Raw genomic sequence first — 123150 nt, 5'->3', positions numbered from 1 at the left:
GGCTGACCTTGTGTCCAACTGAAGGCTAGGGGCAATAACAGGCTTGTATTTGCTCATGCAGCACAGCGCACTCCCCAGTGGCTGATCTGCAAATAACAGGCTTGCTTCCAAACAGTGACCTCTAGTGGTCAAAGGGTGAACTTTGTTGAAGTACCCACTTACGCAAGCAGCACCCTTGTGGTTGCTCAGCAAATATAAGGCTTGTCCCCAGGCACGTGTAGAGTGGCCCCTAATGGCTAAAGGGTGAACTTCCCTGAAGTCTCTAACCACGCAGAAGGCGTCCCCTGGTGGTCAAAGAGCGAAGTTCACTGAATTAGTTAAAAATACCTAGGAAGTTTTCTGTATCTGTCCTAGCCATGGCGGAGTGTCCCATTGATTCAGAAGAGCTGGTTCGACCAGACAACCCTGATTTGTACAAAGATCCTGCTGTAAAACCTAAGCGTACAATAAAACCAACCCAGAAACTCAGGGAAAATTAAGAGGCAACTAGAAATGAACTTTCCAGTAATCTGTCAGAACTATGAAACAGAACTGCATACTGCATGTCAGTTTTGCTGAGCCTTAAGGATAATCCTGTTGAATTAAGAGGCTCTATAGGTCATCTATCTGCAGCATATGAAAGTTACCAGCGGCTGTCTGCAAAATACACAGGTTTTTTGAATGACTCTAATGTAGATGATTCCTCAGCAGAACTAACCATTGATGAAGTAAACTAGCAAAGAGATCTCCTAGTGCAAGATGCAAAGAATAAGGCAGAAATCCGTATTGCTGAACTGCAGGAGACCAGATCTCATAGATCCACATCAACTAAAGTCACAGTATGTTCTGCTAGATCCTCTCACTCCAGGGCGTCAACGATACATGACAAGCTAGTAGAGGCCCGTGCGCTCACAAAAGAAAAGAAAGTGCAAGTTTCCTTTGCCAGGAAGGAAGTTGAAATAGAAGCCCAAAGCAAAGCCCGCCAAGCAGAGGAGGAAGCCCACTGTTCTGAACCAGCCCTCTTCTCGCACCCCTAATCAAAAGAAGAGTCTGGAAAGCGTCCAAGACCAAAAGGCTTCTGCCAAGTTTTAATTACACTGTTACAAGAATACAAGAGCTTGACTTCTCAAACGGAAAAGTTGCTTTCAGCAACCAGCCCCTCCCCAAACACTTCTTTTATAGAGAGCTCAGGGCGTGGTCTCCCTGTGCCTCCTCCCGAGGAGTCCCATAGCCTTTCTTTGTTTGTCCCTGCTCGTCTGCCTCCTGCGTCGGGCGTCCTTGAACAGGGCCAGCTGTGGGTCATCATCCTCCGCACTCTCGGGCTCACACAGCTGAGAAGAGGTTCCCGGCTGAGGACTCTGCAAAGTCTCCAAATCATCATCAGCCGGTTCGTTTCCCTCCTCCCCCACATCTGAGTCCTCCGATACATCGGACCCGGCTGTCGGACCCACAGGCTGGCCCTGAGTCACAACACCCACCAAGCAAAGATGCAAGCCCAAAGCGAAGCCCACCAAGCAAAGGTGGAAGCTCAGAACAAAGCCCACCAAGCAGAGTCAGAATATTATTATTATTATTATTATTATTATTATTATTATTATTATTATTATTATTATTATTGTTATTATTAATTTAATTTATATACCGCCCTTCTCCCGAAGGACTCAGGGCGGTAAACAGGGCAATACATAAAAACTAGATACAAAAATTAAAAATTATTAAAACGTGATTAAACAATGCCCATAATAAATTAATACAGATTAAAAATTGAAGTCCATTTATAAAAATCCCACCCCGTCCCATCAGGCCAGGCCAGCTTGTTTAAAGAGATGGGTTTTAAGATCGCGCCGGAAGGAGCGGAGATCGGGCGCCATCCGGAGCTCAACCGGAAGATGGTTCCATAAATCCGGTGCACCCACAGAGAACGCCCTCCCCCTGGGGGCCACCAGTTGGCATTCTTTGACCGGTGGCACCCTGAGGAGGCCCTCTCTGTGGGAGCGTACTGGGCGGAGGGAAGTTGACGCCAGCTGCAGGTGCTCCCCAAGGTATTCCGGACCCATGCCATGAAGGGCTTTGTAGGTCATTACTAACACCTTGAACCTCACTCGGAAGACAACTGGAAGCCAATGCAGCTCGCGGAGCAAAGGTGTGACATGGGAGTGTCGGGAAACTCCCAATACAACTCTCGCGGCTGCATTCTGTACCAGTTGGAGCCTCTGAGTGGTCTTCAAGGGTAGCCCCATGTAGAGAGCGTTGCAGTAGTCAAGACGAGAGGTCACGAGCGCATGAGTGACCATACGTAAGGCATCCCGGTCTAGATAGGGCCGCAACTGGCACACCAGGCGAACCTGGGCGAAGGCCCCCCTAGTCACAGCTACTATATGGTCTTCTAGGGAGAGCTGTGAATCTAGGAGGACTCCCAAGTTGCGAGCCCTATCTACAGGAGGTAATAACTCACCCCCCATAGTGAGGGGTGGGATATCCTGAATATCCCGAGATGCCGGTACGCACAGCCACTCAGTCTTGTCAGGGTTGAGTCGAAGCCTGTTCCTCCCCATCCAGACCCTGACCGCCTCCAGGCATCGGGACATCACGTCGAGGGCATCACTGGGGTGGTTTGGGGTCAAAATGAAAAGTTGGGTATCATCAGCATACTGATGATACCCAACTCCAAAACCACGAATGATCTCACCCAGCGGTTTCATGTAGATGTTGAACAGGAGAGGCGAGAGGACCGACCCCTGAGGGACTCCACAAACGAGAGGCCTCGCGGTCGATCTCTGCCCCCCTGCCAACACCGACTGCGAGCGTCCCAGGAGATAGGAAGTGAACCACTGAAGAACCGTGCCTCCCACTCCCAATCCCCTGAGACGCCGCAGCAGGATACCATGGTCGATGGTATCGAAAGGAATACAAAATAAAGATTCTGCGAATGGAAAGGGAGGAGGCAGCTGCCCGAGCAAAGCTGAAGGTCTATGAACAGGCGATGCAGGAAAGCACCGATGTGGATTGTTCCATCCCAATAGAAGTGGAAGATCCGATGGAACGCACCAGTCAATATGTGTTAAAGCATAATGTTTGCAATGATGCAGAGCCATCCTCTGCACTTCCTACGAACAACGCTGTCCTGACTTACCACACAGAGACCCCAAAACTGCAACTGTGGTAACTGACTTACCACACAGAGACTCCTGCAACCCCTCAACACCACAACACAAGTGCATCAACTGTACTTCCCACAAACATCACAGAGGTCCCAAGCCTGCAAAAACCTGCACCTCCTCAACACTACAACGTAGGTGCCTCAACTGTATTTCCTATGAACAGCACACAGATCCCAAGCCTGCAAAAGCCTGCACCTCTTCAACACCACAACACAGATGCGCCAACACTTCAAACTGCATCACCTCTTGCCAATGACAACATAACCTCCAGCAATGGACAACGGTTGAATCAACAGCTAGCACAAGCCTTAGGGACTACACCACAGCTGAATGCTTTTGCAACATCATTCTATCCTGGTACACCTCCCCCTTATTCACCAGAGAACTTTCACACCCAAGGGGTCCCAAGAGTTTCTTTGGCATCAAGGGGTCAGACCGTTCTGACCATGCCAGATACATGATTCGCCGAGAGCTCCTCAACTCTAGCCTTTCAAAGTTTAATGACCGTTCAGAGACCTACAGATCCTGGAAAGCAACCTTCAGAGCTGCTATTGCTGATCTCAACTTCAATGCCAGGGAGGAACTTGAGCTATTCATTAAGTGGCTGGGTCCAGAATCTGCAGATCCCCAGACGTGTGGGCAAGACTTGAACAAACCTACAGAAGCCCAGAAGCATTGGAGAATGCCTTATTCGAAAGACTACAAAACTTTCCGAAGATAGGCAACAAAAACAATTATAAGCTTCAAAGACTAAGTGATCTCCTCATGGAAATAGAATTGGCAAAAACAGACCCACGTCTAACTGGTCTCAGCTACCTGGATTCCTCCCATGGTGTCAATCCAGTGGTGTCAAAACTGCCATACAACCTGCAGGACAAATGGACACAGCAAGGCTCAGATTACAAACTATGCCATAATGTTTCCTTTCCCCCATTCTCATATTTTTGCAGGTTCATCAGCAGACACGCCTGGACGAGAAATGACCCCAGCTTCAACTACCCTGACTCCAGTGTTTCTGCCCCATCATCATCATCATCAAGGTTCATCGGCAGACATGCCTGGACAAGAAATGATCCCAGCTTCAACTACGGTGAACCCAGTGTGCCTGCTCCATCATCATCACCAAGGAATATTAACACAGCAGCTCAACAAAGAGACTCAGGTGGAGCTGTGCTTACAAGAAAAATGGACATCTCACCTCCTGTACCATCTCCTCCTCAATGGAGTGATTCAGGTGGTGGGGATGGAGATCCTAATTGTCAGTGTCCTATTCACAAAAAACCTCACCCTCTTAGAAAATGTCATGAGCTTAGAGCAATGACTGTACAAGAGCGGAAAGAGGTTCTCCAAAAACTTGGAGTATGCTACAGGTGCTGTGTTTCATATGACCATTTTGCTAAAGATTGCAAAGCCTTTGTCAAGTGCACAGAATGTGATAGCGACAAGCATGCTACAGCTATGCATCCTGCTCCACTTCTAGGCAATCCACACCAACCACCTGCATCCAACCCTGCTTCAAGATGTGGCGGGGTGCAACTAAATCATGCTCCAGTCTCAAAAGTCTCATCTTCACCCCAACCCCCAATTTAGAGACCTTCTTCTGCTCAAGGACCAACAAGCTCAAGAATTGAAAGGCACCAAAACTGTCATCAGACCCATCACAGAGCTTGTTCTGCTTTTGCCTCTTGAGGACTGAACTCGTCACCTTCCCTGGTTGGATCCTGACTTCAAGAAGAAAAGTGATTTGAACTTTAAACTGTTTTAGGCCTGTAATGGCAATTCTTATTATTGCAATATGTATGCATATTTATTTCTTATATTTGTCAGGTTTTTATGTCTTATATATCTCAGGTTTATTTCTTATATCTCTCAGGTTTTTAAGACAACAAGCAAATCACAACCATTTATTTGTATTTGCATACCTACCAATATCAAGTTTATAGTGGTATTATGAAATACCAGACGGGGAGTGTGCTGCCACCACGTGTTTGTTTGGGGAAATTATAATATGCTATCTCATCTGGACTAGCCAACTCTTCCTTTCCTATGACATATTTCCTCCTTCTCCTGATCATGTGCCTTACACCCCTCCCCTTTCTGGGATGGACTTCCTCCTTCTTCTCCCTAGGGACTCTCCTCCTCCATAACCAGCAGATACACGTGCTCCTCCATAACTGGTAGACACACGTACAGACACTGTAATTCACCTCATCTGCTGTAATCTACTTTGCATGCAAATAAAAGTATTTCTGGATGATAAAAGATATTTTTATGAGCTCAGCTATCTGGCAAGAGTTGTTATCAATGATAGAATCCGCCTATACAGACCAGCTCAGGTGTCTTAGCAAAGAGAAAAAAATAATTAAACGACAGCTTGATCCAGAATAACAATGCATCATGGCAGGATTCAGTGTTCTAAGTTTCATTATTGTACATTTTAATAAGACTTTAAAACTGCTAATGATTTGGAGCTAAACCCTTTAAATCCATTTTGCTGGTAATTCTGAAGGGAACTTTCCTGTGGGATACAAAAAGCACGAGAAAAAGCAACTGGAAAGCTTATTCTCTGACTAGAGGCGGCTCCAAACTTGAGTCAAGAAGATAATTAAAAGGAGAACACTCTGATGTCATAAACCAGATTTCCGCGTGACCTTTGGCGCCCACGATTCGGAGAAGTCACTGAAATAGTCAAATTGCGCAGACTCCTTTCCCGCCTCATAGCGCATGCCCCTACTAAGCTCCGCCTATTTTACGCGAACGAATCATTTCTCAAAAATTCTACTGCTCCTACGCATGCGCGCCAAATAATTCACCCGCAGGAATTCCTAACGTTCACTGCTGCCGGCACTCACTTTGCTAGACGTACGTCGGTTCCTCCCCGCACCTTTTGATTGGCTCTTCGTTTCTTTCAGCGGGTTGGTCGGCGGAGGGACAAGTGCATGCGCTCTCCCTCCTTCCCGCTCAGATGCCCAATAAAGTGGCTCTTTGAGTACTACGTTACAAACGCTCTGCTCTTGACGGCACCCCTCCCTCTCTTCTTCCCAGCCTCCTCTTTCGGCTGTGACAAGTGGTGGCCACCAACGTGGAGAGCGGAAGCCGTCCTGCTCCTCTTCGAACGAATTGCGTTGAGGCCGGAGCAGGAGGGAAAACGCGCGTGCGGCGGCAGTTTAAGCTCGGACCTTCTGATTCGTTCGCGGGGGCCAGGCGAACGAAAGGAGCACGCGAGGCTGCTGGGTGGCGCCGAGTTCTCGCCGCCCTTTCTCTCCCCCCCCGCAACTGTCCTTAGGCAGAGGCGAGTGGTCAGTCTGTCAGTCATAACCGGTTTGAACCGGAGTGCGAGGAGCCGCCGCCGCCATGGCTGAAACCGAGGAGAGGAGCTTAGACGACTTTTTCGCGAAGCGAGACAAAAAGAAACGAAAAGAGAAAAGTAGCCGGGGAAGTGCCACTGCCGCGCCTTCCTCGGCTGCCTCCTCCAATGCCACTGCCGCGGGTGTGACTGGGGGAAGCCGGCAAGCGGAAGGCGCCCATGGAGCCGCCTCTAATGCTAACGCGGCCAGCGGCGCTTCTAAGGCAGCAAACAAGGTAAGGAGACCGAGACCGACCAGGGTTCTCCCTGGCTGAGAGTTATGGGCTCGAGTTGGCCAGGAACTAGGGTGGAAGAGGATTGGGGAGGAGGAGGAAACTTTATCCTGACTGCTTCCTGTGGGCGTTGGTAGCTTCCTTTCGGTAGAGGGCGTCGCTACATCCCAGCTAGGCCATCTTGGGTTTCCTCTGGGGCGCGTGGAAGGCAGTTTCTCAGCTTTCTTCGCTCATAGGGCCGAGACCGAGGCTAGCGGCAATGGGAATCCATTTTGTTAGGAAATAGGCTGGTACGCGGGACGGAGTTTGGGGGTCAAACAGGAGAATTGCTCAGTTTTGTTTCTCCAGGTTTGTCCCAAATTTCCCACCTGGCACTCACGACTTCTCCGTTTGAAACCCCATCTTGCTGCTCTGGGCGTGAGAGCACAAGAACGATTTTCTCAGTTGCCGCTTTAAGCAACAGGAGTATCTTGCTGTTGAGGCAGGATAAGGTCTGGGCACTCACTTCAAAATATAAAGTCTGAGAATGGTACACGGTTATTACGATTTTATTGCCTCCCTCCAAAAACAGCTACTGAAGAATGTAAACCTATCCACAGTGCATTGGAGCAGACCAAAATTTATCTCGTCTAGCATTCTGTTTGTATGCAACACTAGTTCTCAAGATTAATGGCGCTGTGGACTAAAACAATATACTAATTTTTGTTCACCCCTTCCCCCCCAAGAAATTATGGAGAAAGCAAGGCTTTTGATGACTGCAAGAGGAGGAGACAGTGAAACTGTCCATATAAGAAAAGATGCTAAGTTTCAGAATCCGGTGTAACTGCCTGCCTGTCCCCCTCAAAAACAGCAGCAACAACAACAAAAAAACCAAACACTTAGAACAAGAGTAGACAATTAAGACACCACAATCCTGGTTAAATCACTTTGGATAGCAAGAGCAAATTGGGGGTATTGTAGTAGCCATTTGTAATTGTACTTACCTTTTGTACTTTGGTAGTCTGTATTGTCTTTGAAATGGCTGTTGCTGCCAAGGCAGACCTGGCTCCTCATGGCTTCTCAAATCTGCATTGGTTTCATAGAACTAGACCAGCAACAAGTGACAGCCAAGAGTTAACAAAACATGCTATCTCTTTGATATCAACTATTGGTTAAAACACCCAAACTGTGGGTATAAGCTATGGACAAACAAACTTGGCAAATCTGCCAGCGAACTCAGCAAATTAACTCATCCAAACTTAGCTGCCACCAGGAAAGATCAGCCTCCTCTACCTCAAAAGATAAATTATGGAGCACCTTCAGGTTTGGCACTGCCAGTTCATTTTGCTGCTATGCTGCTAGTTGCTAAATAACTGGTGTACCATCTATTCCTTTGTATCCCCTTCCCATCTTGAGTGTGCTGGCAAGTTATAAGGAATATTAAAGCGTTCAATAACCAAAAAGCCAAACAATGAAAAGCAAAACAATATATATAAATATAGAGACTGGGAATTTTAACTGTAGAACAGCAAGATTTAGGGTAGCCTGATTCCCTGCTGACGCTTGGAGAGGAAGGGAGCTTAGCAAATAAGTGTACGAATACGGCCTACAGCAGTTAATAATAAATGAAAATCCATTCCATCTTACCATCATAATACATTATTGACCACATGTATATGTCATTTTCATGCAACAAAATAGTTTTTGACTTGCAAATTCTGGTAGTTCTATGTTTTCTCAGATGTATGAGAAAACAGAAATACATTGTTGGCGAAAAATAATGATTTTGCAGTAACTTCAAAGATGGACAGTAACTTGGGACTAAACTAAAATATAGCCAATTCTGTCTCTTCCTTTTCACCCCTCTGTAAGCTTGCTCTAAGATATTGAGGAGTTTTGATTTCACTACTACCTTTTGAATCAAACTCTGAATTAGTCAGATCAAAGCTAACTTCTATAACTCCACAGTATGAAAGTGGGGACATAGAGTAAATACCAGAAAACCGATATGTCATGTTTCATACTATAGAGAGGTTTTACTATCTTGAAATTATGATTAAATTTTTAATTTTAAAATTTGAATCAGTTAGAACCAGTTTGCATACTAGAATTTTACTGTATTAAACAATACTAAGATTTCTATATAGCATGTATTTTGAAAGAAAAAAATTAACATTTAATTACTATCATGAAAATAATTTAGTTGTGTGTTATGGGATATGTATGGAATGTTGAGTAGTGGAAATGGTCTAGTTATAAAGTAGGCACTGTTTAGCTTCTGATATAACAGAAGCGTTGGGAATATTTAAATCCTAGGAGGATGACTACTATTTTTTTTTCTGTGACAGTCATTCTATAGCTGCCAGTGCTGATTGCCCTTCATTAAGAACTAATAATAAGCCTATGTAATCTTCATCTTGCAGGAAGAGGATGACTGGAAAGAATTTGAGCAGGAAGAAATAATTGACTACAGTGGCCTCAGAGTTCAGTCCATGCAAATTAGGTATTATTGTCTTGAAAGTATATAGGTATATATTGAAAACTATAGTTCTACATGAATGATTCAGTTACTACTTGCAAGTTCTAGGTGAAGAAAAACTTAATCAGGTCTTATCTCTAAGCTTGCCACACAGTGGCTAGTATTGCTTCAAAACATCATCAATGCTTGCTGTTCTTAAATGCTTTAATATTTCTGTGCTTGATGGAGAAATTACTGTTCAATATTTAATCTTAGTTGGCGATTATTAAAAACAAGGTTTTTTCATGCCTAAACATTTTGCATCCTCTTGATTAATTAGGAGCCTATAGATTAGTGACATGATTGTGTTCTAATTGTTGGTATTAGTCTTCATAGCACGAGACTGGAGATGTTCCCTTTTGTTTTAAATAACATACTTTGAGTACTACTGTATGCTCAGTTTCCACATTATAGTATGAATGTGTTTACATAAGTGATGAAAGCTGTAACAGGTTTTTTTCTTTTTTTGTCAGTGAAAAAGATGAAGAAGAAAGTGAGAAAAAAGAAGAACCAAGGGATAATAGTGATGAACCAGGTGGAAGTTTGGAGAAGTCATCTGGTCCTTGGAATAGGTCTGCTCCTACACAAACACCTGTTGCTGAAATTATTGGTGAGCTTTGCTCTATGTTCCTTTTAATTTACCAATGTTTACTGAATCAGCCATTTTGTCTCATTTTTAGCTAAATGAAAATCTGTTGAATAAAAAATAAACATATTTGGAAATATTTCATTTCTAATGCTTAAGTAGTAGATTGTCTGAATAAAGAGGAATCTTTACTTGTATAGCCAAAGTATTGAGCGTAGATTGAATATTAAATTGAAATGTTTCATTTAATGTTTATCTGATTATATCTGATTGGGTTTTTAAAAATTCTTTACAGAAAATCCAGAGCCAGTGCAATCCAGTGGAGTATATAGGCCACCTGGTGCAAGAGAAGGCAGGACACGAAAAGTGCCACAAGGTCCTCCAGAGATCTATAGTGATACACAGTTTCCATCATTGCAGTCCACTGCCAAGCAAGTAGATACTAGAAAGTAAGTATGGCGATACAATTCTAGAATATTTCCTTAAAATAATTCTTCTCCCAACCTAGCAATCTCTTCAAAGTTTCATGGTCTAATCTAAAGTTTTGTAATTTTTCCACAGATCATAAACAAGTATACAATGTGATCTGCACTAGAGGAAGCAAGTGCGCTTTAAGCATAACTAGGGAGGATATGGATTTTATCTGCAGAAGCTCAGATTGAATTTTTTAAAAACCAGTTTCTTGATTTATACAGTGCTATTTAGAGAGGTGGGGTGTGAGATTGTTGTTATCACTTGATCTGGGCCCATTCCTAACATCAAATTACCTTCTATCGGACTTGGTCCATTGCAGAACTTCAGTATTTTAATTGATACTGAGTAAATGGTTCAAATTTTAATTATAGGCGGTTTATCAATATTCAACTTAAGCAGTAAATTACAGTATATCTGTATTTGTACCATAATGTACACAAAGATGGCATTTTCCAATTTTGTTTCATAATCTGTTACTGCATTTGGGATTATGTGTGTTAAGAATGACTTTTAAGACAGTCCCTACACAATTAATGGATTTTATTTGAATGTCAGTCTTCTTGTAACTGACTGCTTATAAACAAGTATTCCAAGTCCAGGCTTTCATGCGACTTAAGTTCAATTAAAAAAACAAGCATGCAGAAATAGTTATGCATTTAGCTTATGCTTTGGAATAGTTTCTGAATGTTGCATTTAGGACATTACCATATTCATAATTATTGACATGTCATTGCAGTGTTAGTCTACTTGGGATGTTGGGATACATTTTTGTGGCTGCAATCCAGTGAACTGCCTCACTAACGCTATCAAAAGTTTTGAATATATATGCTTGTATAACAATTTATATGCTTGTATAACAGAACCCAGTTTGTCATTTCAAAATCAGTTTATGAAATGGCATTGAGGTTTGTTCAGAGAAATGTCATCAGTGGCATATGCAAGCCCTTAACCATGCCTGCAATAGTTCTTTAGATTATGGTCTCCTTTGTTAGGACCCTAGTCATGGAATTTTGCAAGTAAATTAGTGTCATTGATTAGTATTGCTAAAGGGCAAGTGTGTCTAAGACAGTTACTGATTACATTTATTTTCCCTTAGGGATAAAGAAATGGAGAAGAGCTTTGAAGTAGTAAAACACAAAAATAGAGGTAGGGATGAGGTTTCAAAATCCCAGGCAACTAAACTTCAGCTAGACAACCAATATGCTGTGCTTGGGGATCAGTAAAGCTGCACACATATTACAATTAAGGAATGGTTCTTTGATACCCTTCCATTCTTAAGATAACTAAACCACACCAATTATGAACATGCCGTCTTGTTTCTGCTGGATCTTCTACAACAAGTGCAGACTACTTTGACGTAAGTGATTGCTTTTCTGCACTTTGAAAATATACTTAATTTGGTACACCTTCTTTATATTATGAGGGAAATTAATGTAAATTGTTGAACAAGAGTTCCCGGTGTTTTGATTCCTCTGCAGCCAGTGGTTATTTCAAATTTTTTTATGTTCAGATACTGAGCCTTCGTAAAGGTTGACTACCTCAGACTTGCTGCACTCATTGTGGATACCATGTGGATCACAACTTCTGGAAAAGGTTACAACTCTTTGGTGGCCATCTGAAACTCGAAACCAGCTCTACTGGATTCCTCTAAGAAATCCTGCAGAAATCAGCCATCTGAGTTGATAATATAATTTAAGTGACCTTAAACGAGCAGTTTGTTCCTTGCCCCATTTATTATATATCCTTTCACACGTAGCCATAATTTACTAGGAACCTCTAATGCACACAATTTTTTTTTAAAAAAATGCAGCATAGTATTTTTTCTTTAGTTATCAGAAAATAAGTACATATCCAGATAAAAAAATTATGGACATTAGTCTGTATATTAACTGGTTTCATTTGTGTAAATTCTTAATTTGAGAAATAGCTCTCCAGGCTTGACAAATTGCAATATAGTAGTTGCATGGAAAATGCAACTATATATACTTTACTGGATATCAGAGTAAGATTTTCTTTAGATAAATGGTCAATAAATGTTTGCTCCTATAATATCTGGGACATATTTCTGAGAAGTTGATGCTGAATATTTAGCCTTAGCAATCTGTTAGGAATTATCAGCTATTGCTCACGCATACCATTATACTTGCAGGATGGAGATACTTATATGTATAGTGAAAAATGTCCATTGTACTTATTTACTGTTTAAGATTTGGATATATTTTGAGAATAAGATGTTGCATTTATGGCATTTTCTTCCTCCTACTGCCAAAGAGTAATGGCAACTTTAGTTAAAACTCAATTTCCTGGCCAGCTATGTACTCATTTATTCGGACACATTTTAACAGTATTTGAATACTAATTTATGCTATATTTTGCTGTATAACATTGACTGTGAGTAGAATTCAGACCAGCTCCCTAAGAGGTTCTTGCTCCCTGGGTTACTTTTGTTTTTTTACTTTGTTCTTCCAATCTAAATCTAATATGGCCACTCCTGATATGTCTTTCCAAATGCCTGGCTGTTTTTTGGACTCTCAAGCCAGCATTTAGACAAATTTACTTATGAAGTAGCTATGTACTTTATAAAAAGATGACTTTGCAATTAAGGAGTGTTTAGAATATGAAATCATTGCTTTAAATGAAGAACAGACTGCTTAGAATAATATTTTATTCCTATTAAGAATTGTGAGATATATTCTTCTAAGTAGTTGTGTTTTATACAGATGCAGAACCAGTCCTCTACGTGCTTAGATCACGAAGTAAAACAGCTGACATCGTTGAGTTGCGTATCTTTCCTGAAAGTTGTCTATTTGCCAACAAAGCCTTTGCAGGGTATTAAAGCTGAAGAACTAAGATTATGTGAAATGTACAATTTTAAATTCCAGCTTTGACATTTATTAAAATTGTTACACATGAATCAAGTTTTAATATACTGTATGATAGGGTAGATGAAGCTGTCCTTTGTATTCACTTGAGTTCTTGGGCATAGTTGGTATAGCAAGTTAATATTGTAACATTAATAAATATAGAAATGTTCATGACCTCTGCAGTCTAATGATTATATATACATGTTCTGATGCCGTGCATCACTTCAGTGTGGCAAATACATGATCATGGTGTTGAAACTTAAAGCTGCAGTCTTATGCATGTTACAAGAAAAAAGTTCTGCTGAATTCATTCATAGATATGCATTGAATTGGCTGTTGCAAAGTATTGGTGGCCCGTAAGTAACTTGAAATGTGTGGTCATCATCTACCTCACTGTGTCACTGCTAGCAACACCACTAATATCAAGTGGCAAAAAATGTAGTTAAAAGGAAACAACATTGCTAAAGTTGACAGCTTTTTGTAGTGAAGCTAAAACTTTTACATCCCCAGATACTTGTTATTAGTGAACATGCTTTCATTGAAATATTACACCATTGAATTAGTCAAATCTTTCAAAAGAAAGTGGAGCTCTAGTAAACAAAGTGCATATTTTGTATTATGAATTGTTCCTTGAGATTCTTAATTTTGGGAGGAGCTCATACACATATGGATGGTTTGACTTTATGCACTCTGAAGTTCTGCATCTTACCTATCCTAACAAATGTCATATATGCTAATATAAACTACTGTTACACAACTGCTTTGTGATCTGTGGGCAAAATAATTATAAAGAAACAAACAGGTGATCTGAATGCAAATAAGTATTCTTTTAGTCCAGACATCTATAGTTCTGAGCTGATTAAAATAAATGATAGCTTGAAAAAAACAGTCCTAGTTTTTAGCGGTTTGTCTTTGAAGTTCAGAGTATTTAATTCACGGTACTTGTAAAATCATAGTTAGCTTAAAGTTCATTCTGAATTTGTATTTAGGTTCATTGCCTATTCTATGAATACTTCTGGAAGACCATGTAACTTTTTTGCTGCATAAGTGATTGATGCTTTTTAAATGAAAGCAGTGTCCATGTTCCTAGTCAAAATATCAACTATAATTTAGCAAGCTCTTAACAGTACACTTCAAAGGAATCTTAAGAGGCAGATAGTGTATTTACATGAACAATATTTTGATAATACACTATAGCACAAAATATAGAATAAAACTTATTTGAGCAGCTTTTTTTCTGCTCTAACCAGAGCATTTTATATATCTATGTATTTTGTATTGATAAAAACAGTACGTTGGGATTTACTGTTTATTTGGTAAAAGCATTAGGACTTCCCAAGAACATTTTCTGAGGCCTCTACAGATCCTAAAATGTACACTTATAATTCAAGCTATATGCAATGTGGCTTTAATATCAATGCCTACATCCATCTAGTCCAGAGGTGTCAAACTGCTGGCCTATAGGCCGGTTTCATCATACTGAGGCTGCGCCCACCCCATTGCCGACAATGCAAAAAGAGTTATGATACGTTGCAACGTCATGTGACAAATTTAACACCCATGATCTAGTTAAACTCAATGGTGTCACGTGACTTTTTTGCCTTTGCAGAGCCAGGGTGGGTGTGGCTTGTGCGTGATGCATCCAGCCCACAGGCTGCCAGTTTGACACCTGTTGATCTAGTGGATACACAGCGTGCCGTTTAGCTGGTGTATCTATTTCTGAACGTTGGCAGTCAAAGTTGAATAGGGATCAAGAGATACAAAGTTCAAGCTACATAGATCCAATCAGCACAACTGTCAAGAACTTGAAGTCTTGGACTGTATAGTCAGTCATATATTTGAATACAAATCCAATGTGTTGACAATGAATAGGGTGTGACCTTAACACTATTTTCAATTGTGAACAATAAAAACTGCATAGAGCATGTCTTCTATATGCTCATTTCAATACTTCATAGAAAACATACTTTTTAAAGAGGCCTTAAATTACTCAAAGTGAATATTCATATTTTAACAGCATGGAATGCTGAAGTTACAGAAGCTTGAAGTTTCACACAATCCAAATGTTTTTGGCTAAATTGCCTAAGCCAAATCAACTGTAGAGACAACTGAACTGCCTGCTTTCAAAAGATGTTTTTAGACAAAATAGGGCAATAATTGACCTGCAAAATAAACAGTTTTAAATAGACTTTTCCTATGTCCACTTCTCCAACAGAAATAAATTTATAGTAAATGCTATTTATTTATTTATTTGAGTGTGCTGCTCTTCAGCTGTATTGGACATTCCAAATAGCTAACAAAATTTTGTTTTAAAAAAAGAATGTGAAATAAAATTAGCAAGAAAGGATAATTAACAATGAAGAATGTGATGAAGTGTGCGTACCAACATTCAGGAGCAATGCAGGAAAAAGCCTTTTCTCATGACCAAAGGCTAGCTACACCTGTTTAAAAGTGATGGGGGGGGGGGGAAAGAGTGTCTCCCAATCTTAACAAATGAGTTTGTAATGAGAACAGCAGAGACACTTAAGCCATTTGGGACTTCTAAGAATTAATAGCTTTAAATTATGCTTGGAAAGCAATTGGCAACCAGTGCAAATAGTATCAGCAAGGTATGAACTTTGCACCTTGCATAATTTGGCAATCTGCCTGCTGGATTTTGCGCTAACTGAAATGTTTGGACACTTCAAGGGTAGCCCAGTGTGTGTTACAATAGTCACAATACGATGTAACCAATGCACGGACAACTTGTAAAAATCTAATCCCGGAAGGAATGCAGGTGTAATAATAAAATTGTGCAAAGATTCCTCAACATCTGCAAATTCAATGGGATTTAGGGATCAAAGCAGCACTTATTAACTACACGTTTTCACTGGGACTGCAGCCTTATAAAAATCGCATATATTTCAATCCCAAAATCCAAGTCCTCTTTTTAACCAACAGTAACATTTAACCATTATCAAACATAGGTAATGTTCAGTTACCAGATGCCTGCTTAGAATTGGATGGTGAGTGTAGAACTGAGTAACATCAGCCTAGCAATGACTCCTGACATCAGAATTCTTGAAAACATTCCCCTATCAAATTCATGTAGAATAGGGACACAAAATTGGATTCAAGGCAGTATAATGGGAACACAAATCAGTACTGCCATCTGGACATAATTTGACAAGAAAACTGGAAGCACTGTAAAACAATATCAAACCTCAATCCTCAGGCAATCCACAAGGTTGTTTCATTACCTTATCTTGGTCAAAAGCCCAATTGAAGTGGATTCACAAAATCATCCTAATTTAAATGCCACTGACCTTAACTGCCTTCTCTGGAATAAAGGAATATAGTGAGATAATGATTATTTCTGCTAGCATGGCTTGTCCTGGCCATTTAAAGCAGCCCAGAAAACCTGAAATTGCATAACCAGGTGATAGCCGTTATCATTCTGCACCTCCTGTCCATTTCTTTAAAATCTGCAATCTGAAAGGAACCCAAAATTACATCCCTAGCATCTGCCCCAATTCTACAGTACAAGCTGGGACAGGATTCATCAGTTAAAAAGAACTCTAGTATCATGGTGGACTAGCTGCATAATGTCTCAGACAATTTCTGGGTGGAAGCAAAAAGAACTTGATTGCCTGTACTATTACTATTGCAGTTAAGAAATCAGATGGGTTTCATTCTATACAAATATTTTGACCCATTCTAAGAGTTACTTCATATTGCGTTAATTTCATCACTTAATAAACCAAGAGGATCACTTGGCTCCAGGACGGGGATATAAATGTTTAAGTGCAATAAGGTCAACTGCCCAGGGAGTTTTCCCACTCATGTTTAAAAAACTATTATATTCTGGGAAATCACTCCAACCATAAATATTCCCAGAAATTAATATTACCATATATTGTTTCATTTCCTCATACAGGATTAAAGTTCTAGAAAGATTAAAATACTAAATAGTTTCTAACATGCAACGAGGTAGGAATAAAAAGATGGTGAGAAGGTTCTGTGGAGCAAAAGATAAGAATCTGCTTTGGAATAATTGCTTGCTTGAAAAAATACAACTCGTGTATAAAAACTGGTCTGCATAAAATGGTAAAATTATGAATTATACCACTTTAGATACTAGGTATTATGCAGTGCATTTTTAATATTGTCCTAGCTTCCTACAAATAGATAAAGCATAAATGAGACTTGCAGTGAGCATCTTTGATATTTTGAAAAATGAATAATACATTAAAGATTGAAGACCTATTCAATTTGTAGTGGTATAGGATACTGGAACTCTTGTCACATTTATTCTCTTGGATACATAAAATGCCTCTTCTTTTTAGGAACAAAATAAAAAAGGGTAAAACTTCAGATTATCTGGCCATAAATATGCTGATGTACTTGATTATCAAAGATAAAAAGCTGTTATTAAAATGCAAAAATGAACATTTCTAACATCTGTTCCATCAAAATGGAAATTATAATGGATTTCACTGAAATTACTGATTTTTACAAAAATGCAACTTGTCAAGTGACAAATCCAAGAATACGAAGAAGGTTGAAACCATTGCAAAGGAGGAAGCATTGTCTGTACCAAATACAGCATTGGAAATTAGAGGAAATTTAATTATGTGTTTTCTAAACTGCAAAGACAATACTTCCCTACCTCACAGGGATGTTGTGAGGTTGACTACAGCTTTATAAAATGTTTTTGAGTTTTCCAATGAAGGTGCTATAAAAATACAAGGTGTAACTAAATTTGCTGACATCTGCCACAAAAAGAAAATATTCAACTAGGTTTTATTTACAGTATTTTACTACTACTATGGTAAAGTTCTTTACACATATATTAATGATCATGTAACAATGGGCTTTCTAAAAAGGCATGGTTGAGTTTTCAAACTTTATACATCCCTTTTTGGCTCTGTGTGATTAACTGTGCAGATATAATTGTATTAATAAGTTTCTTGAGATTTGCATGGATGAGATGAATTATCATTTTTGTAATCTCTGAATGAAATAAACTTACATTCACAGTTTGCTGTTCTTTTTGTAGAAATTTTCTGTTACATGCTTTTTCAGGAGAAAAGTAGTGTTATCTTCATCAGTTATATTGCCTGAGAAAAGGTCCTTGTATCAATTAGCAACTGTTCAATATTAGATCAGATCTGTTTATTTTCTGTAGACACTTAACATCCAGGTACTTTCTTTAAAAAAAAAACTAGCAAAATGAGGCTGAGTTTTAGTCTTAGGACTAAAGAATATAGTAATCTAATTTCCAAGTCTCCAAATATTGAAATTATCTTTTCTTCACATTTGCATTTTTGAAATTCTTTTTGAAAAATGAAAACCCAATAGAATTTTGAAAGGAGACAGTGAATGATTTCTTCTTCATTCCTGCAAAGCAGTTGTTACTTGAAATCTTGCTATTCCCACTACAACTATTGATATAAGTGAATAGACGGCCAATTTAAATAAATTGCCTCAGATGTGGCTGATACTTGCTGCATACAGATTTCTTGATACTGCTATTAAAACATTGATTTAACAAATGAAAGAACTGGGAGAATACTTTAAACATGTCAAAACTAGAGCTTTGTATAAATTACATCCCAGTTAATAAGCAAGTTATTGGGGAACAAATAAAATAAGTCTGAAATTTTAGTTAGGCAATTCTGAATTATTCTTTTTTTAACTTTAAAAATCAGATGACCTTTGGTCTGGAAGGTAATGTTCTATCTTTTTAGAGATGCTTAACTGTTCTGTGCATTGAAAAGAAAATTCTTGAACTGCTAAAGCTAAAGTGCATGTTTTTAGAAAAGGAGAGACGAACAATAAAAGCAGGAAAAACTTCAATGGGGCTATGTCCTTTCCTAATATAAGCTAATATAGCAAGTTAGATAAATGTTATATAATATTATATATTACATAATTGTCTTATTGAAACCAATAAGAATGTACAAATGGAAGCAAAAGGTATGTTAAGTGGCCATATGTGTCCTTTCTCAATAGTTTATGCATTTACTGAATAAAGTACACTTCAAGTACCATTTCCAGTACAATATGAATCTAAATACACATTCCTCCAAGCCTGTAACAAAAGATGTAGAGGTTTAGTTTTGAAAAAGTTTCAGTTATTATTTGCTTGAAATCCAAGGCACACAAAAATACTACAAAAATTAATATATTTTATCTTGGAAAGGAAAACAAATAGAAATTGAAAATTTTATATTTTCAGATTAGTTGCTTCAGTGAATTCTGGACCTCTTTGCTGTATGCTTTTCTTCGGCAGCTTTACGTTTTTGAGAAAACCCAATTCCAAGTATTATACTATTCTGAAGATAAGCAGCAGCTTCTGGTAAATAATAGTTTTCCATTGAAGGTGGTGGTTCCTTAAAAAAAATAGGGACAGCAGTTTTTGAAAGCTGTAAGAATCATACTTTCAGTTTTTTTATCTGACATTTTCTTTTTAGCTACCATATATTTTCTTCCTGCTACCATATATTCTTGGTAAGAAAGACAATGGAGAAACAAGTTATCTCTTGAAAGCTTTATATTATACTGCTGTCTGAAAAGTTCGTGTGGAAACCCAACCAAGAGTAATTTGTCCTAATCTTTATACCTGAGAAATAAAGTGAATGTAAGATTTTCTACCATCTTTTAATTGCACACAAAGCATCCCACTGCCATAGATTATTGGGTAGGTTGGGCAGAAAATGGATGGGAGTGAGAAGAGGAGAAGAGAGAACTCACAAGTCATCTAGGGAGCGTCCAAGGCTGTGGATATTCAATATGGTCTACATCAGGGGTGTCAAACTCAATTTCATTGAGGGCCGCATCAGCATTGCGGTTGCCTTCAGGGGGCTGGGTGGGTGTGGCCTGGGTGGGTGTGGCCTACTGGGTGGCCGTGGCTAGAGTGCATATGGCCTACTGGGTGGGCATGGCCAGCTCTACATCGTTCACATCAAGGGTGCCTATGGGGGCCTGGGCAGGAGTGGGACAGATCTGAGGGTCTCTGGCAGAAGGAGGGTCTCTGGGCCAGGGCCAAGGTAGTGGGGGCCGTTCCCTCACTGTTTCCAGGATGGCTTCGCGGGCCACATGAAACCACTTTGCAGGCCGGATCTGGCCCCCGGGCCTTGTTTGACATGTCTGGTCTACATGAATTCAGGTAATCATAATACTTCACTGAATATAAAGATAAATCCTTGACTTAAGACCCAAAACTGAGGCCAGAATTACAGTTGGAAAGCAATGCAGTTATTAAGCAACTGATTGTGTGCCTGGACCTATTTTATGAGAATTTTTACTGTAGTCATTTAAATCAGGGCTTTTCAACCAGTGGTACGGGTACCACCTGTGGTACATTGGTACCTGGCAGGTGATACGCGACCATCCTAGAAAAGTAGTGGGGGAGGGGAATGAGCTCAACCGGTGTCAGTATTGCACAAGCCTGAGTGAGAGATGGCTGGAGCTGCAGGGCTGTCAGAACTCAGCGGAAGTGCCAGGATCAGTGCCAGGCTCCAGCTGGAGCTCGGCGCTGATCCTGGTGCTTCTAAGCGCAGATCAGCTGGAATGTTGCAGCATCTCCAGGGTCTTGTGATTTACATTCAGATGCTTGGCAACTGATTCATATTTATGACGGTCACAGTGACCCAGGATCACGTGAAATGGCCAAAACCTGTGGTAAGCACCCAGCAGAGGTGTGGGGGAAATAAAAACCAACCCCCCCTCCCGCTGCCAATCCTCAACAGAAATGCTCACAAAAATGAAAACCTCGGACAGGAGGAAGAGCGCTACTGGGCCAGCAGGCAGGCATCTCGCTAGGCTGTGGCTTGGGGGGCACTTTTTTCAGTGCCATTGTAACTTCAAACAGTCACTAAGCAAACTGTTGTAAGTCAAGGACTACCTGTACTTCATCACTTTTTTTCCTTTGGGGGGGTCATCAAGTTTTTGACACCTTGCTAGGCGACTGGTGGTACTTGGATGTTGCCATATCCTAAAAGTGGTACAATGGGTGAAAAGGTTGAAAAGCCCTGATTTAAATGCATCACATGGTGATTAAAAACAAATCTGGCTGCCCCAACTGCATTGCTTGTCAGAAGCTGACTGGGAAGGTTCCAAATCACAATCATGTTACTGCAAGGCACTGTAACTCTTATAAATGCAAGGTGGTTGCCAAATGCTGAAATTTTAATCACATAACTGCCAGGGTGATTCAATGATCATAATTTTGAGTGAGTCATAAGTCAGTTTGCTGCGGTTGAACCATTGTTAAATGAACAATGAACAAGTAAGTTGAGGATTACCGTATTTTTCGGACCATAAGACGCACCTGACCATAAGACGCACCCAGTTTTTAGAGCAGGAAAACAAGAAAAAATATATTCTGAACCAAATAGTACCGGTATACTAGGAAGGAAGGAGGGGAGAGAGAGAGAGAGAGAGAGAGAGAGAAAGAAAGAAAGAAAGAAAGAAAGAAAGAAAGAAAGAAAGAAAGAAAGAAAGAAAGAAAGAAAGAAAGAAAGAAAAAGAAAAGGAAGAAAGAAGGAAGGAAGGAAGGAGGGAGGATGGAGGGAGGGAGCAAGGGAGAGAGAGAGAAAGAAAGAAGGAAGGAAGGAAGGAAGGGGGAAGTAAGAAAGAGAGAAGGAAGGAAGAGAAGGAAGGAAGAAAGAAAGGAGGGAGGGAGGAAGAAAGAGAGAAAGAAAGAAAGGTAGGTACCGGTAGTTTCCCTGAATAGGTTTTCTAAGATGCCGAAGCAATTTCAAACAATTAGCAGTATTATCTTGCAAATGGGAAATCACTTCCAATAAACTTCACAGAGAAACCTGCAGGGACAACTCTTCACTGCTTTGCCTATGAGGTTTAGTTTAGCAAAAACTTTCTTTAGCAGCGAGGTAAAAGAAAGAAAATGTGCGCGCGCAGGGAGGGGGAGGCAGTCAAAAGGCATGGCAGGCATGTCCGTATTTCCTCCCCTGCTGACCAATCACAGGGGCGAGGCGGAGAATTCCATGTCTTCATTCAATCACGTCTCCAATGGAGCTGATGGACTGCGTTGACTGAACGGGAGACAAGTGTTTTCGCTTACCTTCGGACCATAAGACGCACCTCGTTTTTCCACCCACTTTTGGGAGGGGAAAAGTGCATCTTATGGTCCGAAAAATACGGTACTTGTATACCTAATAAAATATAGTCTTGATAATTCAAAATTGTACTATGACACTAATATGCAAACCTGTATCAGGTAGTCAGCAATGTATTCTGGCTTCAGGCAATTCACTCCTTGAGCTGCAGCCTCTCTTATATTAATTCTAACGTCTTCTGGTTTTAGTTTATTAAGATCAGCAAAAAAATGAGTAACTTCTCTAAAGATAGGTGGATAATATGCAGGGAACACCTGTAGATTCAATCAGGCAGAGATTCTGGAAAATAACTTGTCAGATTTAAGAAAAACATACACAATATTTTGTTGAAATATAATACAATACTAATGTTGGATGATCATTGTCTGCTCATGTGGGTAAGACTTTCATGAGGCAATATAATATTACTTCTGCATTTTGCAAAAAGATTAAATCATAAGAGTTAATATTTTTCTTAAGAAGTAAATGGTGCGCTCTCCCACTTTTTCCCCTGTGTGGATCTGAAAGAGTAACAGAGATCTGAATATCTATATACTACTAAAATTTTTAGCATGACCTTAACCAGGCAAGCGCACCAACAATTTTTGAATCAAGGTAATTTGATTCAAATAGGCTAACTTACCGAATGTGTCCAAAATCCAGGACTTCTGATCTGCACTCCCTGGTAGATCAGCTCTGACCTGCATACAATCTCTAGTCCAACCCCAAGCATTCAAACCAACCCATGCCACACACGTGTGTGCCATCCTTGACCAACATAGCACCTCACACAACCCTGTGACTGACCAAGCATTCTTCTTGACTCACACTACCTCCCCACATGTCCTACCTGATCTGGTGGTCCACCTGGTGGTGCACCTCCTACCGTGTGCACCCCATGGCCCCATACACCCTTCTTGACCTACACCTACGAGAACCATCCCCAATTTACACAGCACTTCTTGGGCACTCCCAGGCATCCTTCCCGACCTATGCCACCCAAGCCTCCTCGATCCATACTGCATCTCTGGTGCACACCCATACAACCTTCTCAACCCATACAACACTTCTTGTACATCCCCACACTCCTTTCCTTTTTTACATCTAAAATAATTCATTTATAAAAAATATTGAGGTTTAACATATAATCTGAAAGCATTGCTTTTTATTAAATAGCAACATTTCCATCACCTATGATTGTCAAATATACTGATACCTAAATAATTAAATGTATACACACCTTTGCACTTCCTGATTCTAGAAGACGCTTGAAGCCTGATTCCTTGGCTGGGTCAACATTCAAAATAACTCTCCAACCACCAAATGCCCCCTTAAAAAGGCAGAAATATTCATTTATATGTTTGAGTGTGCACCAAAATATAATTAACTTTGTCACACTGAATATATTTTATTTTTTACCATTTACATTTCAGGCTCAGATAGACAATGCAAATTAATTCTAAGATTAATTAATCTTAGCAATTTTCAAAGACAAGGCTATTGCTAAGCACATTGATTTGTGCTTTAGATTGTAAGCCGCCCTGAGTCTTCAGAGAAGGGCGAGATATAAATGGGATTTTTTTAAAAAATTAAATCAAGAAAGCAATATAAATTAATATTCTTCCCCGTTCCAATTCAAATTGGCAGATACTCTATCTGACAGCATGAGGTTGAAGTCTCAAAAGGCAAAAAATGCTCTACCTGACTCAGAGAAAAGTGCAGAAAAACCTCAGCAATACCACCACCCACAAATAACAGGTCAAAGCCCTTCTATTACTTTGAACAAAAAAAGAAATAAAAATAATTGGATCTATAGCCCTTCCATGCTTCAGTACATGGTATGGTTATCTGAAGATGCACTCAAATTGGTCTCACACAACATAAAAAGTGTCTCTCACCTGAAAATTATGAACTAAATCATAGCTTGCAAACTCTGGGGTAAGTCCAAAAATGCTTATTAACTCACATCTTCTCTCCTTCACTCTCTGTGTTTCACTGATTATAGTTTTACCAAGGTAACAAAGCTCATAAGAAACCTAGTAACTTAAACCTCATCTGGCAATGAAATGCTAACAAAAGCTCCTGGTTTAGATACTTCAGATTGGTCTGAGGAACAGAGAATATTACACAAAGAAAACTGTACAAACATAATGATAGGAAACCACAGGATTCCAATCAATGTCAAAAATCATGTTTCTTAAATCTCTCATTTGGCCATTTATTTACCTACTGTAAAACAAGATATTTTAAAGTTTTACTATACTTGTGTTTTACACTATAGTGACTGAGGTATCTATCCTTGATGGTCTCTGAGCTTGGTTGCTTTCTTGCAGGTGTTTCATTACCAAACTAGGTAACATCTTTAGTGCTGTTGCTAATTTGGGTAATGAAACATTTTCAAGAAAACAACCAAGCTCAGAGAGCACCAAGGACCCCTCATTTCAACTCTGAGCTACAAATATTCTCTTTTAATGGTACTAGAGTGACTGTATACTATAAATTGTTATTTGGGGTGGAGGTTTGGCCTTTGAGTCAGTGTTAATCCTTGGTGACTATCTGGACTAGTTCCTTCAGTTTTCTTGGTAGCATTTTCATAAATTCATGCAGTATCCATCAATGAAAAAGTATTTTGAGTAAATTAAGTTGGATTAATCTTTGTTAGATGAAATATACTTCTGTCTACAAGATACAACTCATGTTGTTTATTGTGTAAATACCTCAGCAGAGCTGTTTTCCTCTCTCCGTCGTTGTATTGTCTTTCTCCATCTCATTGCTGCAACTGCTAACTTCTTCTGAACTATATTGATTCCAGTCAGTATACTAAGTATAGAGTTGCTTCCCCACTCATAATCTTCCTCCTATAATGATATTTAATTCTGTCAAGTTTAAAGGAAATTTCAAAAAAAAAATCTTAAGACAAATCATTCTCATGCCAAACTGGGCAGAATAGTAGAAATTTATAAAAAACCTATCTATTAAAAAAATTTCAGCATTCATGAGTTAAACAAATCCAATATGATTTTAGCTTGCTTTCTTTAGCTTCATACTTCAAACAAACTTCAATAAGACTTCAAACAAACTTCAATAAGACTTCAAACTTTCAAGAACAGAATTTCAGAAAGCTATTGTTCAAAAATGAAAATATCTCTACTCAGGAGATATTTACTGGAAAAAATTTCTAGAGTAATTACTTCTAATTCAGATTTATACTTATTGGACCTCTCTTCAGATTACTGGCTTCTCATATTCATAATTTACGTATAGAAATTTTTATGCAACCACATCCACCTATCATTTCTAACTTTAAACCTCCCACTTGAATTTTGATCTGTTTGTTCAAGACTATTGTATCTAATAAAAATGAAAGTAATACTTTTTAACCTAGTAACTTTCCTTAAATCTAGAGAAAGAAAGTGGAATTACATGTAAGACATTTTTTCAATTGCTTCCCTGCCCCAAAATCACTTGCTGTTCTTATGCAGCCCCTCCAGAATAATACAGGGTGACAGAATGCTGCATATCAGCAAGTGGGATTCTGAACAGGATGCTGGTCAGGGGTTAATGTTACATCCCAGCAGAAGTAAAGGATGTACTTCACAAGACTATTGAGACCTGTACCATTTCAAGGATTAAAAAAGGCCAGAAAAGGACAGGATCAGAATTCACTTGGATAAATGTATATATTGAGACAAATGGGTTTAAAAACAAAACACTAAGGTTTTAGTTGTACTGTAAATTACTGTAAAATACTATGGGTAACCCATTTTTTCTTTTGAATCTCTGTTTGAACTATTGTCCAGTGGTTCAGTTTTAATTATCTCTAGTTTTATTGCTTACATTTTCTGTTTTTATGGAAATATATTATTTGGAAGCAAGGCTTTAAGGATAATAGGCAGGACAGAGAGTATAATATAAAGTTGAGTATTTCTGCTAGTTTAGAATTTATCGTTGTTAAATGGCCAACCATGCTGTTACATATCATCAGCCTTTAGATTAGATCACAATGAGCAGTGGAAATCCTAATCCCTTTATAAAGAGATCAGACCCAATATGTCCAATGTTACTCTTTAGTTTAATAAAGATAGCAGCCCAAGGCATTTCAGTCCTTTCAGGAGTTGGTTGATTCTTTACTCTTCTGTTTAAGGGCTGAAATCATGCAAAGAAGTAGAAAGGAGAGTCCCAAAGATGCTTTTTCAAAAGGGAACTGGACTTTGTTTTTCCTTGAAGACATTTTGCTTCTCATCCAAGAAGCTTCTTCAGTTCTGACTGAATGGTAGAGGATGGAAGGATTTATATTCCTTACAGTCATCTAGGTATTAGCACTCCTTTTGAGAGCCTTTGAGGTCACTTGAAGGTTTATCTGTGCTTTCAGGGTCACCTGAAGAGTGCAAATGGGTGTGGAATCTTCTTGGAACTGCTGAATGGGCTGTGTTGTAATCAGGAGATAGGTAATGTTGTATCCCTCCTCCTCTGTTGAGAGAGGGCAGTTCAGTCTTCACGTAGATGGCCTCTTTGACCCCTCTTTCAAACCAGAGGTCTTCTCTATCCAGACTATATTGTGTTTCAACCACCACAAAGGACATAAACACTTTAAACCTGACAATATTCTAAGACAGAAGTGTTTCTACCCCAAGGATAAAACACCCAGCAATGTGCTGTATGCAGTACAATGGAGTGAGACATGTACATATCTGTACATTGGAGAAACAAAACAACCACTTCACAAATGCACCGCACAACGTAAGACAGACATGTCAAACACAAGGCCCGGGGGGCGGATCCGGCCCGCGAAGTGGTTTCATGTGGCCCGCGAAGCCATCCTAGAAACAGTGAGGGAACAGCCCCCACTGCCTTGGCCCTGGCCCAGAGACCCTCCTTCTGCCAGAGACCCTCAGATCTGTCCCACTCCTGCCCAGGTCCCCATAGGCACCCTTGATGCGAACGATGTAGAGCTGGCCATGCCCACCCTGTAGGCCATACGCACTCTAGCCACACCCACCCAGTGGGCCACGCCCACCCTGGCCATACCCACCTGGCTCCTTGAGGGCAACCGCAATGCTGATGCGGCCCTCAATGAAATTGAGTTTGACACCCCTGACGTAAGAGAACAAACCCATCAGGACAACATTCAGCTGTCCATTTGCATTTGAAAGACAAAGCTCATTCTTTTGAAGACAGCAAAGTCCACATTCTGGATAGAGAAGACCGCTGGTTTGAAAGAGGGGTCAAAGAGGCCATCTACGTGAAGACTGAACTGCCCTCTCCCCACAGAGGAGGAGGGATACAACATTACCTATCTCCTGATTACAAACACAGTCCATTCAGCAGTTCCAAGAAGATTCCACACCCGTTTGAGCTATTCAGATGACCCAGAAGGCACTGATAAATCTCCAAGTGACCTCAAAAACTCTCAAAAGGAGTGCTAATACCCAGATGACTGCAAGGAATATAAATCCTTCCAACCTCTACCATTCAGTCAGAACTGAAGAAGCTTCTTGGACGAGAAGCAAAACAACTTCCAAGGAAAAACAAAGTCCAGTTGCCTTTTGATTTAATGATAATTTTATTATATAAAATTCAAAGAAAAATTCAAAAAAGTAATAGAAAACTAGGAGGATGGAGAGGAGAAAAAAATGGTGCAAAGAGGGGAAAGAAAAAAGGCACCAATTTCTGACTCTTTAGCACAGTAGAAGATAACAACATTACGACTGCTACTTTTTACTTTTACACAACAGTATGTACAAGCTATTTACAATAAACCTATCTAATTAGCAAAGACAAAAACAAAATTTCATTTTTTTTCATTGCAAGCACAAAATCTGGAAGCAATTTCAAAATAAAAACAAGGTTAGATATATTCTCTTCTTTGAAGAAAAGAATCAGTTTGACCATCTCTGCTTCTCTTTGCTGTGGGGAATAATACATACTTCTGTTGACTCATTAATCTTTATTATAATTCATATTAAGGGGATCCTCTATACCACTTCAATTTTTTTTAACCCTAAAGGGAGAAAACGTTTTTTTCTAGTTTGTATATTTTACTAAGTTTAAACAATACAAGTAGTCATCAAGTTGTGAATGTAATGGAGCCTGCACATTCCATTCGTATCTCAAGGATTTGTAGGAGTGAACCTCAGACCTTGAACGCGATTTACTCCCAGCTTTCACCCACACATTAGCTAATTTAATGTGTGGGTGAATGCATGGCTCATTAAGTGAACATGAGGTATCTAAGGGTGGGGAAGGCCATGAGGGGGGGCTAGTGATGGAACAGGCCACCTGCTTCAGACCACCCAAGCTTCCTCCACTGAGATACATCATGTTCCCTCCCCTGGGGTCACCACAATTGCTCCCTCGCCCAATCTTGCCACACTGGGTCACTTACCTTTTAAAGATCTGTCTCCTCTCCAGCCTCTCTCTTTTTCTATTTCCGGCAAGAGCAGAGGGAGGCCTCGAAGCCCAGAACAGACCTCTAAAAGCATGCAGCCGCTGCCCACAGCCTCCCTTCTGGGCCTTGGAGGCCTGGAGGAAGACTTTGAAGCCCAGAACAGACCTTCAGAGGCCAGCGGAAGCACCCCCCCAGCTTCCTTTCCGGGCAATGTCTTGAAAAAGGCCTTCGACACCCGGATCAGGCCTCCGGACGCCCAAGGAAGCAGCCTCCCACCTCCTTTCCGAGCAGCAGCAGCCTGGAAAAGGCTTCCAAAGCCCGGATCTGGATTCCAAAGGCCCGAAGAAGCGTCCTCCGGCTTACGTTCTGTTCTCTGTTGCAGAGAAAAGAAGCCTAAACTACCATGAGATCACGCAAGATCAGTAGCGTGAGATCTCAGGGAACTGATCTTGCATGATCTTACGTTACTTTAGGCCTCCATTCTCTGCGAATGCACCGAAGGCTTGGAGCAGCCAAGAAAGCAATCTTTCAATCTTCGCAAGGTGAGTATCCACAGGTCTAATGCCTAAGGAGACCCAAGGGAGGGAATAGCCAGGGTGAATGTTGCAGTACCACTGTGGTCGTTCGTAAGGTTGAACAACTGCTCTGGTGTGGCAACATTCATAATTTTGGGACATTTTTGTAAACATTATGGGGCACTTATCGCGTAACTTTGAACATTCACTAAGGAATTTTCATCATAATGAAAACTGGTGTCAGCTTTACATTCCAAAGGTAAAGTTAGGTTATTTGAGTTATCCAATATTAGTAGAGTTGACAAAGTGGGTTGATAATGTTCTTTTTAAAATGTCCTCTGTATAATTATAATCTTTGGACCCTAGGTGATTTATGGTATAAATGATTTCTGTATTTTCAAAGATTTCCTTAATGACAGACTGCAGCACAGAGTTAAACATCTTCATAGCTCCCTCTAGTGGTCAAAAAAGTGTTATTTCCCCCCCCCCCCCCATATTTTCTAGCCAGAGTTCACAAAAATCGGAAAATTTCAGCCACCACAATACAAGGCTACAGATTATTTTAAAAGTAGCAAATTAAGACTACAACTTTTATTCTTATATTTTAAAAGAAAAAATGCTCCATGCTTTCTTATTTTAGCTGCCTCCAGGAACCCTCTTCCTCGTTTTTTAACAATAAAGGAGTCTCAAAGATGGCGTATAGCTACAAAAAGGAATGATAAACTGTAACTAAAGAGAGGTTCTTTTAGCTAATAGAGATAACAGTCTCATAAATTGATTAAGAAATGAAGGGAACAGCTTACTGTCGGTTTTGAAAAGTAAATTCCAAAACGGCTGTTTTATCCAACAACGATGTAATTTCAGCACCCCCACCCCCACCTTCAACTCACCAGCTATTTTGAAGCACGGCTTCTAAAACTGCTTGCAGACTGTTACAGTTATTAGAGGACCTTGAGGGATGATTCTGGGACTCTCCCTAATCCAAGAGGGTCAAATAAATAAAAGGAAGCCTGTTCCTTCTGTTGTTAAGTTGGGGGGGAAATGACAGTTCAGAGAGAGGGAATTCTCTGGGTGTGTCAGCTGCTGGCCAAGTCTTCACTGGAAGTCCTCATGGGACAACCATGACCTGGATGACTGAGGATATCCATAGACAAGTAGACAGGAGAAATATTCTTAATTAGGAGATATTAGTTGAAGAATGGCTAAGTAAAGTACGTCCTAAGGAAGGTAAGGAAAATAACTGAAAGAACATACTGGAAAAAGCCTACTTATCAATGACTTTGAATTCTGTGATTTCCTGCCTTCTTAGACAGTAGGGAGATTGGTTTGTACTGTTGTGTTCAAAAGTCAAACAATTAATATTTTGGTGGGAATATCTATCTATCTATCTATCTATCTATCTATCTATCTATCTATCTATCTATCTATCTATCATCTATCTATCTATCTATCTATCTATCTATCTATCTATCTATCTTATCTATCTACCTACCTACCTACCTACCTACCTACCTACCTACCTACCTACGTACCTATCTATATCGTATACATTGGTCAGATTCAAAGAAATATTTGTTCACCATGAAATGCATGCTGGGACATTATGTTCTAGCGTGTAAATTACATTAAAATGTTAATGAATTTTAAATGTTCTTAATAACGTTGAATACCTTTACAAAGCTGTGTGCTGCTCGGCATGCTTCCAAATAAGAACGATGAAGCACCCATTTTCCTGCTGCCATTGATGCCAAGAATTTTTCATTGCGAAGAGGCTGTCCCACAATTGTATGTGTGCAGCTCGAATCAAAGCATTGCTTCTCCAACACTACTCCCCCTAAGGAATATATTTTTGTACTGTTATTTTAAAATAGAATGCCTTCTGAAGGAAACGCAAATTTAGGAATTTAAGAATTATTTAATTAGTTCAAAATAAACATGGTTCAATATGTCTCTATGAGGAATGCAGCAAAAGAATCTAGATACAACATTCCAAAAGGTTCTATGAATCACCTACCTAGTTCTTCAATTAGCTGGTAATAATCAATTCGTTCCTGTGGATTAAGAGAAGAGAACTGAAATCTGTGCATTTTTGTTGGTTCTTCATAGTCCCTTTGGTCAATTTCAGTGACCTGAATATGAAATAAAATAAAAATAATTAAAGGATGAATAGGATGCTTTCTCATTAACAATATCCTTCCTACATAAAAAAATTCTTGCATATATTTAGCAAGCCATCTAACATAAATTTAGAGTAAATTATCTAACTTAAACCATCATGACTACAGTTCCAGTCATTTAAGGTTATCATATTCCATTTTTCACATATTTCAGTGCTATTACATTGTCATTTATTACTGTAATCACACTGCCACAATTTAGTATTTAATAATAATTGTTATTATTAGTGTGGTTGTTCATTGCACAGTCAGGCAGATGTTCAGACTGGATTTGGCAGTATGGTCTACTATCGAGTCCTTTCCAGTGACCTAGGATAGGTTTGATGGTGTTATAGATATCGTTGCAGGACAGAAGCTGTTCCGAGTAAAGCCGTCTTTTGCAATTGACTGATGGTGAATTTGTCAATGCCAATGGTGCTCAAGTGATGCCCCAGTTCTTTTGGGATTGCACCCAAGGCACCTATTACTATTGGCACTACCTTTGCTGGCTTCTGCCATAGTCATTCTATTTCTATTTGCAGGTCTCTGTATTTTGTGATTTTCTCCAGTTCTTTGTCTTCTCTTCTGCTGCCTCCAGGTACTGCCAGGCCTACTAGCCAGACTTTTTTTGTTTTTTTTTATTGGCAATATGCATTTGTTATTTAGGCTTGGTCTTACGCAGCCAGAATTAGCTGCTTTGTCTTTTCTTCAACTTTCCTGCTCTTAGCCATTGCTAAGTGTTGTTAATATCTGTTTTCTCTGTTGTTGTCTTCTCATGCCTCCATCCTGTTCTTCATTTGGTCTTCCTCGTAGGCTAGTTTGGTCTCTCCAATAGTCAGTAAGCCTTTCTGGTATACTAACTTCAATGCATCTTCTTCACTGTCCTTTAGATATTCTTCCCATCTAATGTACTTGCAACATTCCATGCCTACATATTTTCCTTGATAGGTAGAGTCTGTTAATGATTCAATGTTATTATTTTTGGTCTTCCTAACCAGGGCTGCTGCTGCTGCTGCTGTTATTATTATTATTGTATTAAAACACAAGAAGCAGCAACTAAAACCATTCCAAAGAAAAAGAAATGCAAGAAAGCAAAATGGTTGTCTGAGGAAGCTTTGCAAATAGCTGAGGACAGGAGGGAAGTGAAAGGCAAGGGAGAAAAAGAAAGATACATCCAATTGAATGCAGAATTCCAGAGAATAGCTAGAAGAGATAAGAATGCCTTCTTAAATGAACAGTGCAAAGAAATAGAAGAAAACAATAGAATAGGGAGGACCAGAGATCTCTTCAAGAAAATTGGAGATGAAGGGAACATTTCATGCAAAAATGGGCATGATAAAAGAACCAAAATGGCAGGGACCTAACAGAGGCAGAAGAGATTAAGAAGAGGTGGCAAAATTACACAGAAGAACTATACAAGAATGAGCTTAACATACCTGATAATCACAATGAGGTGGTCACTGACCTCGAGCCAAACATCCTAGAATGTGAAGTGAAATGGGCCTTAGGAAAGCTGAGCAACAACAAAGCTAGTGGAGGTGACAGTATTCCAGCTGAGCTATTCAAAATCTTAAAAGACGATGCAGTAAAAGTGCTACACTCAATTTGCCAGCAAATTGCCAGGAAAACTCAACAGTGGCCACAGGATTGAAAAAGATCAGTTTACATTCCAATTCCAAAGAAAGGCAGTACCAAAGAATGTTCAAACTATCGCACCATTGCACTCATTTCACATGCTAGTAAAGTTATGCTTAAAATCCTACAAGCTAGACTCCAGCAGTATGTGGATCGAGAACTAACAGAAGTACAGGCAGGATTTTGAAGAGGCAGAGGAACTAGAGATCAAATTGTCAACATACGCTGGATCATGGAGAAAGCTAAGGAGTTCCAGAAAAACATCTACTTCTGCTTCATTGACTATGCTAAAGCATTTGACTGTGTGGATCACAACAAACTGTGGCAAGTTCTTAAAAGAGATGGGAGTACCAGACCATCTTATTTGTCTCTTGAGAAACCTATATGCGGGTCAAGAAGCAATAGTGAGAATTGGACACGGAACCACTGATTGGTTCAAAATTGGGAAAGGAGTCTGGCAAGGCTGTATAATGTCGCCTTGCCTGTTTAACTTATATGCAGAGCACATCATGAGAAAGGCACGGCTAGATGAATCCAAAGTTGGAATTAAGATTGATGGGAGAAATATCAACAACCTAAGATATGCAGATGATACCACTCTAATGGCAGAAAGTGAAGACAAACTAAAGAGCCTCTTGTTGTGAGTGAAGGAGGAGAGTGCAAAATTTGGGTTGAAACTAAACATTAAGAAAACCAAGATCATGGCATCCGGTCCTCTCAATTCCTGGCAAATAGATGGGGAAGAAATGGAGGTAGTGACAGATTTTATTTTCTTGGGCTTCAAGATCACCACAGACGGGGACTGCAGCCAAGAAATTAAAAGATGCTTGCTCCTGGGGAGGAAAACCATAGCAAATCTAGACAGCACACTGAAAAGCAGAGACATCACCCTGCCAACAAAAGTGTGTATAATCAAGGCTATGGTCTTCCCAGTTGCAATGTATGGCTGTGAAAGTTGGACCGTAAGAAAGGCTGAGTGCCAAAGAATTGAGCCTTTAAACTGTGGTGCTGGGGAAGACTCCTGCGAATCCCTTGGACTGCAAGGCAATCAAACCGGTCAGTCCTAGAGGAGATCAACCCTGACCGCTGTTTAGAAGGCCAGATCCTGAAGTTGAAACTCAAATACTTTGGCCACCTAATGAGAAGGAAGGACTCACTGGAGAAGAGCCTAGTGCTGGGAAAGGTTAAGGGCAAGAGAAGAAGGGGATGACAGAGAATGAGGTGGCTGGACGGAGTCACTGAAGCAGAAGGTGTGAGCCTAAATGGACTCCAGAAGATGGTAGAGGACAGGAAGGCCTGGAGGAACGTTGTCCATGGGGTCGCGATGGGTTGGACATGACTTCGCAACTAATAACATTAAAACTGAAATACACATTAGATCAAAGAGTTTTATGACTCATAAGCCTTGCAAAATAAAAGTTTACAATCTAATCATTTGTTAGATGTCTAAGTCCTACTAGACTGTTGTTTTTCATACAACAGTTTAGCAGAATTATATTTTGGAAATTATTTATTTGAATTAGTAAAATCTGTGCATACATTTGAAATCAAGATTATGGCCCGTGCCTATGGAGAAGAGGATTTTCCCCCCCCTTCTAGGTCATTCTAAAGGCATCCACATAGGTATTACCTCTCTATACTACTAAAGATGACCAGTTCAATTCCAATTTCTAGTTTCTTCATCAAGAAGAATATAGTCAGAAATAGCCAATTGCAATCAAATATAATATTAGACTTAGCTACTGTGAATATTTATTAGGAATTTTGTTTAACTTAACCTTTGGATTTTGCAGCATTGGCAGGATTTTACTTTCCCCAGGCTTTCAACTAAATTTTAATCAAGGAAAAGGATTTCTGGCAGGGTAAGAAGAGAATTTAAATTAATCAATTTGATTGAAAGTCCTGTTCAACTGTCTTCCAGGTGATTTTCCGTAAAGATTTTAGCAAACTGTATCATTGGTCTACCTGGAGAATGAGAACTAAATTCATAGCCAGTTCAAATTCTGAGAAGCAACATCCATTATTTTTAGTTTACTTCCTGTTTGATTTCAATATCTTCATTACTCTTTAGCAAGTCGAAGAAATTACAAGATTGAAAGTAACTGCTAGGAAACTACTAAAATGAACATTTTTTTCACAACATCTTAGATGTTATGAATAAGATAATCTTAAATTATAGACAATAGATATACATCTATTATCTATAATTTAAGATTATCTTATTCACAACATCTAAGATCACGTCAAACTAGAGATACAATTTCTCAGTTGTATGTGCTACTCTATGTATCCATTTACCATGATAGAACTTACATCTTCTTTTGGCTGGGGAGCGACAGGAGGATTTGCCAATGGAAAAGCAATAGCAGGAGCCAATGGAGTTGGGATCAGATGATCTTCTTTTATTGGCGTTTCTGGATTTCTAATTAGAAGATTTGCAACCTCGACTGAATCAATTTTCGTTGAATCATTAATCCCTTAAATCAGAAAAATATTAGTGCATGATTTTTCATATTTGATGAAATTGAATAGTTTACTGAATAAAAGCAAGTAAAAATGGACCAGTCAAAAAGGAGCATAAATACTCCTTTCCTATACTCCAAGACAGTTACCTATTTAATTGTAGGTAACTATTTCAACATAAATGGGATTTTCTTCTGAATAAACATGTTTAAGGCTACAACCTAAGCTTTATTTACACATGGAATAACAATATATACAATTTAAATTCAATTACATATAAGATGAACATCAGGTTAATCCAAACTCACACCACAAACACATTTTCTAAATTCTATTTCAGTCTAAATACAAATTTCTCAATCCAAACATTTTGCATGAGAAAAGATGTCAAATTCATCAAGATTATAAACAAATAAAAATTACCTTCCATGCAGAGGTTAAAAAGAATAAAGCATTTAAAGTGCTCATTTACAGAATAACAAGAAACAATTCAGGCAACCTTCACTATGTGACTCTTTGCTTTTGTACATAAATTTTAGAAGGTCCACAAGGAGTCAAGCATGAAATGACTGTAATATACCTAATTCAGTCCAGATATCTTCCATGTCAAGAATAGAAAATGACAGCTAAAATGTGCAAAAGTTTTAACTACAGATTCTCATGTGATAATGAAATTGAAACTCAAATGCTGAAAGCCTATTCTGCCATTTATGCTGCAACTTACCCATTTCAACAATTTCTGTATCACTCAAAGACTTTCTAAGTGAAAGTTCTCCTGGGGTCACTGCAGTAGTTTGAATTTGTTCTGAATACTGTGAAGGACTGTTAGGCCATTGCAAGTTGCTGGCAAGCCGTGCTCTCTCCTCTCGTGCCGTAGGGTCATCCCAAATTATCTGCTCATTCTGGGATGGCTCCGTATTGACATCAGTTGCTCCGTGACGTGACTGCCTGAGACATGAGAATATGCAGCGTTAGGAAAAAATGAGGACATAACTTAAGCTGTTCTGAGCAGTTTTCCTAAGATTACAGCCCTGAAATCTTAACATTCTGGCTAATAGCTACCTTAAAGCTTCCAAGATTCTACTGCGGCCATTACGAACAGAACGGGATCCATCTGGAGTTGTTGGAGAATTCTCAAAACCATTCCTAGATAAGACGTTCCTTTGTCCTTGCAACTTTGTTAATGATGTGGCAGTCATGATTTCTTGGAGTTGCTTCTGAAAGTTTTCCCTCATTTCCAATGTCTGTGTTAAAACTTACATACAAAAAAAGAATAAGGAAACTATTACAATTAAAATTACACCTGTGGCATGCATGCATAAATAAATAAAACAATAATAGCAAGGTTTGAAGGGATCTTGGAAGTCATCTATCCAACCCCCTCCTCAGGCAGGAAACCCTATACCATTTAAGACAAATGGCTGTCTAGTCTCTTCTTAAAAATTTCCAGTGTGGGAGCATTCACAACTTCTGAAGGCAGGTTGTTCCACTCATTAATTGTTCTAAATGTCAGGAAGTTTCTCCTTAGTTCTAGGTTGCTTCTCTCCTTGACTAGTTTCCATCCATTGCTTCTTGTCCTGCTTTCAGGTGCTTTGGAGAATAGCTTGACTCCCTCTTCTTTGTGGCAGCCCCTGAGATATTGGAACACTGCTATCATGTCACCCCTCACCCTTCTCTTCATTACACATACCCAATTCCAGCAACAGTTCTTTATATGTTTTAGCCTCCAGTCCCCTAATCATCTTTGTTGCTCTTCTCTGTACTCTTTCTAGAGTCTCAACATCTTTTTTACATCGTGGTGACCAAAACTGGATGCAGTATTCCAAGTGTGGCCTTACCAAGGTATTGTAAAGTGGTATTAACATTTCACATGATCTTGATTCTATCCCTGTTAATGCAGCCTAACACCTTGTTGGCTTTTTTGGCTGCTGCGGAAGGCTGCTGGCTCATATTTAAGTGATTGTCCATTAGGACTCTGAGATGCTTCTCACAGTTACTATTGAGCAAGGTAACATCTATACTATACCTGTGCATTTGGTTTTTCTTGTCTAAATGTAGAACCTTACATTTTTCACCACTGAATTTCATTTTGTTAGATAGTGCCAAATGTTCAAGATCCTTCTGTATCTTAAGCCTATCTACTGGAGCATTGATTATTCCTGCCAGCTTGGTGTCATCTGCAAATCTGATGAGTTCCCCATCTATCTCCTCATCCAAATCATTGATGAAGATGTTGGAGAGCGCTGGGCCCAGAACAGAGCCCTGGGCACCCCACTACTCACTTCCCTCCATATAGATGCAGTTCCATTGAGGACCACACACACACACACAGAGTATGGCTGGTCAGCCAGCTACAAAACTATAGTAGGTTGTGGTCTACTTTATCATATAATGGAATTAAAATAAAAAAATTAAAAAAATAATAAAAGCTATAACAGACCCCTTTTTATGTCACACTTTTCCCATTCCACATTCTAATTTTTTAAAAAACTCAATGAAAAATTCTAAAATACCTAGTGATGGGGGCCAAATACACAAAAAGTTACCTCCTTTTGGTTCATGCTCCTTTTGTCCAACCTCATTTATGTGATCAACAATAACGTTTTTTGTATCATTATCATCCAGTGAATTATTCTGAAATTGAATAACAAAACAAATTAGTGTAAAAAAAAGTACATAGAAAAAGGCATGCGTAAAACCTCAAATAAAACACGATATAGGCATCACAAATATTGAAATAGATTTTTTATATAGAACTATAGCAAAGTGAGTGTGTCTATGTGTGTGTACACATAACTTCTAACTTAAAAACAGATCTGTTTATAGACTAGTAATATATGTTTACCTGCTCCAGGATTTAGAAACATTTTATTTGCTCAACCCTAGTTAGGATGATAGACTTGAACCAAAAATGTTCTATATGCCAAGCACTGCTGGACTGAAGTATAAAATTTTAAACTATATAAAAATTAAGATTAATTTTTAATAATCATATTCTGATTACTTCTGTTATATTATAGCAAGCAATTGCTCTTAAAGTTTAATATGGTTTTATTTTAGAACTAACATGAGTGAAAACAAATCAGAAAACCATTATTATTTATACATACAGATTAATATTATTAAACTGAATGGAAGAATAGATTGAACAAAAAACATACTTTGTTGCCTTTCCCGTCTCTTCCAGCAGCGTCAATCCTTTGTGAGAACCTGTCATCTTCCACACCACTAATATTCAAACTCATTTTAGGATTATACGTATGAGGATAAAGAGATTCAGCTAGTCGTTTGTATTCTTGTGCACTCTGGGAAGAAAGTAAAGGTCAGTTAAAATGAGATTAATGTCACCATTAATTTTCGAAAAATAAATGCATAAATGAATGTTAATAATTGTTTTCTTCTTTCCTGCCTAACAGATAATAAACAAAAGATTACTTTGTTTCCCAATGGAAAGCTCCAGTAAAGATGAATTACTTAGCGACCTAGATAATCACTAATCAAAGCTCATTTCATCAGATGCATGAGATTAGAAAAAGTAAGAGGCAGCCCAAAAATGATGAAATGCAAGAAGAAACAATTTATTTCAATTCTGATCTCATCTTTCCGATCTCATCTTTTGGAGAAAGGAAAGGAAGCAAAAGTAAAACAATATTAAGACCTTAATTGTGCGACATCACCATCTCCATTATACTACTGCTACTGTTGCTGCCGCTGCTACTGAAAGAAGGAACACAGAATTCCTTCATTTAAGTACAGAAGACAAACTGTTTCCAATGCGGGTAATTTAAGTCACTATTCTGCAATTCCCAATCCAAGTGAAACTTTTTTTTTACTTCTGTCACATTTAATGTCTCAGGTTAATCAGTGGCTTCTCACAATTCCCACCACTATGAACCATGCTTCTTTACCTTTTCTGAAAATCACAGCTATCATATTGTAAGATGTCTAGAATAAAAGTAAAACAAGTAACAAAATACTTGGAATAGGGATGGGCAAATTATGGCCTTTACTTTAAAAGGAGGGACATAAAAATAAGCAGACATATAAAGAAGTTGTACTGTATGGCTCTTTAAAACAAAGAACAGCAAAAAAGAGATTTTTTTCCCCCTTTGGAAGTGACAACGTGTGGCTTCTGGCCTAATTTTATCTGTGCAAATTATACCCTTCCCTAGCAGTCCACTGATTAGAGAAGCAGAGGAAGGGGGAAAAAAGATGTGTTTGTGAATTAGAATGAGATCTTAGATAATTTTTGCTTCACTTGCTTCTCTATTAGTAAAGATTCCAGTAGACTACAGTCCTTGAGATATTTCTGCAATAATTTATTTTTAAAATATTAATTTAAACAAGTGTGTAAAGGTAAAGGTAAAGGTTCCCCCGCACATGTGTGCTAGTCGTTTCCAACTCTAGGGGCCGGTGCTCATCTCCGTTTCAAAGCCAAAGAGCCAGCGTTTGTCCGAGGATGTCTCCGTGGTCATGTGGCCGGCATGACTAGACGCCAAAGGGGCACGGAACGCTGTTACCACTGTAGTGGTCCCTATTTTTCTACTTGCATTTTTACGTGCTTTCAAACTGCTAGGTTGGCAGAAGCTGGGACGAGTAACAGGCGCTCACTCTGTTACGCGGCACTCGGGATTCGACCCGCCAAACTGCCGATCTTCTGATCGACAAGCTCAGCGTCCTAACCCACTGAGCCACCGCGTCCCTAAACAAGTGTGTACTACCCTTCAAAACCAAGTTTTTGTACTGTATAACACTCAAAGACAAAACACACTTTGATTCAGAAACTTCATTTCTCACTTAACAGCATCTATTCTTATCTTTTTAGAACAGTGCTTCATTAGATATTGCTAATTAGTGCTTCATTAGGAGAACAGCAGCAAAGCAAAGGTTGTGCTGCAAAGTGTTTATCTGGAAATCCCCAAACACCATAACATTTACTATAAACAGCAATTGTACTGAATAATAGAAAAATCTACAGAATTTAGGAGTTATTCTGACAATTGTTGGTTATCAGATGATGGAGCACAAAAGTAAAAGGACTCTGTGAAAGTTTATACCTTTTTCCTTAAGGAAGTAAGAAAAAGTTACAGCAAATTAAAGAATGTCACATAAATCTTAACTTTCCACATATAGATAACTTTTTATACACAATGGGGCTAAAAATATATTCTGCAAGAGAATACAGAGAAACTATTCAGAGGACCTTTTTTTCCTGAACCAAATTATTAAAATATCGTATTTTTATATTCACGGTCTACAACTGCAATGTAGCATTTATTTATTTATTTATTTATTTATTTATTTATTTATTTATTTATTTGATTTGATTTGATTAATATACCGCCCTTCTCCTGAAGGACTCAGGGCGGTGTACAGGGCAATAAAATAAGAATACATTAGTTAAATAATTTTAAAACCCAAATCCATCAGGCCAGGCCGGCTTGTTCGAATAGATAAGTTTTTAGATCACGCCGGAAGGAGCGAAGGTCAGGGGCCATCCGGAGTTCAGCTGGTAAGCGGTTCCAAAGGACTGGTGCACCCACAGAGAATGCTCTCCCCCTGGGGGGTCACCAGCCGACATTCTCTGACCGGTGGTACCCTGAGGAGGCTCTCTCTGTGGGAACGTACCGGAGGGACGTTGACGCCGGCAGTAGGTGCTCCCGCAGGTAATCCGGACCCATGCCATGTAGGGCTTTGTATGTCATCACCAGCACCTTGAATTTCACTTGGAAGGCAACTGGAAGCCAGTGCAGCTCACGGAGCAGAAGTGTAATGTGGGAGTATCAGGAGACCCCCAAAAGAACTCGTGCAGCTGCACTCTGTACCAGCTGAAGCTTCCGAGTGGTTCTCAAGGGCAGCCCCATGTAAAGAGCATTGCAGTAGTCTAGACGAGAGATCACAAGTGCATGGGTGACTGTACGCAAGGCATCCAGGTCCAGATAGGGTCGCAACTGGCACACCAGACGAACCTGGGCGAAGGCCCCTCTAGTCACAGCTCCTATATGATCTTCTAAGGAGAGCTGTGAATCTAAGAGGACACCCAGATTGCGAGCATTATCTACGGGAGGTAATAACTCGCCCCCAATATTAAGAGATGGAATAATCTGAATTTCCTGACATGCCAGTATGTACAGCCATTCAGTCTTGTCCGGGTTGAGTTGAAGCCTGTTCCTCCTCATCCAGACCCGGACCGCTTCCAGGCAACGGGACATCACGTCAAGGGCATCACTGGTGTGGTTTGGGGTCGAGATGAAAAGCTGGGTGTCATCAGCATACTGATGATATCCCACTCCAAAACCACGGATGATCTCACCTAGCAGCTTCATATAGATGTTAAACAGGAGAGGTGAGAGCACCGACCCCTGAGGAACTCCATAAATGAGAGGTCTCGGGGTCGATCTCTGCCCACCTGCCAACACTCACTGTGAACGTTCCAGAAGGTAGGAGGAGAACCACTGAAGAACAGTGCCTCCCACTCCCAATCTCCTGAGACGCCGCAGTAAGATACCATGGTCGATGGTATCAAAAGCCGCAGAGAGGTCTAATAGGACCAGGACAGAGGAATAACCCCTATCCCGAGCTCGCCAGAGATCATTCATCAGAGCGACCAATGCCGTCTCCGTGCTGTGTCCGGGCCTGAAACCCGATTGGTACGGGTCTAGATAATCAGTATCTTCAAGGAACAGAGGAAGCTGATGCGCCACTACGCTCTCAACAACCTTCGCAAGAAAGCGAAGGTTGGAGACCGGGCGAAAGTTGTTTAAAACAGCTGGGTCCAGGGAAGGCTTTTTGAGGAGGGGTCTCACCACCGCTTCTTTCAAGGCTGCGGGGAAACTGCCCTCTTTCAATGAAGCAGTTATCACTGCATGGATCCAGCCTCGTGTCCCATCCCGAGCCGCATAAACCAGCCAGGAGGGGCACGGGTCCAATAAGGATGTAGTGGAGCTCAGCTTCCTCATGATCTTGTCTACCTCGTCCAGAGTCACAGGATCGAACTCTTCCCAGATAACATCAACAAGACTGTCCATGTTCTCATCGTCAGATTCTGCCCAGTCGGAATCCAGACTGGTCTGGATCTGAGTGATTTTGTCCAGCAGATGTTGGCTAAATTCCTCGGCACGACCCTGTAAGGGATCCTCCTTCACCTCTAGATTAAGGAGGGAGCGGGTCACCCTAAATAGGGCGGTCGGGCGATTATCTGCGGACGCGATAAGGGTAGCAAAGTAATTAGACCTTGCCCTCCTCAGAAATACATGCAAATTACACACAGAATGTCAGCTATCTTATTTTATATTAAAAGTGTTTTTTAAGACTTCTCTGATCTGGCAGAACTTTGTGGATGAAAGTTTATCCAAAACCACCCCTTTCCTGCTTGCAGTCTTTCCTCTGAACCTCAAATGGATACTCTGCAAAACTTCTATAGTAGCAGGAGAAGGAGGCAAATGATAAACTAAGATAAAACCATATCTCTTATCTCTATTCTTTCTGCTAATAAAAACCCAGTTTAACTGAAGAACCTTTCATCAACTTGTTCTTAAGAAACCTTCATAGGTTCCTACCTGCCTGGACAATTTCTTTTTAGGGAAGTGATGGAAAAAATGGTTGCACTGCAATTCCAGAGGGTCTTTCTTCAGGGCTGGTCCCAATTGGTGTTAACAGTGAGCAAGAGATCCAGTCCACATCCACTTCTTTGTGGTATGCTAGGGGCTTGGTTCTCTCTCATCTCCTTTTTAACATCAATCTGAAACCACTGAATGGGTTCATCCAATATCATGGGATGAGGTATCATTAATATGCTAATTTAAGTCAACTTTACATCTCCATCTATGGTGACCCAAGTGATGCTGCAGCTTCTCTCTTGCAGTGCTCAGAGGCTATGGGCGTCTGTATAACTGTGGATTCAAAAGATCTGGGGATCTGGGAGTTTATCATCTTTAGTTCTGGATGGGGTTGCACTGGGGGGTTCTCTTAACACCTGCTCAAAGAGCAGTTGGCATTTGTGGCTAGGAGAGTCTTTGCACAACTTCATATTTTGTCCCAGTTGAGCCCATTCCTGCATTGTGGGGCCCTGCATACAGTCACCCATGCCCTGTTCATCTCTCAGTTGGATTATTGCAACATGCTCTACATGGGGCTACCCTTGAAGAGTATTCAGAAGTTATAACTGGTACAGAATGCAGTGGCACGGAAGTCCTAGAGGCCCCACACCTTGCTATTATGTGACCTGCACTAGTTGCCAATTTGCTTCCAGGTCCAATTCAAGGTGTTCGCCATTACTTTTAAAGCCCTTTTTGGTATGGGTTCAGGTATCTGAAGAGCTGTCTCATCCAATGGGATTAGCCATCCCATTCATGCCAATGGAAGAGGCCAACTGCAGATCTTGTCTGCCAAAGAATTTCAGAGTATAGAAGAGCCTCTGAAAGATCCTCATGCTGCCCATCCTCTTGGTTTAATCTTTAATTTTAACTGCTTTGTATTATTATATTTAGGCTGCCCAGAGTTGCTGTATCAATGAGATGGACAGCATAAAATTTAATAATTAATAAGTAAACAAAGTAAACATTTTTTTCACTTTTAGCATCAGAAAGAAAGGCTATCCCTACCTCCAAGAGCCAATGCTCTGAAACAATGTATATGCCTCTTTCTTTAGCAGATTTGTATTCTCGGCTGTTATCATTCTGCCTTCCTTGGTAGATGAAATGTGTTACAGTTTCATCAAAACACCACCTAGAATAAACGCATACAATGAATATTTGTTAAATAATTGCTAATTCAGAAGGAGAGAATTAATTTGCACATAGCAGGATTCACCTAGATAGTGAATATTTCTGTTATAATAAATCTGGCCATTACCTGTTTACATCTATTGAAACTTTTTAAATAATATTCTGATATATATTCTAATGCATATGGAAATAAAAATCCATACAGTCCTTAACAATTCAAATTGTTATTTCCTGCCCTGTATGTTTAAGCAGAGTGGATATTCTCCAAGTCGCATATATTAAATATTGTTAGGACAAAAGAAGCATACATTTTCTGTATGAGAGGCAGAGAGTTCTGAAAGCCCATAAGACCTGGCTCTTATCCCAATGTGGTATGGTTTGCTATTTTTATCGTTACTTTAGTCTGGGCTGCCAGACCTCTATTGTTTGTGTATTTTGTAAGCCAACTAGAATCTACATGAGAGGACAATTACAATAAATTTAAATAAATTCTAGATATTTTTTTAGGGCCACTGTTCAAGGAGGATCTAATGTAGAATTGAATGTAATTCCATAATATGAAAAAATGTCAGTATTGTATTAGTATATTAATGTATCTAGAAATAAAAATATCTAGAATTTATTTAAATTTATTGTAATTGTCCTCTCATGTATATTCAGCATTATAAAATATTATATAATTCCAATATTTTCATGTTTAATTCTCTGCACCATCATTAAAGATTATGTAAAATGAATTACAATATTATTACATAGTCCGTTTGAACTTCGAGTTATTAAAATTTAAATCTACAGTCATTCTAACAATGACTATATTGCTATTTATTTAGCTTACAGCTGAATATAGCAGTGTTCCAATATCTCAGGGGCTGCCACAAAGAAGAGAGAGTAAAGCTATTCTCCAAAGCACCTGAAGGCAGGACAAGAAGTGACAGATGGAAACTAACAAAGAGAGAAGCAACCTAGAACTAAGGAGACATTTCCTGACAGTTAGAACAATTAACCAGTGGAACCACCTGCCTCCAGAAGCTGTGAATGCTCCAACAATGGATGTTTTTAAAGAGAGACTAGACAGCCATTTGTCTGAAATGGTATAGGGTTTCCTGCCTGAGCAGGGGGTTGGACTAGATGACCTCCAAGGTACCTTTCAACTATATTGTTGTTTTTGTTGTTATATACCTATAATCAGCTCCAAGAGATGCAGCAATAGCATTCAATTCACTCTGCTTTTTACTTAGCTTCTTACTCACACAGATGACAACATTCACTAAAGGTTTTGATTCTTCTTCCTGTTCAAGTTAGGAAAAATATTTGAACATTTGAGTTTTCAACATTTCCAAGTTTCCAGCATTCAATTGTTTATACAACTCTATATTTTAAAAAGTTAATATTTAAAGGAAGGAGGATTCATTTAATTATTTCTTCCAATAAAATAGCTTCGTTGTGCTAAGTAAAAAAAAAGGTATCTCCAAACAAAAATGTCATTGCTAGTTATTACAACACCTTCCTCAGATGAACTGTATGGCCTCACTAGAGGAAGAATAACATTCAAGTCTTGTGTCAGTGGTATCACTTATTCTATCACTTACTCTAAATTCTTCTTTTAGATGAAAGAGGAAACCCCTCTTGAGGAAGGTTGCTCTTAAGAAGGCTAGCAGTGAAATGAACCGGACCATCAGAACAGAGAGGTCTCATTCCTAAATTACTAATCAAAATGTAAAATTATATACTATCTGGTTCACATATACTTTTTTTTTCAAAATGTCCAGACTCAAGAGCATCCTCCACTAATTTTCAGAATTCCTAACAAGAACTGCCTTGTTTTTCATAACTAAGCTAATTTCAATACTGCAGGTATAAGTAAGGCTAAAAAAACACCCTTAGTTTTATTTTTAAACGTCCTTACAAAGTGATATTACACCATCAAATCTTTGAAGCATACATAATGCTTGCCCACTCAGTTCATATTATAATGTAATAAAATTTATTTTTATTTATTTTATTTTAATTCCATTTATATCCCTGTTTTTTAAAAATCTGCCCTACATGACTCAAGGATTGTAATGATCCAAAGGTGTGAAAATTTGCACTTCTCCAATACACTTTCAGAAATATGGCAAAAATGTGGAATTATGAAAGCTGAAACTCAAGCAGGCCAGCACAAAGGTAAGAAAGCCTTCATAACAATAATTATATTTTTCTTCTCCCAGTTCATATATGCTTACTTCTGAGATTTCCAGTGAAGATATGGCAAACTGAAAATAGTTCTGCAAAAGCAGAGCTGATAACCACAGCAAAAACTAAGGAACCGGTGAATAGAATCGTCTCCAAATAATAAAAGGATGGGAGATCACGCATATGTGCTCCAGTTGCTCCTCGCAAGACTACAGAATAATAATTTTCCATGATTTCTGAGTACTGGAAGACAATGGAATCAGCCAGTTTGCTCATACCTGTGGCAGAGCCTTTTAAAGGACACTAAGTTCACAAATCTCATTTTCTAATTCTCTTCAAAAATTACCTATTAGCTATTCTAAACCTATATGAGCCATTCTAGATAAACTAGACAGGATAGACAACTAGATCAGCTATTTTATAGTAAAGCTGCATTAACAGACTTGTAGGTCTGAAAGTTCAAAATTTCCCACTGTCATTTTTAACTGTTTGACCCCCCCCCTTACTGTGGGTCCTTCCGTTGAGCCATTGGGGATCCTTCTCTTGTCTGATTGTGTCCCAGGAAGCACCCCTTTCCCATATTCCCCAAGGTCACTCCCATATTTCAAATTTAAATTAGACACAGAACAAAACAAAAATTGATTACAAGCTTAGAACTTACTGGCTACCAACCTTTTCTATACCCCGCACTCCTAGAACGCATCTGATATACTCTCACCCCCCTAACAAAAGTTCGAAATAACAGCAACAAATTATGCATATATACACTATAATTTTGAAAAACCAAGTTTTTGCACCCCCTGGAATATCATCTCGCACCCCCAGTTGGGAATCCCTGACTTAAAGGGTTTGAAGCAAAAAGCAAAATAAGATTTTGATCTAAGAAAGTTATAAATGGATTAAGGAAGACCCTTACTATAAAATTTTGGAACTAATTATAAAAAAAACTTGAGAGGAAACAATTGCTTTTGATTATACTGGCAATTTCAAATCATAAGAAAAGATGTGATGATTTAGAAATTAGGCACTAGATGTTAAGCAGAAAAAAATATGAAATCTGATTTCAATTAACACTAGGATTTTATAGAACGATATTGAAAATTATGAAATTCAAATTATTAAAAAAAACTTTGAAGAATGAAGCCAAAAATTAATAACTACAATAGTAACACTATCAATAACTATGTCTACTTCTATGAGTATATATGTAAAAGAATGAGATAACGAAGGAAAGACATATGTGGAACAATATCTGATAATATAAAATATGGGATGCAGAACTAAAGATGACAGGACAAGAGAATGATTTTAAATTAATTGCTTTACTGGATATACAAAACGAAGAGTCTAAAGTTTTAAAAAATTAAAATACAAATAATAGGAACCACAAATGAGAAACCAAGAGAATGACTTGGAAAAAATTCTTATTAAATTTACAAGAGGCTTGTTAAAGACTAGAAGATATTTGTGTGATGGGATAAAGAACTGAAGAGAAATCAAATCTTATAACAATATTTGACTGAATTAAAGATTAAAACTGCTAGAAGTATTGTAAAAATAGGGGTTGTAAACTTAGTTAAAATAAGATATTTGATGCAATTTTCCAGTAATCCTTTATAGATTTTTTTGCTGATCTGGGGATTCAAAGGCTAATATCTTATGGATTTGTTTATGTATAAGGGATGATATATGAGATGAAGATATATTTATGTAACCTTATAGGGTTTGAAGAGTAATAATTTGCTTTTCTATTTGTTTTAATGAAGGTCTGAATCACTTCTTTATATATTTCTTTTTTTTATTCTAGCCTATTTTTTATTCTTTCTTTCCATTCTCTTTCTCCAAGTTTAGTTATTAGTATTAAATAGTGTAATGAAAATTCTTAATAAAAATTATATATAATTATAATGTATAAATAAATATATTATATGAATATATATGAATAAATATATGAATGCCACTTCAGGAGATAACAATTTGCCAAGAAGAAATGAAGTTCCACTAACTGATTCCATACCTATATAATGAAACTAAATGCTAAGCTCACCCTTTGCCAACATGGAGCTTTTAGCTGCGGACTGGCAGTGAGAGCAACAGTTTGACGTGTGCTGTTGGCCAAAGCTAGTTTTAAGTTCCTGCCAATGACTTCTGAAAGAGGAGTACTTAGATTTGTGTTTCCCTCGTTAGGACCACCTGGAGTTTCCAAAGCTGCCAAAGCATCCTAATGGATAGGAATAACAATAAAAAAGCATTAATGATTGTATTCTCAAAATGTTTTTCATAAACTAATCTAATAAATAAAAGTTTTATTCTTCTAATTATGTAAAATATACAATCAAGTCACATCACAGAAGCTTTTATAAGATTTAACAAAGGTTAGTTTTTATCCAGACCAAAATAAAATGTGTTAGTTTTATTGACACCAAACAAAGCTACCTACAAGAATAAGGAAAGCCATCATTCAATTTAGAAAAAGAGCTCCTATTAAGTTATAAGCCCTCAAGGATAATGAGAAATTACATAATTCCTACAAAATAAACAAATATTATCAAATTATTCTAATTTCCTACATATAAATTGTGACGAAATGTACTCAACTACAGTAGAGAGCTATTGGTTGTCCTCGAATTATGACAATAGAGCCCAAAATTTCTGTTGCTAAGCAAGACAATTGTTAAGTGAGTTTCACCACATTTTACAATCTTTCTTGCTACAGTTGTTAAGTGGATCATTGCAGTTGTTAAGTTAGTAACACAGTTAAGTTAATCTGGCTTCCCCATTGACTTTGCTTATCAGAGGGTCACAAAAGGTGATCATATAACTCCGGGACACTGCAACCTTCATAAATACATGCCAGTTGCCAAGCGTCCAGTTTGATTATGTGACCATGGAGGTAGTGCAACTGTTGTTAAGTGTGAAAAGTGATCATAAACCACTTTTTTCAGTGCCATTATAACTCTGAACAGTCACTAAATGAATGCTGTAAATTAAGAACATGGCATGAAGAAGCCACAGCTGCTTAAAAGCTCAACATGGCTGTTTCAAGACATTTCTGACCTGTTGATACTAGAGAAATGATGGAACTTATGGTAGGGTTTATGTAAAATTCTGCATATCATTCTGGTGATGATTTATAATATTGAATGTATAATTAAAATGTGTTTTGAGGCAACAGTTGGACATTTTTATAAAATAAACTGATAAAAAAACCTACGATCATTATTTTTGCAACAAGTACAAATATATTGAATTAAAGATAAGATTTTGTCACAATAGATTCAATTAAAATGCATTCTTAATTCCATTAAGAAATCTAATGATTTCAAACAGGAATTGCAAAATAATTGAAATGTTTCACTATAGCACTTCAAAGCCAATGAGGTCCAGAGCATTTACCAACTTCCCAGGTATAAACAAATTAGTTGACTGGAGGTTAGAGAAGATTGGGATTCATCACATCATTTACTATATACTCATTTCTGGAAGCAAGGAATTAGGTATATGAAACAAGGGAGCACAAATTTTGGATCAATCCCATTTTGAGCTTTTCTAACATAAAAGGAAAGCACAGAAGTTGAAGTACAAATGAAACAAACTTTCTTGCCAGAGGGAAGAGAAAAGCAGATCAGTTATACAGCCCTTCCAGTATGCTGAATTGAAGAATATATTCTAATTCTGTTCCTAACCAACCAACAAACACACATTTTAGAACATATTAATTTTCTATATAGAGGACAACTTTTATCAACTCTTATGTACAACATGATCACATCAATGTCATGTTATAATACAAACTTGAAAAATAAAATACCCATATTATAAAATATTCATTCAAGTAAAATAAATAACTACAGATATAAAAAGTAACTTAATATTAAAACTAAGCATTTGCTTTGAAATTAAAAGCAAAATTAGAAGTAACAAATTCATACTTATTGATAGTTACATTATAACAGCCATAGTTAACTCTTTTCTCAAACATTTACCACATGAACAAGATTTTTCAAAGTATTTACCTTGACATCAAAAGAAGGTTTAAAAAGTTTGTCTTTCGATAAAAATTTAGATGGTGTGTCCAGATGCAGAGATGGTTCCTTCTGTACTACTTTGCTTCCAATTGGAGGGCTAGGATTTTTACCAATATGTTGTGAAATAACACTTTGGAAAGCTTTACTTTGGAAACGATTCACATCCAGAGGTGTCACTGTTGTTATCTTTCCAGTTTCAAGAACACTACTTGGATGATCAGGTGTATTTGAAGATGCAGTACTTGTCTCCATTTCTTCTGTAGAATTTGTAAGGTTCTTTTGTTTATCTTAAAAAATTTAAAGCATAATTTAAAAATAGTTTAGTATGTATTTCACATTTCATTACAATAAATAATAAGACAAAAATATTGTGTTCTATGCTACAATTTGCAGTGATCCCTAATAAAAAGTACCTTGGTCGTTCTTTATTATGTTCAGTAAATATAACAAAATAAATCATAAGAGTTGTAAGTTCGCCCTTTCAATTTTAAAAGTGAATACTATGTTCCCAGAGTGCTAAAAAGACATATTCTTTAGCTAATAATTTTCTATAACATGCTAATATACCAACATATTGTTTCATTGTTGTAGCAAATATTATACAATCTATTTAATTATAAACAGAAAATTCAACTGGGTCAGGCAAGTCAAGTATGAAATCACTGCTTCATGCCAGGTAACCACCTTTAAATGTTTGCATGATTATGTTTAACTCCTGTTCCACCTTTGAGCAAACTAATCAAGACATCCTGTTGTAAAAAGCATTGGATTAAAGGGCCAAATGTCATTCAACTGCAACGCTTACTGAATGACTTTGAGCATTTAGGAAGAATGTGACAGATTTAAACTGGTATATCACTGTATTTATTTCATGAGTGAGGAAAAAACACTGATGAAAATTGTACAGAGTAGCACCAGGGAGATGTCTCATACATGTTTATTGTGTGGATCCAAAACATACAACTGATACTTTTATCAAAAGAGAAAGAATGGCCAACTGCATTTTTTCAAGACTCTTCCAATTATTAATAGCATCCTGACCTACTGCAATATCAGTGCAATCTACCAATCAAAAATATTTACATGTTATTTTTCTTTAAAATGTAATGCTTATGGATGGGGTGACTGAGGGAATATATGAATGCTTCTATTGTTTACACAGATGTGCACTACCAGCACACACACAGATGTAGCTCCATTCCAACTAACCTTTGTTGCCTATATTCTCAATCAGGAATTTGCTTTCAGCAGCTTTTTCCCCCATCCTAGCAGACTCCAATAGCCAAGCCATAGTAATGGCAGGAAGATTCCACTTCTTTGCTGCTTCATATTTAGAACCATTTGGCTCTTTTAGCACCAGATGAGTGCTGACAAGCATTCCTTTCTTTGGGTTGGCTCTTCTCACAAAGAATTCCTGAACTCTAAAAAGAAATTTAAAAATGCTTTTTTCCGTAAGTATCAATATTATTCTTAAAAACTAGCAAAGAATGTTTTATCTTGTCAAAAAAGACCTTAACTAATTTTTTCAAAAATAAATACAAGATCATGAACAATCTTTTTTTTAAAGTGGCTTCTATTTAATAACAAGAAAATCCTTCCTTTGTTTTTGCTTTTAAATCTGCCAGATAAGAATAATGATTTAACATGATATGTTACTTCCAGAACAGAAACATGGTCTTCAGCTGGTTTGATAAGACTACAAGGCCCTTCACTATGAGAAAGTTGGCCTAGTACAATAAAACCTCCATACTAAAAACTAAAACAACATATTTGAAAACCAAGGGATTCTAAGACATTTTCAATACAGAACAATCTTTTTAATGTATTACTAGCCTTTTTGAAAAAGCATATACATTTTCTTCTTTTTCTTTTAATATGATAGAGGTACCAGAACATTTTAAAAAGTAACGGTATACAGACCTTGCCCCAAGCTGACTTGCCAAATATATTAAAAATTCTCTCTCTGCTCCACTAAACTGACTGAAAGACAACACACAATCTTGTAATGGTGTGGCTCCTTCCTTTATTGGCACCGGGATGAAAAGTGGACTTGATTGAGGATCTATCAGGGTCTGTTGTTCTATACACATCACCTTAGATAATGACACAAGGCATTAAACAACTTAGAAAAACTTTCAACTATAGTAATACAAGAGTCTGACACAATAAAGGTTCAAGTGGCATACAAATGGCACACAACAATGCTTTCTTAAACTGTTATTTTTAAATACAAATGATATTGCAAATATTTTATGAAGTAAATTTAAAGGTAAAGGTTACCCCGCACATGCGTGCTAGTCGTTTCCGACTCTAGGGGCCGGTGCTCATCTCCGTTTCAAAGCCGAAGAGCCAGCGTTTGTCCGAGGACATCTCCATGGTCATGTCCTTCCGAGGTAGGTAAAATGAGGACCCAGATTGTTGGGGACAATAAGCTGACTTTGTAATAATGCCGCTTAGGGTGTGTGTGAAAGCCCTAATAAGCAGGCATATACATAGAATGAAGGCTACTGCTAAGCTTGTAAGCCGCCCTGAGTCTTCGGAGAAGGGCGGGATATAAATGGAAATAAAAAATAAATAAATAAATGTGGCCAGCATGACTAGACGCCAAAGGCGCACAGAACACTGTTACCTTCCTATCGTAGTGGTCCCTATTTTTCTACTTGCATTTTTACGTGCTTTCGAACTGCTAGTTTGGCAGAAGCTGGGACGAGTAACAGGCGCTCACTCTGTTACGCGGCACTCGGGATTCGACCCGCCAAACTGCCGACCTTCTGATCGACAAGCTCAGCGTCCTAACTCACTGAGTCACCGCGTCCCTTTTTGAATTAAAGTTAGCATTATATTAAATTTTGTCTTCAAATCAGTGCTGATTCCTGGTAACTCTCTAAACAAGTCCCTGCAGTTCTCTTGGCAACATTTGCAAAAGTAAATTGCCATTGCTTGCTTCCAGGGCTAAGAGAGAATGACTGGCCCAAAGTTACCAAGAGGAAGTAGAATTTAGTGTCCTGGTTTCTACCCTGTACCTCCTAACTACTACATCAAAGTGGCTCTCTAAAGTTACTGACACAAACTGAGGCATTAGAAATGATAAAATTGTTGTAGCTATTTTATTCAAATACCCAATGATTTATTAACAGTGTTCTATTGGTGTTTGGGGCTTAATGGGTGAATATTTGTATTATCTTTTGCTATAGAAACTCAATGATTAAAGTAGAAAGAATAAAACCAGACCATAATTGGATACAAATCCTAATTTAGCCTATATATAATTTGGAGGTATGTTATTCTTCAAAAGTAATTTTAAAATATCAACAATACTTCCATTGCCTATTGTTTTGCTATTTGCTTAACATAGGTTGGAAACATTATTTTTCAACTTATTCTTACCAGCCAAGTGTTTGTAACCACATCTCCCACAAATGATGTGACCTTGTTTCCCAGAAGAGGAACCACAGCATAATCAGCAATTCCTTTATTTTCCTGGAGCAGAACCTTCCCAGCATTCTCTTCAATCAGAGCTCTTATGGAAGATTCATCTTCTTTGCCAAAACCAAGAATGAGAAACTTCCTTCCACTGAATAAGGCTCCTTCAACAACTGAAGAAGACTCTGCCAAGGAACTAACAGTGACCTCTTTTCCATCTTGAAATACAGTGTGATCAATATTGTGGTCATCAAAATGAGCTAGAAGATAAATAAAATGTTATTTTTTTTAGTAAATTAGTGAAGTATTCTGGAAGAATTTATGGCACATTTTGTATATGGATAGATGGTTAAACAATCATCTATGTAAGAAATCTGTTACCTCTGGGAATTGACAAATCAGTTGGTTTGAATACATCATTTAATTTTTAGAAATGTAGCTTTGTAATAGGAGATGGGAATGGAAGAAACAAAATCTAGGAGGTAGTAAGGAAAAAGTTCCATGTAAGAAAAAACTAACAACATGGTCCAAGAAGCAAGATGATAGACGATAATTACACAAAAAAGATGGCAGGCTGTAAATTAAATCCTTGAAGAGCAGTAGGTATGGTTATCAAAATACCAAAGGAAAAATAAGAAATAGAAAACATTTAAGGACAATTAGGGCAGTTGTACATACACTATGAGCTACTAATAGAAAAAGAACAAGTGTAAGTATAGCACTCATGCATATGTACCTAAGAAGAAATCAAAGAGATCAGATGATGGTGGAGTATATTTGATGGTTAATGGACATAAAAAAAGATTATCTATTTATTCTGTCTGTCTGCATGCCTGCTTCACTGTCCATCTCCCTGCTTTTCATTGACTAGTACCTTACCTACTTTGGAATCATGAGTAACATACTGAGATAGCAAATCTTCATCGGTATCTGCAGCTGCCACAGTATTCACATGTTCTTTCTTCAACATGTTATTTTTTGGGGAGATAAAAGGTGGTTCAGAAGATGGAGTATTCACTTGTTGATAACTTGCAGGGGCATATTGCTCTTCAGGTATTAAATAACCTTTTCTAAAGCATTCCAACAGCCATTGTACTGTCACAGCATGTGGCCTGTTATTGAAAAAATTATGAATTATACCATGTAGAAAACCAAAGCAAAGTTTCTAAACATCGTAAGAACACACAACACAAAGTTGGGTCTAAACATTTTTTTGGCATTAAATATGTGCATTTAAGGCAGTAATTTTCACAGGGAAAATATTGGTATCACAACATTATAATCATAATCTATATTTCTGTACTTAAAGTTTATACAGAAATTAGATGCTTACAGCTCTGGAGATCACAGTTGTGGAGAATCAATCCTTTAATTCTTTTAATTTTTACAAATCTTTTTTTACATATTTTTAAATAAAGTTGAACAAATGTTTGATTCAGAGCTCTGACAGCAATTTGATCAAATCTCAAAATTGATTTTTCACATTGTATTGGGAAAATGAATTAATTACATCTGAAACAATTCACCATTTTTCTCAAATGAAATTCACTTTTTGAATTCAACTGAATCAATTTGGCAGTATAATTCAAATACACTGAATTGTTTTAAAGACACAAACTGACGATTCAAATATTCCACAATCCACATAGCCTTGGTTTTAAATATTTCATTGCAGAATGTTTTTTTTAAAATTAATAAATATCCTCACTACTTTTGAGAAAATGATAAAAATATTTACCAATATTTTAATTTTTAAAAATGCCAGTAAAATGTAAAACTACTCATCAAAAATAAAAAATAAATACCTCCGTTCTGTCTTCTTCAAAAATTGTTTTAATTCATCATCACAATCCCCCACAATGACATGTGTCACATCTTCATTTAGTTGATTAAAACGAACAGCACCACCAGAGTTAATCAGCTTTTTCATTTTATCTAATTTTCTGGCACTAAAGCCACAAAGATAAATCTAAAAGAAAAGCAGAAAAATATTTGAACTAAAATAGGAACACTAAGACAGATTAGATACTCCATATTCAATAGAGAAGAGTAACTCAGGGATGAACTATGGAGTCCTTGGTTGTTTGCTTGCAAAGGTCAAACCATGGCTATCAGACAAGACATAATTTACACAATAGCCAGAGAATTACTAGAGGACAAAAAAACTTTCATCCCAGTAAACACAATCCATTACAAAAACTGGACATCCCCTCAAAAGTCCAGGAACACTATAAATCAAGAAAGGTCAAATCAAGTTGTGGATGAAATTAGTATTAGTGGATTCATCCTCCAGAGCTTCTCTGGACACCCAAAAATAGAAGCCTGACATATCTCTTTGTCTAACTCAGGGGTGTCAAACTCAATTTCATTGAGGGCCGCATCAGCATTGCAGTTGCCCTCAGGGGGATGGGTGGGTGTGGCCTACTGGATGGGCATGGCTAGAGTGCATATGGCCTACTGGGTGGGCATGGCCAGCTCTACATCGTTGGCACCAAGGGTGCCTATGGGGGCCTGGGCAGGAGTGGGACAGATCTGAGGGTCTCTGGCAAAAGGAGATGGGACCGGGGCAAGTGCCAAGGCAGTGAGGGCCGTTCCCTTACTGTTTCCAAGATGGCTTTGCAGGCCACATGAAACCAATTCGCGGGCCAGATCCGGCCCCCGGGCCTTGTGTTTGACATGTCTGGTCTAACTGTATCATTACCAAGGACCCTGACATACAACGTAGTCAAAAACCTTACAAAAGAATTTGGACATTGCAACAGAAGGAATTGAATATTCTATCAACTCCCCACTACACTGCCTCCAGATAATATAGGATCAAAAAATAAATTAAATTATCGTTTCATTCGATGTCACAGATTCAGAACTAACCGAAGTCATAACAGCAGTACTGCATAACACACCCACCTAGCCAAATTCACTAAGACCGAAGTACCAGAATCATGAATGCTATCAATCTCCTCCTCACTGCCTACTTTCAATTTGATGGCGAAATATACCAACAAATCAGAGGAACACCCATGAGGGAGCATAGCAGAGCCCATAACACAGCATCTAAAAACTATAGTAGTCACACACATAAAACCAAAAGTATATAACATAATAAAAAGAAACACTAGAAATGTAACATAAAAAATAAATTAACATATTTAAAGCATAAAATTCACAAGGAAACATGAAAACAATAGCCCATTATCATTTCTGAACATCCTTTTCTTCATCAGCAAGAAACAGCAAATTAGAAACACAAGTCTATCAAAAAAAATGCACAGTAAGCAAGTGCTCCATTACCAAAATAACATAACCTCACAAGAACATTATTCTGATGAATATAACACACTGCAACAACTTAGACATCAGAAAAAGGAAACAGACCACCTATAAAACATCTTCCAACAAAATGAATACCCATGCAACTTTTTAGAAGGCCTGATCATTCAACATACCATAGCACATCCAATACAAGCTATGGAAAAGATAACCCTGGCATGGCTGCTTATGTTATGATAAAGTTAGGGTTAATATAGATTTTAAGAATCACTTTGTTAGTCTTGCCATCCTGAGAGTTTGGAACAGATAAAAAGCAGAAATGTTTCTAATAGTTCCTCTATGGTTATCACAGAAAGCCTTTTACAGAAGAGAAATGAGAATTAAATCCACTGCCTTGATCAGAGATAAAATATTCTTTCTACATGACCACTTTTGAACTTTTTACTTTATAAAGAAAAAAATGAGTTCGGATTTTGAGGTTTGATGACTAGATTAGTTATGGTTATAGAAATATTGGATATTCTTGAAGTTTAATAGATATACGCTTTATGTTCTTATCTATTTATTGAAACTTAAAGTCAAATATGTTGTATTATAAACATTTAAGAAATATGTGTGGGATTATTCTTATGATGCATTTATGGATCATATGTTTTATTTAGAATTAGATATATATTGATGTTATTGTTTGTTTGGGATGTATCTTTCATATTTAATTTTTTATTTGTTTTTTGTTAAATTGAAACAAAAATACTTTAACATAAGAATCCATACTGAAGAGGGCTGGAAGTAACTTTTCTGTTATTTTTGGTTTTTGTGTGTGTTAGTTTTTAAATATTCCCTGTTGTCCCCCTTTTTGGGTGTAATTTTGTATTTCAAGTTTTACTTTTGAAAATCAATAAAATCTATTATAATCCAGTCTGGTCTGATGGGTTCTTTTGTAATTATTATCTTAAGGTAACTATCTTCTACATTTGGGCTAAATTAGGGTTTAATTTATTTTCAACATCTATATTTGTACATTCTATTATTTATGTCACTGTTCACCGCCCTGAGTCCTTAGGGAGAAGGGCGGTATACAAACCAAATCAAATCAAATCAAATCAAATCAAATAAATAAATAAATAAAGGATACTACTACAGTATATCAAAAACATCTCAGAAACAACCAACAGATTATTACAACCACACAGCATCACCTTACAACACAAACCAATGAAAGCTCTCCGAATCAACTTAAGCAAATCAAAAGAACAAAACCCAAGAACAAAAACAAAAAAAATAGGAGTCATGTACAACATAGAATATAAGGACTGTAATAGCCATTAAGTAGAACAGGCAAGATTGAGGGCAAGAGAAGAAGGGGACGACAGAGAATGAGGTGGCTGGATGGAGTCATTGAAGCAGTAGGCGTGAGCTTAGATGGACTCCAGAAGATAGTAGAGGACAGGAAGGCCTGGAGGAACATTGTCCATAGGGTTGCGATGGGTCGGACACGACTTCGCAACTAACAACAACAACAACAACAAGAACAGGCATAAGACTAGCAGAGTGCATCCATGAACACCAACTAGCAGTACGAAGACACAAGGAAAAACTCATTAATTACCTGTAATCAAGATTTGAACGATACCCTAATCCAGAAACTAGCAGGAAAACCATACCCCCATCAACACTAGCAGGGTAAGCTGTTACACATAATCACCATGTATGATTTAGATGGACATATAAATTAATAAATTAATCTAATAAACGAACAGGGAGCAAACCTCACGTCTGCAAACAAACAACCAAACTCAGAGAGCACTAACTCCACATCCTTTCAGTTACAGCATCATTCAAATTTTATCTATAGCATTTTGGTATTGTTCATAGTATAGTGTTTTTTCTTTCATTCAATCATATCTGTTTTTCGAAAGTGATTTGTCGTTGTCTCCTTCCTATGACTGGCTCAAGGTAATCCGGGGGAGAATATAACTTACAGTTTCCCAATTTCTAACCTTATTCTATAAATACTATACTACACTGGCTGTCATAACTCATTACTATTTACTAAATATTATTCTGGTACTAGCACAACACAGTATTCAGCATTTCTGCAGTATGTTCCTACTATTGATCCTTTTTAGTTTGCTATATTATCAATGTGGCATTACATTAAAATATGTTATTTAACTGCATTTAATTCATTCCATGGAAAAAGTAAATAATTTAACAGTTTGTAATTAATGGCTTTTGCCTTCTCTTTTTCAGTCAGAGGTGCAATAATAATGAACAACTGCTTTTAACCCCTTATTCAGAGGTGAAACATCAGATTCTCTTTAGTAACATTCATGAAAAATATAATTCCACAAATTCTAAAGATCTATAGAATTATCTGGGTAATTTAACAATTGAACATGCACTATTAAACATACTCGGCATCCATCCAGTAAATCCTCACGTGCTTGCAAAGAACTAATATTCAAGTTGTTCAGATCATCAGGTGGAGGATCCAGTCTGCTGTTCAAAACAGAGCTACATGATCTCTCATTAATGTCATTTAGGTTGATATTTGAAATATGACTAACATCCGAAAGTGTTCGACCTTTAAATAAAATTTAGATGAAGAAGTTATTTATGAATGATTATGGAAAATTGCATCAATATATCAACTACAACTTACTTTCTCATTTCATAGAAGATCAAGCAAGAGTAAAAATCATACTGGACATTAGTTAAACTTTCATTTTCTATTAATTTCTTCCTTCTGTTATGCTAAGTACAACATAGTTTACTATCAATGCATGCAAAGAATGCTTGGTATTTTCTAATGCTTACAAAGTAATGGCTTATTCATTATTCAGGACACATTATTTCAGGTTATAAATATTTTTAGGAAATACTCAAAAAAGGAAATAGCAAGACACTGAAAGAGGAAAAATTATGGATTTACTTTATTCAACTTCGCTTATATTAAACCTATTTTTATTTAATTCCTTAACAACAATCCTTAATAGTTTGCCTGAGAAAGAAACTGACCCAAAGGCATCTTGTAGTTTCCATGGCGTCCCCAGGTTTAATCCAACAACTCTTATATTACATTAGCTCTCATGAAGAGATAGAATGTCATGCATAGAATTTCACTGTAATGATATCATATATTGTCATAAACATATTTTGTAAGACATGCTTTTCATAGTTCTACAAGTAATTTCCTTCACTGAAAAGATATTAGCCATTTAACTTATCTTCAATAAAAACTTCTTTTCGCATTGGTTTTGATAGAATTGTGGCCATAGTAGTGATACTGTTTTATATATTGATGTAAATAGCTTGTAACTCTGCAAATGTTAGCTGAATTTCAATTTGCAGCAACGCAACCAATGTAATCGCCCAGTGACAAAGGTGAGATGGATATAGAAATTTGATAAATAAAAAGTAAATAAAATAAAAATAAAATCAAAGAAAAAAAGATATTGATAAATGTAGTTCAATCATAGCTACAGAGTCAAGTAACTCATCTTGCTATTTACTAGAGTTCTTCAAATCTTTTGAAAGATACACTTTGCAATTTGTAGGAGCATGTCTAAAACGGAATTGGACAACTTGCTGCAACCAACTCACAACCAAATTGACATGGTCAACTCAACACGGTCAATTCGCCATGGCCAACTCATCACAGCCAACTGGCCGCAGGACAATTCACCATGACCAACTCACTACAGGATAAACTCGCTGCAGGACAATTCAACTATTCAATTTAATCATTTAAAATAATTTTTAAAATATTTTAATTTTTGTCATTCACATTATGTTTTGTCCCTTCTTTGGCATTCTTTCTTTAATGATTCTATTCCACTGTTTCTTTGATATTAGTGTAATTCTTGTCCCATGGCATGTTGTCCTATGGAGAGTTGGCCATATTGAGTTGTTCCATGGTGAGTGGCTGTGGCAAATTGGCCGCAGCAAGTTGGCTGTGGCGATTTGGCTACTGCAAGTTGCTGTAGACTCTGTCTAAAACACCTATTTTCAAATCAATAAAACAATTTTATCTCTTTGGGGGCTCATATGGGTGCAAAAAGATGTTGCTTTATTGATTTGAAGAGGTTTTCAAATGCATTTCTACATGATGCACCTCTTTCTTAAAGATCACGCACAGCCTTATTTATTTGTTTGCTGCCCATATCACTTAGAGGTAACTTTAGTGGCTTATAATCAATAAAAGCAACTATATGAAACATTAAAAGAATAAACAGAAACAATAAATTAACTTAAAATTAATAAAGATGGGAAGGGAGCAAGATGCACATCAGGAGGTGGAGTCTTATTTTAGTCCATTAACCATATCCAGAATGATATACCCCCATTGTGACCTCAGGTCCATTGGCAGACTTAGGTCTTCGGATCCTTTTAAAAGGCCAGAAGTGCAGATCTCAAATTGGCACAATGATCCAAAGGTAGAAGTCATGGCACAAAAGGTTCTTCTAGACCCTGCCAGTCGAATTCCTTGACCAACAGGGTCCACAGATTGTTCCTTCTGCTGGCATGAGTAGGGCAACCCAATCCCATTAGCGTGAGATTGTTCCTCAGGTAAGTGGACCCAAGTCAGAAAGCGCTTTAAAAGTAAGAACCAACTCCTTGGATTGAATCCGGAAGCAAACTGGCAACCAGTGCAGTTTGTGCAACAGCAGTACAACATGGCCCACCCTAGGGGCTTCAAGAACTGTCCATGCAGCCGCACTCTATGCCAGCTGTAGATTCCAAATACTTTTCAAGGATAACCCCATGTAGAGCAAGCTTCAACAGTCCAAGTATAAGATAATTGGGGCCTCAGTAACTGAGTATAGGAACTCCCAAACCAGGAAAGAACACAACTGGCTCACAACACAAAGTTGTGCAAAGGCTCTTCTAGCCATGACTGCCATCTGCTCTTTGAACAGGAAAATCCCCAAGTTGTGGATCAGGTCTGCCTAGGGCAGACAACCCCATCCAGAACTAAAGATGTTAAAGTCCAGAATCCTAAAACACCACACATCCAAAGCTATTCAGTCTTACCATGATTCAGCTTATTATATGAATTATTATATGCTGATGTCGGTATATAATTTTTTTTACATTTATTTTTATAGCAAAACTATCATATGCTTTTTGTAAGTACTCAACACTCATCAAGGAGGACTGAACATGCTCAGTAGCCATAGAAAGTTGCAGTTTGGGAGATGAAAAGTGGACAGAATATTTTGATAAGGGAGTGGCTAAAAGGATGAGTTGATACAGGTAGTTAACTTATGACCACAATTAGGACCACAATTTCTGTTGTTAAGTAAGGCAGTTTTTAAGTGAGGCCAATTTTATGACACTGTCTACCATGGTTGTTAAATGGATCACTTGCAGTTGTTAATAACACAGTTAAGCAAATTTGGCTTTGCTGTTAACTTTGCTTCTCAGAAAGGTGATCACAAATGTCACAAATTATCTTCGGGAGTACCTGCTGCCAGCATCAACTTCCCATCATCCTGTGCGCTCCCACAGGGAGGGCCTCCTCAGGGTGCCGCCGGTCAGGGAGTGCCAGCTGGCAGCCCCCAGGGGGAGGGCATTCTCGGTGGGCGCACCTGCCCTTTGGAATCAGCTGCCTGTGGAACTCTGGATGGCCCCCGACCTTCCCCGTTTCGCCGGGACCTAAAAACCTGGCTATTCGAGCTTGCCGGCCTGGACTGAGGATTTGGGTTTTTAGTTTTAATTTTAATTTTCGGGGCTATTTAATTTAATTCTATTTTAACTTTGTATATTGTATTGTTTTAATTGCCCTGTAAACCGCCCGGAGTCCTTCGGGAAATGGGCGGTATATAAATCCAAATAATAAATAATAAATAAATACATGCCAAACGCCTGAAATTTGATCACATGACTGTGGGATTTCTGCAATGGTTGCAAACCAGTGAGTACTGGTTGCAACTCACTTTTTTCAGTGTCATTGTAACTTTGAATGGTTGCTAAATGAATGGTTATATGTCAAAGGTTTCTTGTACTTGGTTAGAAGATTCATTTCTTCTACTTAAAAAATGTAACAAAAATAATCTGAACATAGCATCCCAAAGTAAACAGCCATAATAGAATCCAGACCTTCCAAATATTTATGGGCTAGTATTTTCCTAAAAACAAATAAATGCTGAAATCTTAAGTCAGTTAACAATTATACAATCTAAATCATATAGGAAATCTGTCCCTTTATGTATTACTTACTGTCTGTCTGGCTAGCTTGACTTGTAGGAGTTGAAGTACTTGGTGCATTATCTTGCTTTGTGCTAGGAACTATCAAATACATTGATTCATCCTGGCAAAATCCCTTTTCAATGCTGTCAAAAAACCACTGCATGGATATACAATGAACATTCCACCTTTTTGCACATTCATATTTCTGGCCTTTCCCAAGAAGAGACAAAATAATAACAAATAATACATGTTACATTTCTTCTGAAGCATGTAAACTGCATGAGCATATGAAATATACGGAGCAAGCTTTTTAAAGATTTTATAGACATTTTCTTAAATAAATATGCCAAATCTCTTTGTCCCAATTGGTTCTTTGTTCTGTAACTCTCTACAGTACAACACTGTGGCAGGCAGTTTGGAATAAAGAAAGACTCCTTACTCTAAAACTACCAACTGTACTTATTAGATAACATCCTAGAGATCCTATTCTATTTATATTTAAAAATCAACTTAAGAAACTGTGCCCACAAACTTATTTTTTGGACTACAATGAAATATAAAGTGCTTACATTTTCCTTTTATAAATGATTCCTTAGCCATATATTGGCATTGGAACAATATAGCTGTGTCTGAGCCTTTTTGCACATGCAATTAAATATAATTAGATCATCACAATGGCAATATATTACTAACAAAAATAGGCTTTATACTGCAACATCATTGGCTGGATAATGCTATGTATTGCTAGTACAGAATGCCTCTCTACTACGCCCTACCTGCTCATTAATAAAATATCATGAAGTAAAAACCAACGAGTTTCAGCATTATTTTCTGTTTGGTTTTACATTTTATCCACTTAAAACACATAAATTGAAACATGTCCATGAAATCACCTTGCAATGAATTTGATTCAAATAGAAAAAATAGGATTGGATCCACAAATTACTCCCACTGATAGGAAAACCACCTGTGTGAATTTGCTCTCTGAACACTCCCAGCAACATAAAGGGGAACCTTATATTTATAAATCTTGCTCCATTCCTTCCCCTCCTTAAGGAAAGTTTCCAACCATTCAAAATAGATTTTTAGGTTGCAGATGAAAAGACTCCTTTCATTTGCCAAAAGTGAGGTCTGTGCAAGGTCACAGTTTTGATTTTTTTTTAGGTTCCAGTGTTAATTTTCAGATCAATGTAATTTGCTAAATAAATGTGAAAATGCAGGCACCATAGTCTATCATTTCAATTTAGCAGGCTGCTGTTCAAAATTGCCATTGTTTCTATACAGAATACCTGAACTATAAAAAAAAAACTCTGGAGAAAAAAATGTCAATAGCTACTTTTTTCAGTAGCCTAATGTGCAGCTTTATCTCAAGAGGACAAACTTATCTTATTCATCCAAACTAAGTTAACTACAATGTATTCATCCTTTAAAGTTTTCCTTTAAAGAAGATTCAGAAATTTAAGCCCATATGGAAAATAATCACGCTATTCTGGAGAGTTGTAATCAGATATACTGGTCACTGATGTGTTTTCAGGTTTGATTTAAAATGCTGGCATCATCTTTTAAATTCTGAGCACTTTTAGCTTGAGTTACCCAAAATATCTTTTCCATGTTAATACTTCCAAGCCTTCTTTACAAGTAATCAAATATTTATTAGTCAGTGACCAGCCTTCCTTATGTCCTATCTATAATACAAGTAGGCATGCATAAAGAATAGGGACTTTGTTAGATATAGTCTGTCATTCCTACACAGGGAATGTGCCACATCCCTTCATTACAGCTTTCAAGCAGTTTATAAAAATTTACCCCTTTATGTTGGTCTATAATTGTATTTAGCATTCTACCTGACTGTTCCATGTATGGAGCCTTCTGGTTAAGTATCTTACTATTGCTTTTATTATAGTTTTTAACCTTGCGTTTATGTAATATGCTTCCAAATTCTGTTGCATGATTTGGAGGAATTTAATCGAATATATGAAATATATTATAAAATGAATCTACCGTATATACTTGAGTATAAGCCGAATTTTTCAGCCCACTTTTTGGGCTGAAAAATTCCACTTCGGCTTATACTCCAGTCAACAAAAAAACTTACCGAGGACTTGTGCGCGGCCGAGGCTTTGGTGCTTCCGGGATCGCGCGCACCTCTCCCAAGCCACCGCCATCCGGAGACCTGCCGAAGTTTGTGGAGGTTTGGGGAGGTGCGCACGCACCTCCCCAAACCTCCCCAAACGTCGGCAGGTCTCCGTTCCTCCTGCCGACGTTTAGGGAGGTTTGGGCGCCTCCCCAAACCTCCCCAAACGTCGGCAGGTCTCCGTTCCTCCGCGCCCTGCCTGCCTGCTTCTTTACGCTGCGGAAAGAAGCAGGCAGGCAGGGCGCGGAGGTCCAGAGACCTGCCGAGGTTTGGGGAGGTGCGCGCGCACCTCCCCAAACCTCCCCAAACTTCGGCAGGTCTCCGGACGGCGGCGGCTTGGGAGAGGTGCGCGCGATCCTGGAAGCACCGAAGCCTCGGCCGCGCACAAGTCCTCGGTAAGCTCCGGGCGGTCACTTGCTTTGTGTCTCCTGAGGGAAGGGGGGGCGACTGGAGCGGGCGTGTTTCCTCGCCTGCTGGGCGCCGCGATTTGCCCGGGGAACGCGCGGGCCCCGAATGGCAGCGTGGAGCGAGGAAGCGGACAGCCAGGGCTTCCCCGAGAGCCGCGGCCACACAGGGTATTCCTGTGTATTCAGGCTTGCAAAATGGCGGATCGAGCCTCTGCTGGCGGCAGAGGCTTGCAGAACGGCGTATCGGCTTATACTCGAGTCAATAACTTTTTCCAGGTTTTGGGGGTGAAATTGGGGGTCTCGGCTTATACTCGAGTCGGCTTATACTCAAGTATATACGGTAATTATGTTATAGACTTCTTCTATTTTCCTGAATATCAAAATCCCTTTAATAAATGCCAGGGAAAGTGGGCAGAAAGTCACACGAAATTCAGAAATGCAACCTTAACATAAAGACGGTATTTAAAAGGTAAAGGTTCCCCTGCACATGCATGCTAGTTGTTTCCAACTCTAGAGGCCGGTGCTCATCTCCGTTTCAAAGCCGAAGAGCCAGCGCTTGTCCGAGGACGTCTCCGTGGTCATGTGGCCAGCATGACTAGACGCCAAAGGCGCACGGAACGCTGTTACCTTCCCACCGTAGTGGTCCCTATTTTCCTACTTGCATTTTTACGTGCTTTTGAACTGCTAGGTTGGCAGAAACTGGGACGAGTAACAGGCGCTCACTCTGTTACGCAGCACTCGGGATTCGACCCGCCAAATTGCCAACCATTTGATCGACAAGCTCAGCATCCTAACCCACTGAGCCACTGCGTCCCAAAGACGGTATCTGAAGAACTCTAAATAAAGTTTAAGACATTTTTACTTTCATTGCCATAAAAAAACTGACCATTGTCAGTTGAAGTAGTACACAAAAATATCACTAATACAATTTGTTTGCAGCAAGTAGAAAGTAATATGATACATTCTACGTTCAAAATTTAAGCTCGGTACAAAGTGAAATCTGATTCTCAGCCTGCAAATATTTACAAATACAAACCTTCTCTTGAACTCAACCTAACCAGAAATATATGTCAAAGATTTCTTGTTTACCTTTTGGTTCTTGAACAATAAGATGTGTACATTCATTCATCTTCAGTTGCCCTGTATATTGACCACCATTCTCAGTGGTGAGACGTTGGACTTCTTGTCTATCCATACTGCTTAAACCAGTTACGCAGATTGTACAACCAAGAAATGGAGGACACAGGAAGTCTCCCATATTTATATCTGTGTATCTAATGATCCTGTTGAAAACAAGAATAATTATGTCTCTTAATCTTTCTTTGGAAAAATCAGTGATGAATGCAGATTTATTTGAGTACGGACAATGATGTTAATGCATCTATTTTAGGTGTGCTACTCTGATTTTAACTAATAAGGCTTTTTGGAACCAGAGTCCAAAAATTACCTAAGACCAGAACTTAACTTAATTTATATGTACATAAATTAAATTGACAGCCAGTTTGGTGCAGTGGTTAAGGCATCAAATTACAAAATGGAAGACTCTGAATTTAGTCCTGCCTTAGGCATAAAAATACCTTAGTGATTTTAGGCCAGTATTTTCTCTCATTCCTAGGAAGAAGGCATGAACAAACCATTTCCAAAAGTGATGCCAAGAAAACTGCAGGAACTTAACTACTAGAAACTGGCTGCACAAAGCTGTCTCAAGGGGACAGAGAGAAAAAAACCTACATTATAGTTAGTAAGATTATTCCATACATTTATAAGCGCCCCTCCTTCCCATTAAAAATAAGAATTTGTTGGGAACTTTTGGAGTGACACTGGAGCTTGCACTCAAGCATATGTTTGGTCTGACTTAAGACCTGATTATTCTAATTATTCTAGTAAGAGTTCTGTTTAAGTAACTGAAAAGAATGCAGATCTGGTTGTATAAATTTAGATGTTAAGGGCATCATTCTTACATTTTTATATTTTCCCCATCAACAGGGTTTTGTTCTTTGTAAAATTTCTCATTAAAGCATGCTTCTTTTGTAACAAGAATGTTAATTCTTTATCAAAAGATATTGCAGGTCAGAATTGTTCACAATTATCTTACCTGCACTGTGATTCATTCCACAATGTTTTTATCCAAGTGGGGAGCAAAATGGGTTTTTTAAGATTAGCAGCAACTAAATATTTCTTGCTTCCAACTTCCCCAGCTATAAGATGAGTTACTAATACATTAAGATCTCTGTATACGCGGCCACCCATCAACTGTACATTTTCATGGACTTCCTCCTATGGGGAAAAAGAACACTAGTAGATAAAAGTACAAGTCAAATATTATGTTCAATATAAGCAATGCCACATTTCAATAATTTTCATAGAAGTGTAACTAAACCAACAAGGAGTGTTCTATTGCTGATTTATACTGATAAATTTGAGAAGATTCAGGAGAAAAATTATAAACTTCGGAAGATTATATAAATAGTAAAAGAACTTATTGAGAATAAGTAACTTGGGACTGAGAAGAAAAAAAATCTTCAAATATTTGAAATGTCACTTAAAAAGGACCTTGCTCTCTTGCCAAAGCAAGGATAAATGCTATTAACCAATCATGTTATACCTTAAATATATTAAGGCAATTTATTTCTAAAGCAACTTATGTGTAAAAGTAGGATTGAAGAATTTTTGAAGTTATTAAACATTGGTTGAAGGTGTTTTAAGTAAAATAATAAAGAAATCTGATCCCTTTTATTTTGAATTTTATGTTTCTGTACCTGGCTAGAAGTAGACATAACTTTATAAACATTGAGAAGATAAACCTCATCTCTGAATCTGAATTCTATGTAATATTTTACCCTTGTTTCCTTTGGAAGACTTGTACAAGATATTGTTACATCAGCCATTGTCATATTAAATACTGGATGATCAGCCTTTGGCACACATCGTTGATTTTGCATACAGTAGATAACCACCTGTGGCCCCACAATCCTACAACCAAGCTGAAAAAGTTAAAGCAAGAAAATTAATAGAGTTCTTTTTTCACAAAGCAATTTCCTAGCCACTTAATATGTACTATTATCTGAAACAATATCCATGCAAGTAGCTTGGCAATTTTTCAAAAGATCAATAAATTCAAATAGTCAGTTTTTTTCTAACTAAATACACATTCTTCAAGAAGTATGGTAGAAAGAAAAATTGGCACTAAAATTTTAACCCATCATAATTTATTGGTTATTTGTTCAATAGCCAAATACAGAAATGGAATGCAACAAAATTCAGTACCCTGTAATTTATCTGATTATGTGTCATCAAATCAATTTTGTCTCCCGGTGATGACAGAGTATTTATATCTCTACTGATTTTCCACTTTTTATATAATTTTCAAAGGTACACTTTACCAAGATATGACAAAAAATAACAATATAAATAAAATGCAAACCTTTTGAAGATGATTAAAAACAATCCCACTAAACTGATCACATATATAAAGGGATTTGTCATGCTCTTGTATTCTAAGTGCAGCTTCCTTATCAAGAATCTGAAGACATTCTTCTGACTGAAATTCTTTGATGGACTGCAAAATACACAAGCAGCAAATAACTCAATGCAAAAAGCATCCTCTTTACTTCCAAGCAATTTTCTCAAAATCACTGCTATCCAATTTCTAGCAGCTCATGAGCCAAATTGGATTTGTGCACCATGGTAAACATGAACAAGACCAGTTTTCACTTTCTTTATTTCTATCAAGCCTTTATTATATGACTCAAGGCTACAAACATATCTAGCACATCTTCTTGCACCTCTTTTCCCCAAAACAACCCTGTGAGGTGAGTTGGGCTGAGAACAAGTGAATGGCCCAAGGTTATCCAGCTGGCTTTCATGGGCAAGGCGGGACTTGAACTCCTAGTCTCTTGCTTTCTAGCCTGATGTCTTAAACACTACATCAAACTAGACCAGGGGTAGGCAACCTCGGCTCTTTTATGACTCATGGACTTCAACTCCCAGAATACCTGAGACAGCATAGCTGTATGTTAAAACTTTTCAATTAAAAAAAAAAAAGAGACGAGGTTGCCTACCCCTGAACTAGACTAACCAAGCTTTAATGTTATTACTGTACAAAATGTTGAGGGAAGTAGAAAATTCCCCCAAAATAGTTTTTCAGTAGAAAACCTGTCACTGAGATATTTTTCCTATAATAATCAAAAATGCTACAGGCATTTGCAGGAAGTTGAAACTGATATTTCTCAGGCTTTCTCAATAAAGTTGTATTTTAGTTCTTGCTGTGAACATTGACCATATTCATAATTATCTGATACCAAGTTACTGTCCTATGGTTTGTTTTTATAAAGAAAAAGAATTATACATCTTTATATGAAGCTTTTCTTTCATTAACATTGCCTGAGTAGAGCAAGATTTCACTACATCCAAAACTTCCAGAACACTCAGGCATATAACTATATTTAACAAATTATATTTAAAACTAAAGATGCTTAAAGGTAAAAGGTAAAGGTTCCCCCGCACATGTGTGCTAGTCGTTTCCAACTCCGTTTCAAAGCCGAAGAGCACAGCACTTATCCAAGGACGTCTCCATCTTCATGTGGCCGGCATGACTAGACGCCAAAGGCGCACAGAACGCTGTTACCTTCCCACTGTAGTGGTCCCTATTTTTCTACTTGCATTTTTACGTGCTTTTGAACTGCTAGGTTGGCAGAAGTAACAGGCGCTCACTTTGCTATGCGGCACTCAGGATTCGACCCGCCAAACTGCCAATCTTCTGATCGACAAGCCCAGCGTCCTAACCCACTGAGCCACTGCGTCCCTTACTTTATACCTATTCATGCAAAATTGCTGTTTAATATTTCAATACACAAATCTCATTTGATTCAATTCACTTGCACTTAGGATAGACCCACTGAAATCAATGGGACAGTTAGTCATAACAATAGATACCAAAATTCTTCCTGTCTAGTTATTATGAAGAAAAAAAGCACTAAGAAATTCCTGCTATAAAAACATATATTTAATGACTATAACTAGTCATTTAATGACTATAACTAACTTTCCAGATAGTTTAAAAACACATTAAATAAGCATACCTCAAGGGCTTGAAGAAAAAATTCTGAGCTTTCTGCAGTTTTTATAAACTTCACAAAATATGGCTCCTTGCTACCTTTCATTATTTAACTAATAAAGAAAAAAGAAAGAAGTCATTAGGTTTTTTTAAAAATAAATAAATAAAAAGCAGACCAATGGAACAATCATCTTTAAAGAACTATATCCAAGGAACATTTTAGGTGGTTTGACTGTCAATATTTTTATGAATCAAATAATGGTCAATTGTTGAACTATATTAAAAAACACCTTTCATTTGTTAAAATACAGGTAATTCTCAACTTCATTTAGTGACTGTTTGAGGTTACAGCGGCATTGAAAAAAGTGACTTATGACCATTTTTCACACTTATGAATGTTGCAGCACACCCATGGTCAAAATTCAGATGTTTACCAATTGACTCATATTTATGATTGCAGTGTCCTGGGTGGTCACTTTTTAAGGCCTTCTAATAAGCAAAGTCAATGGGGAGGCCAGATTCACTTAACCATCATGTTACTAACTTAACTATAGATTCACTTAACAATTGTGGCAAGAAAGGTCGTAAAGTGAAGCAAAATTCACTTAACTATTGTCTCATTTAGCAACAAAAATTTGGGGCTCAATTATAGTCCTACGTCAAGGACTACTTGTACAGACAAAAATCACAAATCTGATCAGTGATGACTGATCCTATCCTCTAAAAACATTTCGACTGACATTAACTACCTGTAAAATAATTATTACTTGGGCAACTTTGGAATAATTTCTCGAACAAACCTACAGAGTTGCTGCTGCAAGAGAAAATACAAGAGAGCACTATATATGGGACCTTAATTTTCTCTATTAAGGGTGGATAGAAATCTAATAAAGAAGAAAATAAATGATTATTTTTCTAGTTTTTGTAATGTATTCCTTTTTTTCCCCTTTATAAAGCAGCTGATTGTAGCATCCTTTTTTTATATGGGTAGGTGTTTAATGCTCCCCAAGTATAAAATCATTCAGAGTACAGAAGGAAATGGGAAATCAGGTGTGTGTGTGTGTGTTTTCAAATCATTGTAATCTAGCTCAAGGGTTCCCAAAGTTTCCCATACTCACTGTTATCAATCCTTTTCCCTCCCCAGCTAAATAATGGAAATAAAACAAATAAATCTGCTGGGACTAGCATATGATTTTGACATATGGCTATTCATGCAGGAGTAATCATTTTTAAAAACTTGCTCTGAGTTTTGTGTGGCTCACACAGGACCTTTTCTGCTGTCTATCATGCAAAATATTGGAAAGAGAGATGATATAATAATGCAGCAGCATGGCTTTAGATTTATATTTTACAACTGCTGTAGGTGTGAAACCATCTCAGAAATGGAAAAAGTCTCAGGGAGATGAATGAGATTAGACAGGCAAGAGGGATCCTCCTTCTCACTCTTCGGAAGTCCTACAACTCGTTTTTTCTTTCTTTCTGTGCCATCCCTGCCCTAATTTGGGGCCTTCCAGATGTGTGGACCTATCTATACACACACATCCCATCATTCCCAGTTAGCAGGTCACCTGCTGAAAGTTTATGAAGGTGACGATGGGAGATATAGTTCCACACACTTGAGAGGCTCCGGATCAAATAAAGTCGCTTCAAACGCTTTAGTATCCGAGATAGATCGCGACTTGACTTATCACAGAAACACCTATCCCTAGTCTCAGACTTGGACGATCCTGCATTCTCCCGCCCGTAACCTGAGAAACCGCAGTAGGAACCGTTCTAAGAAAAGGGGGAGACAGAGAAAAACAGGGAATTTAGGGGAGAGAGGAAGGCAGAAGCGGTGTGAGGCAAAAAAAATAAATTCTTACCTCTTCCCCCCCTCCCCCTCCGGCCTTCAGTCAGCTACCTTCCTCGTAGTCTTGCCAAGAACTCCAATCTTCTGAAAGCTGGCGGGAAAAGACCAGGATGCCAAACTACGCATGCGCCAAATGCTACTAAACCTGTCGCCATTCTTGATTACGCATCGTCACGTGACTATAGGAATTAAGCCGAGCTGTCCTTAAAGGCGCCGCAGAAACGGCTGGAGAAGGGCTGTGTAAAAAAAAAAAAAAAGCTTCCGGGAGTTTGTGGCTCCTTTAAGCGTTAAGAGGCGGGATTTATTTTATGCAATTTAAGCAAGATTTCCGGTGAGTTTTTGTTTTGAGTTTGTTTTGAGGAAGTATTTGTTAAAGGGCAGCATGCAGTGTGCAAGAAAGCAATCATACCCGCAGCTAAGGAAACAGTATTTTCCCATCGTATTCGGGGGATATAAGAGCTGCTGAATTAACTGCAAAAACAAATACTAGAGGGCGTATTCAGATTTTGAATGATTCGGTGCAATGTGCATCGGTTGGAATTGGCATAGACTAAAGAACACGGTGGCTCAGTGGGTTAGGACGCTGAACTTGTCGATCAGAAGGTCGGCAGTTTGGCGGGTCGAATCCCGAGTGCCGCGTAACAGAGTGAGCGCCTGTTACTCGTCCCAGCTTCTGCCAACCTAGCAGATTGAAAGCATGTAAAAATGCAAGTAGAAAAATAGGGACCACTACGGTGGGAAGGTAACACTGTTCCGTGTGCATGCGTGTACACACACACACACAAACACACAGATTCCTATTATTCACTTCCTTTTCATCAAAATGGATGCCCACTCAACATGTTTTAAAGTTTAAAAGTTGCATTGTGTCAGGAAATGGCTATTACACAAGGAAACTTCATTGGGTGAGTTTTGATCCCTGAGCCGAGACTATTCCAAAAATGCTTGTCTGAAGTAATGAAAACCTTGGTAGAATAATGATTTAATCCACTCAACCGATGGTCATCCAGTGCTGTGACAGCTTTAAAATAGTTGGGAAAACCATTCTTGCAATTAGAATACCCTCTGGCTTATAGGGATACTATTCTGAAGTTGGACTGCTTTCTCCATTGGATGGGAAACTAATTTTAATTATTGGCAACGAATGTTATATCATCTTAATATAAAGGAATAAACTTCCCCAATATCCCACGAATTGTACAAAATCAAAACATTAATTTTTCAAGAATCCAGAATATACACGTAATATTTGCTGTAATTTTTGCACCAATATCAACAGTTTTTCACCAAACTACATTAAAATAATATTTTAAAAACTTTTCTTCCTAGTGAAGAAGGAAAAATAGTTACAGGAAGAATTTGACAAGTTGATGGAATATAACAACCTTGAAGGATCTTTTCCCTTATAGTGAATACTTTAGCTTTCCCAACATTTTCATCATGCTACGTAACCTTTGCTGACATTCAAATTCATAGCTTAGTAAATTTCTTAAAAACAAACTTGGACTGTGTCCATCTTTTTAGAGCAATACAGGAAACCTGCAATATCGGAATAGTGTATAAATACAGCATTCATAATGCAATCTATTTCTTGATTATACAGAAGTAAAACCTAGGTTCAGGGGGAACTTACATATTCTACACATTCTTATACGAAGACAGTTTACAGAAGAAAATTACTTGTCATCTGCCTTAAGGACAAGACTATGCTTAAACAAGGACTTCGCTACATTCCTCTTTAAGACAGTCACCGGGGATACGTGTAGTTACGCTAACAGGATTATGGCTACTTTGATAAGTGTCTGTCCTAAAAACAAGGATACATTTGTTTCACAATTATTTTATTACATTTCCTCTTTAGTAACACTACCAAAAATATTAATAAAACTACAGCCTCAGTATATTTAGAAAACATAAAAGTACTTATTTTTTCAAAGTGAATTGAAAGTCTTTGAAGTTAAAATTATCAAATATGTCCACCTATAAAAGATATTTTAAATGTATCTCAGATGTGATGTGGTATATATAACATGCTTTGCTTAAGCCAGTGTTTTTCAACCACTGTTCCGCGGCACACTAGTGTGCCACGAGATGTTGCCTGGTGTGCCGTGGGAAAAATTGAAAAGTAATTATAAAATACTTTCTTTGTGTTTATTTGATTCCTATTCAAGAGAATTACTTTATGTATAGTCAATATAGGCACAGAGTTAATTTTTTTAACATTTTCTAATGGTGGAGTGCCTCGTGATTTTTTTCATGAAACAAGTGTGCCTTTGCCCAAAAAAGGTTGAAAAACACTGGCTTAAGCAAAGAATTCTTTTCACTGTATACAGAGTAGTCAAGTAAATCTATAATATTTCAATTAGAACTGCATTTCAAATTCATGTACTATGTAATTCGTAAACTAACATCACCAAAACACGCTTCATTCAGTTTAAATCTGGTCTTCTAACACCAAAGTAGCTTTGTTAAAAGTGGCTTGATCCATAAAACTAAATCATATTTTTCTTTACACATGTACTCTGTAAGATTGCTTAAACGCCTTCATTTCTGATAGAATGTCAGTATATGAAACTGTTCTGTCCGGGGAATCATCACACATATATGAATTTCATGGATGGAAAAAGCTGACAACGTATTTTTTAAACTTCTTACTAGCAAAAGCATAAATCAAAGGATTAATACAGCAATGAGCTATGGCAACTGTTTCAGTCAGTTGCAACGCTGCATTCATTCTCTTTAAATTGTCACAGCTGTCAGCAAAAAGTGAAGTATGAAATAACTGAAGTAGAAAAAAAATGTTGTTCGGGGCCCAGAAGAGGAAGTAAGTAACCCCGATGATAAAAATAAGCCAGGCTGTTTTGTTCTTCTTCACATTCCTGGATTTCAGCAGGGTATTTAAGATGTGTATATAGCAGAAAGTCACAATCATCATTGGAAAAATCAGACCTATAAAGAACATTTTCAGTATAAAAAATTTGTTCCATGCAAAATTATTTTCATTATAAGTGCAAGATTTCTTATAGTTTTCCACATGTAATCTGAAAAAAACTAATCCTGGTGAAGAAAGTAAAACTGCCAGGCCCCATGTGTGAATGCTTGTAATGATACCATAGCGTATGGCCCGGGATTTTAACGCAGATGCTGAATAAATGATATCTAAATATCGATCGATGGTCAAGAGGACAGTGAAAAAGCTTCCACTGTAGAAGCGTAAAAAAAAGATCCCAGCATAAATTTTGCATATTGTGTCCCCAAATATCCAGTCGTGTATTGAGTAATAAATCCGAAAAGGAAGTGAAAAAATGAAAAGCAGATCACAGATGGCTAAATTTAACAGATATATATCAGTCATGCCCTTAATTTTCTTATATTTGATGAGGACCAGTACAACCAGCACATTGCCCACAAGGCCAAAGATGAATACCAAAGAATAAATTGTTGGCAGGACATTGGAAACAAACATTTGCAAACCCGCAGAGTGACATGGTGTTACTGCACCATCATAGTCAAATTCAGTGATGGGAAATGCTTCATCAGTTACTCCATTCATTGGCATACTACTTGTTCCCTGTAACTGAAAAAAAAGTTATATACATGTTAAAAAGAAAAAAATGTTGATCATTGTCACAAGCAAATGACAATAAGGATACAGTGATTTCTATTTACAAGAAAACAGATTGAACCAACCTAGGAAAAAACAATCAAGAAATACAAAGTAGTTTTTAGTGTTCAACTGCATAACTGTTAAGGTACCATGTAATTGACTTACTGAAGATCTGTTACAGCTACTATTAGACTAAACTATTAAACCAAAAGAATGCTGTATTTGTGGAGAAAAATTAAAACTCTATTTCTACTAATTTATCTGTAATAGATTTTGAGCTCATATAAAAGTTTTCAAGTAACAAATATGTCCCAGTGAATTTAGTCTTCCAAAACCTTGGATCATCTAGAATTGTGATCACAACCAAAAGTCATAGTAGACCTTACTGAATACCATTTAGTCAATACTTTAATTTAGTAATAATTTAGTAATAATTTAGTCAATGAGCCTTGGTGGAGCAGTGGGCTAATGCCTCCTTAAGTAACACCAGCTGCCTGCAATTATTGCAGGTTCGCATCCCACCAGGCTCAAGGTTGACTCAGCCTTCCATCCTTCCGAGGTAGGTAAAATGAGGACCCAGATTGTTGGGGGCAATTAAGCTGACTTTGTAATAATGCCGCTTGGGGTGTGTGTGAAAGCCCTAATAAGCAGGCATATACATAGAATGAAGGCTACTGCTAAACTTGTAAGCCGCCCTGAGTCTTCGGAGAAGGGCGGGATATAAATGGAATTTTAAAAAAAATACGATGCTCAGATTTTGTTGCATTCAGATTTGGATGTTTGGAAGAGGGCCAATTTTGGACCTTTAAAACACTTTCTACCATTTAAAACTAAAACATCAGGCAAATGAGGATCCAAGCATAGATTTATTTTCCCATAGCTACAAGACAATACAATTTTAGAGGAAATGTTAAGACATTCTGGTTTGTTTGAACAATTGTGTTCTGAATTTCTATTTATTTTTTCATTGCCTTTATTATGAAGTGAAATCACACAGAAATCACATACCAGAGCTTTGCTTCCTGTAATACAGTACAGTGTTCATTCTCCATGATTCATGAGTGATTCACGAATATCTACACTTCTCCCAAATCAAAAATGCTGAGATCAAGAAGTGAAAACCAGTTTGTATTGTCCCAAGGTCCTCAATTCCATTCTTTTTACTATGAATTTAAAAACTAAAGAGTGGTAGAAATAAAGGGTCATTGTAATAAATGCAAAATCCATGTTTGAGAAATAGGTTGATAGAGCTAAGAAAAATATTCCAAAATTGCAAGCAAGTTTTTGAGTTTTCAAAATTGTTCTTTAGGAGTAGAAATTACAAATCATTGATGATTTGCAAACTTCATAATAAAACATCTCTATATTTTTAACTTAATTTCTTGCCCTATCTTTTGCCACCCGTATGTTAACCATTGTTGGGCAGCTATATACTGTATACCATATGATAGAAGTAAAGGAAAGGTCTTCAAAAATTTAATATTGAAAGAGAAATTTAAAATTGAATTTGCTGCAGTGGAAATTTACTGAGTGGAGAAGCAACTATAATAAATGGGAATCAGGAAAGAATAACATAAAGGGAGGAAGTAAGATAAACACGTAGGCAAAAATTAGCTGGGTCTTAAGAGTGGGAAAAGGAAGAAGACAAATTATAAAAATCAGCTGTAAAAGGAAATGGCTAGGCAGGAAAGCCATACTGAATTAAAAACAGGAAAACAAGCTGAATAAGATAAGAGGAAAGGCATACTGAATTGAAAAACAGATAAGAACTTATTGTTCTAAAAGGGGGGCATAAATATCCACAGAGCTCAAAATAACTATTTAAATGTCTATTTTTTCTTATTATTGTATACGGTATGTGAATATGATTTAATATGTTAGATGGAAATGTGTAAGAAGTGGACGGAAAGAGTGTAACCTCATAGTACCTCAGCCAATGGGGAAAGAGGAGGGATGTGGCGGCCGGAACAAGGCTGTATAAAGAAGGGAATATTTTGGGTTGGAACTTGGGAGAGAACCAAGCTTTGATAGCTTCTCTCCCCGCTTATTGCAATAAATGAAACAAAAGGCCTTCACCATTTCTTGGCTGCTTATTGGTCAAGCGAGCTTGCCTCTGGTCATGAAGGAAAGTGGCCAGGAGCACATAACAGCCTTGGAGGCTTCTCTGGGATTTTCATCCTGTTGTGTAGCCGGTTCTTTGTAGGCACTGAGTGATATGGAAGGTTCAAACAGAAATAGGCTTTATTGAAGGTCAAACATAACAGAAGCAACAAGGGAGCTGCTGCGCAGCTATTTATATGGTTGGCTGATAGGCGGCGACCAATAGGTTTGAAGCAGAGTTTTCCAGCCCAAAGACCTACTTAGCCGGCTGGAGACAATCAGTCTGGGCTGGCTAGCAACTGTTACAAGCATACACGTGAACTAGCACTTAGCAATTGAATTCAAGCAATTAGCAAGCAGTGTAACATAAGCAAACACTTACACATATACAAAAAGCCAATACATTACATCCCTTCCCCCTGGATGGAACACACATTCATTTGGTTATAAAATCTTGAAGATGTTTGGGGGGGGGTCTTTGGGCTCGTTCAGAGCGTCGAGGGGTTGCCGGAATCTCCTGGTCTACTGGTTCATGTGCCGTGCTAGGTAGACCGAGGGTCTGTGGTTCGGTGCAGTCAAAACAACTCGAGTCCCTTTGGCTGGCCTGTCCCAGTTGGCTCAGCCCAAAGTCTAACAGTGCTGCTAAATTGGCATGACTGCTGCTGGGTGTCAGGTGACTGCCTGGCCCCTGCAGTCCAGTCGGGGGGAGGTGCTTTTACAGCCCCATTCCCGTTCTCTTTCATGGAAAATGTCTCAGAGCATCCAAACTGCTCTGCTGAAGTGTGAGGTTATAGACTCCAGGTCTACTCCCCCTGGACGTCCTGAGACAACGACTGCTCTGTTAGTCATTGGCGCAACTGATCTACATGTCAGCAAATGACTCACCCATCTTCCAGGACCATCTTGTAGGAGAGTGGTCCTGACACTTTAACAACTTCTGGTGCCACCCACAACTGCCCTTGCCCATAGTTCCAAGTCCAAACCCAGTCCCCCACCTGTAAATGCCTAGGTGCCTTCGGGCGTACTGTGTTGGAGGCCACTTTATCAGGGTGCAGTCTTTCCAATTTTGTTATTAGTCTCTTGCCCCAACGCAGCTCGGCGGGGCTCTTGCCTGTAGCTGTACAAGGCATTGTATGCTGGCATAACAAGAAGTCTACCAGCCTGTGGTGCCATTCCCCTGTAATAATACGTTTAAGGGACTCTTTGGTTGTGCGAGCCATCCGTTCTGCTTGCCCATTTGACAGTGGGTGAAAAAGAGCTGATGTGGCGTGCCTAAAGAGATTGGCCCTGAGGAAGGCCTGGAATTCTGATGCGGTGAACTGGGCTCCTTTGTCAGAGACTAAGACATCTGGAAGCCCATGCATTGGAAACAGTGATGGCAACACCTGGATGGTCCTTGCAGTAGTCATATTGGGAATTGGAACCACCTCCAACCATTTAGAGTGGCTATCAACCACTATTAAGAATAACTGTCCCTGAAAGGGCCCGGCAAAATCTACATGTGCGTTTCCTCCCATTGGTGGACAGGGCCCTGCGGCATCTCTGGTCTGGACTGTTGACACATGTAAAACCTGTGTACTTGGGCCTTGATAGCTTTATGTAACCCTGGCCATCAGAAGTAGCTCCTTGCCAGTGCCTTTATCCAGATGATGCCCGGATGGCCTTTGTGCAGAGACTGGAGAACTCTGGGCCTGAGTGAACTGGGGACTACAACCCTGCTACCCCAAAGGATGCACCCTTGTGAGCCGAAAGCTCGCTTTTCTGACTGAAAAAACTCTGGAACTCGGGGGCCCTGCTATTTTCCAGCCATCCTGTGTGAATCCAAGCCAACATGTGACTTAGGATTTTGTCGGCTGCCGTTTCGCAGCGACATCTCCCACATGTAGGGGAAACTCTGGCAAGTCTTGAATTGCTAAAATGTGTGCAGCTGGAGCTGGATTGGGCTCCACATGTGGCAAGGGCAATCTACTAAGGCCGTCTCTGTGGCCCATTTCTTTGCCAGGTTTGTGAACCAGCCTGTAGTCATAGGCCGAAAGGAAGATAGACCACCTCAACATTCGTGGTGACAGAATTTATGTGTCTGCTTGTCCATTGTGAACAAGCCTAGCAAGGACTTGTGGTCAGTAAAGATCATGAGCTGCCACCCATATAAATAGTCATGGAACTTCTTAACCCCAGCCACAATGGCCAAGGCCTCTTTGTCAATTTGTGCGTAATTGCACTCAGCTGAGGACAAGATCCTCGAGTAATAGACGATGGGTGACTGTCTCCCATCTGCCAACAAGTGACTCAGCACAGCTCCAACCCCATATGGGGATGCATCACACGTGATGCAAACTGGCAGCTTTTCGTTAAAGTGCGTGAATACCGAGTTTGAGGACAACAATGCCTTGACTGCCTGAAAACTCCTTTCATGGAGCTTGGTCCACTGCCATGGGGAATTTTTGTCTAAGAGCCAGTGTAGTGGCTCTGCCACTGCAGCCTTGCTGGGGAGGAATGAATGATAAAAATTCAGGAGGCCCAATAAGGCTTGAAGCTCTCCCTTGGACCTAGGGCTTAGTGCCAGCTGAATTGCTTTCAGCTTTGACTCTGCAGGATGGATGCCCTCGGCATTGATTCAAAAACCAAGGAATTCTGTGGACAGAACCCTAATCTTACATTTGTCTCTCCTTAATCTAAGTCCTGCAGCACGGAACTGCTGAAGGATGGCTCTAAGCTGCTCAGCCAGAACCTCTGTGGACTCCCCAGTGATAAGTACATCATCAAAGTAGGGGCAGACCCCTGGAATGCCCTCGAGCATGCACTCCATGATCCCCTGAAAAATCCCTGGGGCTACACTTACTCTGAATTGAAGGCGCTTTACCTTGAAGGCCCCGCTGTGCATAACAATCATTTGGGTGGCTGCTGTGGCCTCATCCACCAGCAGCTGTTTGTAGCGGCCTCTTTGCAATGACGTCAGAATATGGCTGATGACTGGGACGGGGTATGCATGCTGCTGTAGTGCCTGGTTAATGGTACACTTGTAGTCAGCATTTATTCGTACTTCTCCATTGGCCTTGAGTGGCGTTACAGTGGGGGGTCTCCCACTCTCCTCTGTCTATGGGCTGCAAAACCCCCTCACTAACAAGCTTATCCAGCTCTGCATCAATTTTATGCTTTAATGCAAATGGCATACGGTGGGGCTTGACCCAAATTGGCGCGACCTGGGGATTAAATTCAAAAGCTATCGGAGGGCCCTTGTACTCTCCCAAACTTGGGCAAAAAACATCTGCGAATTCCTTGCAGACAAAAGACAAATCTGTTGTTTGAGTCTGGTGATTACCTGTGACCTGGATGCCCAATGCATCAAACCAAATTAGCCCTATGAGTCTCGTACGTTGGCCATCTACCACAATAACATCTAGCGGGCCTGAAAACCCCTTGAACTTCACCGCAAGTGTGGCCTCACCCTTGACTGCCACTCTGGAATTCTGGAAGTCAGTAAGTAGGATATTAGATGATCGTAGCTTGACCCATCTGTTACTATGGCTGCAAATGTGCCAAAAAGTTCCAATGGAGATGATGGACACAGCGGAGCCTGTGTCCAGTTCCATTTTACATGGAACTCTTTGAAGTTCGACCTGCCGTTGCAACTTCTGTTTAAGAGGTCGGTGGGCACCAGTGCGAAAATGCTCCAGCAGCTGGAGTAGAACCCTACACGGTGTTGTCTCAGGGCCCCGGTACCTCTCCTGAAAGTCTCGTTCAGCTGGCAGTCCCTCTGGCGACCTTGACAGACAGCGGCAATGTGGCCTGGTTTTCCACACACCCAGCACGTGCTGTCCTGAAACGGAAATCCATGCATAGATGGCGGCATCCACAGCCAAACACCTCAGGAACAGAACTGCCTTGTTAGCCAGCCTCGTTCCTCTTTTGTGATGCCACTGAATCTTGTCGACTTTGTGATCAGAGTCGGTGTCTTCCACTTGTTCAGCATCCTCATGGTGGACAGTTTCTGTAGATGGTATGCTTTTGGAGGGCCGCAATGCCTTCACGGCCCCTCCAGCAGCTTCGTCTGCCATAACTTCCTTTAAGGCTTCTTGAAGTAAGAGAGTCTCCTTCGCAAAAAGTTTTTGTTGGAGCTCCCTGTTCCTGAGTCCACAGACTAAGCGGTCTCTTAGTTGCTCCTCTAGGTTGGAGAAATTGCAGGGTCGTGAAGCTTGACGAAGTGCTGCAATGAATTCTGTTGCCGACTCGTTGGGTTGTTGTTCGTGTTGTTTGAAGGTGTGCCTCCATGCTATCACTGATAGCTTAGGCTCAAAATAGTCACACAGTTTCTTCTGGAGGTCAGCATACGGTTTCTAGAAGCGCTGGGGAGACCAAGTTCTCAGTGATATCGAAGGTGGCTGGGCTGCTCACACAGAGGAGGGTCGCACCCTTCAGCCCATCTTCACTGACTTGATTTGCACGCAGATAGTTCTCCACACGGGAAATGTAGGACAACCATCTCTCTGGGTCCGTCATATCAAATTCTTCAAGATTTCCAACCTTTGCCATGGTGATAAGTCTTCGTGTCCCATGTCTCGTGTTGCCTTGTGCTGCTGGCTTCTCCGTAGGTCCTGGGACTGATTCTCTGGGCGGGGTGGTCTCCAGCGTGGCTTGCTAGGCAGACCAAGGTGGGGAACGCTGTTCCCTACTAGGCTGTGTGCTGGTTTCACCCCCTAGTGACTTCAGGCTCTTACGATGAAGCAGCACATCCCACCTTCGTCGCCAGTGTTGTGTAGCCAGTTTTTTGCAGGCATTGAGTGAGATGGAAGGTTCAAACAGCAATTGGCTTTATTGAAGGTCAAACATAACAGAAGCAGAAAGGGAGCTGCTGCACAGCTATTTATATGGTTGGCCAATAGGCGGCAACCAATAGGTTTGAAGCAGAGGTTTCCTGCCCAAAGACCTACTTAGCCGGCTGAAGACAACCAGTCTGGGCCAGCTAGCCACAGTTACAAGCATACATGTGAACTAGCACTCAGCAATTGAATTCAAGCAATTAGCAAGCAGTGCAACATAAGCAAACGCTTACACATATAGAAAAAGCCAATACATTACATCCATTACATCTTTGGCAGTCAGGGATATTCGAAAGGGGAGTGCGAACCTGGGTAAGTTTTTCCCAGCCCTAAAGGTCAGATTGCCCCTGCTCAAACAAAGAAGAATCGGAAATCCCGAGACAAAAAGCCAGGACCTAGTGAAAACCAAAGGGAAAGTTGGCCGACTCAAGGAAGGACTTCAACTCACCCTGACAGGTAAGATAACAGTGGGGTATCCATGGCAATAAGAGTTTGAAGAGGAGAGACACCTCCCTGGCCAGTGTGCCAGCCAATAAGGAAAAAAGAGGAAAGGTATTTACATTCTGGAATGAAAGAATGTTGAAGTATTTATTACTCAGCCTTCCATCCTTCCGAGGTAGGTAAAATGAGGACCCAGATTGTTGGGGGCAAAAAGGTGACTTTGTAATAATGCCACTTGGGGGGGGGGTGAAAGCCCTAATAAACAGGCATATACATAGAATGAAGGCTATTGCTAAGCACATTGATTTGTGCTTTAAATTGTAAGCTGCCCTGAGTCTTCGGAGAAGGGTGGGATATAAATGAGATTTTTTAAAAATGTGTTTGTGTGTTTGTGTGTGTGTTTATATGTGTGTGTGTGTGTATATACATATATACATACACACACACACACACACACACACACATATATATATATGTATTTTTTTTGGAATTGCTAACAAAGAATTAAAGGGAATCCCATGTTACAATAGTTCCATTTCATACAGGTACATGTTATTACAAATCTCCAATTTATTGTAGCCAATATTTCCTCTCTTTTTTCCTTTAATACATATTGCCTCTTATCTAAATTAACATACTTCTTATTTTATCTATCAATTATTTAATGGTTTCCTTGCATTTGTCAATACTTTTATATTTTATTTATTTTAACATTTCATCTTTAAAACATCAATCACCGTATACATTTTCCCAGCTTTAATTTGCATTAATATTAAAGTTAAACATTTAAAGTTTCTAGTTTTCATATTTCTAGGTAACCCCACTTACCTTTATCACAATTCTGTCTAATTCCTAATAATGTAGATACACATCCTATCTATCTCATTTCCATATCAACAGGTTAATAATACAATATACCGTAATATTCTTGTTTTCATTATAATTTCCACATACTGTAAATTCAATAACCAAAATTACTCCCCTTTCAACATTTAACACATCTTTTCTCTTCTCCTTTATGTCTGCTCTCCTGTGCTTAAACTTATAATTTTATTTTTATCACTACATCCAAATATATTAGTTACCGGTACATTTTATCACTCCTAACATCAATACATCTTAATTTTATTTAAACAGTTCAATATTTCAATTTAACTGTTGATATTTGCACAGCTGTTTTTTAATTAGCCAATATTTTTATCTGCACAGCAAAACAATCTCTCATAATCCAAGTACAATCCTGTCTATTTAGATATTTTCCATATCAGGCCTCTTAAAATATGTCCTTTCTTCTTCATTCTGGCTTTTTTCCTTTGCCATATCATCTTCTGTTTCTTTGCTTCAGGGTCATCAAAGAGTTCTTGTGTTGTAGTATTATATTGAAGTGACCCTCCAATCTCTATTTTGGAACGGTTGAGGGGTCTGATAAAGATACCAAATCTTCTCATTATTTTCTCCTCTTGGTATAATTGTCCTGGACTATCTTTTTTTTCTTCCATCTGTTTCTCATTTTCAAGCTTGTAAGCCGCCCTGAGTCTTCGGAGAAGGGCGGGATATAAATGGAATTAAAATAAAAAATAAAAATAAATATTCCTTCTGCTTTATGTAACCTTTTGTCAGGTTTTTCTCCAAATTTTCTCTTGTCTGTGCTTCTTGAGCAGTTAAATCTTCTATGAGAGTATTTGATTGTTCAATTTCTTATGTTATGTTCTGTCCCAATAAATTGTTAGTTATAGTCACAATTTGTGTTTGCTTATCCAAGACGCTTTCTAATTTTTTTCTAAAAACTTTTATTTCATCACCAGCTGTGGAAAGGAACTGATAAGTTTGGCAGGTTATTTTCATCATAGCATAAATTTGTTTTTGTATTTGTATTTTGTATGGTGGACTCTCACATCTGGTGTTCAAGGTTAGTCTTATCTTGTTTTCTAAAGTCTCTCTCTCTTTTTTTTTTTAAAGAGTGTCAGCTTACAATTTCAGATTTAGCCACAGGGTGTCCCCCAAGTACTTGGAAAACTCTTTTCTTTTAGGGAAACTACCTGTTAATCTCTTTTCAATTGTTTCTTCTGTTTTAGAAGAACAAAGTTGAATTTTCAAATAAGGATAGAAGTAAGGAATAAATAGTCAAAAGCTTTTAGTCCACAAGTTTCTTTTAAAGGAATAACATTGTAGTTGAGGTCCAATTTTCAATGTTTCTTTTTAAATCACACCTGGAGGTTCAATCGCCGCTGATTCTGAAGGGAGGGTTGAAATCCCCCCTCCCTCTCCGCAGGGGGGAAGGTACTTAGCAGCTTATTTAGGTGATAAAAGAAGTTGATCTTACCCTGTCTCTTCCATGCTGCTTTAATGTTACCTGGTAGTAAGTGTGGCTTCGGCTGTCTGCAGCCTAGTGACCGGCCGTATTGCTATGGCTGGTCTTTCGTCTGCTGGTTTGAAGGGAATGCAGGCATTAACGGGAGAGTTACGGCTCCCCTGCATTTCTGCAAAAGCCCCTTCTTGCTGGTCTCCCCTCCAGGGTGACTCTTTGGCCCTTTTAGGACCCCCCAGCAATGCGAAACTGAATGTGGAGGACGAGAGCCATCCTCCAAGCGTCCATAACGGCAGTGTTGGCAAACCAGAAGCCAGTGTTGAAGTATTTTAAGTCAGTGCTTTAAGCAATGCTTTTGAACAGAGGAAGGATGATACATTACATTTCCCCAATGCCTGGAGAACAAGCTACAAGTTGCCCCAAAAGAGTAAAAGTGGAAATTTAAAGGGACACAAACCTCCAAAGGTCTGGAAATGATGTTTAATGTTCTCTGTGTTTCTGTGTTTGTGTTGACTCATTTCTAAAGACCTGGGGAAGGTGGGGAGAGACCCTCTAACAGTAATATACAAAACAACAAGGCCTTATTCCAAAAGGAAATTTGGGAAATGGAGCTCATTGGCTTCTGGAAAAGCTCCTTGAAAATAATAATGATTGTTTTGCCTGGGGTGAAATATTTTTTAAAAAATCGTGTCTGGTGTAAATGCAAGAAAGGGTGAAGAAGGCTAGTTTCTTAGTAATTAGAAGGACAATAAAAGTGTTAAAAAGAATAATCAGATGGAGGAGAGGGGAATAGAGAGAAAGTAAGGAGCTGTGTGAAGTTTTATGCCTGGTCAGGATGAAAGGTGAGAACTCTGATCTGCTATTTTGTGAGAGAGAGTTAAGTAGAAAGCTATAGTTTGAAAGGTGACAAGAGAGGGGAAACCCCATCTCCAAGGGGAAAAAATTGTCCCCCCTAACAGCTTTTGAAATCAGGCAATTTAGGAAATAATTACCCAAACTAATAGAAGATCCTATTGAAATAGGAAAACAGGGTAGAAATGTTTTTGGGACCAATGGAATATTCATGGGGAGAAATGCAACCCATTTTTAAGATGTTTACACCAGAGGAGAATGGAATGATTAGGTGAGCAGCTAGGGAACAGTGTAAGAAAAAGATTTACAGAAGAATGAACAGGCTGAGATCCCTGTTACAGATCCAAAGTGGGATGGCAGCAGTGCAGAGAGGAATGCTATGGCTGATAGGGAATAAAAAGTATTTAAATATGCAGTGCCTCAGAGTCTTAACATTCAGAAGGCTCTGTGATTAGAACAATGAAAAGAGGAAGCATGACTGAATGGCTACAGAAATTAAAAAGCCAATTTCAAAAGTATGGATATTTGGATCCTGGTAATCTAGGACATCAAATGTTTTTGAAATATCAATTTGTAGGGAAGGCGTGGGAAGATATTAGGGTAAAAATGCAGAAATTGGTTTATTTTTGTTCAGCCCTAGGAGGGAGGCTTTGGCAAGCCATTTCTGTAAGTGTCATGGCAATTTTCCTTCTGTTTAATGCTTTGAGGACTATTCTCTGAACGCAAAAGTTGCGTTGGGTGCTGATTCGTAAATGGAAGGAGGAACTTCTGCAACCAAAGAAGGGAGGTTCTTTATATTGAATCTGCTCTCCGGAGGCTTAGAAGGGTTGGATTCACTACACATGAGCGAAAGTGGTGACTGGACCTGAAAGAGGTTAGGTTAGATGGTCATTCCAGGACAAGGATTGAAAGCCATATTTAAAAGGACTTGAATGGGTGGTGGACCAGAACCCCTACCTATTTTGAATATCTCTATTAGAATTTCAGGTGACCCCAGATGAAGAACAAATATGTTGGTGCTGACTCATGAGAGATGTAAAAGTGGTTTGTTACAAATAAAACCAGTAACTGAGACAGAAGTCACACATTTGAAACTGAAAAATATAGAATTATAAATTGTATGAATTAGGTGGTAAATGTGTATTTTTTGTTATTGTAAGTGTGATTGCTGTTGCTGTTATTGCTATTGTGATTGTGGATCAATTTGTGGGTGTGAAATACTGTGTAATAATCATGAGAGGATGAATTCTAATTCTAATATTACTGAAGACAACACACCAGAGCAGCCTGGGAAATAAAGGTAAAAATTTGTTTGTGGGGTTTAAAGGTAGATGACAATCATGAAGCAGTAATGGATATTGCAAAAGGAATCAGGAAAGTAGCTAAAGCTCCTGAACAAAAGTATGAAAATATGTGGAGTGATTGGGGTTGGTTAACTAATTGGTTTCCCAACACTGAATGGTTAAGGCAAATGTTTCTTGGTTATAGGACTTATGTGTTGTGCATGTCTGTAATGTATTCCTTTATGTGCATCTACTTTTGCCAAAGCTGTAGGAAAAGCTTTAGGAAAGCCTTAGGAAGAGAAGAAATTATACAGCTAATGGTTATAAGATTTTCTAAGCATGATAATGAAGACCTTTCAGAGTAATAAAAATTAAAAGAGGAGATTTGATAGAAGTGAAGGAAAGGTCTTCAAAAATTTAATATTGAAAGAAAAAATTAAAATTGAATTTGCTGCAATGGAAATTTACTGAGTGGAGAAGCAACTATAATAGATGGGAATGAGGAAAGGATAACATAAAGGGAGGAAGTAAGATAAACACGTAGGAAAAATTAGCTGAGTCTTAGAGTGGGAAAAGGAAGAAGACAAACTATAAAAATCAGCTGTAAGAGGAAATGGCTAGCCAGGAAAGGCACACTGAATTGAAAACAGGAAATAACCTATTGTTGTAAAAGGGGGACATGAGCCAGCAGTGTACTGCAGCTGCCAAAAAAGCCAACACTAGGCTGCATGAACAGTGCTAGGCTGCATGAACAAAGGGATAGAATCAAGATCACGTGAAGTATTAATACCATTTTACAATGCCTTGGTAATGCCACACCTGGAATACTGCATCCAGTTTTGGTCACCACGATGTAAAAAAGATGTTGAGACTCTGGAAAGAGTACAGAGAAGAGCAACAAAGATTATTAGGGGGCTGGAGGCTAAAACATATAAGGAACGGTTGATGGAATAGGGTATGTCCACTTTAATGAAGAGAAGGATGAGAGGGGACATGATAGCAGTGTTCCAATATCTCGGGCTGCCACAAAGAAGAGGGAGTCAAGCTATTCTCCAAAGCACCCAAAGGCAAGACAAGAAGCAATGGATGGAAACTAATCAAGGAGAGAAACAACCTAGAACAATTAACCAGTGGAACAACCTGTCTCCAGAAGCTGTGAATGCTCCAACGCTGGAAGTTTTTAAGAAGAGACTGGACAGCCATTTGTCTGAAATGGTACAGGGTTTCCTGCCTGAGCAAGGGGTTGGACTAGATGACCTCCAAGGTCCCTTCCAACTTTATTATTATGATGATTATAAATATCCACAGAGCTCAAAATAACTATTTAAATGTCTAATTTTTCTTATTATTATTGTATATGTGAATATGATTTAATATGTTAGCAGGAAATGTGTAAGAAACAGATGGAAAGAGTGTAACCTCATAGTACATCAGCCAATGGGGAAAGAGGAGGGATGTGGCGGTTGGGGTAGGGCTGTATAAAGAAGGAAATATTTTGGGTTGGAACTTGGGAGAGAATCAAGTTTTGATAGCTGATCTCCCTGCTTATTGCAATAAACGAAACAAAAGGCCTTCACCATTTCCTTGGCTGGTTATTGGTCAGGCGAGCTTGCCTCTGGTCATGAAGGAAAGTGGCCAGGAGCACATAACACCATATAATATAGATTCTGCATTTTTTCATCATAGAATAAAATAGTTACCCTTATTTCTTATAATCGCCTGAAGTAGTCTATGGAGAGACACATGTTATATAAATAATGTCAGAAAGAATCATCATAATTATGTATTCTCATACACATATTTATCTTCAATGTTATTCACCTAACAACAGTATGAGAACTTTTTCAATGGGATCTTTTACTACTCTTAGATCTGTGAGAAGAGCATATCCACTTGGCAGGAATTAATTGAAGAAAATAGTCTCAAAGTCTTGTATTTGTTTGCTCTCTGAGAAATGAAACAGAACAACATCAACTGAAGGGGAGGACAGAGCTTAAAAAAGAAGCATGGGAACTGAAGACATTAACAAAAATTGTCATATTAATAGTACAACTGTACTGAAGAAAAGCAGATAGGGGGGAAAAACTGAAATTCTCCACCAAGATGGGCTAATGCCTCCTTAAGTAACACCAGCTGCCTGCAATTAGTGCAGGTTCGAGTCCCACCAGGCTCAAGGTTGACTCAGCCTTCCATCCTTCCGAGGTAGGTAAAATGAGGATCCAGATTGTTGGGGGCAATAAGCTGACTTTGTAATAATGCCGCTTGGGGGGGGCGAAAGCCCTAATAAGCAGGCATATACATAGAATGAAGGCTATTGCTAAGCACATTGGTTTGTGCTTAAAATTGTAAGCCGCTCTGAGTCTTCGGAGAAGGATGGGATTTTAAAAAAAATTGAATGTAACTGTAGAAACTTTTTGTGAAGAGTCCCAGATTTTACAGTTACTGAATATGCAGAAAAGTATTTTGCAACTTTACCCTACCAGCAGAATTGTAGTTCCTACATACAGTTCTGTGAAGAAATACTAGTTCTGTGAAGTTCCTAAGTGACTCATTTCTGTAATCAAATCAAAAACTGAACAAGCGGGAATAGGAGCACTGCAAAATCTGACTCATGACTGAGTTATTGAAAAGGGGAAGTGAAGAAAAGGAAGTGTCTCCCCTCCCCTCCCCCCTCTTCATTACCCCTTTGCCATTGTTTCAGCAGTGACAACTATTCTAGATCTCTCAGAATCATGGGACTCTTGGAAATAAGAACCAATGCCAGGTGGCATTGTTAGGAATAAGAGTGTAAGATCCCTCAAAAGCAATGCCCCAGGAGCAATAAGTAAGGCAATCAATTAGAGGACTTGAAAGACATTAGTACTGTTACCTGAGAGTAGCAATTTAAGTAAATAATTCCTACTGCCAAGAATAATTTGCTAAAAGAGGAATAGAAGAAGGAGATGAATGTCTGTATAGAGTCAACAACAACAAAAAAACACATGACTGTTAATTTGAGTATCATCACTGCATGAGTATTATCTCACCTAATGGCAATTTTCTTTAATTTCCTCTTCTGTGACTGATGTCGAAACAATGCAACATTATATTGGGAAAAATGTACTAAGCCTAAAAAAAACCCATTCTTCGGTATTATTCATTTCTTACATAGAAACTGTATCGAATTCACTGTAGGCAATGTGTAATTAACATGTATTCACCCTTCTACCCTAAATACATATACAGATCTAGAGATTTTACATTATTACAAACAAATGTTTATTCATAAAAATAAATATTTGTTCTTCTAAGATTTTGGGAAGGTAGAATGACTGCTAACATGTATCTAAAATAAAGAAATCAATAAATCAGATTTCTCTTTTAATTGTTATGTTAGAAAACAGTGGAGATCTACTGAGGGCACATAATAATTTTATTACATAAAAACTTCTGAAAAATAATCACAATGGCCAGCAGATATCTTTTTTTTAATTCCTTCCTAGATTGTTGCTGTTTTTAAAATTAATATTCCCCCTTTAGCATTACCTTTCAGAATTATCCTCTTTGGGACATTTTGTATTGCAAAACTGAACACATTTAATCATATTTCTTTTCTATATTTCTGTAGCATAAAAACTTTCCTCCTAATGGAAAACAAATAAATAAGGATAGTCTTTTGATCATGGATACTGGATGTTTCATAACAATTAAAAATACTTGTTCACGTTAATAAGGTGATAAATGTATTTCCCTCTCCCCTACACCTTTTTGGAAAGAGAATAAAAAAATTAAAATATTCAAACAGAGGGCAAATGGCGTATATTTAAATTTCACATTTCCAATTGTTTTTAATAATATAAACTCCAATATAATTTCCAATATAAATTGGAAATATTTGATAGTTCATTAATCTTTGATATTGAAACATGATATGCAATAATTACATTTTTTGTGTTAATATGTAACATTACAGGATTAGAAGTCAATGCAATATTTGTACTTGAAAATTTTGCCTTACATCCACAGAAAACATTCCTAATTTAAATTGACTCACCACTTCACAAACCTGAAAGTGTCATCGTTTTTCCAGACTGTAAAAATTTAAATAATGTACTTAAGCAAAAGCAATCTTTTTTTTTTTAAGAATTGTTCAAATTCTGAAAAACTTAGTCAACAAATTTTCTCACTTTTAAAAAAAGTCCAAAACCACTTTTCTTCTTTTAAAAATAATCCTTTGGCATTTTCCTTAAGGTTCTTGATTAAAGCCAGTGGCTTTATTATATAAAGACAGTGCAAATTGTCATAACATTTTCAAGTCAGTATTTTATCTTTCACTACACATTTGACTGGTCAGTATGTATAACACATGATAATTTTCAGGCAGTAAATAAGTTGGGAAAGTTTCAGTTCTGTGGATTAGTGATAGTGATATCATTTAAGAGTCATTATTAAATTGCAATAATTAACTTGCTCTTATATAACATATAGAGCTGGATAGATCCTCAGCAACTTTGAAAATTGGGTCAGTGTACTGCAGCTCAGATAAAGCAAGACACACGGCATATGAAAGAGAAACTTTGATCGTATGAGTCATATCTTGGCTAGCATGCTAACTATGTGCCTTTGACAAGATACCCTATCAATGCCACATCAATGTACCAATATAATAGAAAAGAAGAATTAAAATGAATTGAAATGCTCCAAATTAAATCACACCAACATGGTTCAAAGGTCTCTGATACCATCAGATGACTGGTAAATATTATGGTACTGTTTTCTGACAATAATAAGTGAGGTGGCTTCATAAGATATGGAAACAAATTGTACTAAAATTGGTATAGTATAGTTATTTTTTGGAATAATTATAATAAACATGGATTTCCAGTCATTTTTATTTCTTGGACAAGAATTATTATTACAATTATTACATCCTTTTATTCAGACAATCACTAATGGGATTACATTTCATTTTGTTCTTTAATATTAAATAACATTTAACTGGAATGTTTAATTGTACAGATTTATGAAATTTGTCAAAACACAGGTTCCCAGTTACTTTCCAGGTGCAATTCAGTGTGGTTACTATCATTTTTAAAGCTGTACATGACATGAGGCTAGGTTCTTTGCCATACCATCTCTCCCTCAAGGTATCTGCCTTTCCTTCTAGGTTACATAACGTGGGTGTGTTCCAGTTCCCCACCCTTAAATTTGCACCTGATAATACTAAAAGGCATATATTTCCGGTGGCTACCCCAAAACTTTGGAATGGTGTCCCATCTGAGATCTAAGGGACCCTACACTTTTAACCTTCTGGAGAGTTAGAAGACCTTCCTTTCCTCTTAAGCATCGGGCTAGGATTGGTTGAGTTGGGAAGCCATTGATCTGACACCTGGGTAATTAGATTTTTAGTTATTTTTAAGATTGTTTTGAACTATCTAGTATCAGTATATGAAATAGACAGTCATAGAAGTTCTGTAAATAAATAAATACATCAAATGGCAAAAGAACATAATAAATATTATAGATATATAAGAAATTGGAATAAATTTAATATTTTGTAAATTAACAATAAGGTATCTATATATTTAAGGGACGCGGTGGCTCAGTGGTTAGGACACTGAGCTTGTTGATCAGAAGGTCAGCAGTTTGGTGGGTCGAAAGTTCGAAAGCATGTAAAAATGCAAGTAGAAAAATAGGGACCACTACAGTGGGAAGGTAACAGCGTTCTGTGCGCCTTTGGCGTCTAGTCATGCCGGCCACATGACCACAGAGATGTCTTTGGACAAGCGCTGGCTCTTTGGCTTTGAAATGGAGATGAGCACCGGCCTCTAGAGTCAGAAACGACTAGCACACATGTGCGGGGGAACCTTTACCTTTACCTTATCTATATATTCAGATTCACCTTAATCTATGAAATATATAGTATAATTATTCCTTGAAAAAATATCTTATTTAAAAGATATAAATATGTAACTCTTTATAGCTGAGGTAAAGAAAATACCAAGTGTAGAAGAAAACACTCAACAATTTATGGAGAAAAACAAACGTAATATGGCTTCAACATTTACATATTTTTTCATGTTTGATATCATCTTTCCCAGATAAACCAAACAGGATGCATAACTAGATGAACTAATTCTATTTTACAGTAAGGCTACATAATCAAATCTTGTTGTCTGAAAGTACAAACGTCCTGTCACTACTTTTAACCATATGAAAATTAGGAAAGTTCTCCCTCATTTATTTTCACTAATCATTAAACCACTGACAGCTCTTGCCTCTCTTGTTTGATTATCTTTTTACCATGGAGAACTGCTTCAACCAACTAAGGCATCTGTTGAGGAAATAACGTTTAACCCTGTATGTAGTGTATGCAGGTTTTGCATACATGTGAGGGTCAGTGAATTAAGGAGGTGGGGAGCTGGATAGCTCCGAGCAGGAACAGTGTTCGGCGGGAAGCCAGAACAAGGGGACAGCGTTCAGCGGGAGAGCAGGATTTAAAGGGATTGGCTGACCAGCCAGCAGGACGCTTGGATTCAACCCATTGGCCAGGCAGTTACCTGACCAGGTATAAGTGAGGGCTCAAATCCCTTGTTCCCAGTTCGGCCATGTTCCTCAATAAAACAACTTAGCTCCTGAACCTGTGTTGCCTCTGATTCTGGAACCAACACAACACTGTAAATGCTACATGTTCTTACATACAATGCTGCTAGGGTGTTGTATTAATCCTGTAATGCTGAATACACTAACACAGTTCTTAATTCCTAAACTAGATATAAAATGGAGCAGCTGAATGTATACTGGTCCAGCACAGGGGCTGATGTCTAGGGAATTGTAAGTTAAGAGGAGGCATAGCCCCCTAATTTTTCATGTTGTAAAGAAGATGGCAAAAAATCGGATTTTTAGACCTACAATATTCTGTTAATGTAAACTTACAATAAAAAAGTTTTTATTAGTTATGGTTATGTTTCCTGTCTAGTCTCCCTAAGAAGACTGACAAAAGTAGTTGCTCCATCCCACACCCACTTTTCTTACTATTTTCAGACGGCTGGCAAGAGAACTGGAGCACAGTTCTAAACACCATTTCTCCTCTTTCATCCATATCCTTTGTAAGATCCCCTGATATGTCAGCTAGGATTTTTTAAAAAATTTTTTTACATGAGTAGTGGTCTACTATTCTTCCTGAAAATAGATATTCCCATCTCAAACAAAAAAGCAAAAGCAAACCTTGACTAGTCACTACGACAGATAACTGTATGTGTTGAAACAAAAGGCTGGGAGACACACAGTTGCTATTAGAAGCAAGCTTTTTTCCTACCAGGTCTTCAGTACCATGGATTAGTTCTGGCAATCAGTGATTTAGTAGGAAGAGATTCTCTTTCACCTTCCCCAGAATTTTCTTCTCATCTCATGTTTAGGTTGGAAATAGAAGTGGTACAAAGTAAAGTATAACTGTTCAGCTGCCATTTCTCTCATCCCATAGGAGCTAAAAAGTTGCTTCTTCCTCTACTTCTCTTGCCATCTACTGAGCTGGCTAGCTTGGGGAGCTGCTGCCAAGTCTGGCCCAGGGGGAACAGAAGCTGAGAAACATGAATGTTTAATACAAGGAAACAGCTGAGTTTGAAATGTCTGGGCTTTTCCACTGGGGAAATAGTGTTTAATGACTGTAGAGGAGATAGCCAACAAGAACTAAGGAGAATCCAACTAATGATGACGGAGAATCCATCATCACTAGCACCAAAGTAGAAGTGTTGTGGATTGTGTGGCAAGACAAGGAACACTACTTTAAAATGGAGACAGCTCACTTTGAAGGTAAGCTGCCTTTGCAACATGCTAGGGCTGAGACCAAGGCAATCATTCCTTAAATACTCATTTTATTATTTAGTAACAAATCCTAAAAATGTTAAAATAGAAAAAAGTGTAAGAAGAGTCATGAAACAAGGAAAATATTAATCAAACGTAAGTTTTTAAAATTACCAGGAGAAAAAAAAAGCATAATACAGGTAGTCTTCAACTTATGACAGTTCATTTAGTGACTGTTCAAAGTTACAAGAGCACTGAAAAAAGTGTCTTATGACCATATTCAGATTTATGACTATTGCAGCATCTCGATGGGCATATTATTTACATTTGGGTGCTTGACAACTGACTCACATTTATGACAGTTACAATGTCCCAGACTCATGTGATCCCCTTTTGCAACCTTCTGACAAGCAAAGTCAACCCGGAAACCAGATTCACATAAACACTATTAATGTTATTAATTTAACCTCTGCAGTGATTCACTTAACAAACGTGGTGAGAAAAGTCATAAAATGGGGCAAAACTCACTTAACAAATTTTGGGCTCAATTGTGGTCAAACATTCAGGGCTACCTGTACAGTAATCAATACACACACACATCAAACTAAATTTTGATGTATGGAATCATATTTCCAGTTTTTCTATTCCACTGACAAAGAGCCTGTTCTAAGGCTGAGAGTGCACACAAGACAACCTTTAACATCTTATGTACAGGTTTAGGAACCTTTTCACTCTCTCTTACTTTTTTCCAGCAATCCAAGGCCTACGAGCAAGAAAAATAGAACCTTGTAGAGCAGGGGTGCCAAACCCGCAATGTCACATGACGTGTCGTGATGTATCGTAACTTTTTTTTTCCATTGCCAGCAATTGGGTGGGCATGGTTTCGGCATGACGCATCTGGCCCGCGGGCTGACAATTTGACACCCCTGTTGTAGATTCAATTTCTAAAGAGTAACCTAGTTTTACAAATTTCATGAAGAAATTGCTCAATAATGAGGCTGCTCACCTTCTTCAACTTTACAGGGAAGATTTAGTATTTCAAGCCTCTTCCTGAATAAATAATCCTGGATTTGAGAGCATTTTTCTATCTTTGCTTGAATTCTATTTGTGGTATTCAAACATTAGTTTCCTTTGGACTTTTTTCTATGGTATCCATTGTTTAATCAAATGTGTCAACTCCGGTAGCAATTTGGCAAGTTATTTGACAAATATCGCAACATTTCATAGTCTGCAAATATGAGGCATTTATTACAAGAAATGAGGAAATGAGCTGTGTTACACAGCATGAGATCCCCATGTTGTTAATTATGGATAATGATAACCAAGCACGTAAACATGGTTCTATTACAGTGTCATACACAGACTCAAGTTTTAAGTATTACACAAATATATTTTTCACATAATTTTCAAAACAATATTTTTCTAAGATTGTGGGGAGATAAAATGCCTGCTGATATGCACATCAGACACAAAACTGATAATACTGTGGACCCTCATTGAGTAGGTTTCTCTTTTAATCGTTATTTTACTAGAAACCACAAAGAAAAACAGTTTGTGAGCAGTAGTTCTATCATATTTTATTCAAACTACTGAAAAACTACACCCTGTATTCAGCCAAATGTATGTGATTCCAAAAAGTATATCAGGATGAGCTACTCTTTTTAGATAATAATAATAATAATAATAATAATAATAATAATAATAATAATAATAATAATGATGATGATGATGATGATGATGATGATGATGATGATGGAAGGGACCTTGGAGGTCATCTAGTCTTAGCTTTTCAGAGGTTTTACCAGTGTATAAGGAGCAAAATGAAAAGGCCAGAATATACCACAATTCAATATGTGGCTAAAGGAATGGTGTAAAGGGGAAGGCTTTGGATATATCAGTCACAATGTCAGTAGCTGATCCAATGATAAAATGTTCAGAAGAGATGGTTTGCATCCATCAAAGAAAGGGACTGAGTTACTCGGCTATAAATTCACAGATTTTCTGGAGGAATATTTAAACTAAACAGCGGGGACAGTGAGTTCATTGATACAGAACATCCCTGTCCCTGGCAATCTAAAAACTATAAGGCTATCAGTGCACATAACATAGATGTGTGTGTGGACAAGATTTTGCTGTCAAGCAAAATCAAGCTTTTAATAGCGAGTGCCACACAAAGTGCACTAACCAAATAGGTGGTAAGACAATAGGGGAACTCAGGCACCACACAGGTTATGTAGAAAGCAAACACAGGGTCAGTCATAAAGGACTCAAAAGTCTATACACCAATGCACAGAGTTTGAACAGGAAACAGGGTGAACTAGAAATTCAGGTTAATGAGGGCAGATATGATATTGTCACGATTACGGAAACATGATGGGATGAAACCCACAAATGGAACACACAGCTAGAGGGATCTAAATTATTTAAAAGAAACAGAATAAAAGAGGAGGTGGAATTGCTCTCTATATAAGAAATAACTACATCTCTACAGAAATAGAGCACAACAATGATGAAAACTGTAAACTTGAATGCATTTGGGTCAATATAAAAGGTGTACTATGGCATACTATAGGCCATACTATAGGCCACCCAAATAAACAGAGGAAATAGATGAACTTTTTGCTAGTCAGCTAACTAAGGTATGTAGGAAGCACATCACAATAGTAATGGGGGACTTTAACAACCCTGACATCAACTAGGAGATAAACTCTGCACCAAGTGGAAGATCAAACAGATTCCTGACAAACCTAGCAGACAACTTTGTCTCCCAAAAAGTAGAGAACGGAACTAGGGGATTAGCCATTTTGAATCTAATTTTCACTAACAGAGATAAAATGATAGAAGGTGTTAAAGCCACAGGAAACTTGGGAGGTAGTGATCATGCAATATTGGAATTCAACATTATGGAAGCACAAGCAAAATGGTACTGAACTCGGGGTCAGCCGTCTCCATTATCTCCAGTGAAACGTTTAAGGCGGTTTGCAGACGGAGCGGCTGGTGGGTTCCCTTGAGGTCATCCAGACTGACCCTCACTGATTTTCAGAATGCATCAATAAACGTCCGGGGGGAAGCTTCGGTGGAGGTGCAGTACAAGGGTTTCCAGGGGTTTTTGGATGTATTGGTGGTAGAAGGACAACGCACCAGCCTCTGGTTCCAGGCACTGGGCATCCGGATCGTCGGGATTCATCAGACTCAGGGCTGCCGCACATTAGAAACAGTTTGCAAGGAGTTTTCAGACGTTTTCGATGGGAAGTTGGGAAGGTACACGGGTAAGCTAGATCTGCAGGTACAACCCATTCACATTAAAGTCCGACGAGTTCCGTTCATGCTTAAGCACAAAATAGAACGGGAGCTTGACAAGCTGGTAGACCAGGGGGTATTAACACCGGTCGAGGGAGCCAAGTGGGAGACTCCCATTGTCACGCCGCTTAAGGCAAATGGGGAGGTGAGGATATGAGCGGACTACAAGGGGACCATCAATAAAGCGTTAAGCACCCACTCGTACCCGGTACCCGCAGTCAGCAGCGTCCTCGCCTCCCTGCAAGGTGGGTCCATATTCGCGAAATTGGATCTGGCTCAAGCTTATCAACAGCTACCGGTTGACCCGGAGACCGCAGAAGCACAGACCATAGTCACCCACGAGGGAGCGTTCCAGGTAGACCGGCTGCAATTTGGCGTTAGTGTAGCTCCTGGGATTTTCCAGGAGGTCATGGAACAAACCCTTAAAGGTATACCAGGGGTTTGCCCATATTTTGATGACGTCCTCATCGCAGGGGATTCTGAGGACGTCCTGGCAGAACGGCTGCAGGCTGTGCTAAGCAGGTTCAGGGCTGTTGGTTTAAAACTGAAAAGGGACAAATGCAGAATTGGGGTGACTGAAACTGAATTCCTGGGATTCAGGATTGATGCTCAGGGTATTCACCCAGCAGCATCCAAGGTAAGGGCTATTAAGGAAGCCCCAATACCCAAAAATAAGGTAGAATTGCAGGCTTTCCTGGGCCTACTCAATTTCTATCGTGCCTTCTTGCCATATAAGGCTACAACTGCAGAGCCCCTACATAGGCTATTGGATAAACAGACAGCATGGAGCTGGTCTACGGCTCATACAGCCGCATTCAAAGCCCTGAAAGATCTGTTGGCAGGCAATGCTACAATCACACATTTTGTGGAGACTAAACCTGTCTGCATTGTGTGCGATGCATCCCCCTATGGGGTAGGGGCTGTGCTTAGTCACCTGGAGAAGGATGGAATACAGGCCCCCATCGCATATTACTCCAGGACCCTGTCAGCAGCCGAAAGAAACTACGCACAAATAGATAAGGAGGCCCTGGCAGGGGTCGCTGGAGTTAAGATGTTCCGCATCTAAGATCTAAGATGGCGGCGCCTGGAATGGCTGCGGCTGCATTGGCTCTTGAAGGCAAATAGTTTTGGGAGGGATAGTAAGGGCTATAGGCCACATGATCAGGAAGATTTTAATGTGTTTGAGCAACATGGTGGAACGACATACGACCGACAATCTTTGCTGGCATGGCGAGTTTCTAGTTGTTTTGGAACTGTTGGTGAGACCGTTAAAAGTCATTGGCACTGTTTGAATTTGTTCTACCAGCAGCAAGATCTGACTGCTGGCCCAGTGAAGGATTGTATTGCAAATCAGGACTGTTTCCAGAGGAGGCAGAGGAGGAGAGGACCTGGAGCTTATGGAGTGAAGGAACTGGATGAGGCTGTCGGCAGGCTCAGAGGAACAGAGAGAGGCTTTTGGAGGAGTTGGTGGTGGCGGCAGCAGCGTGCTCCAGGGGCGAAAAGAAGCAAGGCCTCTTTAAGGAAAAGGTGGAAGAGTCAGGATCAGAAAAAGGAAAGAAGGCGAGGTTGTCAGAATACAAGCGAATATGAGGGCTAATCCACATGGAGCCCCATTTCCATCTGTCCTGTGTGCCATCGTTCACTCCTTAGAGACTAAAATGGACAATGTGAAATTTGAGCGGGCCACGAACAAGAAGTATATATCGGAGGTGGTGACCCTTTGAGAGCTGTATGCAACGAAATTTCATTTTGATGTATGCCGATTGGTGTACATTCAAAGTGACAATAAAGTTATCATTATCACAACTATCTTTATGGAAGGAACTTCACCATTTTCACAGACCACAAGCCATTGCTAGGTCTGTTCACAACTGACAAACAAACACCACAGATTCTGTGACCCAGAATGCTGCATTGGTACATCTTCCTGTTGGCATATTCATGTAAATTAGTCCATAAGCCCGGCAAGGAGATGGGGCATGCTGACGGCCTCAGCAGACTGCGATTGAAAAACACAGAACTGGACCCAGCACCTGCAGCTCAAATATTGGCCATTCAGGATCTGCAAGAATGTCCCCTCAATGCCAAGGATGTCGCTGCAGAAACACCAAAAGACAAGGTACTGAGCCGGGTACAATCATGGGTGAGTACGGGGTGGCAGGACAAATCACCAGGCCAGGAGTTCTCAGCATATTTCTCCAGGAGACACGAATTGTCTACCCATAAGGGCTGCCTTTTGTGGGGAGACCGGGTCATCATACCTCAAGTGCTAAGGGAGAGAGTCCTGTATTCTTTACATGAGGACCACCCAGGGGTGGTAAGGATGAAGGCCCTGGCAAGAAGCTATCTCTGGTGGCCAGGCCTAGATAAAGCGATAGAAGGGCTAGTGGCAGGGTGCTACACTTGCCAGAGGTCACGACCTCAGCTACCCCATGCCCCAGTCCACAAATGGGAGGAGACACACACACCATGGTCCAGAGTTCATATTGACTAGGCTGGACCCTTCCAGGGCCATTCGTTCCTAATGGTGGTGGACAGTCACTCGAAGTGGCTAGAGGTGGTACCAGTGGGGAACATGACCACAGCAGGGACAATCCAAGTGCTCAGGGGACTTTTTACAACCCATGGACTGCCTGATGTGGTAGTATCCGATAATGGGACACAATTTACTTCATCGGATTTCCAGGTGTTCCTGAGGACTTTGGGAATTAGGCACGCCACCTCTGCTCCTTTTCATCCGGCCAGTAATGGGTTGGCAGAACGTTTCATGTGCACCACAAAGGACGCCCTCAAGTGCATTATCCAAGGGGACTGGAAGCAACGGCTGGCCACGTTCCTGTTCCATCAACACTCCACACCTTGCACCACAACAGGCAAGAGCCCAGCTGAACTCCAATGGGGTAGGCTTCTCATAACCACTCTAGACAGACTGCACCCAGATAGAGTGGCAGCAGACGCCGGAACCCCAAGCATCAACAAAGCCTTCAACCTGGGAGATGCCATATGGGCAAGGAACTACGGCACAGGCCACCCATGGGTACCAGGGGAGGTAATGGACAGAACTGGGCCCCTCTCTTACAACGTGAGGGTGGAGGGGGGACTCCAGTGGAGAAGGCATCAGGACCAGTTGAGATCAAGGGCGCTGGAAAGAATTCTGAGTGACAACCAGGAAGAGGGGGGTGAAGGACGAGAGCCGCAACAAAACACCAGGAAGGACAACAGGGGGTCACCAGGTCAAGCCTGGCTTAGGCAGAGATGAGACAATGGGATCAGGGTAACAGCTGGTCCAAATACATTAAGAACACCACAATACAACCAACCCTGCAATGACAGATCCACAGACACCAGACCCACAGACTCCCCTGGGACTAGGTCAACAGCACCCACACTGAACACCCAACAGGAAACAACGGGCAACAATAAAATGGACTCGAGCCCCAGCACCCCAACAGAAGAGGTGAACCTGAGAAGATCCAACAGGACCCACAAGGCCCCAGCCTACCTCACAGACTACGTGCGGCCTTGAGGGGAAGCTGGGGATGGAAACAATAAAACATAAATAAATGTATATAGTACTGGGTGTTGTGACTCAGGGTCAGCCTGTGGGTTCGACACCCGGCTCAGATGTATCGGATGACTCAGATGAGGGGGAGGAGGTGTGTGTGGGTGACGAACCGGCTGATGATGGCTTGCAGGCTTGGCAGAGCTCCCAGCCGGGGCCCTCTTCTCAGCTGCGTGAGCCCGATAGTGCGGAGGATGATGACCCACAGCTGGCCCTGTTCAAGGACGCCCGACGCAGGAGGCAGTCGAGCAGGACCAAGCAGAGAAAGGCTGCGGGTCTCCTCGGGAGGAGGCAGAGGGAGGCCACGCCCTGAACTCTAAATAAAAGGAGTGTTTGGGGAAGGGCTGGTTGCTGAAAGCAACCCTTCCGCTTGAGGATTCAAGTTCCAGTGTTTTTGTTTCTTGTTCTGTTAATTGACTAATAAATCTTGGCAGACGCTTTTCAGCCTTGGACGCTCTCCAGTCTCTACTGTTAAATAGGGGTTTGCTTTATTACAAGGCCGGTAGTTGGCTGGTTCAGAACACTGGGGGGGATGAACAAAAGAAAAGTAGCTTCCTCAATATGGGGGAAGGGGTGTAGTGTATGCAGCTTCTAGCATACACAAACTGTCAGCACAGAAGGAGGCGCGGAGCTGGACAGCTCCAGGCTATAACCACATTTGGTGGGAAAGCCTGGTTCAAACAGGTTTGACAGCTCCGGGCTATAGCCAGACCTGGCGGGAAGCCAGGGTTTAAAATGATTGGCTACCTGCACTGGTGGGAAGCCCAGGTTTGAATCCATTGGATGGCATTCACCTGGGCAGGTATAAGAGCAAGCCAGTCAAATCCCTTTCCCCAGCGAAGCCTGACAACGAAATAAAGGTTGCTACACACCAAGCTGGCTGTCTTCTCTTATTTCCGATGGCCCCGTGATTTAACAATTTTATTGGAAAACTTTGAAACTGGATTTGAATTTTTGCAGTTGGCACTGGTTTGGTGTGCTGTTTCATTACACATTGTTCAATTTTAGTATATAAAAGCACATTTGGAGCTGAAATAATGCTGAATTAAAACTGCCGAATTAAAAAAATGTTCAATAGGATGTGGTTTGTTTCTTTACCAACTGATAAGAAATTAAGATATTAAATTAGCATCTATATTGTGGGTAGGGGCAGTGATGGGATTCAAATATGTGAACAACCGGTTCTCTGTGTGGATGCCATTTCTGGAAGTCCATTCTGGGCCTGGGCAACAAAAAATTAGCTACCAGTTCTGCCGAAGTGGTGCGATGTGGCTGAATTCCACCACTGGGTAGGGGAGGTTACTTGAAATAACTTGGGTCTTAGAAAATATATTTAAAAATCAAAGCAGTTGTTGTAAAATAATGTTTTAACCAGGGCTTTTTTTTGTCATAGAATGCCCAGAACGGAGTTCCAGCATGTTTTTGAATGGAACCTTGTAGGATAGGCAAGGCTGGTTGTATGACGTGTAAGAGTTCCGGCACCTTTTTGTTTGTTTGTTTGTTTACAAAAAAAGCACTGGTTTTAACTATTCCATGCAGGCAAAAAACAAAAACAAAAAACCAAAATAGCTGAACTAAGAATGAGAAAGGAGGAACAACATAGCAATAGCAATAGCACTTAGAATTACCATATTTTTCAGACCATAAGACGCACCTGACCATAAGACGCACCCAGTTTTTAGAGCAGGAAAACAAGAAAAAAAAATATTCTGAACCAAATAATACCGGTATACTAGGAAGGAAGGAGGGGAGAGAGAGAGAGAAGGAAGGAAGGAAGGAGGGAGGGAGGGAGGAAGGAAGGAAGAGAGAGAGAAAGAAAGAAAGAGAGAGAGAGAGAGAGAGAGAGAGAGAGAGAAAGAAAGAAAAAGAAAGGAGAGAGAGAGAAGGAAGGAAGGAAGGAAGGAAGGAAGGAAGGAAGGAAGGAAGGAAGGAAGGAAGGAAGGAAGGAAGGAGGGAGGAGGGAGGGAGCAAGGAAGAGAGAGAGAGAAAGAAAGAAGGAAGGAAGGAAGGAAGGAAGGAAGGGAGAAGGAAGGAAGAAAGAGAGAAGGAAGGAAGGAAGAGAAGGAAGGAAGGAAGAAAGGAGGGAGGGAGGGAGGAAGAAAGAGAGAAAAAAAGAAAGAAAGGTAGGTACTGGTAGTTTGTTTTCCCTGAATAGGTTTTCTAAGTTGCCGAAGCAATTTCAAACAATTAGCAGTATTATCTTGCAAATGGGAAATCACTTCCAATAAACTTCGCAGAGAAACCTGCAGGGACAACTCCTCACGGCTTTGCCTATGAGGTTTAGTTTAGCAAAAACTTTCTTTAGCAGCGAGGTAAAAGAAAGAAAATGTGCGCGCGCAGGGAGGGGGAGGCAGTCAGAAGGCATGGCAGGCACGTCCGTATTTCCTCCCCTGCCGACCTATTACAGGGGCGGAGCGGAGAATTCCATGTCTTCATTCAATCACGTCTCTCCAATGGAGTTGATGGACTGCGCTGACTGAACGGGAGACAAGTGTTTTCGCTTACCTTCGGACCATAAGACGCACCTCGTTTTTCCACCCACTTTTGGGAGGGGAAAAGTGCGTCTTATGGTCCGAAAAATACAGTATATACTGCTTCATGGTGCTTTACAACCCTCTCTAAGCCATTTACAGGATCAATGTATTAACCCCAACAATCTGGGTCCTCATTTTTACTGCCCTCAGAAGGATGGAAGGCTGAGTCAACCTTGAGCCCAGTGAGAGTCAAATGAGCAGTGAGTTAGCTTGCAGTACTGCATTCTAACCACTGTGTCACCACAACATAGTGACAATGCTTGCTAGAATCAAGCCATGTTCAGTTTCTAATGCTTTTAAATGTATCTACCACTGCAGCTGATGGAGCAGTGGTGCTATTACAGTAGTCATAATAAAATGGGTCAAAAAGCCTTTAAGAATTATTGGTAAGAAAGGATATTTTCAAAAAGTGTTGTGGATGCATTTTGTTTACATAACGTAACATAATAATTCAATTTGCAAACAAAGTTATATGGGGTTGAATAAAAAGTAATGCCTCTACATCCATAAATTTAGTTTAAAATACAGATAGTCCTCATTTAATGACCAGTTGTTTCAATAGCGCTGAAAGGGAATTACTGCCAGTCCCTATAGTTGCTCTGCCACTGTGTCCCCCTGGTCATATGATTTTAATATGGTTGGTGCAGTGTGTGTATGCTTGTCTAAATAAAGTTCTTACACAACTTCTCCAGTGGGAGGTTGGATTATTACTTTGGTAATGGAGCACTTGATTGGTGTGGGTGATTTTTTTTGGTACATTTGTGTTTCTACTTTGCCATCATAGTCTCTGCTGATCAGGATATCCAGGAAAAGTAGTAGATTGTTGTTTTCTTCTTCCCTAGTGAATTGAATTCCTTTGAGTCCTAAAAGTGGTGATCCCATATCTTTGATTTGTTGATAAGTTTATCAAACTGAATGTATGCAGTTAGGCAGAGGTTAATAAAATCCTGAGTGTTTTGTGTATTGGGTTAAGGGTGTGCTTTAGAGTAATGTTATCATAGATTCTTTGGCTAATTCCAGGTCTATGCCCATGACATCAAATGAGACCATGATTTCATCCTCATGTATTGCCATGTCTTTTATTCTTTGAACGCAATGTAATGGGGAGTTGAAGTGTTTGCTTCTCTTTATTAGACCTAAATATTCTGACCTTGCAAAAAACTACACTACTCAGAACTGGAGGAGGAGGAGGAGGAGGAGGAGGAGGAGGAGGAGGAGGAGGTTGAGAAAGTGGTCACCCTGCAGCTTCAAAGAACTCTGGAGAATATAAATTATTTGAACAACTTCTAATCTGATTTCAGAATTGGGTTACAGTCCAGAACTGCCTCGAGTATGCTTACAATACTATCAACCCTGCAAGGTAGTCCGGATTAAGAAACCCATGCCATAGGGTATGAAATATAGATTACTTCCATGATGGTGCACTTCAGGCAATGTTTTGTGTTAACAGAGCAGGTAAAATGCTGACCAGACTGGATATATAAGTTATATAGGATAGATGATTTTTAATAACCACAACCAAAAAAAAATCACATAGATCCAACAAAAGCACTTCCAGGAAAGCGGTTGACTGCCAAACATGGAGCCAGCTTAATATAATCAGGACAGGCCTTGCTAGAACTAAGACAAAGCTCTTTAAGTGTGGCTGGCTAAGAGCCTGCAATGCAACTAAGGTGCACCAGAACAAACTATAATATATATAGTTCAAGAATGTCCGCTCAGGAAATTTCTAGGCACTTGGGACGATAATGTGGAAAATCTGAATGTGCTTTCTCATTTCTATATTTATTTTTATGTGAATTAGCGAAGGGCTTGTCTGAGACATTTTCTCAAGTTCCTTTCTTGGTCGAGGGTGCTCTTCAACTGTTGTCTTGATAGTGGTTCTTCCTCTTGTCCTTCAAAACCATTCTCTCTGTTTACTACAGATACCCTATGGCAGGAACAGAATAGTATGTCCGCTCTTGCTCTTCTTGACTTCTCAGCAACTTTTGAGACCATCAGTTATAATATCCTTCTCAATTGGCTTCAGGAGTTGGGAGTTGGAGGCACATTGTTACATTGCTTCTTCCTCCAGGACTTTTTTTTAGTATTGATTGGGGGCAGATATCCAGCCCAAAGACCTGGGGTTTCAGGACTGAAGGGGACCCTCCCCACTTTTATTTAACATCTACTGAAGGTCATTTGCCAGTATGGGGTGAGGTATCATCACTATGATGATGATACTCTGCTTTGTATCTCTGGTCCTGGCCTATGAAGGGATGCAATGGAAGTTCTGTCTCACTGTCTGGAAATTGTAGCAATCTGGGTAGGGAAGCCAGTCCCCACTCACGTGTTAGGCACCTTCCAAATGGATTATTGCTTTATATTGTGCTGCCCATGAAGAGCACCCAAAAGCTGTAGCTGGTGCAGAATGCAATGGCACAAGCAGTTATGAATGTTCGTTGGAATGCATGTCGTATCACTGCTCCACAAGCTGCATTGGTTGCTTCTATGCTTCTGGGGGCAATTCAAGTTATATCTGAAACCCTTCATGGCATAGGGCCAGATTATTTGCAAAACTGCTTCTCCCTCATTGTTTCTACCAGTCCTATTGGATTCAGGAGCCATATTGTAGGTCTCTTTGATCAAGGATTTGAGGAGTGGGCCTTTTCAATTGCTGCCTCTGCCATACAGTACAGAATATTGTACCACTCAAAATTAGATTGGCTCCAACCCTGCTGTTTTTTCAGAAGGCTTCAAAATATGGTTATGTTCCCAAGCATAGAATTTGAAATGTTAGCAGACCCTGTGATGTGAGAATTCACCCTTATGACTGTCAGAAGAATAAATTGGGGTTCCAGCTTGAGGTGGGATTCCACAAGAACAAATGAAAATGAAATCCAGCAGCTGTAGGTAAAGGAGATTTATTTATTTCCAAATCAAAGAGGTTTCCCTGTGGCGGTAGCTACGGAGAAAATGAGGTACAAAAGTGCTGTTTTATAGGGGAGTTTGTCATTGGTGTGGGTCTTGAGGGATGTGTATGTGTGTATGTGCTAGTTCTAGGGTGACACTTGAGGGATCTTGGTGTGTTGACCCCTGGCCAAGGGGGTGATTAAATCAAGTGATGTGGATTGAGTCTCTTCATTTGAACTACAAGTGTTATAATTATATTTACATTGTGTTAAGTTATTTTTTATGTTTACTGTGTGTTTAAAGAATTTCAAAGTAATTTTGTTGGAACCTGGGTTAGTTAACATATGATTTCCTATACAATATTTCTAACAGTTATATAAATGTATAAATTCTTCTCACGACTGATTGCAGGAAAAATGGAAAAAAAATGAAATTGTTGGCTGTCAATACTAATTTAACTGCAAATTGGGTTACATGTTTATATCTATTTAGTTTAAGGATCGAGCCAAAGTCTAGGTACTGTAAGGAAGAACAATTATCCACATTTTCCATTTGGTATTTTTTTGTACATTTTATTTCTTTCTAAGCTGAAAAGATCCAAATGTTGCTATTTTTCTTCACTAATTGTGCTTTTTTGCAGCTGTGAAATATACCTTTTGTATGTTGGATGTGTCTCTGACCAGAATTGTACATAGTATTACAAATGTGAGTCTATTATTGATGTATCTCAGGCCAAAGATAATTCCAGAAATAATTGTTGGATAAATGATAGTTGAAGCCATTCTTAAAAGAGCAAGTATTTAATTCATACACTACAATCTGCATTTTGACTGAAACCTTATAAGTATTTTGGAGAACCCTAATTCCACTTAGAGTCTTCCCTGGCTCCTTGAAATAGTCTTATAAAGTTGCATTGTTTTTCCCATTGGATGGGGTAACTCTTTTATGTCATGTTATAGTGGAATGAGCTACCCCACTATCCCATTTATGGTCCATGAACCTATGAAATAAAAAAATTCAAGAACCCAGAATTTGAGCAAGCAATATTTAATGATTTTAAATCAACACAAAAGCACCTTGTATAATTGAATTTCTAACTTGTAGCTCTTTCTCCCCCAGAAAAGTATGGACAGAATTGCAGCCCCAATAAACTTAGAGAAGAGAAAGTTCTTGCTTTTACAAGGAACTAAGCATATTAAATGTCACTGAACTAATCTATATAGTCATTCATATTGTGTTAGAATTAGTAAACTTATGTCCTGCTGCAAAATATGCTTGAAAGTTAACTCAAATGCAATCAACTACTATATGCTTTGCCCAAGAAAGGCTCTTTTCCCTTATTGCAAAATGCCTTATTTTATTTTTAATTATTCCACTGAAATTATATGTACATTGATATATGGCATGGTTTGTGAATTGACGTAGCAAGACAAATCTTTATCCATGCTTTTCATCATGCCCTATATTGACTCTTTCAGAAGGGTTTCTTAAATCCAATACAGGTAGTCCTTGACTTACAACAGTTCATTGAGTGACCATTCAAAGTTACAATGGTAGTGAAAAAAGTGACCTATGACTTTTTCACACTTATGACCATTGTAGCCTCCCCATGGTCACATGAACAAAATTCAGATGCTTGGCAACTGACACATATTTATGACAGTTGCAGTGTCCTGGGGTCATCCCCTTTTGCAAGCAAAATCAATGAGGAAGCCAGATTCACTTAACAACTGTGTTACTAACTTAACAACTGCAGTGATTTAGTTAACTGTGGCAAGGAAGGTTGTTGAATGAGGCAAAACTCAACAAATGTCTCACTCAGCAATAGAAATTTTAGGCTTAATTCTGGTCCTAAGTTGAGGACTACCTGTAAAAATTATTCGTAAAAAATTATTATTCGTAAAAATACACGAATAAAAATCACTCCAGTTTTTTCCTAAAGAAAATGCTTTACAGGACTGCTGATATGTCTTGCTCTCCAGTAGAATGAGAGTATGTGGAACTGGCCCGTTCCAGAGGTTCTCGATAGAGAAAGACACAGTATTTTGAGAGATGGTGACCACCATGTTTTCGGAAAAAGGTAATAGTGTATTTTCTAAATTTCTCACCAGCAAAAGCATAGATCACAGGATTGATACAGCAATGAGCTATTGCAAGTGTTTCAGTCACTTGAATTGCTATACCAATACTACTTAACGAGGTGCAGTTATCAAGGGATAAAGCAGTTTGGAACAACTGGATCAGAAGAACAATATTGTATGGGGCCCAGAAAAGGAAGTAAACAATCATTATGATAAAAATAAGTCTGACTGCTTTGTTCTTCTTCTCATTTCTGCATCTCAGCAAAGTGTTTATGATGCATGCATAGCAGAAAGTCATAACAATCATTGGAAAAATCAAGCCTAAGAAGTTCAGTTCCAGTGTAAAGAACTTATTCCATTCAGAGTGAGTTTCAGGAGGAAAATGAAAAGAGCATTTTATCGTTTCATTTTCTGTTTGTATCTCATGAAAGACTATTCCTGGTGAACAGGCTAGAATTGCCAGGCCCCAGGTGATAATGCTTGTGATGATGCCATAGAATACTGTTCTGGCTTTTAATGCAAACACTGCATAGACTATTGCTAAATACCGATCAATAGTCAAGAGGATTATGAAAAAGCTTCCACTGTAGAAACTTAAAAAATAGATTCCAGAAATAATTTTGCACATTGCATCTCCAAATACCCACTCATCTACCACATAATGAATCCGAAGTGGGATTGAGAAAATGAAAAGCAAATCAGAGATGGCTAAATTTAATAGGTATATATCAGTCATACTCTTGAATTTCTTATATTTGATTAGAATTAGTACAACTAGCATGTTACCCAAAAGACCAAAGATGAATACCAGAGAATAAAGAGTTGGCAGGACACTGGAACCAAACTTTTCAGCAGCCTTTGCTTGGCATGGTGTTACCATACCACTATAATCGTATTCAGTGGTGGTCATTACTTCATTTGTTTCATTTATTAGATTATCCATCTTGTTCCCTGTTACTGAAAAACACAAAGTTGTTTACTATTAAAAGTAGACAATACAAAGCTTTTAAAAATTTTGGAAACATATAATAATCATGCTATATTGATTTCCATATATAAGAAAACACACTGAATTTTCACTAGAGAAAGATAAGAAAGATAAGCATCTACATAAATGCTACCCTATTTGGGATGAAAAATTGACTCACTGAAGATTTGCATCTGCTAGAACCTGACTAACCCACTGTACCAATTGAAAACAGCTGTATTTTTGGAGATACAACAAAATAACGAAAACTCTGCATATGCTAATTGATCTGTAATATGTTTTACACTAATGTAAATACACTAATGGCAAGTATATCCATATGAAGTTCACTTTCCAAAATCTTGGATCCCAAGAATTGAATTCATTTTACAAGAAGTCAAATCAGATTTCACTGCATATTAATCACTGATTTTCATATTTTTACATTAAATTTACATAAAATATCTGAAAAGAGTCCATTTCAATTTATTAAATCCTTCTACTATTAAAGGAGTAGCTCATATAGCCTTATGGCTGAAATGTGTTTGGAAAGTAGCTGAGAAGAATGTGAATCAGAATGAAAATTTGTTTTCCCCAGCTTCCAATGGATTCCAATAGAAGCAGTGCTGGGAGTGGTGGGTTTCCTTGAACTACATACACTATTTTCTGACTCCCCATTTATTTATCTTGAGTTTTTATTGTGAGGTGAAACTTTATAATAATATCAGGGTTCCCATTTTGTCAGTGGCGTAGCGTGGGTTGTCAGTACCCGGGGCAAGGCAAGTAATTTGCGCCCCCTAACCCGCTGGGCAGCCGCTGCACTGTCCCTCCCCCAGATAGTCCCTCGCTCTCTCTCCGCACCGCACACCTGGCACCCCCCCTCCACAGTGGGCGGCGACCCGGCGGCTCGGATCGGATTCGCACAGCCAGCACTGCAGTGAGAGAGAGTGAGTGAGCCAGGCAGGGGCAGAGAGCTGCGAGTACGAGTGCGCCCAGATACGCCCCCCCAGGTGTGGCCGGCCCCCCCTGCACCCCCACGCTACACCACTGCATTTTGTACAACAACACTACAATTTTCATTCTACAAAACAGAAGCAAGTTGATGATTAGTACTGAGATCAATCAGACCAGTTTCTTTTCCATCTTATCTGATTTAGAATTCTGAAGAATCAGAATTTCCACAATCCTTTTTGCCTTGATAGAGTTTTTGATGAAAATAACTAATAATTCTGCATTTTTCCTTCACATATTAGAATAGTTATTTTTATTTGTTATTATCACCTTAATTAATGGCAAGAATATAAATTAATTAATAAAAGAATATAAATTTATGAAAAGAAACTTATCACAATCATGTACTTTCATAAAGCATATTTGTGCTTCAGTGTTACTCACCTACCACTTTTCCAATGGAATTTTTATTACTCTTAGATTTGCAAGAAGGACATATTCCCGTGGCAGGAGTTAATTGAAGAAAACAGTCACAAAGGCTTGTATGTACATGTTCCCTGAGCAATGAAAGAGAACAACATCATCTGATGTTGGAGAGAGAACAGAGCTTTAAAACAGAATTAGGGGAACTGAGGACATTCAGAAATATCTCTACATTAATAGTACAATTGTACTATGCTCAGAGTCTTTAGGGATTCAATAATAATAACAATAACAATAATAACAATAACAATAACAATAACAACAACAATAATAATAATAATAATAATAATTGCACGTATTATTGTATGATAAAGTTGCAAGTAGAACAGAGTGATGATGAAGAAAAAAGAGCAGTGAAAGAATATCTGAAGGACATGGAAGAAAATCCACTGAACTTGTGTACTATGAAGGTTTACTGAGCTAAAGAAATCAAACTGGCCTATAAGTAAGACGGTATCTCTTTTACTCTCCTACCATCCAGTAGGAGATGTAGGAATACAGCCAGCCGTACCAACAGGCTGAAAAAGAGCTTTTATCCGTGGGCTGTTAGGCTTTTAAATGGGACATAATCTCTGTGAACTTATGCAGAATTGACTTGGGAGGCCGGTGTGTGGTGAAGTTGGTTCACATGGTGTGGTAGGATGGAGGGTTTGTTGTCACTGTGTGTTGGGGGGAGAGAGCACGGGGGGAGGCTCAGCTAATCTCAATGTACACATGTTGTACTTTGACAAAATAATAAAATAAATAAATAAATAAATAATAAATAAATGAAGAACAGAAAAAAGACCTGGCAATGCAAAGCATTACATGGCTGGTACATAAAGAAAAATGTATGCACAACAGATATTAAGAGCTGGCAATGGCTAAAAGCAGGAAAGTTGAAGAAAGAGACAGAGAGGTAATTGTGGTTGCACAAACTCTAAGAACAAATGCATACAAAGCCAGATCTGAGAAGACAGAAACAGACAGCAAGTGCCACCTTTGCAAAGAAGCTGAAGAAACAGTGAATCACCTGGATAGATGCTGCAAAACGTCACACAGACTACAAGCAGCAGCATAACAAAGTAGCAACAATGATTCATTTGTGGCAAGAAATATCATTTTTCTGCAAGAGCACAAAATAGACAAAGTAATAGAAAACAAAGAAGCTAAAGTGTTTTGGAACTTTAGAGTTCAAATAGAGCAACACCTACCACGTAACACCCGAAACTTAACAATTGCCGATAAGAAAGACAAAAGAAAACTCTGGCTATTGGACATGGCAGCAGCTAAAGACAGCAGAATAGGGAAAAAAAAGAACAGGAGAAAAATAATAAAATATAAAAATCTACAAACAGAAGTAGAAAGACATGGCAAAAGAAAGTAGTAATAGTAATAGAGGCCTTGGATGCAATTTCAAGCCATCCGGCACACGATCAGCATTGACAAAATCACAGTCACTCAATTGCAAAAGGGAGCTTCACTTGGAACAGCTTACATCTCACAATGATATCTTTAATAATATTAAACATTTACCTATCCCATATCCTTGAGAAGGACTTTGATAGGTGTAGAAACATACCAAATCCAGTCTAAATATCTAGCTAATTGCAACCAACCATAATAATAATAGTAATAATAATAGACCAAGAAAAGCAATTTAAACCTGAGTTTAATTGTGGAAACATCATGTAAAGATCTCCAGATTTTGTATTTAATAGAATATGAAGAGAACTATTCTGCAATTTCATCAGGCCACCAGAATTTAATTGCCTACATTTTAGCATGTGATCTAGTTGCTCTATATGTGGGCAAAGTCATCCCACCTATCAGATTCTGAGTAATTCTTCTGTGCAATTGAACCACAAATTAAGAAACAAAGAGAAGGAGCACTGCAAGGTCTGAATCATGACAGAGTCACAGGAAAATGAGACTTGAAGAAAAGGAAGTGCTTCTCCTCCCTTCCTTCCTCCCTCCCTCCCTCCCTTCCTTCCTTCCTTCCTTCCTTCCTTCCTTCCTTCCTTCCTTCCTTCCTTCCTTCCTTCCTTCCTTTCCTTTTGCCAAACGCAGAGGAGCTCTGCCAGTTGTAGCTACCAAGAAATAGGACAAAATATGACACCCACAAGATTTCTTCATTGCCGTAGCTTTCAGCTAACAGTGCTGGAAAGCTGCGCCTGTAGACCTCACTACCATGTGCATTCTGGGAAGCTAGAACCAACGTTAAGAGCTGCTGAATTAATTTTCCTGCTATTGCAGGAAATATTTGGGAACAAGATGCTTCAAGAGTATAAGGAATAATAAACAACAGCAATGCATAAGAGGAAGGGACGGATGTCAGCTTGTTTCATTCCTTTCTGGCTGCTGGAAGTCCTTGAAAATCTCAACGTGTTCCAAATAACTAGAATGCCTCCTGCTCTGAATTTGTGGTGGAAACAACCCATTCCATAGCAACTGGGAGCCAGCTGAGGCCCACTAAGCCTGTTTACATCTAGCAGCAAGTGTGAAGGGCCAGAAAAACAGCTGCAGCTGGAATTCCCCTTCTCGTCATGCTAAGTTTCCAAGAATCAAGTGTCCAAATTCTTGTCATAAAGGTAATTCAGTACACTATTGCTGTTTTGCCTGTTTACTGCAGCTGGTCAAGTGGGGAGAAGATATAGGAATGATTTGACATTTTCAGTAATGATAAGGGCAAAAGGCTGAGTAAGGCTGAACAGTCCATTTCAGGGTATTTTTAATTAGAAATTATTGAGAGAGTGTGTGTGTGGGGGGGGGGGACAATTTCAGGACAATTGTTCTGACACTTCCATTTCCACAAAATTACTGAAATAACAAAAAGAAATCTAAATGCTAATGAAAATACATTTACTTAAACCACTATTTACCCAACAATACAGAGTATATTAAGTATTATTGGCCATGATTACATTTTTATAGTTTCTGTATTGTTAGAATAATGATGCAAAGTAATCAATACATTTCAATTCCTATTCTTTTATTTCCCTACCTATTTCCCTTATTTATTTAACTTAGTAAAATTATGTATCTAAGGAGTATATAGGCAAATTTGTTAAAAGCAAATTTAGAGAAAAGCATGCTTCATTAACCCATTTCCTACTAGGGCTGCCTGTGAGGACTAAAAGAGACTCACCTTTGCTGTGTTCAAGAGTTGCTGAGCTGGAATACCACCCCATGTTTTTCCTCCCATTTCCAAAGATAGGTCAGGAGCTGCCCTCCCATCAAGCAGTGTGATCTGAGTGGAGTACTGAATGGAGAGGGATGGCAGAGGCAAAACTATCCTTTGCTAGAAGGATTATTATTGTCTATGGGATTGAACTCATCTGAGTCGCTGTCCTTGCAAGGTGCCTTCTCAAGTAAGACATTTATTAGTAGGACTGCAGGTACATTATTACTGGGTGAGTGGTCAAAAATGGTGTGGGGAGGAAGACCCAGGCTTTGGCCAGGACACTTCTATACTTTGATTATTTGCCAGTCAGAAAGCAGCTCCAGGATACTCTGAGCATTACTGGGAAAATGAGTCAGTGTAATTCTAGTTCAGCTGCAATGTAGTTGAAAGTCTGCAATGTAGCTGATAATGTTTTTCTTTATTATGTTTCTATGCTGTATATCAAAAAATGACTTCCAGTGGTCCACAGTGAAAACCCACCATAAGATCCCAATGAACAATAAGTAAGCAACTCAACAGTACATCCTATACCAGGGGTAGGCAACCTTGGCTCTTTTATGACTCATGGACTTCAGCTCCCAGAATTCCTGGGAGCTGAAGTCCACGAGTCATAAATGAGCCAAGGTTGCCTACCTCTGTCCTATACAAATGTTTGCTGGCTTCTCAGTCTATTGGAACCATGCCAGATAAAAGCCTCTACTAAACAAGACCACTTTAACAGTCTTCCTAAAGGACATCTGGAAAACCACTAGCCAATATGTCCCAGAAAATCTGGTGTATACCTTGAGTGGTCAGTAGTCATATAACTCTGTTAAGGGTAATGCTAAGGTGGAATGCTATGAAGAGATCTGGTTTGAAGAGCAAAATATAATTTGAAGCACATATGAGCACATTTTTCCTGGAACTGATTAGTTTCCTTCACAGTTGCTCCATAAGTCTTGATGAAAAGATACATTTGGTTTAATGTTCAAGCAGGTGCCACTTATGGACCCATGATTTGTCCTTTGAATCTGCATCTCTGGACTACTGTCGGCCAGATTCCCAACTGTGCTACTTCCACTTAGTAACCTAAACAAAGGGAATGCAGGTAAATTGGTGAGAGTGTTGCCAGTTTCCACCATCTCTCTAGCCATAAGAAGGAAGAACCTGGATACTACTTCTTTTCTTTTTCATGGATCACCTTCAATTTGCTTTTAAAAGTTTGGGGACTGAAAAGAATGGTAGTATGAAGCTGCCCTAAAATGATATCCCTGGCTATCACTTACATTGGAAAAAGGTTTTGAAAGGCAAAAGCAAGTAAGGAAGCAAGAATAAGAAGAAAAATAGTAAAGGTTCCCACCCAAATTAGAAGCATGTTCAAAGCCCAAGTGGTGAAAGCATTTTTAAACTCCTAAGTAGTAAACGCCACAAGAAATTAGTCCTGAAGATGATTCAATGATTTTATAGTTTAAAGGTGGAGACTGAGGTCTTTCAGATACAGTTGAATGAAGACTCCCAGTGTAGCTCACCACTGAATATACAATTTGAGTCATCCAGGTTTTGCAGTTCAGCAGGAGCTGCACCTATTCTAGTTGGGGCCCCTGTGAGTTTTCGATTTAGAACTCACATTCTCAACCACTGCCTAAATTGAAAAAGAATCTTTGTATTACAAAGAATCTGAAGATGCAGCTAACCAGATATGGCTAAATTATTGCTGGCTGGATCACGGGGGCAGGGGGACATTTAACCTCATCAAATATTTTCTATAAGCATCATTGTCCTTTAATTTCTTCGATACAAATCATTTCATATATTCCTATGGGAAACTAGGCAGTGTTATTTAGTATGCTTATATATACCAAATGCATAAAGGTAAACTTAAGCCAGCAGAAGTCTTCTTGGTGTAACAAATAGCATTTATCTGTGCAAAAGTAGGCAATAATTTTGGGCTGGTAGACAAATTGGATTTTTGGAACATGTTGCAGGGATAAGCACAAAATGGATCCAGTGGGCAAGGCTCATCTATTAACAGACTATGATTATCATTGCAAAATAGAAGGCAATCAGAAAACCATCATTTACCAAAAATGAGCTGATGAAATTATTCCATATTATTTTTGTGGCTTCTCATAATTCGTCTTTTCTAGAAAAAGTTTCAAACAAAACACTGAACTACTTCTTTGTGAGTCTTAATGGCATCCTTATAAAGATGGTATTAATAAATGTATCTTTGGGTTCCTATTTATTTATTTATTAAATTAAATTAAGTTAAATTAAATTACACTTCATTACACTTACAAAAAAGCCTGGAAGATAGCATAATATTTGAGGGATATTTGAGGGAACACCTGCTGCCAGCATCAAGCTCCCTTCGTCCAGTGCGCTCCCACAGGGAGGGTTTTCTCAGGGTGCCGCCGGTTAAAGATTGCCGGCGGGTAACACCCAGGGGTAGGGCCTTCTCAGTGGGTGCGCCTGCCCTGTGGAACCAGCTGCCTGCGGAGCTTAGGACTGCCCCCGACCTCTGTTCATTCCACCGGGACCTGAAGACCTGGCTCTTCGAGCTCTCTGGCCCAGGCTAAGAATTTTTTAATTTTAATTTTAACTGGGTTTTTTTATTTTTCTCAGGGTTTTATTTAATCTTTTTAAATTTGTTTTAACGTTTTATTGATTTTCTTTTAAATGCCCTGTAAACCGTCCTGAGTCCTTCGGGAAAGGGCGGTATATAAATCTAAATAAATAAATAAATAATAAATAAAACTGTCTTCAGCTACCCATAGGCAGTTTGACAGACTAGTAATAATTTAATTTTCATTTCTCTGAAACTATGAAAAACATCCCCTTATATGTGTATATATTCACACATGTATACATTACAAGGCTGGAAACTCTAAGAGTTGTACTCCAACAGCATCTTGGAAAACATTTGCATCAAACCTAAGAAAACCATTCTTCTTTCCACATAGAAACTAGTATTATCTCAGAGCATAACATTCTCATATAAGTCACTGTAAGCAGGTTATTATCCAATATATAGATATTTCTATTATAAATTCATGAACAGACTCAAATTTTACAACATTACAGAAGAATATTTTTCATATGGATAAATTAATGAGTGTGAAGATTCATTCCCCGTGCTTGTGAGTTTGTTTCTGAACATTTCGTTACCAGGCTAGATAACATTTTCAGCAGAGTTTAGGCGATGTCAGTGTAAATTAATGTTGGTTTTTTTCCTCAAATTTCAGTAACTTAAATACCTGTTATATAGAACTGATCTTTGTTAGTTGTCCAGAAAACACAGACCAGAGAAGTACTACTGTGCATAGGCAGTTAGTTATATTTCACCCAAACTTCTGAAATGCAAACATCTATAGTAACAACAACAACTTTATTGAGTAGCCCTTGGGCCATATCAAAGTACAAAGTTCCAGCAACAAACTGTCACCAAAACTTGATAAAAGCAATCCAAAATGGAATTTGATAAAATACAATTTAAAATGGAATTAAAATACAACTTAAGTTAAAATAGTAATAAAATACAAATTTAAGATATAGATAAAATATGATAACATTATATTTCGGAGTCGCCCTTACAATCTACCCCAATCAGTCCCACATATGCAGATAACATCTATAGTAGCCAAAGATGTATACATTTAAAAAGCATGGCAGGTTGTTGTTTTTGAAAACATTTCCCGTCAAGTTTTATCTTCTATCATGCTTTTAGCAGGATCTGAACATCTTTTATTCATATTTGTTGTCTAAATTTCTGTGCTATAATAAAATAAATTGACTTACCAGTTTAAAAACTTTTAAAAGGTGATCTTGACAGCATCATTTTCTTTTGTCAGGTACATTATAAATTAAAAAAGGTACATGTAAAGCAAAAAATAAAATATTATCTCTCTGTAGGAAGTAAGGATTGTTCAAATTCTGCAAACTGTTAGCCAAGAAAGTGTGTCTTTAAAAAAAGAAGAAGAATCAGTTCCTTTCTTTTAAAAATAATACCTTGGCTGATTGGCACTCTCCACATCTGTTTCTTTTATATTTATTTATATCCCAACTTTAATATTCTTACAAATAACTGAAAGCAGACTATATATCCAACATACTTCCTTTTATTTTCCCGACAGCAACAATTCTGTGAGATGAGTTGGGGTAAGAAAGTGTGACAGACCCAAGATCACCTCGCTGGCTTTCACGTCCAAGGCAGACTAGAACTCACAGTTTCACAGTTTCAGTCAAGTCTGTAGATTTCATTGCACAATTACAGCGTAAACTGTCAAAACACACCCAAAAGCTCTTGCCCTCTTCACACATACACAGTACTAATTTTCAGATAGGAAAAAATGTTATTGTTCTTTCCGGTTGTATAGATTAGTACCTATGATATCAGGAGTTAAGATTTTATTCAGTTTGCTTTTCAGAATACATAGGTGTATTCTAGTTCAAGGCAGGTTTGAAAAATGGGCCAGTCTGCTGAAAGCGACATAACACCAAACCCATATGAGAGAATAATGAGTAAGTATTATATTTAGGCCTGTCTCTGATAGCAAATTCCAGGTCAATGATAGACAGTTCTGAATATCAAAATGGAAGAAAATTATTTTAATTATCTTTTGAATTATTGCTTTCCTTTCTGGTCAGTGGAGAATTAAAGGAAATGTTTCAATCTGAATCCCATGCATATGGTTCAAATATGGTACATTTTGAGAATAAACTAAAATGTGCAGAGATCCATCTGAAGTTTCAAAAATGGCTCAATCCCATCTGTGTTGATCTGGATCTGGCAAGCTGGATCTGAAGTGAAATTTGCCATTTATATAATCAAGCAGAAGAAAAGCACAGATGCAGTAAAACTGTGGCTTTTATTTTATTTATTTATTTATTTTATTAGATTTATATACTGCCCCTCTCCAAGGACTCGGGGCGGTGTACAGGGCAATTAAAACGTTAACATAGAGTGAAATTTCCAGAAAGTTAGGCTGTTAGAAGGACACATAAAATGCTATGTTCATAAATGTTGGAACAAAGGGATTAGGTCAGTGATGGCGAACCTTTTGGAGACTGAGTGCCCAAACTGCAACCCAAGACCCACTTATGTATCGTCGGGTGCTGGATGGGCGTGGCCCATTGGGTGGGTGTGGCCCATTGGGTGGGCGTGGTAACAGCAGACTGGATGGGACTAAAAAGTTCAATCAATGAATTCCAACTTTGCGAGATCTTTTTTTTCCTGCAAGAAGTTGAAATTGATTGATTGATTTAACTTTTTTTTCTTGCACATGAAGGTGGAGGCTTAAAGCGAAAAGGTTTTATAAAAGCCAGCTGAAGGCCTAGGACTGGGGCGACAGTGCGTGAGCCCACAGAGAGGACTCTGCGTGCCCCCTGTGGCACCCGTGCCATAGGTTCACCACCACGGGATTAGATTTAAAAATATGTCTCTCTAAAGCCTGTTGTGTTTTAGGAATAATGTTTTGAAAGTTGTGGTAGCAGTAGTAGCATGTTCTGTAGGAATTATTAATTTTAATGATTGAACAGAGGCAAATAAAGAATCAATAAAATAAAAATGATGGATTAGGGAAGACAGGCATACAACTGTTCAGAATGAAAACAAAAAAAAACCACAATGATGCTGAAAGGATCCACACCAGCTGGTCCCTCAGGAAAACAAAACTCTTGACGTCATTGAAGTTATTCAAAATAACTTTTACTGAGAAATAGCAGTTGAATAAAAGTCACACAGAATCTGAAGGACTGCACAAAGTGCAAAGCAATTCTTTCTTTTTACCCAAACCCAACCTCCTGACTAGTCCACCAGCAGCCAATATGATGCTGCAGAGATGTTATGGGAACACTGAGGTATTGGGTAGATAACAGGTCATCTTCAGGGCATGACAACCAGGCTGGAACCGGCTGAGAAGAGTCTGCTTCTTCTTAGAGCCTTGGTGGAGCAGTGGGCTTATGCCTCCTTAAGTAACACCAGCTGCCTGCAATTAGTGCAGGTTCGCATCCCACCAGGCTCAAGGTTGACTCAGCCTTCCATCCTTCCGAGGTAGGTAAAATGAGGACCCAGATTGTTGGGGGCAATAAGCTGACTTTGTAAAAATGCTGCTTGGGGCCCCCCGAAAGCCCTAATAAGCAGGCATATACATAGAATGAAGGTTATTGCTAAGCACATTGATTTGTGCTTAGATTGTAAGCCGCCCTGAGTCTTCGGAGAAGGGCAGGATATAAATGGGATTAAAATTAAAAAAATTAAAAAATTTGAAGACAATCCCACTCCCTAATTCCCAAACAGTTACAGCAGAGCAAAAGTATACAAAGGATGCTATAAGCCTTCCTCCCCCCTCCCTCCAGCAGAATGGCAGGACACCTGTACGGTGAATGTGACATGCTGGCCCACGAAAAAATGACGTTCATCCTGTAGAAGAAAACATAACAAACAGGAGAGAAATGAAACAAAATGCAATTATTTAGGTTATCAGGGTATTGATTGTGGAAACATTTTATAAGTCTAGATGCCCTAATGTGCTGGTGATTTTCAGCACTAAGAAAATCCTGCCAGGTAATTAAATACTGGTGTTCCCCTCTGTGCTTGCGTGAATCTAAAATCTCATGGATTTCAAAATGTTCCTTCTTAATCATTAATGGTGCAGAAGTGAATGGAAGGTTAGGTTTAACAGAGGAAACAATCTCAGGCTTTAAACAAACTACAATGGAATACCAGGTAGATCCTATGTAGGAACATAGGTAGTTTTAACTCAACCATCACAGAGCTGATAACACGTTTAATGGGGAAAGGACCCACAACTTTGGGTCCCAGTTTCTTTGATTGCTGCAGCAACTGCAGGTAGTACATGAAGAGGTAGAGACAATGACCAATTTTGAACAGTTTGGGGTGTATGTGTTTCTTGTCAGTTTCTGTCTTATAGGCTTCTTGAGTGCCTGTCAGAACTTTTCTCACAACCGGCCATGTGTTTCACAATTGAACAATCCAGTGCTTTAGCAAACAAATTGGAGAGTCATTCAGGGACAGCTCTGGCATAGGAGTGAAATCTTGGCCAGTTGCGACCTGGAAAAGGTATGTACAGAATTGTTATAGGCTACTTCTGCGAAGGGCAAAAGATCAGTCCAGTCATCCTGTTGATAATTTATAAAATATTCTAAACTATTGTTCTAGTACTGAATTCATGCATTCTCAGCTACCATTCGTTTGGGGATGATGACTGGAACTGAGCCTCTGCTTGGTCCCAAATAAGTTTTAAAATGCCTGACAAAACTTTGAGATGAATTGTACCCCTCTATCTGAAATAATTTACTGAAGTACCCCATGTAAATGGTAAATGTGATGCAAAAATAATTTGGCTAGCCCCCAGGCTGATGG

General features: G+C 38.8%; 4 protein-coding genes across 21 annotated transcripts; 1 reads left to right on the top strand and 3 right to left on the bottom strand.

Annotated features, from left to right (window-relative positions):
* Positions 1-6159: 6159 nt before the first annotated feature.
* On the top strand, positions 6160-18161 carry CDV3 (CDV3 homolog). Of its 7 annotated transcripts, none has more exons than XR_014494366.1 (6): positions 6160-6722; positions 9122-9201; positions 9690-9826; positions 10098-10251; positions 11373-11633; positions 12997-18161. XR_014494366.1 is itself a non-coding variant. In XM_083379375.1 (6 exons), exons 1-6 carry the CDS (start codon positions 6495-6497, stop codon positions 11801-11803), a joined length of 666 nt encoding a protein of 221 aa, XP_083235501.1. In that variant the 5' UTR covers positions 6163-6494; the 3' UTR covers positions 11804-18161. The 7 variants fall into 7 exon arrangements, 5 of the variants coding, with proteins under 5 accessions (XP_083235500.1, XP_083235501.1, XP_083235502.1 ...); XR_014494367.1 differs by having other exon boundaries at positions 11787-18161; XM_083379375.1 differs by having other exon boundaries at positions 6163-6722; positions 11373-11422; positions 11787-18161.
* Positions 17907-72753, bottom strand: TOPBP1 (DNA topoisomerase II binding protein 1). 3 transcript variants are annotated; one of them, XM_083379337.1, is made up of 29 exons: positions 72713-72740; positions 72429-72585; positions 70838-70925; positions 69181-69315; positions 68597-68740; positions 67852-68033; positions 66846-67039; positions 63246-63425; positions 59438-59607; positions 55556-55719; positions 54630-54862; positions 53715-54010; positions 52248-52420; positions 51537-51748; positions 50316-50614; positions 48347-48520; positions 45304-45413; positions 44002-44125; positions 38560-38703; positions 37945-38032; positions 36461-36653; positions 36123-36346; positions 35249-35412; positions 31159-31273; positions 30815-30978; positions 24959-25099; positions 23482-23571; positions 22355-22516; positions 17907-19514 (listed from the first exon to the last, which is right to left on the bottom strand). In XM_083379337.1, exons 3-29 carry the CDS (start codon positions 70916-70918, stop codon positions 19371-19373), a joined length of 4500 nt encoding a protein of 1499 aa, XP_083235463.1. In that variant the 5' UTR covers positions 70919-70925; positions 72429-72585; positions 72713-72740; the 3' UTR covers positions 17907-19370. The 3 variants fall into 3 exon arrangements, with proteins under 3 accessions (XP_083235463.1, XP_083235465.1, XP_083235464.1); XM_083379339.1 differs by lacking the exon at positions 72429-72585 and having other exon boundaries at positions 72713-72753; XM_083379338.1 differs by lacking the exon at positions 72713-72740 and having other exon boundaries at positions 72381-72660.
* Positions 72754-75269: 2516 nt separating this feature from the next.
* Positions 75270-92303, bottom strand: LOC310648525 (C-C chemokine receptor type 1-like). Of its 6 annotated transcripts, XM_083376422.1 has the most exons (3): positions 92106-92303; positions 91598-91695; positions 75270-76238 (listed from the first exon to the last, which is right to left on the bottom strand). In XM_083376422.1, the coding sequence occupies exon 3, from the start codon at positions 76218-76220 to the stop codon at positions 75273-75275; it is 948 nt and encodes a 315-aa protein (XP_083232548.1). In that variant the 5' UTR covers positions 76221-76238; positions 91598-91695; positions 92106-92303; the 3' UTR covers positions 75270-75272. The 6 variants fall into 6 exon arrangements, with proteins under 6 accessions (XP_083232548.1, XP_083232547.1, XP_083232546.1 ...); XM_083376421.1 differs by having other exon boundaries at positions 91598-92303; XM_083376420.1 differs by lacking the exon at positions 91598-91695.
* Positions 92304-109173: 16870 nt separating this feature from the next.
* Positions 109174-119966, bottom strand: LOC310650402 (C-C chemokine receptor type 5-like). 5 transcript variants are annotated; one of them, XM_083379369.1, is made up of 4 exons: positions 119775-119966; positions 119565-119607; positions 112586-112698; positions 109174-111180 (listed from the first exon to the last, which is right to left on the bottom strand). In XM_083379369.1, the coding sequence occupies exon 4, from the start codon at positions 111164-111166 to the stop codon at positions 110093-110095; it is 1074 nt and encodes a 357-aa protein (XP_083235495.1). In that variant the 5' UTR covers positions 111167-111180; positions 112586-112698; positions 119565-119607; positions 119775-119966; the 3' UTR covers positions 109174-110092. The 5 variants fall into 5 exon arrangements, with proteins under 5 accessions (XP_083235495.1, XP_083235494.1, XP_083235493.1 ...); XM_083379368.1 differs by having other exon boundaries at positions 112586-112725; positions 119565-119966; XM_083379367.1 differs by having other exon boundaries at positions 119565-119966.
* Positions 119967-123150: the final 3184 nt, after the last annotated feature.

Source organism: Vipera ursinii (assembly GCF_947247035.1).
Source record: "Vipera ursinii genome assembly, chromosome: Z".
Taxonomy (NCBI): domain Eukaryota; kingdom Metazoa; phylum Chordata; class Lepidosauria; order Squamata; family Viperidae; genus Vipera; species Vipera ursinii.
This window is presented reverse-complemented; position numbering and strand designations above follow the sequence as displayed.

Bases quoted from the DNA above. Each gene is read 5' to 3' on its own strand.
- CDV3 (XM_083379374.1), top strand. From the start codon at position 6,495: ATGGCTGAAACCGAGGAGAGGAGCTTAGACGACTTTTTCGCGAAGCGA. The intron at 6,723-9,121 runs GTAAGGAGACCG...TTCATCTTGCAG, and splicing joins CTTCTAAGGCAGCAAACAAG to GAAGAGGATGACTGGAAAGA. The intron at 9,827-10,097 runs GTGAGCTTTGCT...AATTCTTTACAG, and splicing joins ACCTGTTGCTGAAATTATTG to AAAATCCAGAGCCAGTGCAA.
- TOPBP1 (XM_083379339.1), bottom strand. From the start codon at position 70,918: ATGAAAGGTAGCAAGGAGCCATATTTTGTGAAGTTTATAAAAACTGCA. The intron at 67,040-67,851 runs GTAAGATAATTG...TGTTTTCAACAG, and splicing joins TGGAATGAATCACAGTGCAG to GATCATTAGATACACAGATA. The intron at 23,572-24,958 runs GTATTTACACAA...TGCCTTTTTAAG, and splicing joins AGGAAAACAGCTCTGCTGAG to GGGGCATTTGGTGGTTGGAG.
- LOC310650402 (XM_083379368.1), bottom strand. From the start codon at position 111,166: ATGGATAATCTAATAAATGAAACAAATGAAGTAATGACCACCACTGAA.